Below are 140971 nucleotides of genomic sequence, written 5' to 3' on the forward strand. Positions count from 1 at the left end.
CGACGGACATAATTCCATCTCAAAATCTGTCGGTATATACCGACGACCTATATCCATCGGCGAAACGGTCGGTATATACCGACAGAAATATTCTGTCGGTATATATCGACCGTTTCGCCGACGGGGTATACAGTTTGTTTGGAAATATGCAACGGCGTGGTGACGTTAGATGATTTTATCGACGAAATTACCGAGGGATTCAAACTGAGATAGTCGTACAATGACGTGGCACTTTCACCGATGGAATCACCGATGGAGTCACCGATGGAATTATGTCATCGGTGATTCCATCGGTAAAAGCCATTATTTACCCACCCATCTACCGACACTCTCTTCCTCTGTTTCTCCTTCTTCTTCTTTCCCATCCCACCTCTCCCCTCCCAAACTGCAGCCAACCTCCCTCCCATCCCAACTCTCCACTATTCTCAACTCGAGCACTCAAGTTAATTTCTTATATCTTGTACGTGGTCACAATATCCGTTTCTTGTAGATTTTATCATTTTTTTGTAAGTAAATCTATCCTTTTTAGTTTTAATATTTAATTGTGAATTTTATTGTTGTAGTATATGTATTTTGTTAATGTTTGTACTTGTTTAATTGTTATTTTTCAAAGAAACTTGTAGTATGAATGTATAATTTTATAGTTGTTTTAGGCCCCGTTTGTTTGCTGGAAAGTAGTTTTCTTTTGGAAAGTGAATTCCGGGGAAAGTGAATTCCGGGAAAGTGAATTCCGGGAAACTATTTTCCAATATTTGGTAGTGTATGGAAAATAAGTTGGAAAACACTTTCCAGTGTTTGGTTATGTCATGGAAAATGAGCTGGAAAATAACTTATTAATGTTTTATTTTCTCAAGTTTATTAAAATAATGAGGAACAGATCTTACAAATTAAAAAGTTGAATGAGAATGAAATTGAAAAAAAATATAATTTCATAAATTATCTCAGATAAAATAAATAATAATCAAAATAATAGAGATCAAATCTAAAAAATTAAAAAAAATAAAAGGTGAAGAAATTAAAATAATAATAATTAACATTTCATAAATTATTTCAAATAAAATAAGTAACAATCAAAAGAATGAGGACCAAATTTGATAGATAAAAAATTTCAATAAAAAATGATAAGGAAAAAGCAAATAATAATTATAAAAATAAGGACCAAAATTAATATAAAAATTAAATTTTAAGAGATGAAATTGAAAAATAAATATTCAAAATAAATTATATATAGCAATCAAAAGTTTGAGGATCAAATTTGATATAATCAGCAAATAATGACATTTCTAAATTTTTCACAACTTCTGGAAAGTGTTTTCCGCCCAAATTTTCCAGGAAAACACTTTCCTTAAAACCAAGCCAAATTTTCCTTTGACTGGAAAGTGTTTTCTGTTGACCAACTTTTCTAATGGCAAACAAACACAGGAAAGTTTGGAAAGTGGTTTCCTGGAAATCACTTTCCGGAAAACAAACACAGCCAAAAGGGAAAACACTTTCCTGAAAACCAAACCAAATTCGAAAAGTGTTTCCGTTAATTGGAAAGTGTTTTTCGTTGACCGAAAAGTGTTTCCGTTGACTGGAAAGTGTTTTCCGTTGACCGGAAAGTGTTTTCCGTTGACTAACTTTCCTAATGACAAACAAACACAGGAAAGTTTTGAAAGTGATTTCCCGAAAAGTGAATTTCAAGAAACAAACATGGCCTTAGTTTGTTTTAGATTTTGTCAAATTATATTTGTTTGTAAATTGTTGAAATTTTGTTTGAATTACACCGAATTAAATGTGTCATTGTGATGAAATAAATAATTAATAGCTTGTTTAACGAGTCTTGTTTAATTGTTATCAATTCTATTTCGAAGTTGTGATTTCTGTAAATTTATATATGTATAAATTTGTATGTATGAACGTTGATAGTTAATAATTGATAATGAATATTTAACATAAGTGTTGTTTTAGTTTGTTGGATAATGTCGGGGAAAACCAATATTTTTGTTATGTTTTATAGAGGTTCAATAGAAGTCATGGATGATCGTTCATGGATGTATCGAGACTCACCCCAAGGATTGCGGAGGATGGATTATTGTAACGGTGTCCAGGGTTTTATTAATTTCGCAACATCTATTTCGAGGAATTTTACTGATGATGGTATTAGGTGTCCATGCAGGAAGTGTAAAAATTTAAAGTTTCTGCATCAAGATGTTGTAACGATGCATCTTCTAACCAAAGGGTTCATGGAAGATTACCTGTGTTGGTATGCTCACGAAGAACTATTTGTTCCTGATGAGAGCATGGAAGAACAGGTGGTTGGGTCAACTTCTAGTGCTAGCAACATGCATGAAGTTGGAAATGAGAACAGTAATCCTTACAGGAATATGGTTATAGATGCAATGAGAATGAGTGAAGGTAATGTCAGGGAATGTCCAATCGTAGAAGAAGAACCTAATGCAGATGCAGCAAGGTTTTTTGATATGTTGAGAGATTCTGACGAACCATTATGGAATGGCTGCACGAACCACAATAAATTATCAGCCGTAGCACATGTGTTCACCATCAAGTCAGATCACGGGTTGAGTGAGGTCGGTTATGACAAGATTATTGAATGGGCGAGAAGCATTTTACCTGAAGGGAACAGGCTGAAAGAGAACTTCTATGCTGCCAAGTCCATGATGAAACCCCTCGGTTTAGGATACCAGAAAATTGATATATGCCCTAACTTCTGCATGTTATACTACCTTGAAAATGCTGAGATGATCGAGTGCATGACATGCGGGCATTCCCGTTACAAACCCAGAACTGGTAGAGGGAAGACTCTCGTGGCATATAAAAAACTTAGATATAAAAAACTGGATTTTCCGACGGATCGAAAAGTCTGGCGGGATTTTCGAACTTTTTTTGTGCGCGTTTCAATTAATTACCGACGGTATTACCGACGAAAATTAATGCCACTGACAACAATTAATTTCTGTCGGTAATACCGTCGGAAAAATTGCCATATAAAACACCCCCTTCCCCCCATTTGATTCATTTTTTCTCTCGGCTCAGTTTCTCTTCTTCTCCATTTCTCTTCTCCTCTCCGGTTGCATTTGGCTTTTTGAAGAGATTTACCCCTATTTGGCGGTAGTTTTAAAATGTATGTATTCTTCTTTTTTTATCTTTGTATTTTTTTTATTTTAATTATGATTTTTTTTTGTGTTCTTTGTTTTGTGTATTGTTTGTAGATAAAATCTTAAATTCAACACACTATTAAGGTAAGCATTTTTTATTCCCAAATTTATTTTAATTGTTATTGTTGAATTTATGTTAAAAATGTTAATTTATATATATAGAATTACATTTAATTAGTTTATCTTAATTTAAGATATTATTGTTTGTATTGCTATAATTGTTATTGTTGAATTTATGTTTTAAATGTTAATTTATATATATAGAATTACATTTAATTAGTTTATCTTAATTTAGGATATTATTGTTTGTTTGTTATAATTGTTATTGTTGAATTTATGTTAAAAATATTAATTTATATATATAGAATTACATTTAATTAGTTTATCTTAATTTAGGATATTATTGTTTGTATTGCTATAATTGTTATTGTTGAATTTATGTTTTAAATGTTAATTTATATATAGAATTAAATTTAATTAGTTTATCTTAATTTTAGGATATTATTGTTTACATGTTATTGTTATTGCTTGTTACATTAGGGTCGATCGTGTTAGGAATGATATTGATTTAGTTATCTTTTTCTTTTTACCATGTAATTATTTATAAATTAAGAGTCTTGTCTCCTAAAACTTGAAATATAATATTAATCCGTAAATTTGAATGTATGACTTTAATCTAATGTTTGTAACTCTAAGTACCAATTTAACAATGAATGTTCATAGTTGAAATTGATTCTTTTACTTGAATATCATTATATGATGTTATTGAATAAAATGTTGTGTTGATGATGATGAGTTGGGTTGAGATCCAGGATGATTGGATCGGGATGTGAAATAAAATTAGAAGTGTAATATGATTTTGTCGATAACTTGGGACCCTCTAGTATAGGGGAGACTCTGTCGAATTTTTTTTTAAATAATCGAAGTTAATTATGTAATTATTCGTATAAATTTGTGTAGATGCGTAGAATGAAATCTACAGCACGTCGTCAGAAGACGGTTGCAGCTAGTTCTTCTAGCAGCGAGGAGGATGTATCCTTAGGTGCTGATCACGGTGAGGAATCTACGCCAACTTGTGATGCTGCCTCTTCTAGCGCGGTTTCACACAGCGCTAGAAGCGGTGTGCCTTCACAGCGGGGTCAATTCACCCGCAAGTACCAGGCGCAATGGAAGGATGACCTCTCAATGTAAGTTTGTTTAGGTTTTAGTTTTTTTTATATATATACTTATAACATAATTTATGAACTAATTAATATTACTACTTTTATTTAATTTCAGGTTCACAAACATTGAGGCTGCAAGGACTATAACATTGACATTTAAATCATCGATGGAGATTCCATTATTTCAATGGAGCCAGGTTTCCAGACATCCTGAGTGAAAACCTAATATTGATGCATGGTTTAAGCGATTTCAGGTTGATGTTAATTTTTAATTTCCAGCTTATTTTTAATAAATGATTTTTATAATTTTATATCTTGTACTATTTTTATTTTATATGAATTATTTATATACACAGAACAAATTTGAGTGGGATAGGGCGGACAACAATGTTGTGAGGAGGGTATGAGAGAATCACGCGGCAACTAGGTAACATCGAAAATAATATTTATTTTTTATATATATAATTTTATGTTTTAAATTCTAATTTGTTACTATGAAAGTAGGTTGCGTGATTTTTGGTATTACACCAAAAAAAAATCAAAAAGACATGCGAGGGATAACGGTCTTGAAGAATGGAATGAGGTGGCAGTTTGGTAGGAATTCAAACCGCCATTCATCTCGGGGGAAATATGGACGGCATATATTGAGCACGTGACCTCAGAGCGGTTCTCACGGCGCTCACAGTCTGGTGCCGACAACCGGAACCAGAAAATTCATGGTTCGGTGACCACGCACACTGGCGGATCCGTCCCATTCAGCGCAGATGCAAAGCGGATGGTAAGATTAATTTTAATGAAATATATCGTTAATTAATTTGTCGTTCCTTATAATATATTTAACTTTCAACCTATTTTTTCCTTATAGGCTGCGTCTCTTGGACGTGAACCGAGTCCAATGGAGCTGTTTGTAGAGACGCATGTGTGGAGTCAAGACCGCCAAAAGGGGGTGCAACAGTTCGTGGACAACCATGCTCAGCACTTTGTGGTATGTTCGTTCATTCATTTTATTTTGTAAGTTATTATTTTCTTGAATTGCATCTTGAATTGCATTTGATGATTTTTTTACCGACGGAATTTTCAGGAGACCTATAATAGCCGGTTGAGGGAGAGATATGGGGACAATCCGTCGACCCATCCAGATTTTGATCCAGATTTGTGGATGGAGGCGGGATCGTCTGGTGGACCCGATAAAAATCGGGTCTACGGGCTCTCCAACACTACGGCTGAAAACTTGTGTTTGGCTCGTAGTATCTCAACTGTTGGAAGCTCTCCATCAGTATCGAACACCCAGTCTGAGGAGTTCATTGCGTTGAAACAACAATATCAACAACTCTCGACGAATTATGATGAGCTCCGTCAAATAGTCATGAAGATGAGATCAAAGATGGGTGATGATACTTGTGCAGCTTCTTTTTGGCCGTATGGTCCCGGGAACAACCAGCCTCCTCCTCCTTCAGCTCCGCCGCTATTCTAGTTTAATTTTATTTTTTAAACACATTAAATTTGTAATGAATATTATTTAACATTACTTTTATATTTTTAATGTTTAATCCATTTTTATTTGTTTATTAAGGTTTTTTACTATTAATAAATTATTTTTTATATATATTTTAAATACATACCAACGGATATACCAATTATCCGTCGATATTTCACAGAGAGTTGCCAAACAATTACCAGCCATGCCATAATTACCGACGGATAGATTCCGTCGGTGATTACATATGGATTTACCAACGGCTACTATCCGTCGGTATTTCACATAGGGTTGACAAACAATTACCAGCCATGCCATAATTACCGACGGATATTCCGTTGGTAATTACCATTGAAATTGTAGACAGATTTATTCCGTCGGTAATGTTCACGCGGGAAACTTTTTTTTTGGCGCACGCGTATCCGTCTGTAAGACTGTCGGTGGGTGTTTTTTTTATTTGCGACAGACTTAGCGATGGAAATGAGAGTTACCGACGACTGGTATACCGACGGATGTGGTCCGTCTGTGAGGCCGTCAGTAATTATTTCACCGACGGATTTCATTCCTGTCACCGACGGAATTAGTCCATCGGTAAAACTATTTAATAGTGTAGTGACTTGCTAGGTAATAATCAATCAATACTGTTTTCCAGTGATTTGGACCGTTCAATGAAGGGCCGTGACTGTCCAATAATATATATATATATATATATATATATATATATATATATATATATATAAAATTAATAATATATCAGCTACTTGGTAAATGGTAGACAAGCAGTAAGAAGGCACAAGCATCTTGCTGGTATTAGATAATGTATAGCACACAACACGACAACCTTCATTGCATGTCCCCAACAATTACTTAAGTAATTAATAACAACTAGTCTACCCTTTTGTAGGGAAGAAAAGGGTGTGTGAATCTACCTGGAAATTGAGGTGGGTTTTGTCTGAAACTCATAGAAAAGACACATCTAGCTCACGATAAATAAAATACTAGGAAATAAATACGAGTAAGAGGCACCCAGAGCAAGAGACGACCCTAAGGGAGCCATTGTCTGTGTGATAAATGCGACAGAGAGAGAGAGAGAGAGAGAGATGTGTGTGTGAGGAGAGGATTCGAACACGACTGACAGAAAAGGTCTCCAGATGGGCAAATCTTATCTCATCCCTCTGCTCATTGGAAAGGGAGGAGAGAGGATCTCTGGATTTCTTACCGCACTCTCTCCCAAACTAGGAATGCACGTGACAAAAACACTATTCTCTTCTCTTACACATTTCACATTTGAGACCCAACAAGAGAATTCACCTTATAAATATTTAGGACCACACCCCACTTGCTCTCCCTCCATGAAAGTTACCAAACCCTCCATCTGTGACATATTGTACTTTTTATCTCATGCCATGCATTCACCATTGGAGAGGAATGGTTATAGTTGTAGCCTTCCCGCCCACCTACGTAGTCATGTAACAAGCTCTACGTACAGGATCCAAGGATTGAGACTAGTAGATACCAGAACCATGGCTAGATGTTCTTGTTCTTGAAGTTACTGGAAGGGTAACTATCCCGTGTGCCCACTCAATGAAGATTTGCAGAGGCAAAGGTGCTAAACAGGCCGTTGGATGAGAGTACACAGACTATATATACGCACACGTCAAGATTGGCCCCACCTTGATTTGTTTTGCCAATATAGTAACGTGGGTTGTTTATAATGACACAGAAATTATTCACGATGTAGCCAGCCAGAGTCTCTTTGTTTTGTTTCTCTTCAAGATCATGTATACATCTTCTTCTGCCTAATTTTGTAATTCTTTAATTGATTGATTATATTATTTACCATACAAGAAACAAGACCCTCGATTCCAAGACATTTAAAAAAAAATCCAACAAAAGCAATAAAAAGAAAGAGAAGTGAAGAGTTGTAAGCCAAGAGACATGTCTAGCTAGCTAGAGCAGTAGTGTATCAAATTACACTGAAAATAATGATTGATTTTTTTTTCCTCATCACGCAAAACCTTAAAGTAGGAGTACTATCGTACTTATATGAGTGCCTATTCCCCTCTCCCTCTCCCTCTCCCTCTCCTACCTCTCTTTCTTTCTCTCTCATTGTCATATCTCTGCTAGCTACATCAAATAGTTCCCACATCAATCCCATAATCATCACGCCTCACCTTTCCTCAGTACAGTACTCCCTCTCTCTCTCTCTCTCTACATACCAAAGCACTAAAATCCTCACTCTCAATTCTCGAATGTCTATAAACCATTTCTCCACAGACCTTCAGCAAACACTCAGCTGGTGGGCACAACAACGACAATCCATCATGGAACCAAACCCAAACACTTCTTCTTCTAAACCAAACAAACCCCCGAATTCTTCTTGGCCTCCCCATCTCCACCATCACGATCACCATCACTCCTGGCTTAACCATTTCAGTCCTCAAGAACCCTCCTCCATGTTCCCTCCTCAAAACCCAAATCTCAGTTTCAATCTCAACGAAGAAGATGATGAAGAAGAATACCATGAGCAGCAACAAGAAGAAGCACAACGAGAACACGAACAAGAAGGGCTAGTACAAGATAAAGAACCCATGTTTGAGAAACCCTTAACACCAAGTGATGTAGGAAAGCTAAACCGTCTAGTAATACCAAAACAACATGCGGAGAAGTACTTTCCACTTAGTGGTGACTCAGTGGATAAAGGGTTGTTACTGAGTTTCGAAGACGAGTCAGGCAAATATTGGAGGTTTAGGTACTCATATTGGAACAGTAGTCAAAGCTATGTATTGACTAAAGGGTGGAGTAGGTATGTGAAAGAGAAACAACTCGATGCAGGTGATGCCGTTTTGTTTGAACGACACCGAACGGATGGTGACAGATTGTTCATAGGGTGGAGGAGGAGAGGTGAGATGAGTAGCAGTAGTAGTGCTAATAATAGTGGGGTGATGGTGCAGGGTAGTGGTGGTGGGGCGTGGAGAAGAGGATTATATTCTTCTCCATCATCTTCTGGGCCTTATCATCTTTCTGGTAGTAATATGCAACATGGCCATGGGGCTAATGTGAGTGCTACAACTGTGCCATTCCAATCTGACTTTCTTCATGCAGGTATATTTTATCTATATGCTTCGCATTTTAACTTTGTTTCTTCCTTTATCATTCTATGAAGACAAGCATGATACTGAAATGGGTGATTTTCTAGGAAGTTCTCATCTTGCAATTCATTTACTTATTTTCTATTATTACACCAAGTAAGGGCATTAAAGTGTGTGACAAACACCTTCCAATCAGCTTGGAGAAATGTGGATGGATTCGGGGGTCATTTTAAGAGCTTGTCTTCTGTATTTTAGTGCTGATTTAATATTTGTTAGTACTGAGAGAGAAACAAGAGGAAAGGGTTATCCTGTTTTTGCCAGACAAGAAAGGAAGTAAATTTATTCTACCCTCCTGCAACCCACTCTTGATATTTGCGTGTCACTGTCTTCTCTTAACTTAGCTACGTACGCAAGAGGTATGTATTTTACTCCTAATGGCATTGCTTCTGGGAAACAAGCATTTCAATAAAAGCAGCCAAAAACGAAAGGATCGATGAGGATAATTTGTCCACGTAGTCATTGGTACCAAGAAATAATCACCCAATCTTTGTCTTTTGTTCTTCTTTTTCCTGTGTGTGTGAAAAAGGAATGTTACTGTTTCTTGCTGAACCAGAGACTGGTGGCAGTAGTGGAGGGCTGTTGTAATACATTTATGGTTTTGTATCATTATTGCTGCAGTGTCTGCTGCACAGAACCAAACAGCACAGCCAGGTAACTCGAGGAGACTGAGGCTATTTGGGGTTAACTTGGAGTGCCAGCTCGACGAGGCCGAGCCACCAACACCTGACGGTTCATCTCTGTCGAGCCTACAGGGCCCTGTTCACCAGCAATTCTACTCCCAACCTGCTTATTCTTCAAACAGTACTCATAGTCAAATGGTAAGCCCACATGACCTTATAATTTAGTTAAAATAAAAGTTTAAGATGTGACCGAACTTATTTTCCTACTAATTAATTTTGATTCTTGAAATGAGACAGATTATTTGTATAATAAAAAAAGGGATGCGTGATAAGTGATGCCAAGTAGGTCGACCCTGGCTTATGTCCAAATGGCATTATTAGTCTATTTCTATATCATGAGAATTTGTTTACGTGTGACCATTAGAACCACAACATAACATTGAAAACTAAGTAAACTGTTTTTTTTTTTTTTTTTAAGAATCTTCTAAAATTATGTTTATTAATGCAGTTTAATTTATTTTTTAAAGTATTTTTTAAAAAAATATTTAATTAATATTTTTTAAGTGTTTTTTCATGATTTTAATCATGAAAAAAAAACATTTTAATATATTTTTATTTTAAAAACACTATACAAACACACAAAATAAGAGATGACGGGTGTATTTGGTTTAGAGATGTGGTTATGTGGTTGTTTTTTTTATCTTAAGGTACAATCTTTTTAAAGTACAAACCATACCTTTAAAAGTTAAAAATACATATTTTTGTATGAGCCCCACTAAAAAAACCAAAGTCACCTTCAAATCAAATACTCTCGAAAGTTGTGTTTAAAAATGAAGCTGCCTTTTGTTTTTACATACTTTTTAATAAAATATCAAATTAATTTTTTTAGATATTAATTGATTTATTTTAAAAATATTTCACCCTGCACTACTAGCCAAACACAAGTAAAGTCGTGATTGTTTTGTTAAGTTTAATCACTCAAATATCATTTATTTTAGACATTAATTCAGCTAAGAATTTGGACAATCTCATGAGCGGCGATTGCCCACAACATTTGAATCCATAAATGTCACGAATGGGGCCCTGAACATACAAGAAGTAAATTATGTTTGTGCCTTTTCTAGCTTAGAGTTGAATCATTGCACGAAAACCATGCCGACCAAGACGAACAACTAATTAAATCAAACAGAGAATGATAATGTACACTGTAGGGCGTCTCAATTATGATCCGAGCAAGGCTCAAATAATTGAATGTCAACGAGGGGGGGGGGGGTGTTCCAAAAGATAAGAGAAATCACTTTATTTTTGCATTATTATTAGTATATAAATTGTAATCAATAATTGATTTTACAATTTTGCAAGAAAATAAGTGTGTGACTGTAACAGGGCAGCACTTTCTCCCGAGATGTCAAGCAGATGAGAAATCGCCGAGGATAAGATCTGTGGATGTGACATCCCTGGATTTGACTTAATTCATAAACCCCACCCCCACTTGGAGGTCGGACATGGGAGGTCAAAAAAAAATATATATATATATATGTAGTGTTATTTTGTTTTTATTTATTAAGAAGAAAATATCCCTCAATATCAGGTGCAGATTTGTTAGCCATGTAGTGGGGGGAGAGCGAAGGAAGCAGATCGGAGGATAATAGAATTTCTGGTGGAGAGGGAAAGAAATACTCCTACCACCATAGAAGGGGGAGGGATGGGAGGTAGGGCCCTAAAGGGAAGGAAGGGCCAATGCTAACATCAGAAATGCAAAATGGGAGAAAACATTATGTGGGGGGTGGTTTTCAAATTAAGACATCAGGGGAATGAATGAATCTATTTGGACACTGTTGAGATTCTGCCTGAAGATTTTTCAAAGCTGCTCATAATCATAATAATGGTGGTGGGTGGTGGTGGGTGGATTTTGAATAGATGGGTGACAGCCCAGTAGTCCTAGCCCACTCTTTTCTTTTCTTTTTTCTCATCTTCACATCAGTCTATCTCTAAGCTGTTTTGATGCTCTACTGTGGCTTAGATAATGAGATACAGAGAGAGAGAGAGAGAGAGAGAGAGAGAGAGAGAGAGAGAGCATGTTCCCTCTTCCGTCTCCTTTTCTTTTAAAATTAACATCTGAAAATTGTAATTCATTGCAAGTCAGGGGAAATGCTAGTAAAGTTCTCCGGCCGTCACTGTGTAGCCAACATTTGAACAAACTACGAGCAACAAATCCTGAAATGCATGTCTGTCAAGGTATCATTCTTGAAGGTAGCAAGCAAGAATATGCTCAATTGCAGAATAAATAATAGTAGTGGAAGAGGACGAGGTTAAAAAAGCAGTCAAACCCACAGTTTATAAGCACATGAAAGAGAGACTTACTTCAATGATGAAGCTTTTATAAGAATCCTCTGTCCAACAATTTGATGATATACAAACACAGGCAACTATCCCTCTCTTGATCTCCCACTTCAACAGTGCCTTTGGGACACTTTCGATTCAAATCTCAGAATCAACTTGCATGGCGAATCAATCAAATCTCTATATATCTTGTTTTAGATAGGGTTTGGATTGCAAATGAGAGAATTCTATTTTCTTGTGACAGTTCACAAGAAGGAAGGGCAATGCCCTTGGCCTTGTTAGTTGATCATAAGCTCTACACTTTTCAAGAGTTCCTACAACACTTGACGTCATTTTGTATCTACTGTCAATGCTCTACGTAAAATTTAACCTCCAACCTGACAAGGACTATTCAATTACTCAACACTGCAATCCTCGTCTCAATTGATTAAGAGAGTGATTACTTTTAAGATGTTTTTATCACCACCGAAACAACCACCAAGGGAAACGAAGATTTGCCTATGCAGTTGCACACAGGTACCAGAAAACCTCAGCCACAAGAAAGCTGCTGGGGAAAATGAAGATCTTGATTTCTATCAGGATTGTGGTGATATTATCCAAGCAAAGATAAGGCAAGTGATTGGCTTCACGTAACCAAATCATGCAATTAAGTTAACAGAAGATCATGCGTTATGGTGGTTGACTTTTCATCTCACCTTCAAACTTTCTCATTTTGCCAAACGCATCCATTCTCCACAACTTAAATGCTACCTTTTTTCCCCCGTGGAAAAGACACCTCGTGCGAGGACACCCTGATGGCAAATGATTCAAGGTCTATTTCCTAGGCCAATTCAAATATCCTGATGAATAACTAAACCAATTACAACGTAGTAAAATTCAGGACATGAACAGTAGTAAGACTCAAACATGTATTATATTACTGTCTGCGGCTAATCTAAGAAGATGTGACCGAAGATTTTTATCAATTCAGGTAACAAAACAAAGTGTAGACTCATAGACAATGGATCTCTCTGTACGTGCAGAGGATGACCACATGCTTATGTGATGGGATGCTCAACACAACTTGTAAGTGAACAACGAAAGGCCCGTATAATTGGCCAGTAAATTGAGCAAGAAAATATATGCAGAGATACGCGCGTTACCTGAGTGATTGAACAATAACGGTGTAATGTGATTATCATGGCCCATTAAGATTCAAACAAGAGAGATACCATTGACCTCCTCTAGCTATGGTGTCCAGTGTTTAGTGCTCTGGGAGTGCGATGGCCCCCGAATTAGTGTTGTTATCATTGGTATCCAGGCAGTGGCCTATCAAGGGAATGAAGGGACTGGTCCTCTATGATGGATTTGTCATGTATATGAAAAATTTAATCATGCGTGACTCAGTACAGTTCAAATGTAGAAACACGTGAGTATTTCTTCGTTCCACTTAGCTTTTTCCTTATCAAGCTTTTGCTTTCAGAGTTCTTGGATCAACCTCAAGCTCACCTCCCTCGACATTTGCCAAAGAGAACAGAACACCTTAAGCAACTGCAATAACCTGACGGTGTCATTGATTTAGTATTGACACCATCAAAGTCATCCTGAAAAGCACAGAATGCAGAGAGAATCTTAAATTTGGTAAGAGCTATATATTTTAACACAATAACTCTAAAAGGTTGGCAAACCAATCTTATCAGCTTATCACCAGTAGAACACTCAGACAATAGATATCTTGCTGCAAGACAAGAAATACATCAATTTATTTTAGCCATGGATCCATGAAAGATATGCAGAAAGATGCCAGTTACTGGTGATGGACTAATTATCATCTCGAGAAGACTTAAAGCAGAGGCCATGTGCGTGAAAAGACTTCAAAGAAAAACCCAAATCAGGCTTAATCCTCCCTATCTCATTTTCTCCCTATCTATTGCACCTAATGCATTAACACTTGTGCCATTTGAGCCAAATATTCAGCCATCATCTGATTGTCCAAAAGCTAAAAATGATACCGTGCCATATCTGGCCCAGTCTGATACGATTTGACTTGAAAGTCCACCAAAAGCGACAAAGATCACTATCGTATGACGAGGAATGATCCTAACTACACCAGATAATTAAAAGCATATTGACAAGAGGCACCACAAAAGTTTAATCATTCTATGGTGGTGCTTACCAATCAAATGCATGCTCTCAAATAATAACCCACATAAGACAACCAAGTGTGTTTTCTTTTGCATTCAAGATACAAAACTAGCTTCTTGATTGCTTCTGCACTCCTAAGATCTTCAGTCTGTTAGGAGAGAAAGCAGCAGAAAGAAGGGCAAAAAAAGAGCATTGAAAAGTGAGGAAAAATAAAAGGGCAGACGGTACAAGTGTATTATTAATGTCATTCCCTTTTAATAGAGCTGAGAGAAGATCCATGCTCAGTTTACATTAAGTTTCCAGAATCTTGTTTCTTGAATCCCCCTTTATAGAGAAATTACATTTTTAGGTCAAAATGTGGAGAGTTAAACTTCAAAAGAGCAAGCTTTGAATAAACTTAAATTGTCAGCTGACCCAACATCCACTCTCCGATAAATTTCTTGCAACACATGTCCTCGATTCCATTTCAAATGAGTAGAACTGAAAAAACCAGTCCAGGTCGGTTGCTGAACCATACCACGTAGAGCCGGCAACAACAGAAGCTGAAATAATGACAGCAGCAATAACAATAGAAAGTCTGTTAGAAAAGAAAAACTGCTTCCCATATATAATCCCTTGTATAGATGTGCAGACACCAGGATGGAATATGCCTGTTGTTCCAGTACAGAGAAAATAAAAGATAAGAATCACGACCTTCCACACCACATGCCACATGTATTTACAAACTTGTCTTTCTGGTTATCCATAAAATTAATCAGATGCCAGAAATGATTCAAAAAGTTAAATGGGTTAATCATCAACAAAGATAAAACCATTCAATTTGAAAAGCCAAATCCAAAAGATAAAAAACTTCAGCAGTCAGCATTGTCTATGGGATATCAGTCTTCATATGGTACAAGCACAAAAGATCCAGCATATTCATAGTTTTATTGTACAATAGATAGAACATGCTCGAAACATTTCTTACATTCTTTCACTAGGATGGTAACTTTTCAAAAGTGAAGTTGTAGCAAAGCTCTATGGGTTGTGTTCATGATTGATGTTCAGGGGAAAAACTTGTATCACACTAGAATACTGGCTCAAGTAGATTTCTTGGGAGCATTGCCCTCTGATTGAGTTTTAGATTCTTCTTTCTTCTCCATGACCTGCTGGACACCCTCCTGATACCCTTGTATAAAACTTTTAAGAGCATCTCTATAAGCAGAAGCTCTTGTCATGTACACACGTTGTAAAGCTGGCCTCAATGTCTCCATACCTCCCCTTGCAGCAACCGCTGTTAATTTCATTTGCATTAAAAAAAAATAGATTATTAAACAATGTCAGGATTTAAAGCAACAAATCAGAGATTAAGAAATAATTAAGAAGAAAAAAAAGAACGAAAACAGATAGAGCAATAAAAACAGATGGAGCGATAAAAGGGATTTCATGTCATGTAGTTCAAGAAAACAATCTACCTACAACGCAATGACTATAAGGAACAAAAATGTTAAGAACTCAACACTAAACAAGAAGGATTTGGTCTTTTAATCACTATCTTAAGGAAGGCCGAGTAGCTGTCACAACTGGTTTGGGCAATGCTAAAAACTCCAGAGATCAACATCACAGAAAAAGCCCAAGTAAGATTTTTATGGAAGAGGATCCAAATAGCGAAGGTCCCAGACCAATAAACCACCAAACACCAAAGGAGCACAAGCACTATAGCTTCCTTCTATCTGAAAAGTGGCTTGTTTCATCCATATCTTAGAACCACCCCTACTTAACTACACAGCAAATCAACAATATCCCATCAGATTCGAGGAGTCCACAACTCACAAATTCAACTCCCCAAGAAGACAGTCACATAATTCTAAAGACAGAAAGACATATTGGCAAGTAGACATTTCCCATAGAATATGAATGCCACTTTCCAAATCAACAAAAAAAAAAGACCCCTCAATTTCCCAAAACCAATACTTCGAACACAATATATGCATAAATCAGCAGTATACCATACAATGTGACTGCAACCACACCCATTCCATTTGAATAACAAATTAAATACTAATCCATAAATTCCCCAATTTGAGAGAGATAGGGAGTAGAACTGACCAAGATCTTCAACAACAGAGGGCTCTTTCTCTTGAGCAGAAGAAGTGGTCTTAGCTTCACCATTGGCTTCATTATCTTTTGCATAATCATTAGGCCTAAGATCAGGACCAATATCTCTCACCCAGCTAGCACAATAAAGCCTTGTTGCCTTCTTCAATATCTATTATTATTTTTATATTTATTATGTATTTATCGAAATAGAATAGAACTCAAGAAAATTAAAGGGAAATAAAAAAACTTACAAAAAGATTGTCGCGCCAAGTTAATTTGGGACGATTTTGGATATGAGGAGGATCAGGTAGAGAAGAAGGGAAAGCTATTTCTCTTAAATCGTAGCGGATGTAATCGTACACTTTTCTACACACTACTCTCACCCTCATTTTTCCTCCTCTCCTTTCTCTAAACCCCACCTCCCTCTCACTTTCTCAAGGGCAGGCTCCCTCCCTCTGCTCACTCCAGTACGATGTTGTTTCGGAGGAGGATGCCTGCGGTTTTAAAATTCCTTTATTATTTTTTTAAATTTATTTTTAATATTAATAATAATTAAAAAATAAAAAAATTAATGTTTTTAAACAACATGCGACTCCAAAGGCTCTTGTAATCTCATTTTATATTTTAATAAATTCACTACTTATATCATAATTTTATAACTCGATCGATCAAGAACAGGTTTTCAAATAAAATAAGATAAATTAAAAATTTAGATGATTTAATAAGTTGATTTCACATAATCTAGTTAAAAATTAGTTACAATTTGTTGATTATTTTAACCAAATTAATATTATTTTAATTTATAAAAAATTTAAAATTAATTCAATGACCTGGACAAAATTTGTGATTCAAGTCTTGAACCGGATGGATCACCAAACCACATTTAAAAACTCTAACTAATATTGAATTGGGTCAGATTGGATGAATCTAACCGCTTAATGCTGGTTTCTATTAATTTCCATAAACATGAGAAGAATTGTGCGAGTAAATTTATATGAGTTGAGTAGGACTGGACTTTTTTTTTAAAGTTTATGTTTTGTATTATAGTGTATAATGTTTTTTATTTAAGAGTATATTAAAATATTTTTTATATTTTTTAATTTTTAATAACAATAAATTAAAATTATTGAAAATAACTAAAAAAATATTAATTAAAATAAATATATTTTTAAAATACTTTCAAACAAATAAAAACACAGTACTAAATAGTCCATCTAAAACACGCAAGACCAACCATCTAGGTGGTGACCCAGTGGTAAGAACTTGGGACCAAGAAGTTTGATTTCCCTTGTGGTTTCAGGTTCGAGCCCTGTGGTTGCTCATATGATGGCCACTGGAGGCTTACATGGTCGTTAACTTCAGGACCCGTGGGATTAGTCGAGGTACGCGCAAGCTAGTCCGGACACCAACGTTAAACTAAAAAACAAAAAAACACGCAAGACCTACGTGTAAGGAAGCATGGAATTTAAGAAAGACCACAAACATGGTAACATTATTCTTTTTATATTTATTTTAAGATTATGATGATGGATAATCTCGTCGTTGTATATTCCTAAACAAGAATCTATCTACCTAAACAATCCCACCCTACAAGCTGCGAAAACCACTCACAGGTCTTTCCGAATATAGATAGCATAAAGCCAAAAAAAATGGATGGTTCCAGAACTGAAACAAAATAGAGGATGGGCTTCTTCTTTCCCTTTCCCTAAGGCTCCTGATATTGAAGGGAAAGCTTTTGTACTTTCCCAATACCAATCTTCTGGGTACAGAGAACACCTACAACTGCTATGCCTGCAATGCACCTGCTATGAAAACGATAGACCTGCTCTACTGACCTGTGGCTCTACCATTTTTAGAGAAGAAAGAAGTCACAACAATCAACTCGATCTCATCACAATATGAACCCTAATTCTCCTACTTGCATTATCATCTATTCAACAACCGCGCTCGCGCAACCACATATATCCCTTCTTTCTCTTCCAAGACACCTTCAAAGTAACAACAAGAATTTATAAATAAAAAAGACTTGTTGTTCCTTCTCTCTTCTCTGTATGGATCATCATCACCAGCCCACAAACCAAAAACACCACCTTCTTTATTTTCCCCTCGTAATCAAGAGAGAACTTGTCTATGCAATCTCTTTTCTCATTGTCGTGGCGTCTTCATTCTTCGTCTTTGATCTTCTTGGCTCTTTCGATCCGCGATCTGTCTTTCGTTTTAGTTTCATAAAGAACGATAAAGACTCGTCACACTCAGCCTGTGATTATTCTCGTGGAAGATGGGTTCGGGATGAAAGTTACAAGAATCTATCTTACACTGAGAACTGCCCCTTTCTTGATCCAGGCTTTCGGTGCGTTCTAAACGGAAGAAAAGACGTAGACTATCGGAATTGGCGATGGCAGCCAGAAGGGTGTGATTTGCCAAGGTATGGAAGCTTATATCATGAAAGTTTAACAAGCCTTGTCATGCATGCATGGATGCTTCTTTCAATATTGGATTTTCTTTATTAAGTTTATTGGGAACCTTAATTAATACAAGTGAAGTAACTTTTGAGTTTGGCATCCAAATTTCATGAGTTTTGATGAACTTTATCGTTAGACCAGTACTTTAGACGGGTTCCTGTTATGGGAAAAGCAGGAGCTTTAAAGCCTTTAATTTCATTACAGGTGAAGGGCATGAGATCGATAAACTCTCTAACCGCCATTACAGTTGGACCTAAAACTGTTAATTAGGATCATTTTCCACATATTTCAACCCCATCGATTGCACGGCACGTAAGAGTTATTGAGAGCCACTGTAGGCATAACACAGGGAATGGTGAATATTGGCCATCATTTTCCCACTTGATGCGTGACGGCACTCACCAGCTATATATTTGGTTCAATAAGCTCATGCATGCAGACAATTTGTAGCCTCTGTATTGAGATTTTCCTCAACTTACTCCTCCTGTTTCTACTCAGATTTAATGCAAGTGAAATCCTAAACAGAGGCAGAAATGGAAGGGTTGTATTTGCTGGGGACTCTGTTGGCAGAAACCAGTGGGAGTCTTTCCTGTGCATGCTTGCTCAAGGGGTTTCCAACAAGTCTTCAATATATGAAGAGAACGGGAACCCAATAACTAAACACAAAGGATTTCTCTCCATGCGCTTCAGCGAATACAATCTCACCGTTGAATACTATAGGGCACCTTTTCTGGTATTCATCGGCCGCCCACCTCGGAATTCACCGGCTGGCATCAAAATGACGATTAAGGTCGACCAGCTGCACTGGTTTTCCAGGAACTGGGAAGGGGCTGACGTTCTGATGTTCAACACAGGGCATTGGTGGAATGAAGATAAAACCGTCAAGATGTATGAGATTTTCTCCCTTATTTTGCAGTTCCTATTTATTGCTGACCACAAAGTCACGCTGACAATTTGGTATGTGCAGGGGTAACTACTTTGAGGACGGAGGTAAGGTTAACATGTCGTTGAATGTGATGGAAGCATTTCAAAAATCTCTCCAGACATGGAAGTCATGGGGTGAAAATTTAAGCCCTGAAGGGACACGTGTTTTCTTTCGTGGCTACTCCCCAGTACATTACAGGTAATTAATATTCTTGGCGCACATCCAGCTAGGATTCGTGCGTACGTGGATTATCTCAATCCAGATTATGCATTGGGGTGTAATATGTCAGTATATACTTTTTTTTAATATGAAAAATTGCAGGAATGCTACGTGGGATGAGGGGGGCCGATGTGATGTTGATATACAACCAGAGGCAAACTACATAATGCTGGAACCTGAGCCAGTGTATAACCAAATAATTTCTACTGTAATCAAAGAGATGGATTATGGAGACAGGAAGGTTCGGTTCTTAAACATTACGCATCTGTCACAGTTCAGGTACGACGGTCACCCTTCTCGTCATCGAGAGCCCGGCACTCCGGTTGATGCTCCGCAGGACTGCAGTCATTGGTGCTTACCTGGAATACCAGATACATGGAATGAAATCCTATATGCTAATTTATTGTCAATGGGATTCAGAAACAGGTGATATTATATAGTGTAATTTACCAGTTACCTAATCTTGAAGGGTTTTTGGTCACTGTCGGACTGTACATAATCTGGGCTGCTTCTGATCAGGATAGTACCTCTCCATTTTCTTTGGTATCCAGTTCACTCGTTTCCATTTCCTTCACTTTCTCAAGTTGCCTCAAGAGATCCAACCTTTCTGGTCCATATGTGGATGGTATCTGCCAAAGAACATATTATAAAAGCACCTGGTATTTGGACATTTGACATCTAAATAAGAATATAAAAAAAGGAATTTATTGGCTCAGAAACAACGCACCAAAGCTGGCACATATCTCTGGATAGCAGCCAACATTGCTGCATGCCCCACAGCAGTAACCTAAGATGCACAAATTATCCTTTCTACATCAGGTCACGGTGGAAAAAGCAGTGCCAACAGATGTAAAATGGGGAATCACAGATTTGGATTGAGATTTTTGTGGAAATGCAGTTCAGTTTTCCATGTGTTACAAGAAACCCAATTCTGAGGACCATATATAATTAACACACAAAATTCTGCACTCAAAAAAATTCGAAGTATCTTTTATATGGTGGAGGTGCAGCTTCAATCAGTTGCGATAAAATAAGTGCAGACTCAACCCAAATCCGAAAGACAAATCAGATTATGAACTTGAAACGAACCTGGCCAATTTGTAGTTAGTTTAATAGTGCACTTGAAGCTAACCAAGCTCTTTATGCTTGGAATTTTTAGGCATCCATCCCCCCTTTTTTTGAACTTGCACAAGAACTAACAATTTTTGACACAGTACTATGACTAAACATACCAGATAGAAGCTTGGTCAGGGTCTAGACTTTCTGAATATATTAAGGTTGACAACTGGATTTCTTAGACAGTATGACCATGAACAGGGTGATCCGCAAGCTGTGCCACAGAAATAACGCAGCTGCAATGAAGGATAATTACAAGTTCTATATATCTGGATACAAACCTCCCACATAGCCACATGGATGAGTATTTCTAAATGACTGGATTGTTCTAAGGCACCATTTAGTTTACCAGAAACAATTTCACCACAAATAGAAGGAGAAGTGACAAACCAAGCTTGCCAGATGAATCAATGAGAAGTCATGATACTTAAGAGTTGTGTGATTTGAGGATTAATGAGAGGATGAAAATGAAACAACTAAAATGATACACTGTTTATGAGGGTAATTTTATGATGGCACTTACAGGAAGAAGCATAAGAACACCAATAGGTATCACTGATGCCAAGTCCATCATAGTTCTCCGGAGAGTTTTTCTTTCTTTCTCTGTTAACTCATCTCCAATCAAGAGCCTTTTAAGCAACCCCATTGAAGCAGCAACATCAATAGCTAGAAGCTGAGTTCCTTGCAACACATCCTGCGCATATTTAACCATATATATTATCAATGAGGTGCAAACAGTCCAGGAACTGAGTTCTAAAATTAAAAACCTAAATGCCATACATACATCATGTAGTAGTCACAGAATAGAAAGATTTAAATGGGAGTGAGTTTCAAATCCTAATGATCTTTTTTTCTTCTAAACAATTCAAAGAAATGAGCATTATTTTGCATTTGTTTCAGCATGCCTAGCATTCCTGCACAAACACCGATACAGGTACAAGAAGATGTTCAGTGTTCCAGCAGAAACAATGTGTTCAGTTTAGGTAATACATTCGGCCTACGAATGACTTTACTCATCTAGCTTTCAATGAACCAATTATATGTCCACTGTCATCAACCCAACCAAATCATTTTGATCACGAAACACAAAGGTGCAAGAAAAGAAAAATTCAATTAATACCAACATAGCACAGCACATTAGGAAATCATGTCCACTCATTGATGTGATGGCACATACTTGAGCTTGAAAGATATACACTATACCAATTACGAAAGAATGGAAAGTGCTAGTCGTACCGTGCTTGTTTTCTTTAGCTTAACAATTGATTTTTCGATGATATTTTCATTCCTTGGAACCTGGATTAATTGAGAGCTTGCAGCCTCATCATGGTAATTAGCACCATCATCTGTAACCTTGATATCCTAAAAATAAAACAAAGTTTTAGCAGTTACATAGAATCTCATAAGAATAATGTCAAGAATACATAGTTGGCAGTAGTCATTATAAATAAACCTTGTTGATATTATATAAAATAACAAAAAGCAATCATTTCCAAGTAATCCTAGAATGTAAGTTACATTATATTTTAAGAAAAAAAGGTCTCAAGGAGTCGTTGCTTGGAGCAATAATAATAATTATGGACTTGCAACCATAGAGGTACAAATTAAGCCAAGCAAGCAGCTACTTCAAAAAAGTCCTTACCCACTTCACTAGGACCATAACCAGTTTACAATGTTACAAAATTTGTTTCCCACATTCCATATCAGGTATATTCATGTTTTTAGAACTGTACAAGCATGTGCATTGAATTTATTACATGGAGGAAAAAAACCATTGTAACATTCAAATGTTACAAAGGAGATGTTAAAAAGCATGAGACACACCTCTTCATTTTCATATTGATCAGTACTTTTTTGAACCCGTTTTTCAAGTTCCATCAGTTCATTCCTTAGAAGTTCAAAGCGACGAATTTCATTTGACTCCAACTCTCCAATACCCATACTTGTAGTAGTTTGCCCAATATCTGCATCTCCCTGCATTTACCAAACCAACTTTACATAACTTCCATGTTAATAAAAATTAATCAACTCCTGAAGGAAAACAATGTACTTCAGAGCACAACATAGCATGAAAATAGGTGAGAACCAAAAGCCACAGCTTATAAAATTCACTTAAATAGGTAAGAAATGTTATTAATAACCTTAATTTAGAAAGTATTGACAGTCATCGCTATTCAAGAATGTTAAACATTAAGGAGTCCTAATAACTGGGTTTGGCACTGTTACTCCTCTCTCCTTTAGTATACTTCCACTCAACAACATCAAGATCGAGAATTCCAGCATGTACAACATGGAATACCGAACTATACTATATGATGTTCTCATGAAAGAGTTGCAATTGAAGTTTTGCAAGTTGTATAAATTCATAATTTCTTTCTTTCTGACAAGAGGTAGATATGAAGAAGTGCATCAAAATTTATCCACAAAAGGAAATAAATAAAGTTAGGTCTACAAAAAGTTTCCCATATTTATTGGTCTGTTTTTAGTAGCTAGTTCATTGCTAATAGGGAGCTGCTAGTAGAAGGGATATACTCTTGAACCACCTCCATTTAACTAGTAAAAAGATGGCCTTTAACTATAGGCACTACAAGCAACAAGTGGTTCAAAAAACAGGATAATTAACCATCTAATTCTAACCAATAGACAATGTTGCCATTCAATTCCACAGATCATTCATCATGTACGATTAATTGTTTGCTAATAATCAAAACAGTCTAAATGTAAGAATTAGTCAAGTCAGTTTATTTAATATCCAAGACAAATTCCAACTATTATTGTTAGCATGAACCAGACTTTCTGCCTTTAAGTTGGCATTTCAAAAGGGGAAATATAATGCTTCCAGAACCAAACTGTGGCACTAAATTCAATAGGACAGCACAGTAACATACCTAACAAATAACATCCTATAGGACAAAAATATCTGCCAGTGCCTTAATTTTTCTCTCTGAATGCAGCACTTCAACAAGAATAACTCAAGGTCAAAGGACATCATAGAAATAAGAAGAAAAAAACAGCTCAAGGTCATCTGCTTATCAAATGGCTAATGAGGAGTGCTTTTATTTTTACTTTCCGAAAATAAAGCTATGTAATTCATTTTAGTTTTTCTTCTAAGGATCTAGTTTTAAGCTAGTTGCAATCAAGAAGCTTTCATTGAGAAAAAATTCTTCAACTTGCTTGATACATTTGAGAGTGGAACTTCCAAAGTACTCACAAACATATACAATTAAAAAAAGACGCCATCCACAAACAGTTACTATTGTAGACATATCGTGAAGGGAGGGCATACAGATGCATCAACAACTGCCACATCAGATCCAGGCTTCTTGGTTGGAGAGTACACAAGGAAGTTCCACAGTCCTTGAAATTTACTGATAACTCAAAAAGAAAAGAAAGGAATCACTATTGAGCAGGAAATAAATCAGACAATAGCATGAAACAAGAAACTCAAACATGTTGGGAAGAGCTTAAACCTACAGAAAAAGTTTAATACCTTTTACTTCTATCGAGCCTTACATCAGCATTCTTCCTCCCGTTCCCTTTCAAGTATTGTTGCTGCTCACTAATACAAGATTGTAGACTACTTTCATCTTCTCCCTGATGATCCAATCAGCAATTAAGTATTAGTAAGATATACAAATTTTAATAAAGATGAGAACTATCTGTTAAACACGAAGGTATAAAGCTGCCTTTTAAGAGAACACATGATGAAGAAATTGTGGTGCACCTTTTTGGAATAAAGAATGCAGCGTAATCATTTGCAAGTACAGGCCAGCAGTGAATCAAATGGAATGCAGTCAGTGGTCATTAATAAGCTGTAGGGTGTATTACAATGAAACTAATAGCATACCTGCTGAAGCGAAGCTGCTTTTGTTCTGAAAGATGCCTCCAGAAATTCAGCCTCTTTCTTCAGTTTCCTTATTTTCTCAAGATCAGAACACGCAGCCTTTATATGCTCTTTCCCAGAATTAGAGCTTGATGCAGGCAGCTCCTGATGTAGTTTTTCAAGTCTCACAAGAGCTCCTTCAACACTCTCCAATGCCTGACACCAAATGAAAAGCACAATCATTCTATTGGCATATAGGACGGAACAACAACATGGACAACTGGTCTAAATGGAAGCTCGTGTGTAGAGGTTAAATATAAATTACAGGAGCAAGCTGCAACCCAACAAGAAAACAAAGAAACCAAGTACTTCTTTCACTTTAAGCATTATGCCATGAATGAGGCTGTTTTCACATCCTCAAAAATGTTATGTCATTGATTAGACCAAATTACCCTTGTCAAATTTATCCTCCTTTCAGCCACAGCCTCCCTCTCTTCTCAGACCCACACCACAGGAAAACAGATCCTTGTGTCATTTATGTTCACATGGAAAGTTGAGTCTTCCAAGTTCCAAAATGAACTGTGAAGAATAGGCCACAAACAAATGAACTAAAGGAAGGAGAAAAACCTTGTTGAATGAATCTGTCTCTTTATAAGTCATCAAATTAATTTCAGGTCTTGTTATCTCAACAGAATAATTGATATTGCTTTCTGTCATTTTCCTGCATCACAATTTTTAAGTGTAAATTGTAATCCACAACTATGAATCATTTCAAAAAACATTTCAAGCGAACATAACTAGACAATGGTAGAAATCATCTCCTTACAAACAAAATGAATTGAAATGAAACAAGTCTTTGACAGAACATACAGCTCAAGTCAAAATCTCAATAAAAGCTTGGATATTGACTGAAATGCCAGATAATTCCAATGGCGGATCAGTTTTGGTTTCTATAGAATTCCAATGGCGGATCAGTTTTGGTTTCTATAGATTTCTATCCATTCCTAGCACTTTTAAAGGTTTTTAATCATGTTGAAGCCCATTTCATTTTTTTATCACAGAATACACATCTCATTCATAACTTCAGGACTAGTTTTCTGTCTTTATGAGCATGCTTCATGTGCACATCAGAGAAAAACTCCAAGTTTTGCTTCCATTAGCTTACCAAGACATTCCTAGTTCTTCTCTGCACTCCATTAATTTGGCGTGCCTAAACAATGAAAGTGGAAGATGTTGTTAAATCAAAGAATTACTCTTCGTTTTGTAATAACTAGGGCAGATAAGTTCAATTACCCCCTGGAAAGAAACCTTGCTGCCTTAACATTGGATGGATTCTGTAGCCATTTACTGTATTTAATAAAGCTCTGCATCCAGTGAGAGCAGACATCTAATACTTGAGGGATAGCTTCAGCATTTGGAGGACCCTTTTGTTTATTTTTGTGTCCAAGAGACAGTTTTGTGGTGCCAACGTTGCCTGGATAAAAAGGAAGCCAATCCAGCTCCTCACAAACTACCTATGGAGTTGAAAATCATGTTATTGACTATGAGACAGAATGTTTAATAATAATGTTAGTAAATATGCACGCTGACTCACCTCTACATACAACTGATAGGAGCTTATTGATGAAAGCTGAGGATAGTACAAAACACTTCCCCCAATAAGGTACCTGCAAGAAAATTCATAAAATGATAGACATCCAAGCAAAAGAAATCTAAATCAAATTTTATTAATTATTGTTAAAGAAAAGAAAAGAGAAGAGCTACCCTATGAAGCCTTCAATAGGATCATCTAGAACATCAAATCCATGGTCTGATAAAAAGGATCGTGTACTTCTTCCTAAGGCAATAAAGAATCCAAATATAGCCAAATCCTTCTCCAAAACCTGCATTCAACAACGACTCTACATGATTAAAGGAATATCTATTCATTTATTGTTAATTTAATAGATAAATGTACATCTATAGACCGTTCATATGCAAGCATGCCTAAGTGCTGTAGCCAATGCCTGTTCAGACTAGCAAACTGCCTCTTTTGAGTGGAAGGGGAAATCACAAACATGTTCAAGGCCAAGCAACAAAAGTGGAATTGATGGGGTTTCTATGAGGAGACAAAACCATTAGTGTAGCCCAATAATCATCATAAAAAAAGGGTTAACATTCGATATTCAGACCTCAACAATTCATAAACTAGGTTTATTTTTTATGCTATAATTGTTTTTCTATAAACTTTTGCAAGTGAAAGCACGTCTTCACAAAATTGGAGCATTTTCTTTTCATCAGTAAATTGCTTCTAGGTACCCTTGTTTCTTGAAAAAGTAGCAAAATTATGCAATCTACAGAATTAAACCCACAGTGAAAGAAGGTTGATTGCAGTGTACTGTATCTGTTACATACTATGCATTTATCTTCAGTACTGTGACAGACCCCCTTATTTCACTGTTATCCTCCTTCCCCCTTTGCTTCCATATTCCTAAACCAAAACAACACCACATGCCAATAACTATTTTGGTTATCCATCCAATCCTTCTCCCAGAATACAGTATATGTTCAGAATGGGGAGCATGAGACTGATGATTGGCACTTTAAACTTTAGCATGGTCTAAATTAACAGGTAATGAAAAGCCTCAACTATACTCTAAACTTGCACATAAGCCATTGGCACTAACCTCAATACTTTCTGAAGTAGTTAGTCTTGACCATATTTTCTCCCTATCTATAGCTTGTTGGAGCTGTTTCTGTACAAGATTAACCCAGAAAATCACCTCTTCTGATCCACGATCATTTTTTACTCGGCATGCCGCAAATCGAGGCCCAAAATGGAAAAGAAATTCTCTGCGTAGACCAATATGCTTTATAGAATGATAAGCTTGGCGTACAGGAATAAAATCAACCAGCATGTCCATCAATCTACCAGTTATATCTGAGATCACGGAGAAGAATTGTGGGCAAGAAACTTTTGTGGTGCCAAGTTTTGTGATTGCAGCATTACATGTCAGTGCCAGTAAAAGAAGTGAAATATCACTTCCATTGCCTGAAATCGAGGACAAGCCTTTGCCAAACCTGAAAGTAAATCAAATTAACCTTATTCTCACAAGGATATCAAAACTGCAATAATTACTGGAAACCTCAAAAAGCAGTAAGAGAGAGATGATGACTTACACAGCAGTGGCAGAAGTAAAGCGTGGGTCCTCTTCAAGATAATTAAGAAAAGATGCCACCACCATCGGAACTTGCTTAGACCAAAACCATTCATAAGCTTCAGGTTGTTTAGTAGATAGTTTATCCCTGATCAAGCTCTCTAGGGGAGCAGATTGCTGTAAAAAACTGCATCATAAAAAGTTAAAACAGATGTAAAAGCATAGGTATGTGGAAACCGATGCAGAAGGTCAGCACAGAAAATACACAATTAATGTTGGTTTCAAATAACACAGAAATGGCAATTGTGGAATCAAAGGTCTCCGATGCAATATGTAAAGGACAGAAGGAACTATAGCCTACTGGACAAACTTCGAAATCCAAAAGTTTGATTGGATGGTTAGCGATAGTATCTATTAGGAAACAATGGGCAAGCTTTCACCAATCTGTTTAATGTACAATCTTATCAAAGTATGTTGTAAAAGTCGGCCATATATGACCAATTATTCTGCTCCAAGTAATTTTGAAAATTCAATAACAAAAATGATCATTGATTCAATTAGGAAAGAGGTCTTGGATCCTTATTTCATGAACGAAAGATGTGCAATGTGTTAGTTGCTGTATATATCTATCCTTATTTCATGAACGAAAGATGTGCAATGTGTTAGTTGCTGTATATATCTATCGCACATATCAAACAATGGGAGTAAAATTTTAAATAAATTAGACCAAAATTAGGCAAGATTCTGGAAGCTTTAACAGGAGTCAGCCAAACAAGAAATGGTGATCTGAAATAGATATTATTTATCACCTCCTTTGAACAAAAATATTCACATCTCTGTCTTTACCATCACCTTGGGAAGAAATCTCATGTGCTGCTTGTAGTAAGGAATAAACAGAAGCCTGAGAAATACATGAAACATCAGAAATGCTAAATAATGTTCTAGACTAAAATAGCGAAGAGCTCAAAGGTCAAAAGATTGCTTGTAAGACTTCCAGCTGATATGTACACCGATACACATGCCTAAATCTTCAGAACACCATTCAGAAAAACAATGCAATAAATGTGTCTGCTAAAAAGTATACTGAAGAAGAAAAAGGCAACAATAACTGCAAATAGGAAGCATTTTGAAAGAAATTATGAAAATTTAGAGAACTTGGAGCCAAAAGTTTCTATGAGGATGAAATAAGTATGATATTGTTTGTTGTAGGGAAACTAAATATACATGTTGAGAAAAGTGAAAATTTAAAAAAAAAAACAAATTTGGATGTCTTAAAGGATGATAGTCAGTTGACCAGATGATTCACATCACATCACTTATCAAGTATATGCAGAGAAGTTAGTACAGATGTTTATTTGAGGAAATTACCAAGAACAGAAACATAGATGATATAAGAAAAGTTACAACAAAATGTTTGTGCAAAAGATCACAATAAACCCACACGAACACCACCCCAACCAACCGTGGACCATTAAATTATTTAGGAAATGAATCATCCCAGGGCCTCAAAACGGACTCCAAAGAACTTAACAAGAGCTCCGTTCACCAAAATGAACAATCTAATGAAGATCACATATCACTTACATTTAAATTATCTAGTGTTGTCGAAATGACAATTGGCAAGGGCACTATAATAATTGCGTTGATTTGTGTTAAAACTGAACAGTGATGAGTACCTCAGCCTTCACATGAATTTTTTATTTGTTTGAATAGCCTTTACAAGAAGTTATAATAGAAATCAGATGGTGGTGGACGTAGTTGTAACAAAGGTTGTAGAGGTCGAGGCCTCAGCAGCAGCAATGAACTATAGGTGTACTTATTGCAGTGCTGCCCCAGACAAAAAAATTTATAATTTTGATGATAGATGCAGAGGACTCTTGCAGCAGAACCGCAAGAGTGTCAATAAAAGAGAATGTCAGCATCAACATTAAGAGTTTGGGGAGGTGGCATGACATCATGTTTGACGAACTAACAATGATCCAGTGAAAGTCGCAATAATACTGTCCTCAATGATAAAGTATCACAATTTTTCTTTTTGTTAAACTGATATAGCCAAAAACCAACAAAAGATTATGCAACCCAACTGGAATGCTCTCAAGAACAGAGCCTAGTAACATCATGGGATTAGCAGTGGTCAATGACCTAGTATTTATGTTCAATAAGATTGATTGGCCAAGTCAATATAATATAATAAAACCAGACATGCATATCTTACAGCAGAGAAAGAAAGTAAAAGGGTGTATGGATGATGCATGTTATCCAATAACTTTCCTAGGGCTGAGAATAAACCTGATAGCACAGCGTTTTCAGCCATGCATTCCTATCTACACCAAGCCAGGCCATTGAAAGCCAGGAAAACTTCGATAGCAAACCCTGTTCTTTAATTGCCACCTCAAAAACCCTTGCTGCATCATGTAAAGATTGAACAAGTTTATCACTTGAATCATCACCTTGTAGTGACTGATTGAGTTTAAGTCTCATTTCCTCCACGTCACTACTGGTACTAGCAGAAGGAGTACCATTGACAGTTACACCATCATCAGCAGATGATAGGGGAAAAAGGTGGCCCATCCTTCTTGTCTTACGATATGCCAGATTAAATTTCTTATATCGAACCAATTGGTAATTAAGACTCTGGTTACCATTCCCTCGCAATGCAAGCTTCACAAGGCATCTTTTCCTTGAGTTACCCCAATTGATCAGTAGATAATCCAAATGAGCTACTCTTTTGCAGGAGATACTGGGAACAATAGAATTTTGTGGAAGCCATGGATTTGAAGAGCTGCAGTAGAAACACTCAACAGTTAGCTCTAACCACATTAATGTTGTACTGAAAGCACGCCAGACATTAATATTTCTAACATCATCATTTATTTCCGACAAGTTCCCCAATTCCTTGTTCTCCTTTTATAGATATAGCCGAAAACCATGATATCCAAGAATTTATCTTTTTTCATGAACAAACCAATTTACACGCCCAACAGCAAACACAATAAAAAATTCAACGCAAGATGAACCATTATAGCTGCACAAAACCTTAATCGAACCGATCAAGCAGTATACTACACATTTACAATCTTTCAAAAAGAAAAGAAAAGGAAAGTGAATTCACAACTGGAATTGAAAGTCTAGTTTTGGATATTGATTTTCTTTTATTTTCTCTCAGTTTCTCGGCATCCAAACAAGCAGAGATTCCAAAAACCCAAGCCACTCTACAATTACACAGTCAAAATTGATGGTACAAAAAAAGAAAACTTGCAATGAACCAGAAAAAAATATAGAATTCAGAATTGAGCACCTTGAATTTAAGAAGCTATGATGCTGCAATTTAACTTCCATGTAAGAGTAAAAGTGAGAAACTCAGCGGGAAAATTTGTGCGGTTGGCTCCCAGGAAAATTGAGTTGAAGTAGAGAGACGCTGAGGAGGAGAAAGAACGGTCTGTTGAGCTATAGGGTGCATTGGAAAAGAAAAGAAGGTTTTGGTGACGTGGCAGTGAATTTTTTATCGGTGACGTGGAGAAACCTACGTTCACAGGAACGATGGCTCTGTTTTCCTGCAATCTAGAAGAATGTGGCCATCGTCGGTATGGTTAAGGTGGTTATCAGTCGTGTCCAAGTGATTGGATCGCTAGATTTTATATAATTAATCATTACGCAAGTCTTCACTGTTATTATCTCTCACACATTAATATAGATAAATTATATAAAATTTTATGTTTTTTTAATTTAATTTTCAGATTTTGTTTTTGGCTATTTAATTTTAGTTAAAGATAAATTAATTTTAATTTTTTATAAAAAAATTTATTTTTAGATATTATTAATAATTTTTTATTTATTTTTTATTTTTAACCATTTATTTTTTATTTATTTATTCACACATATAATTTGATTATATATTTACGTATTATTTTAAAATATTGATTTTAAAAAAAATTAAAAATTAAAAAAATATTATTTTAACATATTTATAAACAAAAAAATATTTTAAAAAATAATTACAATTATAAACACTAACACTCCTAACCTAAATGAAAAAAAAATAATTATTTTAAACGAGCATACTATAAAAAAAAATTAAAAATAAGATTTACAATAGATGAATTTAGATTACTTTATGGGAACAAATTTGATTACTTTAGAAAATATTTATTAGAGAATTTGGTAATCTTTATGCAAAGATTTAATATCTATAATTGAAAGAAAGTATATAAATATTTATTTTAATTTCATTCACCATCTAGATCTAATAAAAGAAAAACTTTGCAAATTTGCGTAAACTTCACCATCAAACTCTAAACTTTTACAGAATGATTTAATCATTCTGTAACTCGGCTACTGCCACAACCACCACCATGCCTTCGAGTAAACTTCACCATCGAACTTTTAACTTTTTCTCCTACAAAACCCTTGGTTTCCTATATTAGAGTCTGTTAATGGCTATAGCTGTTAGAAGAATTGGAGGAGAAAAAAGTTGGTTTTGTCACCTCCACCGTTTTTTCTCTACAAGCACAGAGAACGCTGCCTCATCTATTTCTGATATTGAAGGAGAGTTCAAAAGCCTTTGCTCTGCAGGACGCATAAAAGAAGCCTTTAAGACATACAATGCAGAAATATGGACGGACCAACATCTATTCTCTTATCTCATCCAATCTTTCATACCCCAAAAGTCCCTCTTGATAGCAAAACAGCTCCATTCTTTAGCTATCACTTCTGGGTATTACTTCAAAGACAAGTTTGTGAGAAATCACCTACTGAACATGTACTTCAAAATGGGAGAAATACAAGAAGCTATAGCATTCTTTAATGCAATGCCAATGAGAAACATCATGTCTCATAACATTTTGATAAATGGTCATGTGCAACATGGTGATTTGGACAGTGCGATTAAGGTGTTTGATGAAATGCTTGAAAGAAACGTTGCTACGTGGAATGCAATGGTTTCTGGGTTGATTCAGTTTGAATTTAACGAAAATGGGTTGTTTCTGTTTAGAGAAATGCATGAGTTGGGGTTTTTGCCTGACGAGTTCACTTTAGGTAGTGTACTTAGAGGTTGTGCAGGTTTGAGAGCTTCATATGCAGGAAAGCAGGTTCATGCTTATGTGTTGAAATATGGGTATGAATTCAATTTGGTTGTTGGGAGTTCTTTGGCTCATATGTATATGAAAAGCGGTAGCTTGGGAGAAGGAGAGAAAGTTATCAAAGCTATGCGGATACGCAATGTGGTTGCTTGGAATACACTTATAGCAGGTAATGCTCAAAATGGGCACTTTGAGGGAGTTTTGGATTTGTATAATATGATGAAAATGTCTGGCCTCAGGCCAGATAAGATTACGTTGGTGAGTGTAATTAGTTCTAGTGCTGAACTGGCAACTCTTTTTCAGGGTCAGCAGATTCATGCTGAAGCGATCAAAGCTGGAGCTAATTCTGCTGTTGCAGTGCTTAGTTCATTGATCAGTATGTATTCAAAGTGTGGGTGTTTGGAAGATTCAATGAAAGCTTTGTTGGACTGTGAACATCCGGATTCTGTTTTGTGGAGCTCGATGATTGCTGCTTATGGATTTCATGGGCGAGGAGAGGAAGCTGTTCATTTATTTGAGCAGATGGAGCAAGAGGGTGTGGGGGGAAATGATGTTACTTTCTTAAGCTTGCTTTATGCTTGTAGTCATAACGGATTGAAGGAAAAAGGGATGGGATTTTTCAAGTTGATGGTAGAGAAATATGGATTGAAGCCTAGACTGGAACATTACACTTGTGTGGTTGATCTACTTGGTAGGTCGGGATGTTTGGATGAAGCAGAGGCCATGATAAGATCAATGCCTCTTGAAGCAGATGTTGTGATTTGGAAAACTTTGTTATCTGCGTGTAGAATCCACAGAAATGCAGACATGGCAACAAGGACTGCTGAAGAAATTCTTAGGCTTAATCCTCAGGATTCAGCAACTTATGTCCTCCTGTCAAACATTCATGCTTCTGCTAAGAGGTGGAAGGATGTCTCCAAAGTAAGGACAACAATGAGAGATAGGAACGTTAAGAAGGAACCAGGAGTAAGCTGGTTGGAAGTAAAGAATCGGGTTTTCCAGTTCTCTATGGGTGACAAATCTCACCCAATGTCAGAGGAGATTGATTTATATTTGAAAGAACTAATGGAGGAGATGAAGTTGCGGGGTTATGTGCCAGATACTGCCACTGTTTTTCATGATACGGACAGTGAAGAGAAAGAAAATAGCTTGGTCAACCACAGTGAGAAGTTGGCTATTGCTTTCGGTCTAATGAACATTCCACCTGGTTCGCCAATAAGAGTAATGAAGAACTTGCGTATCTGCAGTGACTGCCATGTTGCCATCAAGCTCATATCCGACATCAATAACAGAGAAATTATTGTTAGAGATACTAGCAGATTTCACCATTTCAAACATGGGAAATGTTCTTGTGGGGATTACTGGTAATAGACAGTGCTAATGCGGTGGTGACATCATCATTGCTTGAATCTGTGAGAACTAAAACTCAATATGCTTAAAGAAACATGTGTTCCATCATAGTGTTGCCCCTTTTGTTTCATGGGTTGATGTTATTCAGAGTTATTCCAGTTCTCATATCACTAGATCCGCGGTTCTCATTTGTTTGACTGGGAAGCCTCAAGTTTTTGTATGGACTTGCAGGTCAGGTAGCGATCTTGTTGCATATGGCCTCATTCATTTCCGAATTTGTTGGATGATATCCTTTTTTACCAAGCTTATTAGCTTCAGTTGAGGACCAACTTGTCCAGGTTGTTCTATGTTTCAACGCCATTCCTTTGGTTTCCATTTTGTGGATGACGACATACTTGTCAAGAAGTGAAGCAGCTTTCTTAACCTGCAGATATAAAGGAGCACTCGAGTTTTCTTTGAACGTTTTTGTTTCCTCATCTACGTAAGTATATACATGGATGTAGTATTTATTTTGCATGCAGAAAACAGAAAAAAACTTGAAAAATGCTGGATAGATCTCATTGTCTCTATAAGAATCTGGATGATGGATTATCTTCTGTACAATAGGTCCACATGGTGCCAAAAATGCTCTTGGAAAACGGTGTAAGAAGATGTTTAGTATGAACAATGTAAGCTTGAAGCTTCTGTTCCTCTTAGTTGGTGTGGACACCTTGTACTTCTCCCTTCTTTCCCAGCAATTGATGTCAATGCGGCAAGCCATGCTGGTAATAACTTTTCATGCCTATAATACTTCAGATCAAATTACATGTTGTGGTGAACGCATTGAGATTGATAGTGAAGACAGCAATAGCAAAGAACAGAGTGCCCCCACGTTTAAAAGCAATTTTAGAACAAATTCTTACAGAAGCAATAATTAGGTTATACATGGATAGCTACTGGATCTCAGTATATCATAGAATCTTGATTTGGCTGACTTCTTTATTTTATTGTATTTTCCAGGACGTGTATTACTGCTTCACTAGTTGGGTTTACCACCTTGTTTCCCTGTGACAGAAATGGTAGACCATGTGTTACTTATGTAAATGGTTGAATAATTTTGCAGTGCTACTTTTTTTTTTTTTTAGAAATCGACTACATATTGGTAATTGCGATGAGTTGAGAAAGCTAAATTTTTATGAAACTGGTTATCCACTTCTATTGCTTCTTTTTTTTAATAAAAAAAAAAAGGAAGCAAAAGTGGAGATAAGGAAACAAAATTAAGGTTCATACTATTGTTCATGGCATTTCTCCTCTTGGTGCACAGATTCCTCAAAATAAGTCACCATCAAACTGTAAAACTTTCAATTTGATTGGTGAAGAAGCCGAAGGCATGATGGACACGGCAGGATGCAGAGCGAGAAACCAAGGATACAGCGGTGTTGGTGCATAATTTGCATCGAAGAAAGGTAAAGGAGTTTATCGCATGTTATTATTTTGCCCCTCTTTCTTCAACCCAGGCTCTTCTTCTATCCCTTGTGTATTCTGTGTATCATCTTCATCAGTTTTTTTTTTCCCCACGTTTCAGTTGCTATGAAAATGTATTAAAATTTAAATTTCGGTCTGAAAATCCCTAGATCCTTCTGTTTGAAGACTAGCTTTTTTGCCTCTGATATCAGGCCATAAAGTTCATCAAATATGGCTGCTGTCAAAAAACAAGCTTATGTCACTGACTGTTTGGGAGGTGAGAATAGTGAGGGAACGAACAGGAAGGGAGAAAGTAGTGAGAATATAAAAAGAGAACATAATTCCCCCCCCCCCCCCCCCCCCCCCCCGTTATTTGGACTTTTGAAAATTAGAGCAAGGAGGAATTATTAAAATTTTCTCCTGTCAGTATTGAAAACAAACCAAAACAATAAGAAAAATTGTAAATCCATTCAATGATGTGGCCGAATTTCCTTCCCTGTTCTCCCCTCTTCTGGAGATGGTTTTGCTGTTGGATGGACCAGGAAGGAAACATTTCCTCCGTTGTTGATTGTGCCTTCCATTTGCTTTTCTCCCAAGGAGAAAATCAGGTTCCATGCACATTTTAGCCCCATCTCAATTTCTCCCCTCCCAAACACTGTGAACATGCGACAGTCAGCACTGAATTTTTCGGATGTCAAATTGTGTAGTGGATTCCATAACAGTAATGATGTTTCTCTTATTCTTTTTTCGAATGTCATTCAGGAGTGCTTTCTGATGTTTTTCAAACAACATGCTAATAAAACTTGCTTTGCAGGGGAGAGGTATGGGCAGCCAGCCAGGGAGAGTTGCAGGGTGAAGAGCCCTACGCGTGTAATTAACTATTTAGCTATACCTGACAATCACGATGATAAATGGGGATTTTCTCAAGTTACTGTTCCCCATTCCTCATTTCCTGATAACCAAAGGCAGCTGGGCATAAAGCGGCTTGGATATAATCTTGGTGTTCTGCGTGACTGCAGATGACATGATGAAATAGCGGATTAGTTCTTCAGGATACACGAGGGAGGGATCTTTATCCAGTAAAATGTTGCTGTCTAATCCTAAAAGCATATGATCATGGCTGTGTGTTGACTGGATGGATTTGGAATCGAGCTGCACCCCACTACCCACTAGAAGTGGAAACTGATAAAAGCGTTATGTCTGATACAAGTGTTGCACGATTCGCGATCAATGCATTTTCATGGCTGCAAATTAGTGGATTTGTATGGCTGCCTGGAAGCGTTTGTAAGTGGTCTGAACTGATGAGTGGTCGCCGCATTCAGTTGCCAGTAGAATCCTAAAGCAATCATCAACCAATGTTATACACTTCTCTTTGGTTCCAAGAGCTGGATAGATCAAAACCTTTTGTCACTCAATTATTATCAAATGATATTTGTCAATTATTATCTGATATCTGATATTTGTCACTCGTGATACCCCCTTCCTCATCTCTTTATCAAATGAGGGACTGGAAAATCAACCTTCAAGGATTTTATTTTTTATTTTTTTAAGAAAATGGAGTTTCTTTTATACTATATGACTTAAACCTACAGTTTCTTCGTTATCACTCCTTTTACAGACATCCATGACGGTGAAAAAGATGCAAGCCTTAAATAGTGATTTTGCCAATGAAAAGCAATAAAAATACAAACCACTGGGAGTGATTTTTCATACACGTGAATTAAAACAAAAAATTCTGCATCCTAAGAGAGTTCATGATTGTTCTTGCTTCTGTTTTTTTTTTAAAAAAAAAAAAAAACAATCCTGGACTGATAGTTTAAAGATCTTGCAAAAACATGTTATCCATTGATTAAAGCATTATATTATCAAATCAATAATAGTTAATTCAAGTAGTTGGATGTTTATTCCTTCTAAATAAAATTTTAAGTTCAATCGATGTCCAATGAATTTTCAAGATTTAGAGAAAAACAAAAAAAACATTATATTATTATGATTTAAAGAGCTATCGATTTATTAACGTTTCTAAAAAAATTTTCCAAATTTTTTTTTTAAAAAAAAAAAAAAAACCCCTTGCTACATTTTATAACCAGCTCTCCCCTAAAATACGCGTCGTCATATTTTTCCTTTGCAATTAATTATTTTCCTGCTAAAAAACGGAGTTTTTTTTTTTTAGGCTTAAAAAAATATAATCAAGAAATTTTAATCAAACCTGACTAGTGTGGAAGTCAGAAACTTAATTTCTCACATTTAGTCCTTGGGTTATTACTAAACAATAATACATAACCAGCAGTGTCCTAAATCACATGCTCAACCTCTGAGGCTGATTCTCTATCCCTACTGTTACAGCACTACATTGAACCAACCAATAGTGACATCCATCTGACCAAGAGCTATACCCCCACATTATTTCAGCTGTACAGAGAACTCATGCTACAACCATTCTGTATCTGCGACATCTGTCAAAAGGGAAAGTCTCCATGTCCCTTCAACACCTCATGGATGGTGGTGCACCTTCAGCAGTGCTTGATGGAACATGTCGATGAATTTATCATCCTGGCATCAGAACAAATCAGCAAATCAGTAATCTTGTTGCAGATGCTCTCCTCTATTTTCTTTTCTTTTTTCTCAAAAGGAGAGTCAATGATTTCAAAATCGCTGAGCATACAAGCAAAGTATCACCTTTTTTATGTTATCTTATCTTATTTATTTACACAAGGCTGTAGTTCTACCCTGTACAGATATTAAAAATACAATCTAGCATTGAATAAGCAAGCAAATGACATGACGGGAGATGCAAGGATAAGAAAAAAAATCAAGTACCTGAGCAAGCATTAGAAGTGCATCACGGACTTCGTCTCTGCCAATAAGAGGTGGAGTAGTAGTAGAGCTAGGAGTAAGAGATGGTGGTGGTGCAGGAGGTGGGAAGGGTTGAAGCATTGGGGTGCCATATGGTCGTTGCAGATTTAGGGGAGGTTGAAGTGAAGGAGCACTAGGCAGTGGCGAGGAGAGAGGGGGCGCCATCAATGCAGATGAGGAAGAAGGGGGCGCGAAAAATGACGAGGGCTTCACAAGATTAGCGACATGACTGCCACTGCTGATTGGATCGGGAGGGCCATGGATGCTTTTTGAGGTGGTTAAAGATGAAAGAGGAAGAGATGGTATTTGTGGAACTGGTGCAGAAGGCATAACCACATTAGGTGTATGGGAGGATAACAGAATGGTGGGAGAAGGCTGATATTGCTGTCTTGAATTTGTTACAGTAGAAGCAGTACTTCCAATATTCATGGCAGTCTGGAAGAATAATATTCAAAAACTTCTTAGGCATGTAAAAAATAAAGGGTAGGGTAGAGAAAATTTTACAAAAGCAGAAAATAAAAGCATAAAAGCAAGCAAGTGGGTTTTACGGCTTAATTACATAAGACTGGAAGCTTCCAAAATATATTTGTTCCAGAAATATCATTTCGGCAAAATCATAAACTTCTGGTTTTTCATGGCTTAGTCAGCTATCTCAATTTTTTGCCCTGGTTTGAGTTAGGGTGACCAAAATTCTTATAACTCCTACATAATTATCTTTCTTTTTCTAGACAAGGCTGTACCCAAAGATCAATATTTATTTAGTAACAGCATCACTTATGCAAGAGGTTGCTGCAGTGCCTAGTATCATTACTATATCCAATCCCGGAGTCCATGGCAGCAATGATGGGACGCAACAATTAACAAGCTTCCTATTTTCTGAGAAAACCAAAACAAGCCCTTAAAATCACATCTAGAAGTATCAGATACAGCATTCATTCCTAACTAGGGGACATGTTTTGAGGAAAACAGATAAAGATATGCATGTTTATATCAAGAAACATGAACATTGGTTCTAAATTAGTTCTAAATAATAATAATAATAATACTATGATTCTGACAGCAACTGAAACTCCATCAACAAAATGGGATGGATCACAAATTAGGCAATAGACAATAATGCAAGTGTATTTTCAGGCATTGGATCGATAGTTTTCAGTAGGAAAACATACAATTTTGAAATAAGCCAACCATGTACAGTATCTAGCTTATAAATGTCATCCTAAATGACACAAATGGCAGAATTTACAAATATATAATTGGAGAACAAGTATAAAATCTGAATAGCAGCTTTCTTGTACTTGAAAATTGACTCTTTAAGTATAAGCAATAGAATAAGGCACTTACACTAAAAAAGTTCTCAAATGAAGAATCTTCAGAACTATCATTGGCAGCAGAGGCAGTCGATGAAGGTTCCAAGGGACCTTCAAACACTGACATATTTGTGACTGCTTCAAGATCCTCAAATTCACTAAGTAATACACAGTTTGTGCAAGCAGTAAGTTAGGTGCAGTACTAAAAAGCTCAATTTTATCAATCAACGAAAGTAAACATCAAGTTGATGATGCAACATCTGCAATTACACAAATGTGCAAGTGCAAATGCAAATGCACCATCAACTTTGAAGTCATGTAACCATGAGGACAAAACAAACTGAAAAGATATCAGGTAAGTGATCATGGAGATACACTGCTGTTTATGTTCATAGAAGAAAATTTTCTATACACAAGCTTGAGGTGTAAAGTTAAAGTAAATGAAAATATCATTTCCTTATTTTACCAACACACAATATTTCTTCATTATTAAAAAAACAAAAACAAAAACAAAACAAACTGAAAAGATATCAAGGAAGTGATCGTGTCTTCTTTTCTTTTTTCTTTTCTTTTATTGTTCATAATCAACTATGTTAAGATTGCAATTTCCAATTCCAATCAATTCAGGGTTGATTCTTACTTGAGCTGAATTAAAGGCATTATTATTCCCATAGAAATGAACGTTCTAACAGCAGTCAGCAGGTCATGCATGTAATTCAAATGAATCAATCATACAAGATATCCAATGACTAATTCTAGATAACTCAATTACAAGAGAACAAAATACCTTTTGCCTGAAGCTACTTTTGGCTTTGCAGGAACCTTAGAGTAAGCATTAAGTATCCTGTAAAAAATAATCAAACTCTAATTATTAGATCCAACAAGCTACTAATAATGCAAACACCCAATCATGCACTCACAACCCAAGCTCTAAAGCTTGTCAAGGAATTCATAATATTTAAATCTTAAGTTAAACATAAAAAAAAATCTACCTAAATAGTTTTTTCGAGTAAAATTAAATATTATATACCTAGTAAAGAGGTTGGCAACATCCTCACATTCTCGAGGATTGTAAAACCAAATACCATTAACTTCTTGAGATGCATTCCGATACAACAAATAAGGTGCTTGAACTTCATACTCGAAATCCCCTAACAAATTCTCCACCAAATTTTCTGTTCACATAAATGAAAACCAAAAAGATTCAAAAACCCACTCCGCTAACTCATCAACAACCGCCAAAATGCTCATCAAAATAAACAATCTGAAACCTGTGTTTCGCCGGTTCATTACAATAAACTGAAACCGCGGTTGAGTATTCCTAAATAATAATAATAATAAAAAGAATTAATATAGTAATCACAAAACTTGTAACAAAAAGGAATTATTAAAAAAAGAATACCGTACCTCTTGACTACAAAGAGAGATCCTTCAACATCCTTGCGGCTCTGAAATCAGAAATAATTAAATGAAAAGAGAAAACAAAAAATCAAGCATTTGAAACTAGTAAGAAGTTTAAGCAAGTACATACCCACTGATTGGTTTCGATATTGAAAGCGTAGAAAGTGACATGCGCTGCTGTGATTAGAATCTCTTCGATGAAAGTATCCATTCGCTGGAGCACAGTGAGATTGAGCATCTTGGTGCTCTGCTGATCCAGATGTGGCATCAATTTCCCTGTCTGTGACATTTCCTTCAAAACCCTAATTGAAACGATCAGATTTTCCTTTCGATTTTCCCGGGAAAAGTTGCTCTAGTTTTCTAACAGTGAGAGAGAGGAGGAGATGCGTGTGTAGCCGGGCTGTGACTTTTGACAGTGAAGAAAAGGGAGAGGAAGATACACTCTACTGTCTAGTTTGTTTTTGCTGCTAATCTCTTGTCTTGAGGGACGCTGTATATATATTTTTTGCAGGGTTGAATTACAAAACTAGCCTTAAGGGATGGGGCTGTTTGCTTCATCCCTGGCTGGGTTGCTAGGAAATATGTGGGGTAGTAGGGTGAATTTATGAGATGTGAGTATCTATAATCGTATAGATTTTAATAAAATCTAATGTTTTTAATCCTTTTCAATGTGAAAATTTTAATTTTAAATAAAATTTAATTTTTATAAATACTAGAAATTCTCAAAATACTTATATTATATTTTTTTAAATATGTTTAAAGAAATAAAATGAAAATAACAAAGGTAATACAGGAAATAAAATAAATTAAATTTTATTTCTTCTAAACATATAAATTTAATTTATTTATTAATTGAATTCAAATTAAACTTGTATTCAAGAATTGATTCCACGCACTTTTTTTTATAAAAAAAAAACCCTACTTGTAAATTAAGGCATAATGAAAGAAGGTTTCTATTTTAATTTTGAAAAAAAAATTTACTTTTATTAAAATAATATAGTAGTAATTATTTTTTAAAATATTTTTTGCTCGAAAATATATTAAAATAATATTTTTTAAGTTTTAAAAATTTATTTTTAATATTAATATATTAAAACGATCTGGAAATATCAAAAAAATAATTTAAAGTAAAAAAAATTATAAAAATCATTTTTTAAAAAAAATAATTTTAAAACATAAAAACAAATGGATTATTAGATATCTCAAAAACATGGCTCCATGCTTGTGTGATTTGCTGCAAATCATGGCTCAAAGATCATGATTGGGATTTCTACCGGTGGTGGTGAAATCCTTCAATGAGTGAGTATGGATTTAGCTTAATGAATATGCTAGTTCAATAAAACTCTAGTTGTTGGATATTGCTTGGGAAACAAGATGACATGCTTCCTTAATTCGTAATTGAGTTTGATCTCCATTGAAATCTTGTGTTTTTGTTCCATGTTTTTCGGTGCTTTTGACATTACGTAACATTTAAATGAAATTGTCAAATGATGATGTTGTCTCGTGACACAGAACAGAATGATATTTTTCATTTCAGATTGTCCCAATACAATAAAAAGTTCATACAATTTCATCAAATATCCAGAAAATAAAAATAAAGAGAAAAAAAAACGTTCATCAGTCAATCATCATCGTGATCATAACAAGCCAGAAGCAAAATCAAGAAAACGGGATCAGTAGCTGTTGATCTGTCAACGCTTTCGGAGAGCTAAAGCAGAAATCACAATTAAAAACAAGAGCACACCAGCTGCAATGAAGGATGCCACCACAGCCCCGCTGGCTTTCTGGCAAAAATCACCAAATTGTTGGCAGATACCAAGCCAATTTGCGCTTGAGTTGCCATTTTGAGCTAAGTCGACTATGGCGACAGCAGCCGCTGCGGCAGCCGTGTTTAGAGTTAGGGCGACCTGTAAGCACAGAGAAATATAGTTTTTCATGTCAACATCTGAAAGGAAACAAAAAACGATAACATTTTATTTAACAGGTGTAAGAAATTACAGTGTCCAAAATAATGAGGAGGAGCCTTGGTCCAGTAGCGTGTGGACGAATAATGGCGACAATGGAGAACGGAAGGGAAAGGACTAGATAGCCAGAAACTATTGCCATTGCAATCACAAAGAACCTGCAGTAATTAACAGTTGGTTTCAATGATTTAGCTCAATGCTTCCATACAGCGTAACAACAAATTCATGGCAAAAAAACCGTGATGTGGTATCTAACAATGGTAAGCAGATGTTAATCTTGGCACGAGATAAGGATAAACAAAAGATTGACGTACTGAAAGGTGGGAAGATCATCATAGCTTGCTTGGAATTGGAAGAACTGAGTGAAGAAGGGAAGGGTCTGGTCAGTAGTTCCCATGGTGGCAGCGGCAGCTAGAGCAGTCACCACAGCACCTAACCTCAGAACGAGGTCGAAGATAGCAAGCCCCTTCTTGTATCCTCCCTTCACATGGGTGGAAGCTGCTATTAGAGGTGCTGTTCCTTTAGCAGCAGCGCTTGTATCAGCAGGAATATCAACTCTAGCTGACATTTTAGCTTGAAGGACAGAGAGAGGAGAGATTTCAAGCCTGTGATGAGAATGGCTAAACTGGATATAGACTCAAAAGCTTGTGATGGAATAGGCTGTGTGGTGTAGGGCCTTATATATGGAGAACTAGAGGAGTTGGTTTGTACCATGGAAAATTATCTTAAACAGTAATTTATTTGCAGGAATAAGGAGTTGTTGCTAACCATTTCCATTTTATTCAAAGCTTGCTTTTTTATCACTTTTGATTTAAAATCAACAGGAAGCAGAGGAACGTAAATTGGTTGGTCTCCAGCTCAAGGCAGCAAGTTGACCAAATAATTTCAACTGCTCAATTAGTACCTAGTGAAGACTTTCCCCATATAATTTTCATATTAAACACGTTCTGTACCTTTTGACCACGTTAAGTATTACGTATCTTATATTAAGTATATATTAAATATTAAGTATTAAGTATTAAGTATTAAGTATAAAGTATAAGTATAAAGCTAAAAAGTGTGGTGGAAAACATTGATTCCAACCTTTTTAGTAATACAATTTTTATTTTATTTTATTTTTGCATTTTAACTTCTTTTTTTTGTTATTGATTTTTTTTTAATTTAGTTCTTATATGGTGTGTTTATGGGTATTTAAAGTTGATAATTTATTTTAATTTGTTTTTTATATGGTAATTACGGTATCAAAAAAATATCTCAGTATTAAATTGGTATTAAAAAAATATTTCAGCATCATGATATGGTTTGTTTTTTTAAAAAGTGTAGTTAAATAAAAAATAATATTTTTTAAAAAAACTAAGTTATTAAACTTTGTAGAGTCAATGACCCAGTTTACGAGTATGGTGAAGTAATTCTAGTTGCCGCAGTTCCTAGGTTTAGAGGAATTTTTTTTTCTAATAATAATTATTATTAACAAAAAAATTTAAAGGATACAGGAGAAAACTATTATTCAATCATACTTATTATATTGTGAATTATAATAGTATTTCATAGTTTATGGATTTGATAAAGTGTTTTTTTTTTATTGAACTTGATTTTATTATCATTTTATATATATATATATATATATATATATATATATATATATATATATATAGTTAAAAAGATTGTTTCAGAAAAAAAATTATATTATTAAATTTTATAAAATTCATAAATCTATTCACATGACTGGTCTAGTTCTCTATAAAAAAAACTTGGGCTCGCTTGCCTAATTTAATTTTTTTTTTTTTTTTGACAATCATTCGCTAAAGGTTTTTAAATAGTGTAGATGAAGCATAATCCATTGAAACAATTCTGGTCAACACTAGTGACTAGAAATTGAGATTCAGGTTTTGAACTTTCAAAATTTATTTTTTTATATGTTTTCATCTAAATATATCAAGGAAAAAAACATTGTAGGGATTTTAATAACTCTATTTTCAATCCTAAAATACTTTCTAGTTAGTCTAAAAATTCAAAATCAAATTGAATAAAATTTTTTAAAAAAAATCTAATCTATTTTTTTCTAAAAAGGTTAATAACTCTATTTTCAATTCTAAAACACTTTGTAGTTCATCTAAAAACCCAAAATCAAACTTAATAAAAAAAATATTTTGAATTTTGATCAACTTTTTTCTTGCATGTTTAAAGGTTAATAACCTTATTTCCAATCCTAAAATATCTTCTAGTCGGTCTAAAACCCCAAAATTAAAATGAATAAAAAAATATTTTGAATTCTAATCTATTATTTTCTTACATGTTTAAAGATTAAAACTTAAAACCCTTATTTCCAATTCTAAAATATCTTCTAGTCAGTTTAAAAATTCAAAATCAAATTGAATAAAAAAAAATTTAATTTTGATCTATTTTTTTCTTATATTTTTAAAGATTAATAACCTTATTTCAAATCCTAAAACACTTTGTAGTTACTTTAAAAATTCAAAATCAAACTGAATAAAAAAATATTTTGAATTGTGATGTATTTTTTTCTTGCATGTTTAAAGGTTAATAACCCTATTTCTAATTTTAAAGCACTTTCTAGTACATTTAAAAACTTAAAATTAAACTAAATAAAAAAAATATTTTGAATTTTTATCTATCTTTTTCTTGCATGTTTGAAGGTCAATACCACCTGCATCAAACTTTCATTCCAAAGACAAAACTATTTATATCAAAATTGGTTTTTTTCTGGCTGGAAAGTGATCCAAGCAAGACTTTCTCTCTCTTTTTTTTTCCTTGTAAATTTGTTACTTCTTTCTCAACTCACATGGATTGAATCATCAGAAAATTAAAATTTTGAAGCCAAACCACAAATACGTAAAGCTATAGGGATCAATTATAAACATTTTTAAAAAAATTAGAGAATAAAATGTAATTATCAGCATAAAAAAACATTATTCCTTAGACAGTACGCTGAGAGAAATACTATAGTATGGAATTGAGAAACGCGATGTTGTCATAATTTATTAGTATAATCCTCACCTAATTAATTTTTTATATATAAAAGATTCATAAATTTATCTGAAAGGCCATTTTAATCTTTCATGATACTCGAGACAAACGTTGTGTTGGTGTTTTAAGATTATAATTATGAGGGTGAAATGTTACTTGGATTATGATTTTCTCACCTCTGTCACGTCATAGATGTTCAATATCTCACTAAGGCCATGTTTGTTTCCCGGAATTCACTTTCCAGGAAATCACTTTCCAAACTTTCCTGTGTTTGTTTGCCATTAGGAAAGTTGGTCAACGGAAAACACTTTCCGGTCAACGGAAACACTTTACGGTCAACGAAAAACACTTTCCAGTCAACAAAAACACTTTTCGAATTTGGTTTGGTTTTCAGGAAAGTGTTTTCCCTTTTGGCTGTGTTTGTTTTCCGGAAAGTGATTTCCAGGAAACCACTTTCCAAACTTTCCTGTGTTTGTTTGCCATTAGAAAAGTTGGTCAACGGAAAACACTTTCCAGTCAAAGGAAAATTTGGCTTGGTTTTCAGGAAAGTGTTTTCTTGGAAAATTTTGGCGGAAAACACTTTCCAGAAGTTGTGAAAAATTTAGAAATGTCATTATTTGCTGATTATATCAAATTTGATCTTCAAACTTTTGATTGCTATATATAATTTGTTTTGAATATTTATTTTTCAATTCCATCTTTTAAAATTTAATTTTTATATTAATTTTGGTCCTTATTTTTATAATTGCTATTTGCTTTTTCCTTATCGTTTTTTATTGAAATTTTTTATCTATCAAATTTGGTCCTCAATCTTTTGATTGTTACTTATTTTATTTGAAATAATTTATGAAATGTTAATTATTATTATTTTAATTTCTTCACCTTTTATTTTTTTTTAATTTTTTAGATTTGATCTCTATTATTTTGATTATTATTTATTTTATTTGAGATAATTTATGAAATTATATTTTTTTTCAATTTCATTCTCATTCAACTTTTTAATTTGTAAGATTTGTTCCTCATTATTTTAATAAACTTGAAAAAAATAAAACATTAATAAGTTATTTTCCAGCTCATTTTCCATGACATAACCAAACACTAGAAAGTGTTTTCCAACTTACTTTCCATTACACTACCAAACATCGGAAAATACTTTCCCGGAATTCACTTTCCCGGAATTCACTTTCCCCGGAATTCACTTTCCAAAAAAAACTACTTTCCAGCAAACAAACGGGACCTAAGTTGTTTTAATAAGACAATTGGAGTTGAGCTCAGAGCTGGACAGGAGTTACTCATCTCGCTATGCTGAGCATGGTTGTATATTTAGCATTTCTGTTTATGCAGATTGACAGGTAGATGATGATCCAAGTTCTTGGTTAGATATTGAAGTCATTTTATTTATTTGCTTTCTTTGATCTTGTGCCTTCAAGTGTTATGTAATTTGTATAATTTTTATAATACGCAATGATGTTTGAGCTGTTGAGCAGAAAGTATCCATTGAAAAATAATATATTGATCAAACCATGCTGCAGCCATGGAGATAACACCAATCTGGTGGAGATAGGAGCCGTACAGTCTGATTTAAGCCAAGATTCAACCAAGTGACACTACCCAAATGATTAATCTCATGATTACACAATAACAACGTTGACAATGATAATAAATTAACAACATGAACACCAAACAAGCTCTGCTCTTTCTTCTCTTAATGCCTTCGCAGAGCGAAAGCTGACAGCACAAGCAAAAACACGAAGATGACAACGGTGATGAACGATGCCACCACAGCTCCACTATTTTTCTGGCAGAAATCACCAAACTGTTGGCAGATAGCAAGCCAATTTGTGCTCGAGTTGCCATTGTGGGCCAAGTAGACTATGGCAGCGGCTGCAGCACCAGCAGCAGTGTTTAGAGTCAGTGCCACCTGCGAGAAAAGGGTAGAGATTTTTTTTTGTTAAAATGAGTTGAGGATTTGAGATTTCACTGTGAGATGTTGATTTCACAGCATTAAGAGAGCTTACAGTGTCCAAAATAATCAGCAGGAGCCTTGGTCCAGCAGCATGCGGGCGGACAATAGCTACAATGGAGAATGGAAGTGAAAGGACAAGGTAGCCAGCAACTATTGCCATTGCAATGACGAAAAACCTGCAACCATAGATGCCTTAGAATTCCTTTAGAGATCTCCATACCTTCTAAATGTGTTACCATGTTGATTTCATGCTACGTTTTGTAACTAGCATCATGCCAAAAGGAGACGGTGTTATGTGTAAGAATTCTAAGCGAATTACACTAAAATTATACTATCCCCTAGCTACTATTTAAAGTAAGAGGTGAAAGCACATACTGAAAAGTGGGAAGATCATCATAGCTAGCTTGGAACTGGAAGAATTGAGTGAAGAATGGAAGAGTTTCATCACTAGTCCCCATGGAAGCGGCAGCTGCTAGAGCAGTCGCTATAGCAGCCAGCCTTAGAATGAAGTCGAATATGGCGATTCCCTTCTTGTATCCTCCCTTTTCCTTCATAGGAGCAGCTATGAGAGGTGCTGTTCCTTTAGAAACAGAGCTTGACTCTGGCATATCAATTTCTGTTGACCCCCTCATCATTTTTATTTAATCTCTTTAGAGAGTCACTGGGCAAGGTTGTGATATGATAAATTAGTGGGTGAGAGACTCGAAGCTGTTGTGATGGAAATGGCTGGATGAATGAACCTTATATAGAGAACTACACAAGAGTTAACCAGAAAAGGTCTATACCTAAAACTAAGAGGAGTTGTTGCTAACTATATTCCACTTGATCAGGCTCTATAAGAAAGCAAGTAGAAAGGTGATGCATGAGCATGGACATCAAGATTAGGTAGTTCTTCTTCGAAAAATGAAAGTCAACCGAACAAATAACACTGACAGCTGATCAATTAACACTTCTTGATCAAAAATCTTGATTAAAAATGATGGGATCTCCAAGTCATTTGTGTTTGTCAAAGATCTTGATAATCAGCGGTAGCCATAGTGATACTAGAGTCTTTTTTAATTTGACACTTGTTGTGATATCCTGAGCTATGCCCTGGTTTATTTACATTGAAAAGATGAGAAGAAGTGGGGATCTATAAAATACCATAGCATAAATTTTAATTAAACACTTAATCTGCCATGACTAATATGTAATTTCTTTAAATCACCCAACCAAACCACACATGCAGCAACCTTTTCATTTGAAGGTACAGATCTTTGCCACCCGCTTCAGATCATTATTCGTTTTTGCTATACCAGGTTTTGCAAAAAGTAGGGTAAGATTAACGTTGTGGTGGTAGGTCAAATTATGAGCCATTTTTGCTGTAAATTAGGTCATCGTTTTGCCACTAATGCCGTGAGCCATGCAGGCCAATACCCGTGCATGGTTTGGTGACGTGAATCTGAAACTCTGCATATACAGAATAATGAAAATTTGTCTAATTGCTTAGAGTTTTCCCCTCTCCTTGTTAAACTGATATAATAAAATATCTGTTGTGCTCCATAATTTCACTGCATAAACGCGATACTAAATTCACCTTCTGCTCTATTAAGTGATAGATATTGTTTGAAGTTTAGCAATGAACTATAATGGGATAGTAAAATCAGGTTCGCTATCAACCATCCAGAGTGGTACGATTGATTTTATAGCAGTGAAAAACTTTATACTCTTCTGTCTTCTTCTTTAATTACAATGTGGTACAATTGATTTGTGACTGTTTTTGTATTCCATGCAGCACTTCTGTACTGCGATCACATAGCGACTTGTAAGGCTCTTCTGAAAACTAAAACCTATCAGACAAAGAAGGTAGAGTAAAATCAACCGAAAGAATTAGTTTTACTTTTACAATGAGTGCAATTTGGCAATTCTCTGTGAATGCAGCCTGTTGTATCTAAACAAGCAGTTCAAACATTGAGCAAGTGTGGACTATGCAGGCAATTTTATGCACTGTGTGAACTTCATTATGCTCATGCCTGACACTAGAAAACCCATCAAGCATGTGTGATCCATCCACGCTTGGAAACTGCCTCAATCACCCGACTTGCAGCCTCTGCAGAGTCATTCAGTGGAGGGTAGCTCCAGGTCTCGGATATCTGTAAAACGATAAATCAGTAAAATTAATGTCAACTTTGTTCAACACTGATGTGGTGTGATTTACAATTGTTTGTGCAGCAGCCCTGATGGCTCACTCCACTAACAAAAATGATACATGATTTTGCATTCATTACTAATGGTGTGTATATGCAATTTAGTTTTGTGAACAGAAAATGTAAGGAAGCATGGATAACAAGTTAGCAAAATTCAAAGAAAAAACACAATTTTCTTTGAGTGATATGTTTGCTTTTTTCACCAAGTAAAACAGCAGCAGAGAACATGGTCATTATGAGACAGCTGGTTACATACATCTTCTTTGCCAGTGAATGGTCTAACCACTCCCCTTTCATGTAAACTCTTCTGGAATTCAGCAAACTTCCATGTACACCGTTCAGCTCCTACAACATAGACGGGTTTCCTGCAGCACAAACCAAATTTATACGAGCACATGAACTTCATATAAAACAGCACTATAAGCAATGCCTAGAGATTCATCCACATGCATTACCCAGTGCTGCAAGCCTCACTCAACATGCTTACTGAATCAGCCGTGATAACAAAAGCATCAGCCCAAGCTAGATGCCCCATATGTGGATTTGGACCTAAGCATATATCATTGGATGAGTAATTTTTGCCTACTATAAAAACTGCACCGAGTGGGAGAAGACTGAAGATATCCTCTCAGGTTACAGCCATGTCTTACCTCTACCATCCCAAATGTAAACCTTAGCGTTTGCACTAAATTCTTTCAATAGAATCTTGGACACCTGCCAATACAGGCCAAGACGTAGCAACTTAGTTAGCACTAATCAAAAGAATCAGCAAAAGAAATTGCTTAAAGAATTTAAACCTTCTCAGGGGTTCTTCTAGAAAAAGATATTCTAAGGCTCCCACAACTCCAAAGAACATTTCGCAGCATTTCTGTCAATTGCTTTGCAAGATCTTCACCATACTGACAGTTTCCTGTTAGTTAAACAAGAAACTGAGATAAAAAAACTTTTATATAATCAGGTAAAAACTTGAATCAACCAATACATGGTGAAGAAAATATAGTTCACTCAAACAAATAAGTGACTCATTCAGGTATTATATATCAGCAGATGAAATTCTAGATATCAAAGTTGCCATGATATCAAAAATTTAGTTTTAAGTGCCACATGATGTCACAGTTATTTAGTGGCAACAGAATAGACATTCCTACCAAATTCCATGACTTAATGTATGAGAAAAAAATTTGAGCAACAATGCACAAACACAAAATTCTGCAGCAGACTAGTATTCCCAACAAATCTAAATTCTGCAGCAGACTAGTATTCCCAACAAATCTTCATGTGCTCGCAAAACTCTCTTTCTACACAACCAAACCCCCCTTTCTATGCAGTTTATCACCCATCTATCCAAACAAGCTCCACTCAAATTCTAACTACTGTGAGTTACATCAGATGTAATGATATGAATTGGGTTGCTCACCCAGGTTTGCATGTGTAATAGTTAACCAGAGTAGAGCTGAACAAAGAATCATCATCCCTAGCTCCACTTATTCCAATTATTTCAATGTTCTTGATATACTGAAGAAACACCTAAATCAGTTGTTTATGGCAAGTATAAGTACTAAAACACCAGGATTTGCATAGAAAGTGGAAAAAAAAAATAATCTCATAGCGAAAATCTTTCTTTTATCATGTACAGAAGGATGTTTTGGGTCAGAACAGCAACAAGAAAACTGCAGTTTTGACGTCTGATCACTGTTGCAGTTGAATGGTATCTTCCTCCCTTTTTATATGTCTTTATTGGTTCCACAGGAACAACAACAACAACATCATCTAACAAGAGGTGGTCAGGAATGCCACAACAACACAACATCTAACAAGAGGTGGTCAGGAATGCCAAATCAAGAATATTCTCAAAATAATGCACCTACAGATAACTTTTCTAAGGTGATAATTAGTCTTCCACATATAAAGAAATCAACCAATCTCTTGATCGATGTCATGTCATGTCATTCCTGGATATATTAACATACACTAAACAGAATTTATCTGAAGAGATTGACAAAAAATGAGGAATTCCAAAAAGAATGTTCCAAAAATGAGAGCATGCAAATAATAAACACATATGCACAGCATTTTACTAGTAGGCCCTCCAATGTTGACAACAAGCATGGGCTTCAGAAGCAGTGCCAATTCATCATGCCAGAGAGAAGCAGCAATCCTAAGTGCAGCTGAATCAGCCTGGTGAAGAGCTCCAACAGTGAGAACCTGAGAGATCCAAAATTCCAAATCCATAAGTTTCGTATAGCATTTTAACAACTAACTACAAAAGTAACTTAACAGTCCAAAGCTATCCAATTTTATTTTCATTTGCTGAACCCATCTAAGCAAGCATTTCAGTAACCAGAACAAATACCACATTGCTGTCTGGAGGTTCACGTGGAGTTATCCAACTGCGAAGAAACCAGGGGATTTGCTCCTGAGCTTCAGGAGTCAACGGATAATAATCATGACAAGGGGTAATCACCAAATCGAACCTATTCAGATTCAACCTTGGATGTTGTATCTGTTGCATTTCAGTGAAAATTTAAATGAAACGTCACATCAAATAAATAGAAAAGAGAACCCTTTGTCTAATTTAACAAATAGAAGAAACAAAAGGAAAAGGGATACATGAAATCAATTCCTCTAACACCAAACTGTATGACTCTATTTCAAGACAAATATCATCGCATGCAAAATATAATACAAATAATAAGACCCATGATGGATAAATTAAGCTACAACCTGAACCACAAAAACATTATCTGGAGCTAACTGTCTTATAGAGCTTGCAACAGAAATGGTGTCCCTTCCAGACGCAACCACCAATAATGGACCATCCCTGAGTTAAAAGAAAACAATAAGCAATCATTAAATGATGAACTACCATTTCTAGAACCTATAATCACTAAAAACACCAACATAGCTTACAAATTAATTACATAAATTCATATTATGAGCAAACAAAATCCATTCCCTTCATGGGTTTCCTTACAAAGATCAAATATACTGATTTCAAGTGCATTACTACTTAACAATCTAAAATAAATGAAGGATTCCAAGAAAATTATATACATACATACCTATCAAATGTATCACGAGCCATTTTGGCAATCTGATTTGCATCAGCTTCCAATACATTTAACAACCCTACATTCTTCCCACCATTTTCAACCAAAACAGGCATCACCTTTTTCCCTAGAAAACACCTCGAATCATCATAGATTCTTCTTATAACATTGTCCACTTTCTTGTGCACAGAAACTGGCAGCCAATGCAACCACTCATTAACTGTCCCTCTTGGCCTCATAACTCGCTGCACAAATTATAGGTGTTAATTATTTACCATGAGGAGTCGTACGAGAAGGGATCAAAGGAGTGAGGGGATTGGAGTTTTACGTATAGAGAATAGCGAGAGGAAAGGCCAAGAGCGCGAAGAAGGCCGATGCATTGGTTCTCGGCGCCTGCGAATCCATTTCCAATTACAACTGCGCGTTTTATGACGCCGTGGAACCCAGTTTCAAACATTGCAGGCTTACCTGAATAACCCACTTAAGCTTGGCGGGTTTTATGGTAGCCTGACTATTCCTCTCCTCATCGACAAATTACACCACCACCTTCGAGCTTCTTCCGCTGCCCATATCGAAAACGGCAACAATCACAATTTCAATTTGTTGGAAATTTTAGTTTAGTCCCTCAAGGTCAGAGAAACGTTGATATAGATCCTTTGTTATATTCAGATATTAAAATAAAATATAATTATTTAATTTATTTACTTGTTAAATAATGAATATTATATAGATGTAAAGAAACATAATATGTAAATACCCATTATTATTATTCGAAGATTTAACTTTGTTGTTGTGTCTGAAGAATTAATATTTTTTATATTACTGTTTAAAATTTATATTCTACATTAGATAAATATATTTTTTTAAATAATGTCTCATTTTTATTATAGATGTTTTCTTAAAATTAATTTTTAGTTTTAAATGATTCGCAAAAAAAATAATTTTTATTTTCAAATTACAAATCAAAATCTATATTTGATGAATAATTTACAATAAAAATAAGTTAAATTAAGAATATGTTGATAAAGAATGCCTCAGATCACTTCTTTTCAATAAAAATATAATATAATTTTCTTAAATCATAATGATTTAGTTAGAATCAATAATAAAGTTAAAAGATGTTAACTTTTGCAAAAAAAATATATATATATATATATTTTATAATAATTTTTTATTTAAATCAAATTACTATTATTTTTTTGATTGATTGATTGATAAATAAAATTATTTTTTATAGGGAATAATTTTTTAAGAAACCATTTAAATAAATTTATAATAAATATACTAGGCAAATCTTAGTAAAGCTATAGAAAACAATTATCCTCGTGAAAAAAGAAAAAAGAAATGGTGAGACCAGCCTTTCTTGGGCCAACAATTCATGCTTTCTCTTAACAAATCTGAGAGCTGGTCCCCTTATGGCTTAGCCCATTAATTAATTTTAGCCCGAATCCGAACAATGATGCCCAGTTTAAAAGCTGGATAACCGAGTGAGAACTGAAAAACTCCATTATCTCAATCTCTCTGAGAATTTTGTGCGGAAAGATGACGGCGGATGCAGAAGGTGGAGCTCCAGAGGTTACTCTGGAGACATCAATGGGTCCTTTCACTGTTGAGGTGCTTCTCTCTCTCTCTCTCTCTCTCTCTCTCTCTCTCTCTCTCTCTCTCTCTACCCTTTTTATTTTCTTATTATTTCGTACCACTTTTTAATTTTATTCTTTTTGGTGATGGACAGTTATACTACAAGCACGCACCAAGAACTTGCAGGAACTTTCTTGAATTATCTCGTCGAGGTTATTATGACAACGTTAAATTTCACCGCATTATTAAGGTACTATAAATATAAAAACTGACTCATGTTTTGTTTTATTGGAATTAAGAGGCCTTTGTGTTTTTTTTGTGTTTTTTTTTTTTTTGATAATTCTTGGTGGGTTTTTGGAGTAGGATTTTATAGTGCAAGGTGGGGATCCAACAGGAACTGGAAGAGGTGGAAAATCCATTTATGGGTTAGTTTGATTGTCTAGGGCTTTGTTTGGTTCTAATGTGCTTGCTTGCTTCTTCTTCTTTTTTTCTTTTTCTTTTTACAATTGCTTAAAAAGAATGGATTATGATGTTGTGAATTATAGTGATAAGTTTGAGGATGAGATAAACCCCGAGTTAAAGCATACTGGAGCTGGGATCTTATCTATGGCAAATGCTGGTCCAAATACTAATGGAAGCCAATTTTTCATCACTTTGTCGCCGACTCCATCTCTAGATGGTAATTTTATTCCTCCGCTTGTTCGAATGGTTTATATATTGTCTTTTTTTAGAAAATTGTTGACACATGTGGACTTTGTTAGATTGGCTTGTGACCTACACAATAATATGATAAATGAATAGTTTTGAGAATAGTGAAACTTGGATCCCAGATCCAGCAGTTATGGACTTGGGATTGTAGTTAATCAACACCCGTCACCCCTTTCTTGTCATGGTCAAATTTCAAGGATGCTAATCGGAGAATGCTAATCTTATTTGGAATTCGAAACATGTTCATATACCAATTTTGGATCACTTTTATATCCTTCATTGATTTTAATCTTGTCACCGCATCTACAATGCAGTAGAGTTTCTAAGCTTGTGTAGGAAAGCAAAGATCCCAGAAACTAAACAATGGCATCATTCTTGTTTTGAAAGTGTTTTGAAGCTCCAATTATTATCACCAAGAAGCCTGATTGATCCAAAGTTCAAGTTAGCAACAATGAGTCCTGTGGTTTGGCTGAAATCAGATTTCAATCGAAGTATTTTGGACATTGAAGTTATCGAATTGTTTACTTTTCCATTGTTCATTTCCTATTTGTCCAGGCCCATATATCCTACTGTTGTTATAATGCTTCGTCTGCTTTATATCATTATCCAGGAAAACACACCATTTTTGGAAGAGTATGCAGGGGAATGGAAATAATCAAGAGACTCGGTAGTGTCCAAACTGACAATAATGATAGGTAAAAACTTTCTTTGTTATTATTTTTTAATATTTTCCTGGTAATTCCATTTTCATTGGTGTAATTGTTACACTCCACTTGCTGTTTGAATCACTCCATGTATGACAACACTCTTTCCTAACACAGGCCTATCCATGATGTGAAGATATTGCGGGCATCTGTCAAAGATTAGTACTGCATGGCAATTATCAAGGCAGATGATCTGTTTCCAGTATCAGAAGCCTGCAGCAACTGGTTCTTTTCAGTACCTTTTGTATCGATAAAAAATATGATGAAACGTAGCGATTGGATTGCTTACATTAGCAGAAGAAAAACAATGATGGAAGAAAGCTGGCAATCAGAATGTGATGAAATGTAGGTCCTGGAGTACCTTTTATTTTCCTTCTGTTTACTCGCCCCTTCTAACACTATCTGCTGCCATTTTTCTGCAAAACTAATGATGTTAAGCTTACAACGATGTACCATTTTATAAGCTTTAGCAAAGTCTGTTATTTTTTAAAGTAATCATAAAGTATGTTTTTTCAGGCACACCATAGTATTGACCGAAATCTAGGCTGTTACTCAACTAACGATGCCTCGTCTACTATATATATATATATAAAGGGCGATCCGCCCCACTAAAACAAGAAGAAAAAAAAAAGCTTACCCGCATGCGGGCTTGTCTTGGGTCCATGTCCATCAATTTAAAAACAAAAAAAAACCTTTTTATTTATTTTTTAATTTTGCTATTCAATAATAATTTTTTTTCTTCATCTGGATTGAATTAACTTAAGTGTTTCTTTTATTTTTTTCCCTGGATTTTTTTTTAAATTAACTTCCACACAATTTAATTTTTAAACTCAAGAATTTCATTTCAAAATTTAACCTCGGGTTTAATAACACCAAAAAGTTTCTTACAGCCTAGATATAGGTTTTTTAGGTGCAGGAAATAACCCAGACAAAAATTATCCAGTGGTAACCGAACAAATTGTTTCTTGGCAAATAAATTTTGATCCAGGGCATCCATAATAATAGATAAGCAATGGAACAGCAAATGATGCAATAGATTCAACTGAAACAAAAATAAGAAAAGAACTCACAAATTCTCGGACAACTAGCTGTCAAAGAACTATCGACTCTTGACAACTATCTGGCTGTAATAGGCAGCAACATTTGGATCAGTAAATCAAAGTATTAATATTTTGCTGTATTTCACCATGTTCACAGTTAAGAGATCACAGACTGACATCCATACACAGCAGCTGGAACGAGACCACAACTCCCTGTATGGTGATCTGCCCAGCCCAAGGGTTAGCTTTGGGAGTGCTTTCAAGTCTAAAGGTTAAAGAGCCAAGCCACCACTAATTTCTATGATTCAAGCTTTAAAAAAATGTGATACAGATACCTACAAATCATCTCTTCCCAATTGACTATATTTCTTTCTGGTCCAAAGAAATGTAAAACTGCCAAACAATTGCCACTTCTTTACCAAAAAAATTGACCCTCTGCAAAGTAACGGGGGATTGCCAACTCAGTCAATACCAGCTTCAAATCCCAGCAGATACAGTTACAGATACTATACATGCTGACGTTTTTATCCATCACGCAGCACTGCACTCCAGGCAGTCTCGACACCTGTTTCACCAGATAATTTATTTTCAGCTCAGCTAGCCTAAGTTTATAGTATGATCGACCTTGGGCAGTAAGACTGCACTAAATCCATTAGCTTTGATGGATTCTGGAGGGCCATCTCTTGAGGATGTAATCCTTGTTGAATCAGTGTTCTTGATAGGTACCTCCTTGGGAACCTCCTGCTGTTGTAGCAATTCTATCCGCCTTAAAGATGGCACATCACCCTTACAGTATCTGTGCCACATGTTCCGGTATGTTGTCTCTAAACCAAGAGTAAAATTTGGTCCATCACAAACAGGAGATTTAGACATAAGGTCCCGGAGACTCATCCTCAAGTTCGAGAGAGCCGCAATGTCTGAAGCCAGCTGCAGTGCCGATTGAACATATTCCTCTTCATTTTTTGCAACCAGATGTCCTAACCCTGCATTACAATCAGTCACAACGTCCACAGTAATTAAAAACAAGCTGAACACCCTCAATCAAAGCTAAAAAAAGGCTAAAAGAAAATTTTCATAAGCATGCACAAAAACGTTTCAGTTCATTTCAAATAAATTATGCTTCAGATTTTAGAAGCTAAAAAAATTTCCAACCCGGTGGCTTCAATCTTAGAAGTAGCTTGGGGCTGCTTTTGTTGCAACCGTGTTGCAACACAGTAAACAATGGCGCGCCTTGCAGCAGAGGGATAACCACCCCTTCCCCTTCTTCGAAGCAGCTTGGGGCTGCTTTTGTTGCAACTGTGTTACAACACAATAACAATGGCGCGCCTTGCAGCAGAGGAATAACCAGCCCTTCCCCTTCTTCTTCTCCTTCTCCTTCTGCACCATGTCTCCACTGTTCTGCAACGTGAACAGTGGAGACTCCACTGTTCACGTTGAAGAACAGTGGAGCGCAGCTCCCTCACCACCGCCCAGGGCCGCCGCCCCTTCCCCTTCCCCTTCTGCACTTCTCCATGTCTCCACTATTCACGTGAACAGTGGAGATCAGCTCCATTATTAATGGGCCGGACCGGGTCCGGCCCAAACCTAAATGCATTGAACCGGGTCCAGCCCAAACCTAAATGCATTGAACCGGATGTGACCCAGTAAAATAAAAAAAAATCTGAAAAATTCTCAATGTTGTGTTTTATTTGAAAAACTAATGTTTAACATGATTCAATGGCACTACATAATTACATTTGAAGGAGATCGTATGATGTCGTAACATTTGCAGAATTTGATCGCAATCCCAATTTTATTCCTAATGATATTTTACCTTATGTTGTTGCACGCTCAGGAAACCATGAAAACTGTAGTCTTTGTTGAATAGATTTCATACATGATGAAATTGAACATAGTTTAATCTGACAATAAAAATACTTTATATAAAGTATTGTTTATTGCATGATGTAATAGCAGTAGTTAAATCGTTAATATTTCAATTAAAAACCATCAATATTAATATTAATATATGTATTTTTTAATTATTTTATAACCTCAATTTGAAAAGCATTTTTTAACCAAACACATTAAACTACTTTTTGTTCATCCTCAATTTTAACCACAGTTTTAACCAAACATATTTTTCAAAACTAACCTCAACTAAAAGTACTTTTTATAAAACAACTTTTTTCAAACCACAATCGCAACCGCTACCACAATACCAAACAGACTCGATCATGACAATTTCAATATCAGAAAACAGCATAGATGAAATTTGTTGGTGAACAGTGAACTTAAAAAACAACACAGATGCAGTGGGAAATGCATACTGTGACACCATTAGAATCACCACAGTGCAAAGTGACATTGGATTCTCATTCCAACAGAGTTTATCCCAGAAGATTTCGTATAAATCCAAAAGTTATGTTTCATTTTCGATTTAACAGGCACACATGTTGATGACCTCCTTTTTTCCCCTTTAGATATTGGCTCTGTTAAAGGATTTGAGTTTTCATAACCATGGTTTTGAAAAAGCATCAAATCATAGCTATTTCAAAACCATGGTTTCAAGTGTATTGAGTTTACAAAATCATGGTTTTAAAAAGGTTATCCACTGTCACAAAGCAGAGTTTTTACTCAAAACCTACTTTTGTACTTTCGATCACAAGACAAGCAATTTGTAAACAGAAAAATCAAGGGCATCAAATGCAATGAGGCATACAAACCCATAGTAAGTTAAGATAGGCTTGAAATAAAAAGTTGAAATGAAAGGTCCTCACCGACATTGCTGAGAAGACTCGCGCCAACATTGTGAGCATGTACAGCACCAGCCATGGTAACACATGGAACTCCCATGTACAAAGATTCACATGTTGTTGTTGTTCCAGCATATGGAAAAGTATCCAAGCTACATCATATAAATAAAATAAGACAGAACCCTAAAGAAGATTCACATGCCAAACCAGAAGTGTACTAGAAAAGTATGTATATCTAAATAATGCAAATAAATCCCAGAAGACAGGTGATAGAAGAAGAGGTATCAACCTAACATATAAAGAGCAAAGAGCACATTTTGCTTCTCTGAACATCTTCAAGATCAAACAAAAGGTGGTTGCAAGTATATTAAAACCGACAATCATACCTAATGTCCATTAGAGAATAAGCTTGCATGTGATCATGGTTAAGAAGAATTAGAGGCAGAAGATCAACATGCAGTGGTTCCAACCCCAGCTGCTCCAACATTGTAAGGAATCTTTGTCGAACACTATCGCAGCAAAATGGCTTGCATTTCACGACAAGGCGGGAGTTTGGAACTGCACAGAGTATCCTAGCCCAAACTTGCAATACCTTAGGTGTTATCTGTGGGGAAAAAATGTGAAGAAACAACAAAAAGGGCAAAAAAGGACACAAAATATAGAAGCAATCAGATAATTTTTCCAGTATAGATAGTGGTTTACTTGTCTAATCACAGAAGTAACCAATACCTTTGCCAAATTATTAAAGCTACCAAATGTGATGAAGCCATTCGAAAGAGCAGGAGTTGGAGCAACAGGCCCAGCCTCTGGTGAAGGTATATAACAAAGGAAGCATTCTGGTAGTCGAATCAACTCCTCAACATGCCTGTCATTGAACAAGCATACCATGCACAGATAACATAAAATAAATCATTCTACTGGGCTATATTTTAGAAAAATAACTTTAAGAAAGTAATAAGAGGGCCTACTTTTGTTTAGTATCAGGAGGGTCAGCGAATGAATCAGTAATTCTGTAATCAATGGTAGGCAAGCCAGTTGTATTTGGGTAGCCAATCCAAGTCACCTAAAATAAAGACAAACCGAATCTGAGTTGGGCAAAAAGACCAAGTCCCACAGTGAGCTGTGTTTACTAGTACAATTCACATGGAAAAAAAATCTAAGTTGGGCAAAAAGGAACAGAATCTGAGACATTCACAGCACTGGCGGTTTTTTTTATTTTTGGCATGTGCTAGTATTGTCTACATTTAAGCATATTTTTAAATGCTTCTTGAGTTTTTGTCCTTTTCTTTTGGGTCTTGTATATCAGTTTTGTGCTTTTAACATCCATTTATAATTATAATTTTCTAGCTAATTATTCATGGTTTCTAGAATCATCCAACCCTCAATCAGATCCCAATGACATGCTAACGATGAACCAATCAAAAAGTATCTTAGACTTTAACAAATTTGTATGACCAGGATTACTCCAATATCTCTCTTCATGAAACTGTGCACATGCTACCTACAAGCGCAAATCTAACAAGTTCCTCATACTCACATCATCGACCATCAGACCACTGGAAAAGGAATATTCCCATTATTGGAGGTTCAGGAAAATGAGTTACATATGTATGTATTTTTACAATTTTAAACAAAATAGAAGTATATTTGCAGCAGGGAGGTATGAAGTGTACAGAAGGCTGGCCTTTTCAAGCTATGTCAAGTGCTAATACATGTAGAGCCAATATGGACTCCACAATTCAATGTGCTATCCATAGAAGTGGCCGTATATATAAGCAAAAATACAATCAATAGACCAACTGGCTTTCGAATGCAAAATGATTGCTGAAATCAATAAATCCAAAACCTATACAGAAAATATATACCACTCATTATTTACATAAAAGTTTGAGCATATACAACTTCTTAAACACAGATATACTATGAATGGATTATTAGAAACATAGCATTAAGAAATGAACTCCTACACAAAAATAAATAAACTCTTTCCCAAAAAAAAAAAAAAAACAATCTGAGGCATACCTGAACAGGTGCTGGCCGGCATGCCATCATTCCCAACTTATTGTTAGCTGTATGTCCAGTGAGTTCTACCAATATGTCAACTTTATCTTCTCTGACCATGATTGCAACCTTCTTCTCATCAATCCCGTATATATCCCTCCATATCCCACCCCTTTTTAAGACTTTCTCCTTAAACCTATTCGTTTTTGCATCAGGCTGAAATTACAAGAAAAAGAAAATCCAGATTATCAACAAAGTAGCTCATGAATGTCTTGGCAGTATTTGTAAGCATGCTACAGAATGCTCCAATTGAGTGACATAGACTACGTGGAATCATGGTGATGATTAGCATCCAGTGCACAGAGTTGTTGTGTGGATGTTACAGATTGTGGACTTGACCATCAGAGTGGCAAATAATTGCAAATGAAGATAGTACCTAATGGTTGGCAATAATGCTGAGCAATGGTGGTATGAAGGAAGTGCATAAAATGGCAGCAATAACCGCAACATAAGTGACAAGTGATAACCAAGAAACTGAAAGCCCTAGAATCAAAGTTATAACCAGAAGTAGCACTGCACCATGTACAGCATAAGCATGTTCCTAAATGTGCCATCCAAAATAGCCACCCAATAATTGCACATTTCATTCGTGAGCAACAAAGCAAAGAACCAATGAAGAAATAATGGCAGAAGGGGGAGAGAGTTTGACACACTTTCTGGACGTCTCAAATAATCTACCATTGGAAACTCAGGTGATCCATTTCCTTTTAGCCTTTCAAATAAGATTCCTGTCTACAGATTAGCTATCTCTCACCATCAGTTATGTTTAAAACCAGATTCTTTTTATAAAAAAAAAAAAAAAAAACCACGAGCTTTAATTGAGGCAAACAGCATCCAAGTTACACAACTGTGTAGACTAACAAATCAATAAACAAGTAACAGAAACAAACCATGTATGCATACCTTCACAACTGCTGAATAAACAACCACCTTGTAATTTGCATAGACATGATAGACAAGAGGGGCCTCAATAAAATAAGATACAGAATGAGTAAAATAATCCGGAGACACATATCCAATCACAAGAGGTCTATCTGGAACTTTTGGGTTGTCCCATGAAGTGTACTGTGGATACAATCTCATAAAGCGCCTACCCCAGTCCCTGCATGTAGGCAATTGACTTCAGATAAGGCTCACCAAACTTAAAGATTTTTAAGTGCTAAAAGGTAAAAATAAAAATTGGCAGTATTATGAAATGTCAAGAACTTACAACATAACATGAGATTATTGCATTTAATTTATATATAAGCAACAAGAAGCAAAATATAATACCATGAGCCATGTAATTTGATGAAAATGCCAAAACAAAAATCATTTCTAAAGCCCAAAAAGAATAAACTCCAGTCTTGTAATGTAAAAGTAGATGGAAATACAATTGTAGTAGCTTACAGATGAGGATATATCATCCAATGCCAAAATCTACAATGAACAGAAGGTATAAAACTGACGTAACAAAGAACATTCTCAATTGAATGCTGATAAAGCTCTTCCTCAAATGTTTCAACACATGTAATTCTTTATTCGAAAAAAAAATTATTTTAGATCATGATTGTGTTTTGCTTGTAGTCTTCCAAACCTCATATCAGGATTCAGAATATTTTCCAAAAGAACATACAACATTAAATGGCTTCATTAGGAGTTTAAGGCAGTGAGCTCGTCATAAGATTCAAAAAGGATTGGAATGAAAAAAAATTCCCAGTCTATAGGAGCTAAACCTACCTATGAGCCTCAAAAAGCTTATCATCATGTCCCTCATTTATGTAGTTCATTGCAAGCAACCGATTCTGCCATTGAAAGTTCATAAATACAGTTAAGAGACAGCAATGACACATAAAGAGGATCTGACACCCATCATACAGACAATGTGTATGAATACATGAGCTATTTTGATGATTGGGTATCAACTCTGACTGTGTCTAAGAAATTCAAACAGTACAAAATTTCATTGATGAGTGAACATGTGGAGAAAAACCATATCATTAATTTCATATCTTTTTTTTTTTTTTACCAAGGAGAAACACCATTTCATTAACTAAGCCAATTAACATTTCACATCTTTTTGTTTTTCTTAAAAAAAAAAAAAAAGAAAGGAAGGAAGGTAGAAGGTGAAGCAAAACTCCTGCTGTTAGGCATAATTCCACACAACCAATGGAAAGCATTGACAACAATCATAACTCAACACATAAACCCATTCATCTCTCAGAAAGAATGTTCAATTCCTTCCCATTTAATGTTATAGTTAAAGCCTTCCACATCTAAACTAGATTGTCTATTCATGTCATTGGGCCAGTTAAAAAAAAAAAGGGGGGGGGGGGGGGGGGTCCCAGTGCAAACATATGGAGTGACATTGTTGACATTTATGACATCTGACGGCACTCACAAGCATTTAGCATTAACTTGAGGTAACCAAAAGAATGAAAGCACCTGGCCTGCATTGCGAGAATCAGGATCTATCTCCAGGCATTGCTCATAAGCACTAATGGCCATAGATATATTGCCAGCATCTCTATAAAGAACTCCTACACAGAGGATAACAAAATGATATTTAAAAGAAAAAAAAACAGTATTAAGTCCTTTTTTTGGGGGGGAGTTCTGTTTCCATATATTACAGGAATCAAATTTAAAATAGGCAAACCGTCACAGTACAATTAAAATGTAAGATACTTGCATCAGAAGTTGACAAACATCCCAGAAACAAACTCATCAGAGTTTACAGTGTAACCCTTTTTTTTCTCACAAGGGGGCATGTGGACAAAGATGCGTGTTGGGGAGAGAGAGAGAGAGAGAGAGACCTAAGTTATTATATGCTTCAGCATATGTGGGATTTGCCATGATAGCTTTCTCAATCATGCTTGCAGCAGCATCCATTTTACCCTACAAAACAGAAAGGATCTGGTCAGCAACCATGACAGACATATGATCACATAAAAAAATGTGCATCAAGCATGACTCCATCTCAGACCTGGACTGTGTAGACAACACCAAGGTTGTTCAATGATTGTGAGAAGTTTGGTTTGATTGATAAAGCTAACTGCAAAATAAAAACAATGGCAAATATGGTTTCAGCGACAGACACACAGGAGTGAGAACTTAGAATCTGCACAAGTATCAGAATTTGCCTGATAACACTCCACGGCTTTATCAAGGTTGTCTCGGTCTTTGTATATTACACCTAAGTTGTTGCATGCCTCAGCACAATGAGGATTGAAGTTGAAAGCAAGTTCATAGAACACAATTGCCTGCTCAAATAGAATAGATTTACTGAATCACTGAATGATAAAACTACTGTAATGAAAAAATAAATAAAAATAGCTAAAAACTTGTGCGTGCATAATTATACATATAACCTAGCATCAATGAAAAATAAATTCCAAACTCAACTTTGTTTACAAGCTGCTGTAAATTTGCTGAATCTCATTGCGGGAGAGGAACAGACATACAAATGCATGCATAGACAAGAACATGGTAAAATTCCCAAAGATCACTCACCATCTCAAACTTCAGCATTTCGCCATAAGCAACACCGAGATTATACATAGCATCAGCATAGTGCCAGTTATAATACAAAGCCTTTTTGTAATATGCCACACCTTGGCTGATATCTCCCTCCAGTTTAACCTGAATACACAAATGACTAAATCCAAAATCAAACACGCATAAGAAAAATGACATTCTACTGTAAATTTTCATGAAAAGACAGGCTACTTGAGCTTCTCATTGACACAACTGACGGTAAATAAAACAAACTGAATCTAAAGAAAGACTTTGCAAATGGGAGTTCACAGCTATCAAAAGACTAAACACGAAGGATGAAAAACCCACTTTTGTTCCGAAATCTGTCAATGCTATTGCCATATTATTCTTTGCAATCTCAAAGTTTGGTGACACGGCTAGACACCTGTAACAACAATATAATTAAGCAACAAACATCAGCAGAGGCAGAGCAAACCGAAGGCATATACACCTTACATGTAGGACCCAATAGCATGGTTTGATAAGCAGTAGAGATACCTCTCATAACAGGCAATGGCTGATTCTAAGTCACCTCTGTTTTTATAGATGACACCCATGTTGCAATATGCTTCAGCATACATGGGCCTCTCCATTGCAGCCTTCTCATAGCAACTAAGGGCAGTGTCATATTGCATCATTTCAGAGTATACAACACCAAGGTTATAATATGCAGGCTGCACATAAGAAGTCTCACTGTTTATACATGAAGAGTGGAAAACAAACATTGAAGCAAAAAATTTTGGGAGTGGGAATGACTAAAGACATTAAGTTACCGCATAGTGTGGATCTACTTTAAGAGCTTCATAATACTTTTGAATTCCCTCTTGTGTATTACCAGAGAGCTTTAAGCTGGTTCCAAGATCTGTTAAAACAATGGCTAGGCACTCCGAAGCTGGCTTGTATGAAAGATCAGCTTTCAGAGCCTTGTGGTACGACTACACCAAAAAAAATCAATAAACTCTTCCAAGTCAACTTTTAACATAAATAGTTGCAAAGCCAAACAAACCCGAGTGTGATCAACTCATATATAAACACACATGACTTGCAAAGACATAGTTTCAATACTTGTAGAATGGTATTCACAACAATATTATGGTAAAACATGGTCAATACATCCTTATGCATTGCAGCTCTCAGGCTGGCTTTGATAGACCATAATTTCATAGCTACCCAGAACATTTTGTAACAAGAAAATACAGAAGCTCAAAAGGAGAACTAAAAGTAAGTGTCGCACAACAGAATAGATAAAAACAATAAATTATCTATTTTCTTCAATTGAACAGTATTTACTTTTAGCTTTACATTCAACACATGCAGGATGAGGCATCCGTCTGAGTCCATAAACATGCATGGATAGCTGGGCTATGAGCACAGACTATAAACTCTCCCAGTTCCAATTTATCATGCAAAGAATGTAGAAACTAGTGATTAGTATCAGCTATCACCAATCCACATTTTCATTGCATCTAATATGCAGATGGTGATGAGTTACAAAATAATTCAAGAGTAAAACACCTAAACAAAGGAGAAATAGTAACTTGTAAACTGCAATTCGAATACTTTACAATTTGCATAGTACAGAGTTATATCCAACCTGTAAAAAAAATTATAGTACAAGCTTACTGGGTGTACTAACTTCTGATTACCATGGACATCTTATTTACTGATATTTTTTTCTCATGAAGAAGATGAATTAATTGGCATGAGCATACCTCAGCAGCCTCTAACAGACGACCCTCATCTTTGTACAATATACCGCAATGTGTCAGGGCACATGCATTCTGTGGGTCCAGCTTGATAGCTTCAGCAAAACTATCAAAAGCAAGCCTTCCCATGTTCTGCATCTGCAAGCATATTCCTTTTCCAATATAAGCCTCAACAATTCCACTATCTTTCTCCAGGACACTCTCGTAAAGAGCAAGAGCATCTGCAAATTTATTTCTGGACCGAAGAATATTGGCATAAGAGAGTGCATCCTTCCCTTCAAACCCCTTCTGCACTGGAGATGAAACAACAGGAGAGCCACTAGTGCCAGTTGAAGGCTGTGATCCTTTCAAGAAACCATTATCTTCAATCAATTCCTTCTCTCTCACACTACCAGCATCATTCTCTGTCCACGCCATCCAGATATATCGAGAATCTCTCTTTCCTATAACAGTATCAACAAATGCAAATCAACTTTTCATTCACAACTACCGCACAATCAAATACTACAAATGCAAGGCTTAATTAATGTTCGACATAAAATTTTGAACTTTACAAGAAATATAACAGGAACGTAACAATAACACTAATATTGATAAAATGCATAAAGTTTCAAGCTTTTTCAGATATGAACTGAACAGCTCTCTACTTCACATCACTGAAACAACCACTTCACCTTGCCTAAGACTAACAAGTATAACAAAACCCAATTTTTCAATTTTAAAGAGAGAAAGAGTTGTTCTTCCATCAATATAATTGCATTGAAACACACAATTGGAAACCCTAACTATGTCAAAACTGATTCAAGAAATAACTTGATTAAGCAAAGCTACAATCTTGAACCCCAGCTGATCATCAATAAAACCCTAATAAACCACAAAAAAGGAAAATCAGAAATGAATAATTAAGTCCCAGTAAAACCCAGATAGAAGTAAAAAATAAAAAACATTAACTGGGGATCTTTACCCAACTTGATACACAGAAAGAAACAAGAAAGTCGTGAAGACAAGATAAAAAGAGTAAAAATAAGGTATTTTGATACTCACATTCAAGAAAAAAAGAACCCACTACAGCAAAGTCATGCAAGAGACTTTTATTAGGAGTGGCGTATGATAAGCAGAGAGCGGGGTGCAGGTTAAGGCTGGTCTCTAAGTAAGTAAGAGTCCAAAGACAGAATTTTTAGAGAGTTTTAGTTTTAGTTTATTTTTTAGTGGGTTATTATTAAAAGCTGGGAAAAAAAGAGGAAACAGAGACACGGCACCCTCTCTTAATTCTGGTCTCCGACAAAGAGAGTTCGATGTGTCCCAAAACCAGAGAGAAAGAGGAGGAGCCACCTGCTTGGTGTCGTGTGTCCGTTAGTTAATTTCAAACAGTACTTCTTACTACTGCTGCTGTTGCTGTTGTGTTGCATTATGTTTTAGGGCTTTTCTTTTCTATGCCCTCTTTTCCCTTCAATAATTGCATTTTGTATCATCCCTGTTGCAGACTGCAGCCCCAGTGCCCACGGGCCACGGCTCACACTTGTTTTTTGACGGGGCAGCTAAATGGGTGGGTTTTTGGGGCGATTGTCGGTATGGATTAGTTTTTTTTTTCCTTGGAAAATTATGATAAATATTCTATGATTGTACTTTTACTTTTATATTTAAAAAATTACATTTTAAATACTACTATTAACTGATAGCATATAAAACACATAATTCATTCAACAAAAAAGTTATAAAATGTTTTTGTGATTATAATTGATTTAAAAACTAAAATATTATAATAAAAAAACAAAAACAAAAAGGAAAAAACACTAGAATCACGACTGTCTTTTTCTCCCATCACCTCAACTAACCTCCTCTTCCAAACCACCATGTTGAACAACATTAAAAAAAATTCTTAGCAAATCAATAAAAAATCACACCTTATATCAACATTATTAAAAACTAAAAGGTTATGATAAAAGAGTGAGGGAGAGAAATGTATAGCATTTTAGTTAAGAGCTTTCTATAACTATTGAAAATGGATATGCTTTGAAAGTTAAGTTGATACGCATTTTATTTTATATTATCAAAAATTTGTTAATGAAAAATACTTTTCAATAAAAGAGAAAATTAGATTGGTTTCTAAGAAAGTGTTTTTTTTTATTTTTGGAGAAATATATTTTATAGAGTTGCAAAAAACTCAAAAATATCATGTTATTTGTAGATTATATCAAATTTAGTCATCAATCTTTTGATTGCTATATATTTTATTTTAATTTTTTTTTATTTTATCCTTTAGAATTTAATTAAATTTGATTTTTATATTAACTTCGGTCCTAATTATTTTGACTATTATTTATTTTTATCTTATTATCTTCTATAATTTCATATAAATTATTAATTTTCTATGATTTTTTTTATTTGTTGATGGGTTTTGATTTGAAAACTAAGCCAAATCCAACTTATGTTGGCGGGTGGAAGATGTTGTATCTTGATTAATTTGGCAGAGGGGTTTGTCTTTGTATTTTGAATAGGAATTTTGGTTGAAAAGAGAGAAGAGAATTAAGGATTTTAGTTGAAAAGAGAGAAGGCAAATTTTAGCTATCAATATATATATTTTTTAATCAAAATTTAAATATAGGCTTTGACTCGGTTTGTAAATTGTAATTTTTCAAATATTAAAGGGAAAATGTCATCGTGAATAAAACAAACTTTACAATGTTTATCATAATTCTCTCTTTTTTTTCTTTGTGCTGAACATTCAAATATTTTCTATCAACTTTTATATATATGGATATTGAATTTCATTAAACTTATATCATATGTAAATAACATATATCCACCTCTAAACTAAGTGCATGTACTAAGAAATTTGTTTACACAGAACGTCACCTTACATTGCCTTTTGTGTAGCAAACCTCTTCCAAATAAAGTGTAAAAAGTTGTAAACAAAAAAGAGATTTGGGACTACCAAATCAATAGGTTCATACTTGTATAATTATTATATTTTACAAGAAGGGAGGAATAAAGGAAAATGAAACAAATTCTCCTTTTTTATTTAGGCTTATTTGATATTGAAATGTTATGTTGTGTTTTAATTGCGGTATTTTCCATATTACTCGTTCGTGTCTCTTTACAGACATTGAGTGAGGGTTTGATTTTTATAATTTTGATGTCTCAGTATATGTTATCGTTATGTTAAACTAAATCACAGGCTTGAATCTAGCTTTTCTAGAAATGGTCGATTTGACTGTAGGTTTATAGATCTTTATATCTACATGTTTCACATCAATAAGCTACCAATATAATATTATATATTTTAAGATAGATTTAAGTCCCTTAATTTATATGTGATTCAGGATAAATAAGAAAATAAAAAAAAGATTAACCCTTGTCTTAGAATTCATTATAAATAATAGTCTATTTTTAGAAATTAATTATTTTTTAATTTATTCATATTTATCTTCTTTTTTTAATTTAAAGTGGGGGTTGAATTTACTTTTTACTATTGATTATTTTTTAAGGATATTTTTCTAACTTAATTTTGACAAACCGTATTTTTAAATTTTTTTAAATATTTCTAAAAAAATTTAAAAATCATAACAAAATAAGTGATGAAGACAGAAAAACAGGGAGGAAAATGAAGAAAAACAAGAGGAAAAAGGGACCAAATTTAAAAGGACATCAAGAGAAAGGATCAAGAACACAAAAAAAAAAGGGAAAAAGAAAACCTAAAAAAGAAAAATAAGAACATAAATTAGAGACCAAATCAAATCAAAAGAATTGAGATGATAAATAAAATAGAAGGTTAATTAGGGGAACTGATATGACATTGGAATGTAAAGGAGTGGCTTAAAAAAGAAATGACAAGTGGAAGTCGTGTTATTGATGAAGCCAATTATTTAGTTATTGTCAGATATGTTATTATATTGTGTTTTTTTATAGTTATGAGGTTTTTTTTTGTAATATTGTTTTGGTCAATTATCAGGTTGATTTTAATATTTTCTTACATATTATGAATTTTCATATTTATTTTGGATAAAAAAATTTTAAAATCATTAATTTACAGATGAACATTAAAAACAAATTATTTATAATTTCAAATAAGATATTTACATATTAAAAAAAAGACATCGTTACAATTTTTTTATAATCAACATCAATTATCTTTATAATTAACAAATAAAAACAACTTTTAAAATTACACATGTTATTGTTATCCAAAAACAATGTTACTAATTACCGTTAGGGATTATAGGTTTGAGATTTTGGATTTTAAAATTTTATATTTAAAGTTAAGGTTAGTTGGGTTAGAGATCAGGGGTTTAGATTTCAGGGATTGAAGATTGGGATTACGAGTTTGGTTCGAGGTTAATTTAAGATCAAAGTAGTTTAGAGTTTGGTTTAGGGTAAATTTAGGGTTAGGAAAAGGGCTCTGGTTAATAACAAAACCGTTAATATTCCCTTCATCGTGCATGGTCTGAGAGTTCAAGTTCTAAGAAAAGAACAAAAGAGGGAATTCGGTGAGGGAAGGGGTTTGAAGGAGCGGAAGCCAAGTTCTCGGATTGTTGCCGAATTCGCATGAGAGCTCGGCGTCAGCTGGGGCTTTCTCCAGCACCCAGAGGAGTTTGGCCTGTGCTTGCTCTGCTAGTTTTCTCAGCTCTGACATGGTCATCCCAACTGTACTAGGTAAGGCCATGTAACTATGAATAGAAGAAGGATGAAGTCATGATTATCAAAGAAGAAAGGGTGGATGGCGGCCAGTTGGAGTTTCTAAAGTTTTTTTTTAGTTTTTTTTTTTGTTTAACGTGGGTGTTCGGGCCAGTTTGTGCGTACCTCGACTAATCCCACGGACCCTGAAGTTAACGACCATGTAAGCCTCCAGTGGCCATCATATGAGCAATCACATGGCTCGAACCTGAGACCATCAAGAAAACAAATTTCTTGATCCCAAGCTCTTATTACTACGCCACTATCTAGATGATTAAGAGTTTTTAAAGTTCCAGTGTCCAATACCCTTGCTGCTGCAATTTTCTCGTTGTTTTCGTATATGTCCATTAGCCTTCGGGATATTTTTTTTTCCCAAGGATAATGAGTAGCTAAGGTACAACTTTGACGGGGTCAAATGTGTTTTTTTTTTTTGTTTGCTGCTGAGTTAAAGAAAGTCACTTGAAGCTATAGTTTTCTTCATCAAATCCATCTTCACCCACCTACGCGTCTATAGAGTCTTCATTTACTATTGACAGGCACATTCCGTGAGCTGTCGACCTCTTGAATTTGTACCTTTTTTTTATTAATTATATCCATGTTAAATTTATTAAGAATTAAAATTTATTTTTAATAAGATTATCTTAATTTTATGAATTGAATTTAAAATTTGACTAGTTCACTTGATATTTTTTTTTTAATTCATCATTTAACATTGAATTTATTAAAAATTATGTTTCATGATTTGTTTTGATTTGTTTTCTCTGAAATTATTTATGTTTCATCACTCCAGTTACGAGTTTGACTTATTAATCTAAGTTGACTCGGGTTATTTTTATGTTTTTTTATCAATTTTTTTAATTTTATCTTTCAACACTTTATTGATTAGGAATGAAAAACAAGTTATTTTACATATAAAATAAATAAAAAATAAATCTTTATAAATAAAAAATAAATTATTTTAGTTTTTATCAAATTAAAATTTAAAATATAATTATGTGCGTAGCAAAACGTAAAAGAATAAAAGAAATGAAAAGAAAGTAGATAGTCAAAACGTGCAGCCTGACTCCGAAGTAAAGTGATCATCCCATATCTGCTTTTCCCTCGCGAGTACTTGACCGTTAGCTTTACCTTCCCTTCCCATCTGAAATTCTAAATTGGAATCTTATTTGAGTAAATAACAATTTAGTCCCTCTATTCTTAGACATATAATTACTCAGTCCCTCTATTCTTGACTGCTTATAATTCCTGGTTCCTTATACCTTCGTTAGTTTTTAGAAAATGACCAAACTATCCCTTGTTTCTTTCCATTAACGTATAGTCAGAACTCAGAAGAGTATTTTGAAAAAATAAAATAAAAAATAAATTGGTGACAAATAAACAACTTATTAACGGAAGGACTAAGTTATAAATGGATTAGGCCTTTTAAATTAAAAGGACCAACTAGTTTTTTTTGCCAAAAACACAGATACTGAATAATACATTGCATTTTATGCTATTTATTGTCTCAACACTCAACAGCTGCCCATTTCCTAGCATCTGTCCAAAAAACACAAACCTCCTTGCTCCTCCCTTTGCAGGGGCCAGTCGGCGGTGGTCCTGAGTCTCTTTGGTCAGCTCTTGGGTCTCTTTCGTTACTGTAAGTTTCTCTCTATCTCTTGCTACCAGCTGGGAGTCTTGTGATATCACGATGCATGTATGTTTATATTTGAAAATTGTTTTGAGCTCTATTTAATAAATAAAAGGGAGATAATAGCAAACAAGTTCTATATTTATATTATTTTTCATTTGAGTGTTTATGGGAGTTGAACACATAATGTAGTTGCCTTTACTAGCTTCTTTAACGTGTTATTTGATTTCGTCCAGAAGAGCTTTGCAAGGTTACGAATTATGCATATGTTATTTCAGAAATGAAATCTTTATTGAGAAACACCCTCTGTTTCGTGTAGATTCACTTTGTTATAATTTGTTTTCTTTTTTTTAAAAAAAAAAAAAACTTCACTTTCCATCTTAAAATTAAAACTGGTGTTTCCTTCTAAAGATTTTAAAGGAAGTTTGTGGTTTCTTTTGTTATATAAGAGTTTTGATCAAGTTCCAAAAAACCAAGTAATCTAATAATATGGCTCCCGGATTGGGTAATCAGCTAAACAAATGGTCCAACCAATCCCATCTATTCTTCATAGTTAAGATGATTGATAACTTGTACTTGGTAGATCTCTTGATCTACATGGTGGATGTGGGCTTGTACTTGATTGCAAAAGATCACATTTGGTGGATATGGGCTTGTACTTGATACTTGGTAGATCAAGGTAGTTGATGGCTTGTACTTGATTGCAAAAGGTCTCATTTGATGGATGTGGGCTTGTACTTGATGCTTGGTAGATCAAGGTGGTTGATAGCTTGTACTTGATTGCAAAAAGTCTCATTTAATGGATGTGAGGACTCTCGAATGCTTAAGTAAGCATCTTTTTATAGAGAAAGTACAATAATATTCTAGAAAAAGATGCTCTTAAATATGTATACAATAGAAAATAAAGATTATGAACTTTTTATTTTGAAGGATTCATGGTATATTTATAACCCATAAGTCTTGTTATTTTGTGTTGAGAAAGGGTTGTAGTGTAATTCCACTTTTATAATATTTTAAGTTGTATCGTGAGCTGGATTAGTAGGCCATGAGAGACTTTAATATACCTAATGGTATAAGTGGAGTATAGACTTGTTTAATTAAACATATTTGTTGAGAAATAATTCCTCTAAGATTTTATGTAAAAATCTATAAAATTAATGGTTTTAGGTTCAAGTATTATATTTGAATCCATCGGTGTAGCAAATCTAGCAATGCACGGGGTGTGATAACAAAAACCCTGGGGCTCGACACCCTCGAATAACACGTGAAAGACCCACTGTGTTGGCTTGGCAGTGCGCCAGACCAAGCTAGTGGGCTTGGCAGCACCTGTCAGACCCAAGAGCTGGGTCTGACAAACGCTACAACTAGATGGTGCTTGAGTCTGGCACGCGCTAGACCCAGGTGGTATATGAGTATGGTAGGTGCCAGACTCAGTGACATTTAGGTTTGGCCAGCTTCAGACTCGACAACTTTTGGGTCTACCTAGTACCAAACCCAACACACCTTCATGGGAGCATGTTTGGTGATGACGTATGTAAGCCCAACGCGCTCGAGAATGCAGGAAAATTATACTCATATGTTTTTCTTGATCCGATAATTTTTAAAAAAGATATATAAAAACATACTGATAAAATCTTGGTTCATCAATATCCCCCCAGTGTTTGTGATAAAATACATGAAGACTTTAATTAATTTCTTAGTTTAGGTAGACTAGTGAGTTTTGCTCATATAAAAAATGGGGTATAAGTAGGAAAAAATATAGAAAAATGTCCGTATAGACTGAAAGAAATTCTTTCAGATAAAAAATATCAAAAATCTGTACTTAATGTTTTTTAAGAGATTAAGGGTACTATGCCCATAATTTATAAAATCTTGGTTCATCAAGCTCGTAAATTACAAAAATATATTAAAAAAATATATGTTCAAAATGAAGCTCTTAGATAAATTGGGATAATGATTTTTTTTCTTTTATTTTTATTAGAGAAACCTACTTTTTCTTGTTTTAAGTGTCCTATATTAAGAGGTTGTCATGGGTAGAAAATTAAACTTTGCTATGTATTGAAGTAGATGAATGAATTACTGCATTTTTTTCTCTTTGTTTCATTCATGTGAAGGTATATTAAAAAGGTATGATTTTACATATTCATATAAAAAAGGTATGGTTTTACATAAAAATAATATTATTTTAAAAAATATATTTCAAATCCCATTGATAATTTAAAAATAAATTACACACGTATACATACATACACTTATACAAATATATGTGTATTATAATTAATTAAATTATATTTTATGCATTTGAAAAGATGTAAAAATAAAATAAAAAATAAATTACACGAATTCATCTTATTAATACAAATCTAAAATATTAAATAAAATCATAAAATTAAAAAAAAATCATAAACCTACTGTATCTTTTATCATCATCATACCCACGCTTACAAACTATATAACAATTAATAACGACATCAACAAAATAATCAACCACAATATCTACACAAAATAATGATAAGAATATTATAATGAGATAAATAAAAAATAGAAAAGCACTACTGAAGAAAATAATGGGATGAATTAGAGAATTATAGGAAAAATATTTTTAGTAATGAAAGAGAAATATCCGAGGAAACTTTAAGTTTTGTGAAAAAATACTATTCCATATAATCCTTACTTTCAAAGAATTTTCTTTTTAGTTTAATCAAATCTTGGTAAAAAATTTGAATAATCACTGGAATATTCTTTTGATAATTATTTTTCATAACGAAACAAATGCTAGGGAAATATTTGGAGGAACATTTAATTTTGGATTAAATCTAATTTATAGATATTTCTTAATTATTTTTTAAGTGAAGTTATTTCTTTTTATTTTTTATTATATCTAATGAAAATTTGAAATTAAAAATAATAATTTATATAAGCAATTCCATCTAAAAACATAAATTAAAATAAGAATACCTTTTCCATTGATGTTTTATTAGTAAGTGTCTTGTAGTATTAAAAAGGCATGCTTTCTGTTCATTTTAAGCATTTCTATTGGGTTTTAACTTTTACACTGCTCTTCATTTTTTTAATCTGAACTAATGAAGTCTTGAAAAAACTTAACATAAAAATTGGATTTTTGTTGAATCGATGATCTCTTCTCATTGGAAGATGGAAAAGAGATCAGTCGTGCTTTTTTTAGATAGAATGATAACACTGAAATAAGAGATGAGCTTAATACAGAGATCATGAAGGTTAGGGATGAAGTAAGGTTTAAGGCTGTGATACCACACCCTAATAGATCCACAAAAGGTTATAGAGAGAATTTTTTACATAGCATTACTCTTTTGTAAGGAATGAAAAGGAATGAGCTAGATTTTGTTTAGTTTTTTCTATAGACAATGTCATTGATGAAGTTTTGAAAGAGTTTCACAAAGAAATCAGATTTCCTACAAACAAGTCTCTTATTAGTGTGACTAACCACGTCTACGAGCTTTCCTACAAAACAAATCTCTTGTTGGAACATGAAGCCCTTTGATGCTTAAGTCACAAAGAAATCAGGTTTTTTTTATCTCTTTTATTAAGTTGATTTTTTTTTTCAATTTCATCATTTAATATTTGATTGATTTGGAATTAGGCTTCATATTTTTTTTTTTGTTTTCTATGAGATTATCACATTCTCTTTTAGATCACATGTTTGGTGGGTTAACCCAGGTTGACTTGGGTCTTTTTTTAATATTTTTTAATTGATTATTTTTTCAATTTCATCTTTTAACATTAGATTGATTGAGAATTGAGCTTCATAATTTATTTTGATTTTCTTTCTATGGAGTTATCCTAGTCACATGATCCAGGTTACAACTTTGACAGATTAACTCGAGTTGTTTGTTTTTTGGTCTTTTTTTAATTGATTTTCCTTTTCAATTCCATCCTTCAATATTGGTTTAATTGGGAATTGAGTTTCACATTTGCTGTTGATTAGTTTTCTATGAGTTTATCCCGATCTCATGATCTGGGTTGCGGATTTGATAGGTTAACCCGGGTCGATCTAATATGTTTTCATCTCAATACTTATTTTAAAAAGATGTTGTCTTGAATTGTTTTAGTGGAACTATGTTTTTAACGGTTGTTAGAGTTGTCTTTGAACCCGTCAAGTTGATCGGGTCAACCTCCACACGGTTTAAATTTTTTTCGACTAGAAAACACATTAGTAACACCTAGACATTTTTTTATGCTAAAAAAAATCTATTTGACCCACAACATAATATTTTGCTTAATTTTTTCAATTTCATCTTTCAATTCATTTTTCTTGTTTAATTTTTTTCAATTTTATCTTTTAATATTTTGAGGATTATTAATTGAGCAACGTAATTTGTTTAGGCTTGATATTTTTATTATGTTGCCTCGGTATTTGTTTGGTTCTTAATTTTATAAGTGTTTATTTGATATAAAAATTTATTGAAATTTTTTTTGTTTAGCCCAATTAAGTCCATGACCCGAGTCACATGTGTGATTAGTTAACTTTGGTTGGTTAAAAATTGAATTTCATAATTTTTTTGATTGCATGAATAGTTCTTGGTTTATTTAATTAAACGCTTACATGAACCTTTTGATTTCGATTGAGATTTTTTATGTTAAAAAACACATAGAAAATATTGTCTTATTGAGAAAAAAAATATCTAACCCGTGACAAAACACTAGTGAAATAGCTAGTTAACTATATACTACGATAGCTAGGCTTTTAATTGTGCATCCCCTATTCACCATCTTGTATTTTCCTATTCACTTCATTGTTCACAATCATTTGTTTTTCAATATATGTCCCTCAAAATTCTTTTGTTGTCTATTTCATCAACTTAACTTCTTCTTTTTTTCAATTCAGTCTTTTTAAGTCCTATTTGTTTTCATTGTTTCATGTATTAAAATATTTTTCAATTTGTTTTTATCTTACTTGCCTTCCATGTTGTTAAATATTTTAGCATTAAATTGATACCTAATTTTACAGATCGAGTTTTAACATATTTTAAACAAACAAGTGAAAAAAGATAAAGGATTGAAATTGATATTAAAAAGGAAATAGGGCCCTTTGTCAAAAAAAATACGAAAAACTGTAATTTAGCTATCATGTTTAATTTTTTTTTTATTATTCATCCCTCTTATTTTAGTTTTTTTTTAGGATCTAAACTTTATTTATTTTACATTTCAGTTCATAAATCTTGATAAATTATAAAGAAAGTTGTTAAAAGTTTTGAGGAGAGAGGAAACTCCTTGGTGGTTGGATTTCAAACACCAATAGCTTCAATTTTAATGTCTATAGATTCATCTTTAAGATATGAACTCAACAGAGGTTGTTTATACCTTTAATAATGTTGAAAAAAATAGATTGAGAGATCCTTAAACTATTTTAAAATTCATTTAATTTTCATTTTCTAGAGAGATTATATACTTTTATAAAAGAGTTTGTTAAAATTTTTAGGGTGATTTCAAGTGAAACAAGTTGCAAAATAGATTTAGAAGATTTCAAAATTCAGATTCTGATTTTCCGATTTATTTATTCTAATATCATGCAGAGACATACGACCGGAGGGCATTCTTATGTGCACCTGTCAATAATCGATGAAAGCAACCATGGAAAGCTCTTCACAGAAAGGACCAGTCATCTGCACTTACGTAGCTCAATGGCCTATATATTCACTAGCCTGGTCTGCCCGACGTGACAAAAAAACACGTCTTGCCATAGGAAGTTTCCTTGAAGACTATAGCAACAAGGTGGAAATTGTTCAATTCAACAGCGACACTTTTGATTTCACCACCGATAACCGCCTAATATTCGATCACCCTTATTCACCCACAAACCTGATGTTCTTCCCCTCCGAGGATGTTGCAAATCCTGATATCATCATCACCTCCGGGGACTACATGCGTATATGGCAAATTTACGATGACCGAATTGAGTTGAAGTCTCTCCTAAATGGCAATAAGTGTAGTGAATTCAACTCTGCCATAACATCTTTTGATTGGGCTGATTTTGATGTTCATCGTGTGGTCAGTTCGAGTGTTGACTCCACCATTGTTGTTTGGGATATAGAGAAGGAAACTATATATGCTCAATTAGTTGCACATGATAAAGAAGTGAATGATATTTCATGGGGTTGGTTCAATATTTTCGCATCAGTATCAGGTGATGGTTCAGTTAGGGTTTGCGATTTAAGAAAAAAAGAGAGATCAACAATAATTTATGAAAATCCAATGCAGGATTGTTCTTTGTTAAGGCTAGAGTGGAACAAAAGTGACCCGAGATTTATAGCCACAGTCGGCATGAACAGTAACAAGGTTGTAATTTTGGACATTCGCTTTCCTTCAACTCCTTTAATGGAGCTTAGCAAGCATAGGGCAAGTGTGAATTCTATATCCTGGGCTCCATGTACAGGACGAAAGATATGCTCGGTAGGTGATGATTCAAGGGCTTTGATATGGGATGTGGCTAGTAAGGCTGGAAACGGACCAGAAAACATTATAGGCCAGGCGGAACCTGAAATGTGGTATGGATCAGTGGGTGGGATCAATAATATGCGTTGGTCTCCGGTGGAGATGGATTGGATTGCTATTGCTTTTCTGACCAAGTTACAACTCTTGAAGGTTTAGAGTTTAAACCTCCTTTGGCTTTGTAGCTTAATATGGAATCGATGGAATGTTATTCATTTCAAGAAATAAGCAACTTGAAAGAATAACAACGAGTGTGAGTGCCTTGTTGTTGTTGTTTTTTTTTTTTTACATATATATATATATATATATATATATTAAAAAAATGTTATCAAAAGTGTTTGATATTTTCTTATTTCTCATTGCTTAACGAATGCTCAATGACAATTTATATAGCTTCATATCCTTGCATAACTACAATTCTAATAAAAATTATAATTTATAAAAATAACCAGAATTTAAAAATTATAGTATAAGATAGTTTAAAAATTATGAATATAGCCATATGTGCAGGTAAGGATGACCATGAGTGTTTACATATTGCATTTCTTGATATCCATACCATATTCATTATCCACAGGTCAGATTTATTGATATTCATATTTTTCTCATTACTTATTTAAAAAGAAATTTAGATATTCATAAACTATCCAGCAAGATTCGACTATCCATATGTGTATCCATTATCTGAATATATATATATATATATATATATATATATATATATATATTAAATAATAAATATTATACATACATACATACATACATACATACATATATGTGTGTGTGTGTGTTTTATGTCAATATTGAGATATGTATATATTATATTGTATTAAAAAATATAAATGTTCTATAAATACATCTATATAATATAAATATATATTTTGTGTTAGTTTCGAGTTGAGTTTAACAATATTCATAGCTTACTCATTATTTATCATGTAATATAACTATATATAAAAAACTCACCCATTTGGGTTGGGCCGATATCCATCAAGTTCAAATTAAATTGGCATCCCTATGATGAGATTTACTAGGGGGTCATAGTCTGATATTGATTGCTCAATATAGCGGTAGGTGAAAAAGAAAACACATGATTAGAGATGACAATGTCATCTGAACTTGATAGATACATGTCCAAACTGATTCAAATATATTTGATATTTTATGGATATTTATTTTTTGAGTTAGTTTCGAGTAAAACTTGAAAGGAAAAAGTTGGGTTTTGGACGGGTAATGGATATTACTTTACCTGACTTATACCTAACTCAAAATTTATTTGTATACTATATATATATATATATATATATATATATTAATGGAAATTATATCCATACCATTAACTATACCAAAAACCATATTTAACTCTAATTGATTAAAGTCTTCTTAATAGAGACACACACTTAGAACCCATAACATATTTTGACGACCATGATGAGAGAGATAATTGGAATTTAATAAAATGATATCAAGAAGATTAGCAAAACCTTAATTAATATGGGATGATGAGGAAAAGGTGAACCCTCCAATCAAAGAAAAAAAAGCCTCATAAGAGAAGGAGGCTACTGAAACATGTGCCTTATTTATAATAAAAAAAAAAGATAGGCTCAATTTGAGACTAAGTTCAAAGAAGCCCGTACTTTAATTGAGGTAAAGTTTCAGGTCATAACTAAATAGATAAAAAGTAATACAAAATGAACATGAAACTTATTAAAAATCATTATTAAGACTTAGTGTTGGCCAATAGTCAAACCACTCATACAATATTAGAGCCTAAAATTAAAGAGTGATAGAATATAGTAAAAGAGATTAAGCATGAACTAGCTATGTTGCAGGCTTTCGATAGGGAAATAAACATGGGGTTGAAAAGAACCTCGATGGACATGCAATTCTTATTTAAAAGCTATGATTAAAAAAAAGGTTGATTTAGTTATAACAGAATTTAGACATATAATAGGAAAGGCAGTGTACAAAATCCCAAAATAAGTGGTTGTGAAAGTAGGAAACCAGATTGGATAATAAGCTATGAAGGGTTATAGGGCAACCCAATAAAGAAAAACCACCTAAAAAGTTATACATTGATACTTACTGAGATGTTGAAAGGTATAATACAATGCCCCTAATGTAGGAATCCTCTATATGATCCAAATCCTGCAATGAACAAACCCCTAGTATAGGAAACCAATGAAATCACAAAGTGGTTAGGCAAGCTCTAGTTAGAAGAGTGAAAAGATAAAATGGATAAATTAGGTGGAAAATGAAAATGGATCGGTAGAGTTGGGAGGAAACCAAATCACTTCATCATTAGATTCAAAATATATTTTGGGTATAATGGAGAAAGTCTATGGTTTTAGGGTATAATAAGTACATGGACCAACTTACAATAGACCATATTTAGAATACATAGATAGGAGTTTCCATATCATGCATTTTTTAAATTCCTATACTTTACTTTGTTTAATGGACAAGGGCATTTCACTACCATTGACCACATTGTAAGGTTCATTTCCTAGACTAAATAGGTTGCAAACTGTGATTATTTAAAGCTTAGGTTGTTCCTTAATTCTTATTCTTTGACTAAGGGCATTTTCTTGGTATATTAACTTGTCACCTAATTCAATACATACTTAGAAAGAAATGCAAGTAATTTTCAAAGCTCGCTTTTCAAAAACTAAACTCTAGTTTAAGCTAATAGATTTAATGAAATTTAAATAATACTTTAGGGAGTTTATTAAAGAATATTTAAACAGGTTAATATAAGCTAGATCTAAATATAAGGAAAAGATTCCAAAGACTAATGTTGTATCTATTGCCCAATAGAGTTGGAAATTAGACTTGGAAATAATTTTAAGGATATAGAATTTAAGATAGTGTATGAGTTAAGTTCATACAAAACTAGTTAAGGGAGGAAATAAAAATAAGTTTCTATTTTTGGCACTTATTATCAGGAGCCAATGCCTTAAGAGGTAGACATTGTCATAACTTAATTTTGGGTTTCTCTAAAATTATCCTTTTCTTTTAAATAAAAATAAGAAAAAGAAAAAGATTGAAAAATAAAAAGATGTAAGAAGAAAAATGACTTCGTTGGTAAGAACATGTTGGAGAATGATCTACATGCATAAATGAGAGATGGAGGGACCAAATTGGATCTTTCACCTTTTCTAGAAACTCGATTGCACCATTGAATGACCTAAATGTGAAAACCAGTAAAAATTCAAGTTTAACTTGAAAATCTGGATGACTTTGCATAAAACTTAAGTCTAAGGACTTAACTAGATTTTTAAGAGGCTGATTTGATTGAATTATATTTCTAACTAAAGGTTTAATCAAGTTTATAAATTAATTTAGGACAAAATTAAAAGAATTAATTAAGTGCAAGGACTTAATTAGACTTTAAATTGGTCAAATTAATTTTATTAAGGACTTAATTGGTAAACAATTAAGTTTGGAAGCTTAATTAATAAGATTGAAATTTTGAAAGATGAAATTTAATTTTTACAAGTTTAATTGGATGAAATCAAGGTGAAATTTCAAGAAAATAAAAGTTCAGGGATCAATTAAGGGCCAAATTAAAGAATCTCAAAACTAAGAATCAAAGTGCAAAATGTGTGTAAGCTTGGGAACCGAAATCAATCAAATCAGAGGTCAATTTGAAAGAAATTAAAAGTTTGATGGTTGATAAGGATCAAATTGAACAAATTAAAAACCAAGGACTAATTTAAAAAAGGAGCTCAAATCAAAGGAATCAAATCAAAGTTTCCAAGGATGTGATTACAAAAATTAAAAAGTTTTAGAATCAATTGAGGGTGCATATGATAGAATTGAAATAATAGGGACCCAATTGAAGTTTGTAAAATCTCAATTAGAAAACCCTAATTCCTTTGGTTTAATCTAAATGACATGTCACTCATCTTTAAAGAAAAGAAGAAGTGATACATCGTTTAGTCCTTGTTTGTCCTCTTTTTCAGCCGAAAAGGATGATCGAGTTGCCACCTTCAAACGAATAAACATGATCTTTTTTACCATCTTAGAGGCTCAAACCACCACTAATGGACTGGGAAACACATCCTTTATAAGGATGACCTATCCTCCTCATATGTTTATACTGGCTTTGACTCAATGAACTCAATAACATCTTATCCCTAATCAACTTCCTTTGTATTTTATAGTTTTAAGCTGACCGAGAGCTCACTTTCTAATCAATGAATGTGGAATTTCGAACCTCCAAATCAGATGATATTTGATCCCCATGGTAGATATATATATATATATATATACTCTACAAAGATCAGCTACTTATATCCCATGTTTACATATATTTTGTCACGATGATCTCTCCAAAGTAGCTCACTTGGTCAGCCATGATTGAAGAAGAAAACCACCATGATTGTTTAAACTTCATGGTTATCTTCTCTTGACAAGTTTAAGCTCACAAAAAAGATAAAAAGAACCAGAATACACCTTTTTAGGGAGGTTAGGGGAGAGAATGAGCAAGAATCTTCTTTAACAAACTATTGGCAAAACCACCATGGTTTTGCCATTTATGGTTTTGTTTATTATAAAAGGTTGTTCTTAAGCACACTAAAAGGGGATCTGAAAAAATTACAGAAAAAAAATCATTAAGAGAAAAAAAGAAGAAGGAAAATACAAAATAAAATAAAATCAATAGAATACTTAGAATAGAAAAGAAAGAAAGGTAACAAATATTGTGTTTTAAAATGAAAGGAGAGGAATCTAGATCAATCTGAGATAGAAAGGAAACTAAAAATCAAGAGGAAAAAAGCAAAGAATCAGAGAATGAATCAACTTTCTCATTGCTAGGTAAACCTTCAAACTTTGATGAGGAGGTGAAGCTCAATGAGCACACCCCCTCTTTTTTTTTTTTTTGTCTTTTTAAATTATTGTTTACAAAGTTTGTTGTGCATCATCTGAAGTCATTTATTACTTTGAAGGCCATGATTATTGTTTAAAAATGTTTAAAAATGCTTTGAATATAACTTTGTATATGCTCAAGTTTTGTTTATTGCCTTGTTTTGATGTGTTAGAATATGATTATGGAATGACAAATGTTAGTATAGAATGTTATTTTTGCATGCTTTGATGTTAGGTTAATCTTGTTTGAAGTTATGACAATATGCTTTAGGTTTTGATATTGTTGTGGTTTAGTTTGTTTTACGTTAGTCTGCTGGGTTTGTTGAAGTTATAGACATGTTGTTTAAGTTTTAAGACAATATTTATGATCTATGTATAGGGAGAATCTTTTTTTTGCTTGCTGTCATTATGGTTCTTGCTTGCTGTTTTTGCCTTTAATCTTCTATTTCTTATTGTTTTGATGATTCCATCAATTCGTGGTAAGCATGCTTAAGCTTAGGTAGCTAGGTTTAGGTTGATTTTCTGAGTTTTATTGTATTTTTCTGGGTTTAGATTTTTTGTTGGGTTTCTAGGTTTGCTGACTTTTTTAGGTTGACATTCATCCATTGAACTTTGCCTTATGTCAATGTTTTCTATGTCATTTCAATTGATTGATGGTTCTTATATGTGCATGCATATGTGTTGATATTTACTCTAAGTTTTTTTATGGCTTAAAAACACCTATTTAATGGTTTTTTTTTATCTTTTTTATTTTTTTTTATTTTTTTGCATAAAATCAAATAATTGTGACATTTGCTTGATTATCGTGATGATTCGACCTCATATTCTTTTTTGAATAGTGGGTTTACATGTCTATGTGCCTTTATTTCAATTTGATCTATGGATTTCTTCGCAAGTTTTTGGTGTTCTTGAGCAAATTCAAACACCCCCCCACCCTTTGATCTTTGTTTTCTTATATATATATATATATATATATATATATATATATATATATATATATATATATATTGTTTTAGGTCGTGTTTTTGGGTTTGAGTCTTTGGGTTAGGAAGTCTAGCCTATGTGGCTGGCCTAAACCCTTTTTTTTTTTCAATAAGACAATGTTTGACATGATCGATTTTTACCAAAGAAAATAAGTAATACTTTGTTCTAAAGGCATGTTTGCCAAACTCGGCCTTAAGGCATTTTCTAAGCCTCTAACTTTTAGTTAAGAACGTGTTTGGTAAACATGCCCTATTGGTTTTCCAATAGTGTTTATATTCTTATCTTTTGTGCTTTTTTCCAAAACAACCCTCAAATAATTTTTAAAATTTTTGAAAACATTCAGGGACCATTTTAAAATTATTTATGACGCCTCGTATATTTTTCCATCCATTTCCCTTAATATCATAGTTGTAGACTTATACTATAAGACATTAATCCAATATTAAAAATACTCGCTTTTTTCCTCTGAAATTTCAAAAAATTCCAAAAAATCTAAAACCCTTTTTTCATTTAAAAAATACAAAAATATGTTTTATTTTTGTGTGCAAACAACCAAATTCTAAACAATTTCATGCATATTTAATAAAAAACAAAAATTGCATTTTTATCATGTTTTATTTAAAAATACAAAATTGATATCATGACTAGTTTATGATTATCCATTAGAATTTGTAAAAAAATTCAAAAATACCAAAAAATTTAATTTGTTTAATTAATATTCGAGGTATGAATTTTACAACGCAATGCATACTCTCAGTATTAAATTAAATGAATTAATAGCAATAAATGTTAGGAATTAGTTATAGACTTTATTGTTTGAGGGTATAAAATTATATTATAAAGTATATACTCAAGTATTAAAGATATAAAGTATGAAATAAATACAATGTTAAAACTTAAGTCCTGGAACGGTTAGGATCTAACCTGATTAGGTAGAGATTTCCTCACGAAAGAAGATCTACCTGGAACCTTATATAAGACCAACAAATAGAAACACAACTTAGAATAACAATCAATCAACAATGCAACTTACCATAGGTAAGGTGATGCGTTTTTTCTTTGCACAACTAGTCCCCTTACCCAGATCTCTCAGACCATTAGGTTTTTTAGTAATTATAATACTAGGTGACGACTCCTGAACTCTTTTATATCATAATTTTATGATTAAATCCAAAAAACCCTTCAATTATAGGAGGCATACCTGTCGTTTGACGTTGTGCACGCCGCGACATATATGGTTGAGTTTATCCCTAGATAACCCTTAATGTGTAATACCTTAGTAGAGAAAAATGTTAAAAATTTCAAGTGAAGCAAACCCTAGTGACATTTTTAATTAAATCCGCGAACCTAAGATCTACCTAATTCAGGCTTGAGATTGATAATTGAGTTTGAAACAATGGACGACCTACCTCAAGGTATCAAGACTATAACAACCACCCCCACACAACGTCCTCACTTGGAGACAAGCATATGAAGTATAAAATAACAACAAAGATTGATCAATTTTTTGAAGAGTGTAGTTTAATAAAAAAAACCAAACAATAAAAATCCATATTCTCTATGCTTTAATATGCAGCAATTATTGTGCATTCTAATATGAAAATTAAGTTTTACAAAAGAGTATTTATACTCTTGCAAATAAACCCCAAAGATAATTTAATTAATGGGCTCAATTGACCCAATTTAAAACTAAGCTCAAAATAACCCAAAAACTAACCAAATAACTCGAAAATAATAAAATAAATATTATGAATCTTTTATCTTATGGTGTCAAAACTAATAACTAAAAATAATACAAAAGAAATAATTGTTTAGATGTAAAATCATTACATGCCGCCACTTCTCTTTGAGAAATAAACTAGGAATTTTTCTTGTTCTAATACTCCTAGTTTGTTGCCCCCTTAGTATCCATGGTAGAGTAGAATTCTCCTTCCAATTAAGTTTCCTTGATATATTAGACTTTATTTCACCAAATATTTCATGATTTTCTTGTTGGATTAGGAAACACAAAAAACTTGACAAAACAAGCACAATGATGCTGAAATCGCTCCCTAGGTCGTGGCCCATGGTCCTTAAGTCCATCTTGAATATGAATCAAATTTATTAAGGCTTGTTCTTTTGGAGTTGTTGCTTTTTTTAGTCCATCCTGACCCATGTGTCTTACAAAAATTCATTAAAGGCTCTTGAACTTTTTTACTCTAGCCCTTATGATTAGGCATACTAGAACTATTAATGAATCTTTTGGTGTGAGCTGAATTGCATAATTAAGTCATTAAAATATAACAAAAAAGGTACTAGTTTTTTTAATTTAAACAAGATTGATCAAATCTTTGATTTTCTACCTATAAATAAGAGGGTTAGGTTTAATACGAAGCATAAATCCCTTATTAAAAAAGAATAAAAAGGAAAAACTTGTAATAAGTGGCATGGCATAATAGGATATTCAATCAGGAATTGTGTCATATTTAGAAATGTAATTCAAGATCTGATAGAGGCCAAAAGCCTTAAGTTTTTAGAGAATAAATATACTACAAGGATAGATAAATATTCTTTCCTAAATATCAATATAATAGATGTACATTCAATAATAATATGATAATGAAATTTGGTTCCATAAGAAATTTAAAGTTGAACATATATTGATATCTACACCAAAAAGAAAGACTTGATGAAGCAATTCTTGTAGCTTTTTATAGATAAAAAAAAAGGCATGACACATATGAGATAGATGGAGTACCTAGACAATATTATAATATGATTACCCTCTTACCTAAGAAGCTAGTTATAGAGGAAGGCTATCTAAACATGTGATGTCATAAATGACTCATTCTTAATGCCTACGTTAGTTTAAGTGTTTAAATCTAAATCTAATAGTGGAATATTTTTATATTAAAGTTGGAGAATAAATAGGATGAAAGAACTAAACACGGTCTAGTTTTACCTCTCAAGAATCCAACACCAAAGATTATGACGGTGGTGTTTGAAAAATTCCAATAAAAGAGAGGCAAAACATTTGAAAACCTTATATATAAAGGTAAGCATGAATAGGGTTGCATTTAATAGGGTATTGGTAGACAATGATGCATCAATGGTAAAATACTCATCATGTATAAAATAAAGCCTTGATATCCACCATGCGAATTAATACAGCCTTCCAAAACTCAAGATATTCACCCTCTAATGCACTCCTAAAAGTGCAAACCTTGTACCAATTAGGACCATATTTCGTCTCGGAAAAAAGGGATCCAAGCCGAAGCTGACAAGTGATCAAAACAAATCCCACTATTATAGTTTTCAAACCTGTTTTGATGAAAAGAAGTAAAATAACGACTATAATAATGCTCTCCATCCATTTTTGAAGGTCTTGGTCTCATCGAAACTAGGATTTTTTGTCACAAAATTCGGGAAGTTGTAGCCCACAAGGTTACTAGCTAGAGAGGGCCTTAGGTATTGTGGCGCAGGTCTTAAAAAATGGCCAAGCACATCGTCCATGGCTAGGCCTATAGACCCCTTAGAGACTTGAGTACAATAGAGGGAGATAATATCAAAGTGATCAGCAGTGGTACAATACAAGGTATGAACTTCAGGTTAGTGAGCAGGCTAGGCACGAGATGGATGCTCTGAATAACTAGCAAAGAACATCTTGGCTCGAGGATCGAAGACCAATTGGTCAAGCGTATTGTGAGCGTCTCCTGCTCACTCCTTTTGCTTAGGAACACAAACACGTAGGGGCCTGTTATTGTAAGCACACATGCTGTGCTTACTTTTTAACAGGTCAGGCGCGTGGGGCTGGCCTTGTAGGTCCACACATGTGGTTTGTTTTTTTAATGGGTCGGTGATGCTGGCCTACTCAAGTCAAGTAGCATGTTTTTTTTTAGGAGTTAGTCTTTTCTTTTCTTTGATTTTAATTATAATTCATTAAATTTTTATTTTGGATGTTATTTTTTAAATACTATTCACTTTTAATTTGTTTTCAAATAACATTGTAGCATTTGTTTTATAACGTTAACAAGTGTTTTTTTTTAATATTTATTTGATGATTTTCTTACATATATCTATTTTTATTATTATATAATTAAATAAAAAATAAATTCTAAAGAAAAAAAATAGTCATACTTGTCATGGATTGGACTAAATATTATCTTAGGTGCTTGTATATATATTCTTAGGTGCTTTGATACAATTTAATTACAAGTGCAACAAAGTGGAGCTTGGTCTCTTATTAATTTGTCTTGGCTGGCTCACTTTTTCTTTGGTGATGTTTGGATTGGAGACATAAAATAAATTGTCAGATATCATTGTATTCTATAATAATCCTCATTAGTGAGGTTTTGTTGTTCTTGAAGCAAGGGGAAGGTGGAGATGAATAAACTATCTTGATCTTGCAGCAATTGGGTTGGAATATATCCTAGAATATCTAAAGAATAGTGTGATCCGCACTGTGTGATTCCCATCAAATTAAACCCTCCAAACTGACCTATGAAACCCTAGTTGATTTGCTGACAGAATAAAGGCTGTATTTTTTGAAAATTCTTACCTTAACTCTAGGGCTGTGGAGGGAGCGCTGTCACTATCCTATGTTGGTTTAGATCGATGGATTACAAGTTAGAACTCCATGCTTATGGCATAGGGAATCATATTTTGAAGATATTCTTTCAATTAGAGGTTTTGAAGAATCACTTTTTAGAGCATGAGGTTCATGTTTTTGTATATGGGTTTCATCCTCTTAATCAGGAGGAATCTCTGATTAATGAGTAAATGTCATGCATGAAAATATTCATTGCATGTGGTTGGGGAATTTGCAATGAAGGAAGAAACAGAGGAGAGAAAAGGGGATGGAGAAGTGACATTTTCAAAATTCTTGCTTGACCTACCAAATAAAATGAACTCTTATCTTTGATGGATCGAAAACCTTCCTGATTTCCTGGCACTTCTATCATGCGCACCTAGCTTTGCATACAATGGAGGGCCGCTCCGTTAAATGTCTTAATTAGCTAGTCATTCCTTGCTCTTGTTATGGCTTCCTCCTCTCACAGCAGTTTGTTCATTTCAAGATCTTGTATTGCAGCTGGATAGATGCTGCTAAATTCCTGACAGGGGCAGCGGCTGTAGCCATTCCTATTATCCTCAGGCATGCACGTATGATTGAAACAGCCGTTATGTGTGGATTGAGTTCGTATCATTTGTTAATTTGTCTGCACAGTCATGTGTTTTCACCGTGAAAGCCTAGAAGATGAGTGGTGATTGAAGCCTGATTTGTTAATGTTCTTTATATTCGAACAAGCACATTTCTTTATTTTTTCTTTTTTATCTCATGTAAATGGAAACATATATATATGGAGGTGGAAGAAATGGTCTCTATGTAATTGATCCCAAAATCAAGGTTGTTTATTTGTTAAATGAACGTACGCATAAACTGGCTATATAATAATAATAATAATAATTTCATCCTGACATATATTTAAAAAAGACGCCCCCATATTTATACCACGTATCATGTCGAGAGTTTACCGTATTTGGTCACTTCAGCTCCATCATCAGCTGTTTCATGAGAATTCTAAAAAACATTATGCTTAAATCATACAAAAACTTTCTGATGAAGCTCGTCGATTATGGGGGGCCCATGTAGGAGACAGTTCTGATCAAATAGTTCATAGTGATGAAATTAGCACCTGTTTGCAAGCGTCCCAAAGATGAAATACTTTTCGAGTCCCTTGGTTTTTAGTGATTTCTCGGAGTATTAAGCATGTTGATGTGCTTCGTTAACAATATGCATGGACCTAAACTGCGAGTATATGCTGTAACGAATTTATCATATAGTGAAATAGCTAAATCCTCGTAGCACATGGCAAACAAGGCTACAGCATTTACCGAAGTCCCAATTCACTAGTACTGGTAAATTTCTACGCATTCAGGAGAATTCATCTACATGATCTTCTTCCTTTATTTTACCCTTTCGTTCACACTGATCGATAGGTTAAATGTTCAGAAAATGCACAAGCATATAATCTTCCCTTTTTCTCATATATATCTAGGTATTTGGCATGGTATGCGTAGCCGAAAAGGCTACATTTCAGTCATTGCAAATACCTCGATATTGAACAAACAAAAAAAAAAGAACCACCACAACAAGAAGAAATTCTGCCCTAGCTCCAAAGTTTGTTCCATATGAAGTTGAAACCCTGGAGTGTTATTGGTTTTCCATAATATATATATATATATATATATATATATATATATATATAATACACGAGCACTTCCTTTTCTTCAGCTACCCAGATATGATTTTTTTCATTGTTGATCTGAATGTCCCTGCTTACTCCAGTACTGATCTAATTGCTCCCACTCCCAGATAGGTTCATTATCAATAGCCATGTCGCTGATTTCTCCAGTTTGGAAGGGCTGGCCGTGGTGTCCTGAGGTTGAACTATCGTGTGAGCATGTTATCTCCCCCGCTGAAGGGCTTTGATGAAATGCTGTGGCCCCATCATCTGGGGCTGTTTGAGCTCTCATCTGAACCATATTCTCCACTCCTAATGGCCGTCTATCAAATGCTCGCACGAAGTTGGACTTCTTATACACACGACACAAGCTGAATTCTTCTCTTAGCTGCAAAATATAACCAGGAGATTGCGTGAAGTAGGTAGAGTTTTGCATAGTCAAAACATTATGACCTTGAATCCATTAAAAAAAGTAGAAGAAGCATTATGACCATAATATATGCAGTATCCTACCTGGTAAGAAAGAAATGGGTCTTAAATTTATGGCAGAACATAGAACATAACATTATATGCTAACTTTTTCCCCTCATAAGATCTTTTACTTTTCCGTGCTAATAGAAAATTGGGAATTTTAGAATCAAAGAAATATTCTCATTTTGATTTAAGATCATGTACATTAACATCATATTCTGTTTGAAAACCACTCAATAGGGTTAGATTAAATTTCAAGAATGGTTTTATATTATACTTCATCAATTGGACTGAGACTATATAACTACTAAAATCAAAAGCTAAATTATTAGGTGAAATCTTCATAATGATTTACTATAACATTGACCGATAACATACTAAAATTAAGATTAATTAGTCATAAAAAGACGTAAAGCCATCGTAATATGTATACAGTATAGTGGCATATAGTTTGCACCTTTGGATATGCACCACTTGAAGAGGATGCTTCTTCTTCTTTTATAGCTTTATATTCATTCATTTTCCAGTCAGTTTTTTGTCCATTTGGAGCCCTTCCATTATAGAACACCATGGTTCTTTTCTCGCCAATACAACGATTACTTTTGGAAGAGTATACAGAACCTGGAGAGCCAGTAGCTTTCCAATACCCAGTAGCCGTGAGTCGCTTTGGCCTCCCTCCATGGGCTTCGCTTTTTTGCCTTGGAATGAAGAAAAAACATTCTTCAGGGTCTCCATGGCACAAATCACCTGAAAATTCTGAATAATCAAAGTACTTGGATGAGAAAGAGAGCTTGATATACTTTCAGATTTCTTTTTATGAAATTAATTCCATGCTTATATGCAGGAGGTTACGATGGTAATTTTTTACTTTCTTTTATACTAAGCTAAGTACAATATATGTTCTCTCCATCTTCAATATACTTCATTATTTACAATAACTAAACACAGAGAGAGGTGGAAATGGATTAGGAACAATGAAAATTACTAATAAGGTGAGAAATTAAGAACATTAAAAGATCTTTACGTGGAAGCTCCCATGGATTGAACCCATATATATCAAGGACCGGTATAAGACGGTCCATTACCCGTAGCAGGTCCTCTCTCCTTGCTTCAAGCTTGTTACGCAGATAAAATGAGACCAGTTCTTCTTCTGTTGGGTAAAAACGAAACCCTGGCATATCCATCAGACAACTAACAATAACTTTCTTCCTTTGTTTTTTATGAAATAAAAGTTAGGTAGGGGCCGGAATCACTTCTAACGTTCATAACACTAAATATATAGAGAGAGGAGCGAAATGCACCCATGGCTGCTTGGAATCTTCCATGCAATTGTTCCAAGGAAAACTTTCTTTGTTGCCCCGCACGAAGGAGCGACCCGGACCCATAATTTTTTCAAGAGATTGGAAATTCATAGACTTTCAACTATAATATGTTTTACCAATTATTTAGTTGTGCTAATGATATTTCTAAATACAAATAAAAAAATAAGAGTCATGTGATAAATTCAAATTTAGTGGGGTTAAAAACCCTTGAATACATAAAAACCCTTAGGTGTATAACAATTTTCTGAGGACCTACCATATTTTCATCAATATTAATGTTGTGTAAGAGATATTGTATAAAAGTTTTTTAAAGACCTATCTTATTTTCATCACATAAATATATATGTCTGTGATATTTTTCCTCATTAATGCTATCAAGATAAAATATCATAACTCCACCTCTTAAAAAAAACACAAGACTCATGGGCTATAAATACCCCATGAATTTTTTAAGCTCCAAATTCATAATCTCTATTCTTTACTATATGTTTATTTGTAAAGTCTCTCTAAAATATTAGTTTTCTAAGTATAGGCTCACCCTCCTTGGGTTCCCCTCCATACCTTGGTAATTTTCTAAGTATGGGCGTCGATAGGGATTCGATCCTCCCAGCCTCTTAGAATATTTTCTAAGTATAGACTCACCATCTTTGGGTTCTCCTTCATCCCTTAGAAAAATTTCTAAGTATGAACATCGACATGGATTCGTCCCCTCCGCCTTTTGAAAATTTTCTAAGTAATAGCATCAATAGGGATTCATTCCCTCCATCCTTTTATAATATTTTCTAAGTATAGGCTTATCCTCTTTGGGTTCCCCTCCGCACCTTTAGAAAATTTTCTAAGTATGGACGTTGGCAGGGATTTGATACCCTCAACCTCTTAAAGATATTTCTAAGTATAAGCTCACTGTCCTCGGGTTCCCCTCAGCCTTTTAGAAATTGTTCTAAGTATAGGCTCACCCTTCTTTAATTCCCTTAACCATTTAGAAACTTTTTCTAAGTATGGACTCCTTCATGGGTTTCCCCTAGCCTATTAGAAGAAGTTTCTCAGTATGAGTTCCTTCATGGTTCTTCTTTACAAGTTTAGAAATTCTTTTTCAACTATGGTGTATACCCTTACACACGAGTTATCTGATATATTACTCGGGGTTTCCACCCCTCTTATCATACAAAACAATTCAACAAATTCGTTGTACTAGGTACTTTTACAAAGTCTTTGCATATAAATATCACAAAGACTTAAGGAGTTACTAATAAACCCAAATTTAACAGGTTTAAAAAACCTTTGAAAGCCTAAAAACTCATGGTCTCAAGCAACGTGCCCAGGTTCAGCCCCAATAGGGTCAACCTTGTTAAAGATCCCAGCCTCAATGGGTTTAGCCTGGGAATGAGCCCAACTCCCATAGGCTCAGCCTTGAGGAAGAGCCTAGCCTGCATAAGCTTAGCCTTAAAGGAAAAGTCCAGCCTCTATGGGTTCCTCTTTCAGGAAGAGCCTAGTGCTATGGACTCAGTCTAGAGAAAAAGCCCAATGTCATGAGCTCAGTCTAGGAGAAAAGCTCAACCTTTATGAGCTCACCTGCATTTTGGATCCTACCCTCCCTACACCCTTAGGTGTATAAAAGTCTTCTAAAAGCTTACCTTGCTAGAGCCAATAAATTAACCGTTTTCCAACATATAAGTCTTGTTCTCAAGTTACTTGGATTTTTCAGGATATCTTCACCATGGTAATACATATATAGTTATTCATGGATCTTATTTTCATATAGCATGTTAGTAGAGTCTTTAAAATAATCAACTAGAGATTGTGGTGTTCAAATTACTTAACGATCTAAAAGAATAAATTAAGAGTGTTAAAAAATTAACAGACTTCGACATAAGAAAAAATAATAAATTTGAAATTGAATAAATACACTCAAGTGAATTTTTATAGATTTAAAATTTATATCGGGCCTATCATTGTATTATGTGAGTTTTATTAACACATGATAACTTGGTCAATAAGATTTTTGTACCATATTAAAAAGAAATAAAAAACCATTCTATCTAAAATATTAAACTAGTTTTCATACCAATAAATAAAACGCTTACATAAATAAAAAGATGAGATCTCAGGTTCATATTTATCCGTTTATTGTAAAAATAATTAATATTCTAAATGTAAATATTGCAGGAATACATACCTTTTAATTAATTAAGTGTTTAGATGATTATCTAAGTAAGAATTTGGACAATAAAAATAGTCTTCTAATCTATAATAATATTTTAGATCTTATACGTGGATGGATCACACAATATTTTATATAATATTTTTATGGTTAGATTTGTTAAAAAGATTGTTTGAAATCATGGTTCATGGACACGCTTTGATGTAAAATTAAAAGTGAGTTTTACTCACCTTTATGGTTAAAAGTTTCTTGGAAATAATTCTCCAACAAAAAGTTCTTTAACACATAACATTATCATGATTAAAAATATTATAAATGAATGAAAAATTAATCTCAAAGAACCCATGGTTTATTTGTTTTTGTGAGAATTAAAACCTTCTATCCCATATAGAAAAATATATGAGATTGTCTTGTTGTTTATATTGTAAAAAGTTGAAGAGTCATAAATAAGTCTAAGCAAAATAGTTTATGTCTAACTCATAGGCGTGTGCTTGACTTGGCTCGGGCTTAGGCACAAGTATGGGCTTCATGCCTTAGGCTCTGGGTCCTTAAACTGAAGTCCCGAGGACTCAGTTTGGTTTTTTTTCAATGAATTTTAAACTTGAATTTGAATTTATTATAAAATTATTCTTTAGCCTGTGAAGAATTTTTTTTCAGCCAATTTTTATATATCCATCCTATGAATGAAAAGAGTTTGAACGATCTTCTTCCTCTTCTTATTTAACCTAAATAATATTTTATATGTAAAACATCATAGTATAAAGCTAAAATTTTATCAAGTTAATTTTTGTTTTATAGAGGATAATTCAAGCAAAATGACATGAATTAAATATGGTAAATACCATTATTAATTATGCACCAGTTTTGGATTCAAAATCCACTTAAAAAAAGGATGAAGATAGAGTGATTTACATAGATTTTTAGATTTTTTTTTCACTTCAATTTTCATATTATCTTCCACTATTTTAATCTCTACTCTTTTTTGATGTTTTCTCCCACTTTAGAGCTTGATTTCTATTACTCTAGAGAGATATTGAGATGTATTTCCTTTTGTTTATGAACCTTGTTTGGAAATGCATCAAAATAAAAAGGAATTGTTTGAATCTTGTGAGGTTAATTACATACATCTTGATTGCATCAAGTGAAGAGTAATAAAACCTTAAGGACAAATAACTGATCATTGATAACGACAAACTATTATCAAATTCTAGTTATAGGATCTTCAACAAGTAAGTATATTATACTAGTTTTACTTTAATTATAATATTTGCTTTGTCTATGATAATATACATGCTAGGATCCTTTATGTTTAAAGTGTAGTTATACATATTCAATTATTTGCTCAATATGCATGTTAGGTTTTGTTTTAATCTCTTTTACTAGATTAAATTGATTACATAAAATTTCATGTTTATCTAAACTAAATTATAGACCAATGTTAGTTATTTGTTTAGTTTATTGAACTTTGCAAACTAGTAGTAATTTTTTTTTAATTTAGTTTAATATGTTCATGCAATCTTTTTAAATAGGTTTATATGCATGTTGATTTGATACCATATTGAATTAAATCTATTAAAACATGATGAGTATAAATTTGCATAGTTACAAACTTGTATTTGTTTAATTGTTTAGTTTAATTTTATGGTTAATTTGTATTTTATTTTTTTTATTGTCATACTTGTATTCAACAAGCCAAAATCTTTATTTATATATTTTTTATTGCTTAAATAGATATTATCATATGTTTTATTCAAAACTTTGCTGCTTCAGCAAGCACTACTTCAATATAGAGGATTCCACCATCTTCTCTAGAGCATGGTGAGAAATCTAAAAAGTTTAAAGTTTTGAACTTCAATAGATGGTGGCCAAAGATGCTATTCTATTTTATCACCTCAACTTGACAAAGTTCTTGACTAAGACAAAAATCAAAGTTGTTAGATGGTGATTTAGATCCCACCACTATGGCAACTGTGGGAATCATAACGATTTTGTGTGCAATAATTGGACAACAAGCTCTATGTTATGTATAGTATAAACAATAATGGAAACCTATAATGAAAAGTTTTGGATAAAAAATACAAGTCTGAAAATGCTATTATGAAAAAGTTCAAAGTCTAAAAATTTATAGATTTCAAGATTATCGACTTAATGATCGCTATAAGCCAAGTTCAAGAGTTTCATATAATCTTATTAAAACCTTTTAAGTAGCTAAAATTATTGAAAAATAATTTTCATTTCGAAATACTTCAAGAACTACCTTAAGTATAAGCAGAAGGAAATGAGAGTTGAAGACCTCATTTTAAAATTAAGGATGAAACATGATAGTAAGTTGTTTGAAAAAAGAGTTAACTCTTCTAGTATGGACCCCAAGACAAATATTATTGAACAAGTAGTGAAGTCTCATAATAAAAATTAAAAGAAAAGCTTTCGATAAAAGGAAAATGAATTGTTAAGAAGTTCAATAGTAAATGCTTTATTTATAACAAGACTAAACATTTGACCAAAGATTTTAGAAATAGAGCTCAACAAGGGAACCTTAAAAAAGTAAGGAATACTCAAGCCAATATCATTGAAGTTGATCACCTCACTAATAAAATTTTGATAATGAATTTATTTGTTGTTGTTTTTGTAAGTGAAACTAATTAACAATCATGAGGAGTGATGAGTTGATATTAGTGTGACAAGACGTGTATGCGTCAAGAAAATGTAAACTATAAGTGAGAAAAAGTATTAATTACTTTTATGTGAGGTTTGTGTAGAATCAAAATTCACAAAACCTTCTTTTCAAATAATTTTTTTAAAAAAGAAGTAAACCTATAGATTTAATTCATTTGGATATTGGTGATTTAAAACTTGTGCAAACAATAAGTGAGAAAAAGTATTAATTACTTTTATAAATGATTGCAGAAGGTATTGTTATACCTATTTACTTAGAAGCAAAGATGAGATTCTTGAAATGTTTAAACATTATAAAAATAAATTTGAAAATCCACTTACTAAGAAAATAAAGGTAAGAAGAAGTGATGGAGGTGGAGAATACTAAACATTTTTTTGGAGAATTATGTTCCCAAAATGGTAGTATCCCTTAAACCACTACTCTTTATTCACCTCAATAAAATAATATTTTAGAACGTAAAAACCAAACACTATAAAATAATGAATTTCATATTGATAAGTTTATGAGCACTTCAGAACTTGTGGAGGGAGGCAATTCTGACTGCCAATTATATACTTAGCAAAGTAATCCATAAAAAGTTAAAAAAGATACCATATGAATAATGAAAAGTTAAAACAACTTACGAATATCTCATATTATGGGGTTGTCTTGTGAAAGTGACAATACTTGAACCCAAAAAGGTCAATATATGACCAAATATCGTGGATTGTATTTTCATCAGATATGCTTACAATAATAATGCATATCAAGTTTTTTTATACATATATCAAGGATTGAGGATATTTATCTTAATACTATAATAGAATAAACGAATGCTACATTATTTAAACATGTGTTTCCATTTAAGAATGAACAAGAAAATCATTCACTTAAAAGAACAATTGAAGTTAGCTTATATAGTCATCATCAATGAAATATGATGAAGTTGAACCTCAAAAAAGTAAAAGGGAAAAAATAACCAAAATATTAGGTCCTGATTTTCTAACATACTTACTAGAAAATGAACCTCAGACTAACTCTAAGATAATGTCATATCTCGAAGTTTCTTATTAGAAATAAGTAGTCATTAAATTTAATTAAATTCATTATGAATAATCGTACATGAGAACTAGTAGATCTTCCATATGAAAGTAAACCATTAGAAAAATAAGTTGATCTTTAAAAGAAAAATAAAAGCTAATAAAACTATTGATAAATACAAAGCAATACTTGTTATTAGAGATTTTAAACAACAAGATAATATGGATTATTTTGACACATATTTACCCGTGTCGAGAATAATTATCATTTGAATGTTATTAGCTATTGTAGCTATTAATAGGCTTGAAATGCATTGAATGAGTATATAAACAACTTTTTTAAATAGTGATCTTGATGAAGAGGTTTACATAAAACAACCCAAGAGCTTTGTTATTAATGGACAAGAAAAAGAATGTTTGTAAACTTGTCAAATCATTATATGGTTTGAAAGAAAAAAACTAAACAATGGCATAAAAAATTAACATGGATATATTTCCAAATAAATTTAAAATCAACAAAGTTGAAAAATATATTTATATGAAAAACACAGATATAGGTTATATTATTGTATATCCCTATATTGATGAAATGCTAATTTTAGGCAATAATGATCATATGATCAAGTATATTAAGAAAATGTTAACCAATAAGTTTTACATGAAATACTTGGGTGTTATAGATATCATTCAAGAAATAAAAATTATTAGGATATTTGATAGATAAGTATTATCTTAATCTCGTTATGTTGAGAAGATTCTCAAAAATTTCCTAAATGTGACAATAACACTGTTAAAAAACTAATGGACATAAGTATACATCTTTCCAAAAATAAATATAAGGGAATAAACAATTAGAATATTCTTGAATAATTAGAAGCTTGGAATATGTTATGAATTGCATAAGTCCAAATATTACATACTCAGTTAGCAAATTGAATAGATTTACTAGTGTTCCGAGTATGAATTATTAAAAGGAAATAAATAAGGCACTCAAATATATGAGGCACACCTTAGATTATGATTTACACTATACCAGTTACTCGACAATACTAAAAGGGTATTGTGATGACAATTGAATATATGATGTTAAGGACTTGAAATCCACTAGTGAATATGTCTTCTCCTTTAGTGAAGTAGTTATGACATGGAAAAGGTATAGCCAAACATGTATTGCAAGATTCATGATGGAATTAGAGTTTATTACTCTTGATAAAGTTAGAGATGAAGCCAAGTGGCTTTATAATTTCTTAATGATATTTCATATTGGTTAGAACTAGCAATAATGATTTATGTTCATTGTGATAGTCGAATCAGTAATTAAAATGACACAAAGTAATATATATAGTGATATGTCTAGGCATATACTTCTTAGATATAATACCATTAAACACTTTCTCTTGAATGATATTATTTTCATTTATTATGCAAAGTCAAAGAAAAATATTATGAGTCCTCTGACTAAAGGCCTATCGAGAGAACTTGTATATAATTCATTGAGGAGAATGGGCTTGAAGCCCTTAAAGATGAAAAGGTGTAATGATGGTAATCATACCTAGTTGAATGGAGATCTTAAGATCTAGGTTTAAATGGAGAACTAAGTCATATAATATTCTCAATTGCACTCATAAATTATTATTTCCGACTTCTTTTTTTTATGAAAAAAGATGTTAGTTGTAGTTTGATAAATGGTGAGTTGTATTATTAATGATTTTCATGTCTATATATACAAAGTGGAGTATATCATAATATTTTGAATGAAAGATCACCCACATAAGTGAGAAATGTGGTTGTTTATTTAAAAATTTATATATATATAAAGGATTGAATTCTTGAATGCAATTATAAAATTAGGAGTTGTTCCGGGCCAAAATAAACATAATTGTGAGAATTAAAGACAATCTCTAGGTAGAGAACTATACAAGTACTATTATTTTGATTTACATAAAATAATAAATAGTTAAAGACATCATGTTCACTATTTAGCTGAGTAAAGTCAATAGTATTTCACTAAGAAAGGTTCAAAGCCAAAAATTATTTATCTTGATGTAATGATCCATTAAATCATTCTCTCTATAAATCTTCAAATCTTTAACACTTGTCAGACAATTTCAATTAATGTAGGATATTGTTAGAAATTTTGTTTTAAACTATGGTTATTGGACGCATTTCATATCAAATTAAAAATGAGTTCCACTCATTTTTAAAGTTAAAAGTTTGTTGGAAACTATTCTTCAATGAAAGCTCTTTAACATAGAACATTAACATAATTAAAATAAATTATGGATGAATAAACAATTAATGTTAAAGAACCCATGATTGGTGTTTTTTTTTTTTTTGTAAAATTCAAAACCCTTTATCCCACATAGAAAAAAATACAATATTATCTCGTAATTTATATAATGGGGTTTTAAAGAGTTATAAATGACCCTAAACAAAGTAGTTTGGGTTTAACTCCTACATGAATGCTTGACTCGACTCAAACATGAGCTTAGGCCTTGGGCTCGAAGTCCCTAGGACTTGTTCTTTGCTAGGCTCAGGTTTGGATTTGTGTTTTGCTAATATATTTTTTACTTGGATTTGAACTTATTATAAAATAGTTTTTTGGTCCGTAAAGAGTTATTTTTGGCAACCCAATTATAAATATTCATCCCACAAAAAAAAAAGAGTATGGACATTCTACTTATTTAACCTGAACAATTTTTTATACATAAAATGTCAGAATTTAAAGCTAAAAAACTGTTAGGTTAATTTTTCTCTTAAGATGGATAACTAAAGAAAAATAGAGAGAATTAATTGTTGTAATTCTAGTAATTACAAGAATTATTTCTGCATCAGTTTAGTTTTCAAAATTTATTATAAAAAGGAGCCGGAGAAATAGTGTTTTCTATAGATTTTAGGACTTTTCTTCACCTCAATTTTTAGATTATCTTCTTTTGTTTTAAGCTTTGTTTCTTTCTAAGTTTTTATTCCATTCTAGAGCTTAGGTTTTGCTATTATAGAGAGATATTGAGTTACATTTTTTTTTATGTTTGTGGTTCTTGTTTAGAAGTGTATCTAAATAAGGAGTTGTTGGAATTCTAAGAGATTGAATGCATACACCCTATTTGTACTCAAGTGAGGAGCAATAAATTTTAAAGATAAAAGATTGATCATCGACAATAATAAACTACTATTCAATTCTAGTTATAGGATCTTTAACAAGTATCTTACACTTATATTGATTTTTTTTAATGTAATCATATATATGATCAGTATGCATGTTAGGTTTTGCTTTGATCTTTCTTACTATATTAAGAGCCTGTTTGGCTCTGCGGTTGAACCTGCGTTTGACCAAATTTCAAATTTATTTTTTTTACTAAAATTGAGTGCGGTTTGTACTTTTTGAATCGTTTTGATGTGCTGATGTCAAAAATGATTTTTAAAAAATAAAAAAATATCATTGGCATGTATTTCGGCACGAAAAGTTATTTGAAAAGCAACCACTACCACACTGCCAAACACGCTCTAAATTGATTACACAAAATTGCATGCTTATTTAAACTAAACTATAGACTAATAATAACAAGATTATAACTTAATTTTTATACTTCCATCCATCATAGATGTGTCTAGTCTACTATTAAAGGTCCAAGGAGCTCTAACACTTAATTGTCATTTGTCTTTGTGTGTATAGATACATATATACATACATATGTACAATATCAATTTAAAATCCTGACAAAGCATATATACCACTTAAAAGATATTTCTTACATTTATTTTAAACAAATAAGCACACATAAAAAAAATGTAATAGCAAAAAAAAACATGATTGCTTGAAATTATTCAAAATACCGTAGACACGGGTTCATTTATCTTGTTTACTAGAATAATATAATGATATCTTTATTAGTCATTAAAGGATTAACCAGAAGTATATACATCTTTTTTTAAGGTTAGTAAAATTACTCAATTATTCTTCAACTAATTTATTTTTAAGTTGACGGGTAAAAGTATTTATGCCTTTTTATTTTTTTTATATGCAGTAAAATAACAACTTTACCTTTAAAATAAAAAAAAACTACTCAATTTTTTTTTTATTTCATGAAAAGCAATTTAATCTTTTGTATATATTAAATATTTTTCAATAAAAAAAAGTGTATGTACACTAGTGCGCATGAGTAATCCTATCCAAGTATGCAAATACTTCTCACAAAAATTCGGTACAAAAAAAAAAATGCTTTATCTCATATACAAACACAATTCCTACCACGATCATGACATGTTGCCATGTTTAAAGGTGTATAGAAAGTATCAATCCAGAGGTCGAGGTTGAAAACGTATCAAATCGGAGACTATCTACGATGACAGTTGACGGGTTAGCTGGACTCAATGCAAAAATCTTTATGATTCAAGCCAATCCATTAACACAAAATCTACGCGGACACATGATGATAGAGTTTGTTGTCCTCGTGTAGGACAAAAGGTGTGCTTTCCATACTGAAAATTACTAAAAAAAAGTTAAAGGAAAGTGATGCAGCCCGGAAAATACTTCAGGCATTTGTAAAACGACTATTACGGATAGAAGATCATTTTTAAGATAAAATTAGTTATCTTGTTACAAATCTGTCCATAATTTAAGACAGAAAATCACAATTATAAATATTAAAAATAATAATAAGAATGGGAGAGCTTGTATGTTTGGTATTGGGGTAGCTATTGTGGTTGTGGTTTGAAAAAAATTGTTTTATAAAAAGTACTTTTAGTTGAGATTGGTTTGAAAAAATAGGTGTTTGGTTAAAACTGTGGTTGAAATTGAGGTTGAACAAAAAGTAGTTTAATATGTTTGGTTAAAAATGCTTTTGAAATTGAGATTATAAAATAATTTTAAAAAATATATATTAATATTGATGGTTTTTAATTTAAATATTGTAGATTTAACTATTGCTATTACATCATGAAATAAATAATACTTTATATAAAATATTTTTTATTATTTCATTAAACCATCTACAATTCCATTACGTACAAAATCCATCCGACAAGAACTACAGTTTCCATAATTTTTTGAGCGTGCAATAAAATTAGATAAAATATTATCAGAAATAAAATTGATTTGATATTACAGTGCGAGTGAATTTAATTCACTCTACACTAGTTTTTTGGGGGGGAAAATATTGTTTACATGACAGTGCGAGTGAATTTAATTTACTCTAAACTAGTTTTTTTTTTTAAATGTACAAAAAATAAACACACTGTGAAAAAAAAATTGTTCACGCGAACAGTGCAAGTGAATTGCACTGTTCACTGAAACACTGTTTGAAGAAAAGTAGCCAGGAGCTGCTTCGCCAAAATCGTGTTGCAAACGTGAATTATCATGGGCCCCACCAAAAATAAATTGTGTTTTTTACGTAACCAAACATTTGTTTTGTTGTGGTTGCTTCAAACGTAGAAGCAACCACGCAAACAAACAGCCTAGATTGATATAACAAATAAAAGGATCCCGACCTGAGATAACCTGTTTTATTTTAAAATTTAGCAAAAATTTCTATAGAAAGTGAATAAAAAAAAAGAAGCCCAATCTCCAATTAAACCAAACGTTGAAAGATGACTCTGAAAAAATATGAGTTTAAAAAAAGTTTAAAAGAAAAGAACCCGAATAAATCTCCTAATTAAACTCGGGTTAATCTCTCAAACTCACAACTTGTTAAGTTCTAGACCCAATCTCAATCAAGAAACTCAATTTCATGTTAAATGATAAAATTAAAAAAAAGATATATCAATTTAAAAATTTACCAAAGCAAGAAAAATAGCAATCAAAGAATGAAGACCAGTTTTGACAGATAAAAAATTAAACGAAGATGAAATTGAAAATAAATTTCAATTCTATAAATTACTAAAATAATAAAATATCAATTGAAAACATGGACCAAATATAAAGGAAAAAATATCGAAGAGCTGCAGTGAAATTTTAAGAGGTCGGACGTGAAAATCAAGCAACAGAGAAAAATGAAGAAAACAAACAAGAAATGCCAAAACGACGCCTTACCAGAGGGAATTATGCCAAACGCGCTGCTTGGGGAGGTAGGCCCTGTTGTGATGATTCAGAATACCCCAAGAAATGCCTTTTTTTGCCACCATAAGTTGTCGCTAACATCACTTGAACACGGCGAGGCGACTTACTTGCTAGCATATGCAACACGTGGGCCATCTACTTTTTTTATTATATTTATTAAAATACCAGATTACCCCTCGTATCACATTATTATCACAAAAAAACACGATGATAGTATGAATAAGCATATGGAGGCAAGCGAAAGAAATTTTAATTTTAAGGGCAATACAATCATTTAATTGTGTTACGTAAAGTCAAATTAAAAAAAAAACCCTAAATTCAGGTTAAATAACTTTTTGCTTTTAAGAACAATTAAGTAATTACATTGTGTAAAAAAATATGAAAAGAATGAGTTGTCCCGATCAATTCTATAATAACTAATGGATCCTATGAAAAAATTCTATAATTACCTTTATTAGAGAGTTTAGATTTTTTAGAATGACAAAATAATAATTTTATTTTTATTTCTATAGTACCTGTTCTAAATCTGGCAATCTAAATTTTATCCATAAAAAGCACAGCATATTTGAAGATGGGAGAAATTAAATCAATGGCTAATAATACTTGAAAATAAAAGAAAAAAGTATCAAGATGTTTATTTGCGTCGTAAATTTTGTTTTGCATTAACAATATTGATGCACTTGTATGTCTTCAAATGGATCTATAAAGATGAATAGATTAACCTGGGATTCCTTATATATATATATATATAACAAATCCAGGCCGTAACTGGGGTGGCTAGCACACGTGAAAAACCTAGCGTGATGTTTGTGTATTAAATGGCATGTTTTGCGATGAAAATAATGATGCAATTTTGCGTTTTAAATGGGTCTTAAAAAGACACGCACAAGCCCTTCTGATGCATATCTTTTTTAACCGAGGCTATGCCATGTTTAAAGCAGTCATTGACTATAGGGTAACATTATTGAGGTGAGTGTGTTGCAGTTGGCAGAGAGATTTTCTTAAAGAGAGCATACATTTCAAGGAAACTGTCACATAAATGTAAGGTGGCCGCTCGGACACTCTTTCCGTGCTAGCTCCCCTTCATTATTGCCATTTGCAACCTCATTTTCTTCGCTGTTTCCCTTGTGGGTTCTGTTATGCTTTCTTTTTTCTTTTTTTGCCCACCCCGAGATCTGCAAATACAAACCTCTAATGTCAATATAATATTATTTTTTTTAGTGGGATCAAGGGAATGCTTGGTATTATATTTGTTGTATTATGCTGCAGATGGTGTATTATTATGCTGCAGATGGTGTATTATTATAACATGTGGGATCAAGGGAATGCTTGTTATATTTCTTTTTTGCCCACCCCGAGATAAGAGTATGATTTGAAAAATAATGTTTAATGTTTAAAAATGTATTCTTAATCAAGAAAATAATGAGCTCCAACCTTGTTTTTGGTTAAAAGGAGAGGTTACACTGCTTTTCTTTAAAAAATAAAGCCCTTTTACGTGGTTTCAAAGCATAAAAGATGTTAAAAAAAGAGAGTTAAAACTATTTATGTTTTAAAAGCATTAATATTAGAAATAAGTGGAAAAATAAATAATCAGGAAGGGCAACTTATTACTGACCTCAATTTGTTGTTATAAAAAAATAAATAAATTGTTTTTATTTACGTAATCAATTATAGAAAAGAAATTTGACAGAAATTATGGTAACTTAAAGACATGGAAGAAAAACCTAATTTTCTGTTGTCTTTTTTAATTTTATGTCTCTTCAAACTCAACTAAACCTATGTACTAAGCAAAGAAACGAAGAATTTGTGGCGTTAACATCGGAGCATGGAATAAAATTCGACATCAAAAAGTGAAACAAAATATATACACCATGTAGTGCCGAGAGTCTGGAAGATTTATGTGCTTTGTTATTTATTGTTACTGAATATAATATAAAATTATTTTTAAGGTTTCGAAGTAACTTCAATTCTTAAATCAAGAAAAAAAGTATTTTTGTACATTTTTTTAATTTATAAATAATCTATTTGCCAATATAATACAAAAGTATTATCTGAATTTCATATAATAGATGATTAAACGTTTAAATTGAATAATAATAATAATAATCTAGCTAAAAGCTAGTATACAATTTTTATTACAGCTGATGAAACAATCCTCTCATAATCGAGAAAATGGTATGGACAATTAAATCCATAAAAACCTTCTTCATTATTTGGTTGTTATAAAACTAAAAATAAAACCTTTATCTCTGATCTCTCCAATTAATTAGATCTAGAACACATATACTAAACTCATATATTTAATTCTTACATCTAGAAATATATTCTTACATTTCCTGCGGATACAATTAAAGTAAAACTCTATAACACATGAAGAAGTAGTTTAATAATTGAATTGGTATCCATAAGAAGAAGAAGAAAATATGGTGAGACAGTTATTCTCAATCCTATATTTAACTTTATTTTATATTTGTTTAGTTAATGTGAGATCCATTCTCCAACAAAAGCGAAAGAGAAAAAAAAAAAAAAGAAGCATTTTTCTTGCTCTCAAGCCTTAGTAATCTTAGTTTTCTTGAAGATACAATTATAGCACAACAATTTAAAAAACAAAATACACACACACTCTCTAAAAATGAGCTAGGCTTTTGTTTGAGGACATAATTAGAGTTTAAATTATTATTCTTTCTGGATGAAGATTAGCAGGTTTCAGGCCTTTCTCATGGAATCACCATTTACATACGCTGCAGATTAATCCTGTCCGGCGCCGTAGTACCAATCTAAGTCCACATCCCACATAGCATTATCGATAGGCATTGGCATGCTACTACTCTCACCAGTTCCAGAGGGATTGCCTTGGTCTGCGGACCATGAACTGTCAGGTGAGCTTGTGTTCTCCACTGTTGGATGGTTTTGATCAGATGCTACTAGCTCATTGCCACCAGAGGCTGGTTGAGTTCTTGGCTCGATTACCTCAAGGCCCACCGGCCGTCTGTCGAATGCTCGCATGGATTTTGAGTTTTTGTAGACCCGGCACAAACTGTATTCATGCCTTAACTGCAACCACACAGAAAAATGGTATAAGGTCTGTTTGTCTGTTTATCTATCTATCTATCTATCCATATCAGAAATATTGACAATTTTTCATCAAGAAAATAAAAGGTAGAACTATTGACAATACATGCATGTTCATCACTTAACTTGTGAATATTTCTATCGTTAAGATACTATAGTCTTAATTAGCGTTCTAAGACTCAATTTGGAGCAAAACGAGGCATCAACAAAAGTATCATCACTTTTCTTGTAGAAATTTTACCTAAAGAGAAAATAAAAACCATGTTTCAGACCATGATTATCAGCAAAACAAATTCCCAAGGTTTTCACATAAAATAAAGTTAATTATTGTGTGACTTCAGCAGCTATATACCTAGATCCTATTAGATTGTTGTGATTGATCCTTTGGATGTTTAATCAAGACCGTCGTTATTAGATTGCTTAATCTATGGTTTTCTTTGGCTGTAAATCATGATCGATCAGTTATCCAATTGTCTCGCACAAAAACTTAAGAAGAAGTAGATTTTTTGCTCCCCCTTGAGTCAACTAGTTACTCCATTAATTAATTACTAACATTTCAAGCAAAAATGAAGAGTACCATGTTCGTTTTCCTATATTTAAAGTAGATAACTCACCTTTGGATTTGCGCTAGTTGATGAGGATGCTTTCCCTTGATCTATAGCTTTGTACTCGTTCATTTTCCACTCAGTTTTTCTTCCATTTGGAGCCCTTCCGCTATAGAAAACCATTGTTCTTTTCAAACCAATGCTGCGATTGTTGGAAAAGACAGACCCTGGAGAGCCAGTTGCTTTCCAGTATCCAGTATTTGTTAGTCTCTTAGGCCTCCCTCCACGAGCTTCGCTCTCTTGTCTTGGAATGAAGAAAAACCACTGCTCAGGATCTTTAATATGGTGCAAGCCTCCTGAAAATTCTGTTCAAAACAAAGATATCTAGTGACTAGCACGAAGCCAAAAATAAATAAATAAAATTTCATGGGATTCCATGATTAAGAATCTCTTGTATTAATCTTGGTAACACCTGCCCTCGAATTTACTTGCAGAATACGTTAATCCATCCCTTAAATTACAAACGTGTTTTTTTTTTCTTTGTTAATATTTAATTATTGGGAAAAATTTAGAGCATCATCTTTCATACATAGGAATCAAAATATACGTCTTTGTTGGCCTAGAATTGCATGGAAGAGTACAAAAAATATCACAATGAATATGTATATTTCATGGGGAAAAATTTTCCTCTGCGTCAAAAACAAATATAGAATAGAAATTGTGTTGATGAAAAACACTTTCAGATTGACAACCAGAGGAAAGCTTAACAAGAAATGCCATGTTTGATAGCTTTCATATATGTGCAACCAATCTATGGCCAGTTATGGTGTTATCAATGCTATATGGTATGTGTAAGTAGTAAAAATTGCCATTATAGAAAAAAATTAGAAATTAGATTAAACCATTTCCCACAGATCACTTCCCTTCATACCCAGTTCAGCAAAAACTATATCAAGAACAGAAAGATGGGGTGAAAAAGAAAAAAAAAAGAAAAAATAAACGAGACCCAGACTGAAAGGAGAGATCTTTTACGTGGAAGATCCCATGGATCGTGCTCGTATATATCACGGACCGGTATAATCTGGTTAATGACCTGGTTAAGGTCTTCACTCCCGCCATCTAGCTTGTGGTGAAGATAAAACGAGATCAGCTCTTCTTCGGTAGGGAAGAAACGATAACCTGGTGGAAAAACCATTTTAATCTCCCTCTTTCTAAGACAAAGAAAGACCACAAATAAAGGGTAATCAAAATATAGCAATGAATATGTTGTAATATAATTTTGATTATATTATGCTACGTCAATTTCACGTCTATATAATAAGTTCTTGGAGATCAAGAAAGTTAGGCAAGAGAGCAGAAGAGGGATGTGAGCCGAGTGAAATTGGTAAGAGAGAGGCACCAGGGGAATACCGAGAAATTTCCATTGCTCATATACATCCGTACAGGACCCACGATAGAATCAGTCAATATTATTTTTCTTCTCGTTGTGAATCCTGACTTATTTCTTTGCTACCCGTCTTCCTTTGGAAATTTTTATTTCTACGAGTTCACATAACATGCTTTTTAATTTGTTCCTCGTCTCAGCGGCGGAGCAAGAAAAAAAAATTAAAAATATTGAATTAAAAAAATTAAAATTTTAGTTATTTTATATAAAAGATAGGGTGGAAAAAATTTCCTTGCATCCACCACTGCCTCATCCAATCACTGTATTTTATCGTTTAGTTTTGCTTTTCTTTTTTCTTCTCTTTTTTCACACAAAACAACAGATTACTGCTTATTTCACGGCTCAATAATTAACCACAAAGGATTGCTCGTGTGTTTAGAGAAATATTCATTTCGTGTGATGAGGTCTCAAGTTCTAATTTCTTTTTGTAAGAATCTAATTTGTCTGATATTTACAAATCTCTTTACGTCCAGTGTTTTTGTGTTGCCGCATAGTAGTCTATTGATCTTGTAAGAAAAAATGCATGCAAGCTGATGCAAGTACTAAAATGGCCTTGGCGCAATGTAAGTACCATCATGCACATTCCATCAATACGCCGCGTGACTGGTGCAGCATCCACATTGACTTTTATGAAGAACAAAATTTTGGTTTCGTTTTAAAGAATTTATTGTGGACTTAATCATGATTAGTGGCATGTCATTAACAAATATTGATGGGAAAATCTATGTTTGCTTATATTAATAATATTTTACCCACTTATCTACAAAAAGATATTAACGGCCTGTTTGGTTTCATGTATAATTCTTAAGATTACAACTATTCATTAATTACATTATAAGCATTATATATATAAATTAAAAACAATGCAAATAGTTTGATAAAATGTAGTAGATATTCGAACAAGAACCGGTTTTAAATGAAAGTAAAATTTTAGAAAAAATACGAGGACTAAAATAAGATTATGTTAAGGCCTCTATACTTTACAACCAAATAAAAAATATATAAATAATTTTATAACCTTTTTCGTTACATTACATATTTGATTAAATTATATTATACCGAGTTGAGGTGATAACTTTAGAAAAAGAGCAAATATTTTGACTATATCAGGTTAACTAATTCACTAGCGAATGACTGCAAGGCAAGTATACAATGATGTCAGGCTCATCTTGGTTTCGAAGAAGCTACCTGTAGTTTTGTTAACGCGCTTTTTTTTTTTGGTTAATAGTCGAAATTTGTTAACGCGCTTATGCTCCTTCTCTGAAGCTTTGCCCCCGGCCCTGTTCTTTTCAATTAATTAGTGTTTTTTTCTTGATCAGTTTTTGGTTGGCCAGATATCTCTGTCAGGGCTGCATATAAATATTTCGTCCCCAGTTAGAGACATGTGTGTATAATTTCCTACCAACCAACGAGGAAATTGAGCAAATATCATCGCCCGACCAGGAAATTGAGCAATTCCCCAGTTTTTGGTTTATCTTTTGCAGACAGGGAATGTTATCAGAAAGAAAGCATACACACACATGGTGAGATGGAGTCCACAGGATCGGGCCGGGAATGCAGGGTGATTATTTGATAGATGCGATGTTGCAAACTGTTTGCAGTCATGAAAACCCTAGCTACATGCATGTATATTAAAATTTGAAGCTAATAAGTTGAGTTCTTTATCATGTTTTTAATTAAGAATATAGATAGCATCGCTCAACAAATACCTAGGGGGCCTCTCTCTCTCCCTCTCCCTCCTGTCCTCCCTCCCATTTTTCAAATCCTTGGACTGCCATTGGTGCTAAAAGGAAAGAGAATCGATATGTATTGTTTAAAATGCTAAATGTTTTTTATACAAATTATCTCGACTTTCGTATCTATAGTTTTCATGTGTCTTGTAAAAATTATAATGTATTTATATTCTTTTGGAAAGTAATAAAATTATAATTTTCAGATAAAAAAAGAATATATTAGTCTAATGGCAAGATTTTGTCTACAGATTAAATTAATTACTCAATAACTTATTTGAATAACTATCCATATCCATGCATGGTGGAAATTATAATGATAGAAATGAACTCAATGATCATTATCAGAAAATTAATAAATAATAACGAAAACACCAACGAAAAATATTTCATCAGTACTTTCCGACATAAATAACGATATATAATTTTCGTCGATAATTACCGATGATGATTGTGATAGAATCTATTGTATCGATAATTGCATATGAAAATTATAGTAAAATTTATCACATTGATAATTTCTAATGAGAATTTTGACAAAATAGAGAAAATAATAAAAATCTCAACAACAATTTTGTCAAAAAGTTAACCTTTGGAATTGCCAAAGGACATTCCACCCCCCCACCCCCAATTGACAAAATAGAGAAAATAATAAATCTCAACAACAATTTTGTCAAAAATTTGACCTTTTAGCATTGGAATTGCCTAAGGACATTCCACCCCCCAACCCAGACTGGCTACCAGTATCAATCTAAATCTATATAGTGTCAGCATCTCTATGGTTTACTTTCTTGTAAAGTTTCACTATACCAAGTAAGCAAAGTTATCTATTTTTTGTAATCTATTTATGTCTTAGGTTAATTTATTAAAATTGTTTGTACTATTTATAGTTTGCTTATATTTAAGTATTTCATAGCTTTTTCATAGAGAATTTTGTTGTATTAATATATTATTTGTATGTTAGGGTTTGTAGTTTGCTTATATTTAAGTGTTTCATAGCTTTTTTATAGAGAATTTTGTTGTATTAATGTATTATTTGTATGTTAGGGTTTGTTTGTTTGGGATTTGAGAAAATTTATTTCATTTTTCATTTTATGAAATGAAGTTTGATTTCGTAACTTAGGTGTGTTATAATTGAAAAAAAAGATAGGTTATTTAATGGGTACCAATTATATTTTTTAAAAATTTTATTGTCAAATTAGAAATTTGAGCAAATTTATTTTTGTGGAATTGATAATAATTAAAAGGTATGAATTTAGGTTGAATAATTTGAATTGAACAAATGATGGATAATTAGTTGGGTACTGATTATGTGTTGTTAATTTTATTATTTTGTTCATATATTGACGCAAAAATGAATTTGTGTGGAAATGATAATTAATTATTGGATTGTGAATTATTTTTATTATTTGAACTTTAAATTTCTAGTTACATTATTAATAAATATTGTCATCAATTTTCTATACAGGTTTCATAAGTAATGGATGATCATTCTTGAAAGTATCGGGATTCTTCTAAAAAGTTGTATAAGCAAGATTATCTTAAAGGGGTTGAGGGTTTTATTAATTTTATACTTTCTAATCCAAAGAATATTAGTGGAAGTGTAATTAGATGTCCATGTGCAAAATATAAGAATAAAAATTTTAACCATAAAGATTTTATGACGACGCATCTATTTAAAAAAGGGTTCCTCAAGAAATACTTATGTTGGTTTGCACATGAATAACACTATGTTCCTTACAAAACCATGTTAGAAAAGATGGTTGGCTCAACTTCTAGTTCTAGAAACATATATGGGTTTGTGAATGATAATAATAATTCTTATAGGAGTATGGTGATGGATGCAATGAGAATGAATCGAGATTATCCAGGTGAAGGGTCATGTAACATCCCTTTAGATGAAGAACCAAATATAAATGCAGCTAAGTTTTTTGATTTTTTGAAAGACCTCGATGAATAATTATGGGATGGGTGTATAACTCATAGTAAATTATCAGCAATACACAAGTGTTTACCATCAAATTACATTATAGGTTAAGTGACACCAGTTATAATAAGATCCTAAAATATGTGAAAACTGTGTTACATAAAGGGAATAAGATAAAAGATAATTTCAATACTGTAAAATCCATGATAAAACCTCTTGGACCAAGTTAGAAAAAATTGATATATATCTAAACTTTTATCACTAATGGAATCCAGTTATCAGAAGATTTCGCGTCAAAAATTTTATTTTGTCGGCAATTTCATCAATGATTTTCAATATTAACGGAATCATTGATGGAATATTCCATTGTAAATTTCGTAGGCATTTAAGAAAAAAAAAAACTAAAACAAGTCTACTCTTCTTACAGTGCACCAATGTTCTTAATTAAGACTAAGAACAACCCCAACGCCAAAGAAAACTAAAACAAGTCTACTCTTCTTAATTACAGTGCACCAATGTTCTTAATTAAGACTAAGAACAACCCCAACGCCAATTATTTGACCAACAAACCCACATGCCAATCTGGAATTTTAAAGGCTATATTGAAACTTCTAAGCAAAAACTACCCAGTACTATTCAACATGTAATTCTCAAACAAAAACATGTTGATAAAGAGGGTAATCAAACACAACTTAGACAAAGAAAAAAGAAATTGCCTACAATTTAGACTAAGAAAATATAGTGATAAAGACGGTAATCAAACACTCCATAAACGATGAGAGCAGCTAAATATATCTTTCTGTGATAACGTTATTAAGAAAGGTATTTTATAACATAGATCAACTTTCCAAACTAAAATTAATACACTCCTTCTCCTTCTCTCGTGGGCACCATGTTTGCACCTCCAAGCATTGCCTTTGCCTCCCTAATTATCATGGGCCATACACCAAAGCACATAAACACTTGGAACAAAACTGAAAATGTTATGCCACATCTCAGCCATTATGCCATGGCTGTAGTTATAATATTCTGCGAGACAGAGTCCAAAATAGTTGAATCGTTTCCAAATTACACCCCGAGCCAAACACAAGCTTGAAAGTAAAGAAAACTTTTAAGTTTATTGCTTTATGGTTAAGATAATGTAATTTAGGTATGCAGCTTAAAATAAAGTGAACAAAACCATCCAAAACAGCATTGTAAGTTTTTTAATCAGTATCAGAAAATTATCAAATATAAATAGAAATAGCGATGATTAAAAGTACGTATATCAATAAATTACAATGAAATTTATTAACAAAATAGTTCTTAGCTATATTCTTTGGTGTACACCGACGGATATTTTTTGTTAGTATATACCAAAGGAATTCTAGTGAGAAAAGAGAAAATTAAAAATTAAAAAAAATAAAAAGTTACAATGACATGTCATTTTTACTGACGGTATTACCGACACAATAAACAAGTCAGTGATATCCATCCGTAAATTCATTGGTAATATTTAAGTTATGAACTGGCGAGCGAACTCTCCTCTCCCCCTCCTCTATTTCTTTTTCTTCCTTATTTTTCCCTATGAAAAAAAGCAAACCCTCTATATTCTATCACAAATTCAGCTTCCCCAACACTCACAGTATGTTAGTATTCTTGTTCTAGTTCAATTCTTTTTTAGAATTCACCACATCAAGTAAGTAAAATTATCTATTTTTTGTTTGAACTTAATTTTAAAATGTTAATTTTTATTGTATATTTTTGTAGAATGTACATGTTAGGATTTATTTGAGATTTTAAAAAATTATATTTGTTTGTAATTTAGTGAAATTAATTTGAATTTTGTGACTTAGGTGTTTTATAATGAAATAAATAATGGCTTATATAATGAGTATGTTTTATATTTTGTTAATTTTATTGTTGAGTTGAGAATTTCAATAAATATGGAAGGATTTGAATTTATATAGATAATTGATAATGATGTAAGAATACTATTAAAATAGATTAAATAAGTTTGAATTAAATCAATGTTATTTAGTTTATTTAGTTTATATAATTAATTAATATATGTTGTTATCAATATTCAATAAAGATTTAATATAAATAATGAATTATTATTTTTGGATATATCGAGTTTCGATTGCACAAAATAAATTATTATAATTTATTTGATGGTTTTATTAATTATACAAATGAAGTAGCATTCTTATAATTTAGTCATGTGTTTTTGAAAATAAATTAGCTAATATATATTTCAAATAACTAAAGGATGGATGCCTCCAACGGTGATGCCATAGCTAAACTTTGCTCTACTTGACAATCAATGAATTATATCTCTTTAAGTACCATGAAATCGCCCTCGTAATATAATTATATCTCTTTAAGTACCATGACCAATTAATGGTTTTTTGGTTAGAATATTAAGGAAAAGACAAAAATCTAGATACATGTGTGCATGACATGTAGTTTAATTTCTTAGTGACTTAACCCATAGACGTCAATGTATTTGAAAAGGATTAAACAATTACAGTATTTGATAATAAAATAGAGTGTGAGAAAGCAACAATTCCAGCTTCTGTCACTGAATATGTTACCTCATTAGCAATATCAGTGTCTTGGTTGTGTAGTACTCACAAAATATTTAAGATCATACGTCATGTAATCATCAGTTGTCTCATAACCATTAATCCATCCATGATAATCACTTTAATTAAAAAAAAACAATTCAAAGAAATCAGTGTTTTATTATGGATTATATTATTTGAATTTACTCCTTTTTTTAATGAAGCTTTTTCAATGCTGAACTCTTTCATTATGAAACATTGAACAAGTAGTGATGAGTTGTTTATTATATTACACTCTAAACTAAAAGGTATCAGTGCTCCTTCACTGCGTACCTAGACATAGTTCATAGTGGATTGAAGCAGTGTAATGACAAAGTTGTTCTTGCCACATAAACTTGCAAAACATGCAGTGGGGGCCGGGGTATGGGGTTATCTTTTTGATTTGGCATTAAAATAATAGTTGGGAAAAAAATGATCAGTTTGGATTTTGTTGGGCCATGGTCAAGTTGTGGGCCCCAGGCACTGGGGCATAGCATGGCTACCAGACACCTGGCGCTGGGACTGTCATGCCCTAGGCGGTAGGACCAAATTCGCACACCTAGCTATGTATACCCGCTCACCTGGGTTTGTAGATCCACACAAATGGGTAGCAGACCCGCGCGCCTAGGTCTGCAGAACCACATGTTGATTGCAAACCAGCGAGCCTGGGTTTGCCTAGGTCTGCTGACCTTGGCCTAGGGTCTACACACACCCCAGGGTTGCAGACCCGCGCAAATGGGTAGCAGGCCCTCGCGCCTAGGTCTGCAGAACCGCCCGTTGATTGCAAACCAGCATGTCTGGGTCTGCTAACCCGGGCCTAGGGTCTACACACACACACCCTAGGAGCTACAAACCCAGGCTCCTGGATTTGCCTAGGTCTGCTAACCTGCGTCTAGGGTCTGCTAGCCCGCGCTTAGGGTCCGCAAACCACCGCAGAGAAGAATAACAAATTTGAAAACATTTGAATAATCATTAATAAATTTGAAAAAAAAATTATCGAAGAAAAACCATAAATTATATTTGAAGAGATTAAAAACTATAAAAATATTATTATTTGTATTAAAAATATTATTATTTATATTATAAATATTATTATTTTTATTATAGTTAATATTATTAATATAATAATTAATAAATTTTAAAAATATATTATTAATATTGAAAAACAACCATAGATTTGATTTGAAGGGTAAAATTAAAAATTATTGTTCATATTATTATTATTATCATTAATAAATTTAAAATAAAATATTATTACTATCGAAGAAAAACCATAAATTTTATTTGAAGAGATTAAAAAATATAAAAACTTGAAACCAAACAAGTTTAATATTTATTATTAAATTCATTCATATTATTAATTGGAAATAAATATTATTACTATAAAAAAATATAAATTTGATTTGAAGGATAAAATTAATTATTGTTGTTGTTGTTGTTGTTACTACTACTATTGACTTAAGTTTGACATCTCCTTCCAAACCCAAGAAACCTGGGGTTGAAATGGGACGCCTAACCTAAGTTGCTTAGGTGTAGCAGGGCCGTAGACCCAAGTCCCTTGGGTCTTGCAGCCCCATCTAGCCCAAAGATCTTAGGTCTGGCGTCAGGACCCAAAGATCTTAGGCCCGGCGTCAGGACCCAAGTCTAACGGGTCCGATGATGCAACCGGATCCAAGGCTCTTGGGTTTAGAATTTAAATGGGGCTCAAAACTCTTGTGTCTGGTGTTGCAGTCAGATCCACTTAAACTTGGGTAAGTTTAATGTTATTATTAATATTAAAAATATTATTATTTGTATTATAAATATTGTTATTTTTATTATAATTAATATTATTAATATAATAATTAATAAATTTGTAAGAAATATCATTAATATTGAAAAACAACCATAGATTTGATTTGAAGGATAAAATTAAAATTTATTATTATTATTATTATTATTAAATTTGAAAAAAATATTATTACTATCAAAGAAAAACAATAAATTTTATTTGAAGGGATTAAAAATTATAAAAACTTGGGACAAATAAATTTAATATTATTGTAAATATTATTAAATTCATTAATATTATTAAATTTGAAATAAATTTTATTACTATCGAAAAAACATAGATTTAATTTGAAAAGTAAAATTAATTATTATTATTATTATTATTATTATTAACTTGTCCTGGGATCCCCTTCCAGATCCAAGAAACTTGGCGCTGGAAAGGGACACCTGACCCAAGTTGCTTAGGATTGGTAGGAGCGCAAACCCAAGTCATTTGGATCTTGCAGTTCCGCCTGACCCAAGACACATTGGTCAAGCATACAGACCCAAGGCAAATGGGTCCACGTCATGACCTAAGATTAATGGATCCGACATCCTGACTCAAGTCTAATGGGTCCGACGTTGCAGGTAGATCCAAGGCTCTTGGATCTAGCATTTAAGATGGGCCCAAAGGTCTTGGACCTGGTGTTGCAGCTAGACCCACTTAAACTTAAGTAAGTTTAATATTATTATTTTTATTATAAATAATATTATTAATAAAATAATTAATAAATTTGACAACAATATTATTAATATTGAAAAACAACCATAGATTTCATTTGAAGAGTAAAATTTAAAATTATTATTATTATTATTATTATCATCATCATCATCATCATCATCATCATTAATAAATTCGAAAAAAAATATTATTACTATAAAAAAAAACCATAAATTGTTTTTTTGAAGAGATTAAAAAATATATGAACTTGAGCCAGACAAGTTATATATTATTATAAATATTATTGTCATTGTAGCCAGACCCAAGGCTCTTGGGCCTGAAGTTGCAGTTTGACCTAACGCTCTTGGGTCTGGCTACAATGCCAAGCCCAAGAGCGTTGGGTCTGGCTGCAACTCTGAGCCCAACAGCCTTGGGTCCGGCTGCAACATCGGGCCCTAGGCTCTTGAGTCTCCCTTTGGAGACAGACCCAATGTTCTTGGGTTTTAGATTTTTTTGATATTTTATATATATAAAAAAAAAGGTTGGCTTGCGGCGTAGCGCAGACGACTTAACTAGTTAGAACTAAACTAGATTCTTGACTCACGCTACGTCGCAGGTCAAATCAAATTTTCTTAGAATATACAAAAGAAACATCCAAGTATTGCTATATTGTTCTAGTAAAAACCGTGTTAAGGTTGACCTGATATGATATGATCGACTTAATGGGCTTAAAGGCAACCCAAACAACCAGTAAAAATGTAGTTTGATTCACAAAAATTCAAAACAATATTTGTTTTAAAAAAAAAAACAATATTGAAACAGCAATGTATTGGATAGAACCATGCCTACCTGGGTTAACCTGTCAAATCTGAGACCTAGATCATGAGACCATGATAACCTCATATAAAGCAAATTAAAATAAATTATGAACCTTAATTTTCAATCAACCCAATGTTGAAGAATAGAATTGAGAAAATTAATTAAAAATAACAAAACAAATTGACTCGAGTTAACCTGTCAAACCCATAACTCGGGTTATAAGATCGAGTTAACCTTACAGATAGTAAACAAAATAAATGACTTGAGCAACCCAGATTAATCTACCAAACTCATGACCAATATCATGAGACAGTGATAACTCCATAAAAAGTAAATCAAAACAAATTATGACACCGAATTTTCAATAAACATGTTAAAGGTTGAAAATGAAAAGAAAAAAAATATCAATCTAAAAACATAACACAATAAAACGACCTTAGTCTACCCGGGTTAACCCGTAAAATATGTAACCTAAGTCATAATATCAGGATAACTTCATAGAAAGCAAGCCAAAATAAATTATGAAATTTAATTCATAATCAACTCAATGCTGAAGTATAAAATTGAAAAAACATCAATTAGAAAAAGATAAAAAAAACACAAGTTAATTGGGTTAATCAACCAAACCCGCGACTTGATTTATGAGACAGAAATAACCTCATAAAAATAAATCCAAAATAAATTATAAAGTCTAATTCTCAATTAATCTAATGTTGAATGATAAAAATTGAAAAAAAAATTGTTCATTAAAGAAAACAAAAAAAATCAAGTCAACCCGTCAAACTAAACATATATATAAAGCATACTAAACATTAAAGTATAAAGTTAAATATATATATATAGATTCAGAAAGAAAAATTTAAATTAATAATGTTCTGTTAGGTGATACATGACCTCTTTTAGTTTATACCGTAAATTAATATAATATGATAATAAAGCATAACCAAAGAAGACCTTCAACCGGAGGAGAAGCAAACCACGGTTCTAAATGTGAGATAGGAGATGACCTTGAACCATCATCGATACCCATGTGATTTAAAACAAGTCTCCCATGTATATTTTATTTTAATTTATCATAATTTGTGTAACCTCCGCTTTCTATTTTTAACTTGTCTTTGATCAAGATTGATTTAGCTTCCACCACTTATAGGTAAGATTCTAGTCTTGGTTGATGTAGTAGTCTTGGTGTAGGGCCTAATTATTATTTATTTTTTTCCAGGAAATGATGATCACCTGAAATAAAAAATATATATAAAAAAAACTGTTTAATTTGGGATATCTAAATGACTAATGAAATTTGAATAATTTACCGCATCAATTCGGATTAAATGTCTTTTTTGTTTTTATTTTAGGAAAAGAAAGTATAAAAGGCTATATCAAAATCATCAACAACAGTTTGTTGTTTGTTTTTTCTATGGTCCTTGGAAAATAAATTTAATATCATTATCTAATTATATGTGTTAGAGAATAATATAAATCATATCCTAGGACTTCATCTAATAGCTTAAGCTATTGGGTTGAGATGGTTCTTTGACATGGTATCAGAGTCTTAATAACCTAGTAGTTACGAGTTCAAATCTCATCATTCCTATTTATTTGATAAAAATTAAGCACAATGTAATGTGGGTATGTGCAAGTTTCAAGCCTAAAGAGCTTTCACTTGAGGGGTTGTGTTAGAGAATAATATAAATCATATCATGGAACCTCATCTAACAATTTAAGCTATTGAGTTGAGATGGTTCTTTGATAACGTGTAATAATTTTTTTTTAAATACAATTCTTTTTTAAAATTCTATCTGTTTTCTTTCATGAAAATATTTATTTTTATAATTATTTAATTAAATAAAAAATGAATTTAGTGAGGGGAGGTTATTTAACAAAGTCAGGGCTATGACATGGATCATAATTTATGTGGGCTAAACCGGTTTGAACCAAGTTAATTCAAAACGTCATCAGATCAATATTTTATATATATAAAAAAAAAACATTATATCAAAATAATTTTTAAATTATTTGTTTAGAAAAAATCAAATCGGGTTTTGCCAAATGAACCGAGTCATAGGTGCACCTATAAGGTCAATTGAGTTTAAAGACTAGATCAACTTTCACACGATATAATTTGATATCCAATCTGGTTCAAAGACTAGGTCAAATTCCATCAAATTTAGGACTAAATTGTGTTAAATATCTTTATAAAAAATCTCCTTGTGACAACTTGCATGCAATTGACTAACTACTAAATGCTCTAATTACATATTATTTCAAAGGTCATCTCTTATTAGTATTAAATTAGAAATTTATATTCTTAATTGTTTAATTATTAAAAAAATTATTTTAATTTAAAAATTTAAGTACAATAAATAATTATAAATTAAAATTTCAAAAATAAAATAAGAGAACTTAATTAATGAACAACATTTTATGCTTTATTATAATTGTAATATTTTAGTTTAAACTTACTCTCCTACATATATCGCATGTGAATTAACGAATAGGTTCAAGGACTTCAAAATTCTATACTCCATTTGATCACACTTGCCATTCAGTCAAGGGACGCATGAATCGACTTCTTGTTTGGTTTTATATTTGAGGTTCGAAGAAAGTGGGGGCTTCCGAATTGACCTGAGAGTCTCCTCGGCTCATGATGGTCCCAAACTTTACCTCTACAAACAGCAGAATCTCACTCGAAATATCTCTGTTATCATCGATCGTGGAAAGAGGTGGGAAGAATCAAGTCAAGCGTAAGTCAACTAAAACTCTCGAAGGAAGATGCATGGCAACCCGTGTTCCTACCGAGTATGGACGAGGCTGAAAATCAGACACGATTCGGGACAGTAAAATAACTTATGATAAAAATAAGTTTAAATGGTTTTAAGCTAGAAATATAACTGATGATAAAAATGACCCAAAACAATTTTCTAAAGAAAAAATATAGTATAATTTATAATTTAAAGATTTAAGAGTTTTGATTCAATTTTATAACAAATTTCTTGTTTTAATTAAAATTATTTATTTTATGACCTTCGAGTACTTTTCTATGAATTCAAAAAGGTTAAAAAAAACACTTTTGATTAATTTACAAAAAAGATCTTTGCCTTGAAAATCGTCACAAAACACATACAAATTTAATACTGCTGGCTGGTACTTGAAATTGAAGAATAACCCATGCATGTCGGCATATAAGATCTTTGCTCTGGCCGTGATGTGCAAGAATTATTTTGTTTTTCAATTAATATGAAATTGTTATTTTATCCTGTTTGAGAGGTTATTATAATATCGATTCAAATTCGAATATAAATAAATTATATTTCACAAAACATCGAATGATGTAACTTCAATAATGAGTTTATTTTTATTTTCACTTCAATTTTATATATTTTTAAATTTATTTTTTAATATTTTAGATAGTGTATTTGAATTAAAACTTTATTGTTAACTTTAAAAATTTATGTATATAAATTAATAATTTATTTTAAAAAATTCATATATTTATATAATAACAAGGAAAAATTTCTGGTTTTGCCCATGACGGGTACTTGAACTTGAAGAATAACCCATGCATGTCGCCATGTAAGATCTTTGCTCTGGCCGTGGTGTTGAGGATTTTCCTATTATTAATATTGTGGTCAATAAAAAATAAATCGATATAATTAACCACAAAAACCTTGACAGCGTATTTGAAGGTCAACATGGGTCTTAGTCAATGGTCATGCATTATATGATTTTATTCTTTAATCTAACGAGGACCATCCTCCTCAAATATTTAATTCTGCCGAGCAAACCAAAATTGAAGTACACGATACAAAATTAACACCATTAAAGCAGCTTGGTGGACACTTCAAATAATAAGTGTATACACGCGGATCCATTGTTCCAACGGTCTTTTAGTGTATATTTTAGTATACATTAGACATTCAAACACCTTGTTGATTCATAAACTCAAATCATTATTGAATAAATCGCTATAAAATTATGAAATTTTAAAACCAAATACTTAATATTTTGTATAATATTTTAACTGTTTTGACAGTATTAATTTGGTTCGATGTGTGTTTCTTATTTTGAAATGATGTGGTTATTTATGTCGAATTCTGAGGTTATTTTTTATATTGAGTGCATAATTTATGATTAAATTTATTTTGATTTATTTAGATTAGCATGAAATTTGAATGAAGTAGGTGAAATTAATAAAATCTGTGTGGATGTTTGAGTTGATAAACAATAATTTGTTTTGAATTGATATAGTGGTTAAAATAGCCTTGATAAAAAGATTTTATTAGTGTCTTGCCAAACATGGTCTTCATATAGTTTTTAATAAATTTTTAATTTTTGAAAGATCATTTTCCAATTAATTTGAATTCTCCACTTTTTTTCTACCCTCATATATTTAATATTTGGAATTGTCACCTACATGCGATGTATTTTTTTGGTACTAAACAATCTGGCTCCCTTTCCACAAAAACAACAACAAAAAACGTTTCTTTCAAAAATACAATTTTTATTTTAAATTGCATATGATCAAGTCTCTAAAAAATAAATTATATTTTCATATCTTAGCATATTAAAAAATCACAAAAATAGTCTTTTATTTTTATATGTTTTTTTTATTTAATAACCAATTTATTAAAGTCATGAGAACTTGACCTACATTTTAAAAATACCAAAAAATTTATTTTGTTTGTTTCAATATCAAGGATTATGAACTTATACATAAGATGTATTCCTGATATTAAAAGAAAAAAATACAAAAATATGTTTTAACTCTAGAATAACTAAGTTTTAACTTGATAAGATAATGACTTCCTTACCAAGAAAGACTTTTCTTAAACCTTACATAGACCAATAACTAGAAAACACGACAACACCTTAGTTTATACCAGACAAAGAAACAATATAGTTTACCTTAGGTAATGTGTGCTAGCTATGGGTGTACATCCTTTCTATATACAACTAGTTTCCTTATCCAGACTCTAAGACCAGTTATGGTTTCTAGTGACCAAAATACTAGGTGGCAACTCCATCCTTTTTTTACTAATAAGAAACAAAAATTCCTTGTTCTTTTCCCATCACCAGAGAGACCTCGACTCAATAGGATAATCACAGTGATGTTGCACACGTGTGACATGTAGTTTGATAAAAATAGGTTTAAGTTTTCATCTGATCCTTAAATTGGGGTAAAAATATTTTAAATCATTTTAAAAGCCTAATCATACACGAAACTATCTAAGCAACCAATTTTGTTTTCAAGCCTAAACTAGACCCAAAAACTACTTCAGGATTTTCTTTATTTTTCTTGTTGTTTTTTATTTTTTATTTAGATTATGACTTTTAATTTATTTAGAATTTTACTAATTATCATTTTTTTTAATGTTTAAACAACCTTTAGGCTATTTGTAGGAGATAATTAATGAAAATTCTGAGGTTTTTCCCGTAAGTTTCTCTAGAGTTAATGATTAAACTTTAGGATTAGAAAACCCTAATTTATTTATTTATAACTTAGAATTATAAAACTTACAGGTTGTTTGGAATCAATTCTCTACTGTAATTGAATTCAGTTATAGTATTTGGTTTGAATTCAATTGATAAATAAGTTGAATTCACATGTTTAAAAGAGATAAATTTCAATTCATTTTGTTTCATATATTACCCTCATTAAGGGTGATCATTTTCGGTTTGGTTCAGTTTTTACTTATAAAAACAACCAAATCAAAATTTTGAAAAAAAAACAAAAACTAAACTGAACCCAATTCCAACCAACCGGTTTCGGTTCGGTTCTGTTTTCTATGTCAAAAACAAAAAAAAAACCTATATTTTTTTTTAACATCCAAAAGCCACAAAATCAAACTCATCTTCATCACCAACAGCCTCCACAACATTGTTGAATCCATACCAGCCTTTTCTCAAGCAAATGGCCTCCTACAGAACCATAAAAACACATCGCTCTCTCACAGTAATTAATCACTCCTCACTGTCACAAACCCAGAAACTTACATCACCGATGTCATAACCCAAATTTTGACCATTTTTATTTTAATTATTATTATTATTTTATTTATTGAAAAGGATAAAAAATGATGATAAAAAAATAATAATGATGAAAAAAACAAGTAAAATGAAATAAATGAAGATTGAATTAAAATTTAGGTTAAGGGCAACATGATTGGAAGTTTTAGAGTTTAATTAAACTTTGGAATTAATCTAATTAAGCTTGGAATTAATTTAATTAATCAAGTCAAGGGTTTAATTGAAGAATGGATAAGTTTTGAGACTTAATTAAGCTTGGAATTAATTTAATTAATCCAATTAAGGTTTTAATTGGAGAATTGATAAGTTTTGAGACTTAATTAAGCTTGGAATTAATTTAATTAATCCAATCAGGAGCTTAATTAAAGAAATAGGTTAATTGGGGGCACGATTGCAACAGATTAAAGTCCAAGGATTAGTTTGTAAAAAACGCCGAAATACAGGGGTCCAATTACAATTTATCCAGGGGCTTGATTACACGATTTCAGAACTTCAGTGACTGGATTGCAAATGGCCATTCCCATCACACAAACGGCGCCGTTTCTAGAAATCAGCCGTCGCCTTCTTCGTCTCCTTCCACAGGAACGGTTTCTGCAGTAATGGCTTTGAAGCTGTTTCAATTGTAGAGGTGCTTGGCATTCTCTGGCTATAAAGCCAGAGAAGATGAGAGAGCGCGAGGGGAGGAAAAAGGGAAAAACTGTGAGCGACCGAAAAGGGGAAAAAATACCCAGAGGCTAAAAATCCCAGACGGAAAAAACCCAGTAGACAGGGGGAAAGCTAAGCCCAGACACTAAAAACCAGGGAGAGACCGGATAAAAAAAATGCTGAGAAACCAAAAGAGAGAGAGTGAACCCTTACCTTACCAATACTGGCCTTAAAACGACAAAAACAGAAACAAACCGAGAGGGAGTAGAGAGAGTTTAAAAAAACAGAGCACTTGAATAATTTTTCAGACAAGAGCAGACGAAACAGAGACCCAGGAAAGAAATACAACGTGAGATACAAGCATAAGGAGTAAGAGGCAATTCGAAAACAGAAGCGTCATCTTCGGCAACCTCGCGCAAATTCTCCGCCAAAGAATCAGGTAAGTCTGCTCTGTTTTCCCTTGCGTTTTTGCTAATTCATTTTCGCCGCTTGTTTTAAATTAATTAACAAAGGCCAGGCACGCGCGATTTGGATCACGTGTGCCTCATGTGGCCCAGCCGGGTCATTGGCTTGGGCCAGTGACCAGGCTGGGCTGGCTGGGTCTAGCCCAGCCCATGTGGGCTGAGCTGGGCCCAGCCAAAAAATAAAAAAAATAAAAAAATAAAAAAACAGAAAAGTAAAAAAGGTAGAAAAAATAAAAAAAAGTGTATGCATGAATAAAAATAATGTAAATTTATTGGTTTATTCACTAACGCCAGAGTCAGGAATAAAAATACCTGTTTAAATTTATATTATTTTTATTCGGTGTATTTTATTTTATTTAGCTAGAAAAATAAAAAAATATGTGCATGCTTAAAAATCAATTTATTTTTATTTATTTATTCACTGGTGCTAGAGTAGGGAATAAAAAATATTGATCTAATTTTTCGTAGTTACGAATTTTTACCAACACCAGAGTTGGAATTATTCGAGCTCGAATATTCACTGGCGCCAGAGTCAGGAATATTATAAACAAATCATCATAGCATAAGCGAATAAATGTTTAGCAATTTAAGACAAAACCAACAATGCAGTCTGCCTCAGGCAGAACGTTTAAGGGGTGATAATATCTTCCTTTTTACGTAACCAATCCCGAGCCATAGAATCTCTGTTGACCAGTTAGGGTTCCTAGTGACCATAATACTAGGTGGCGACTCCTCAAACAAGACCTTTTCCCCTAAAAGAACAAGATGCTAGAAATCTGTTCTTTCCATGTAAATATTTTTTAGGGCCGCCGCGATGTCGGGTGCGACAACCGAAAACTATACTCTCAAACACAAACCATCACCACCAAAATAAACATTGTCCAGTGCATACTGCCACTTTGTTAACCCATTTTCCTTTCATAAAAAAAAACTCAACAACTGCCAACAACCCAAACCACAGGAGTAAGCCCAGCCCCCACCCTTACTGCCTCCACTAGTCACCCACAAATTGAAGAAATCTTATTGCTGCTGAGGCTTACGGGTGTTGTTGGAATGATAGATCTAGAGATGCAAATTGAAGAATGGAGATTGGAAAGTTAGGTGTGGCGTGTAGGAGCTCGGGTGGGGGTGGTTGAAGAACGAAGAATTAATTAGGTGTGGACTTGTGAGTTATGAGTGTTGTAAAGAATTAATTGGGTGTGGACTTGTGAGTTGTGAGTGTTGTGGGAGGTTGTGAGGATTAAGGAGGTGTGGTGAGGATTAAGGAGGTTCAAGTACCGGACAAGTACCGAACAGAACCGAAAGTTTTTATAAATATTATAATCGGTTTAATTAATTTTTTTTCATGGTTCAGTTTTTTCGGTTAATTTTTTTTTGTTTTCTCGGTTAAATCGGTTTTTTGATTTTTTTGCTCACCCATAACCCTCATTACCTTCATCTTATTTCTTCTATGGTCATTAAAAAAAAAGGGGCTAGATGGATATTTTAAAAGATTTAGTTTTGATATTAAATTTTTCATCTTTCGAATTGTAAATAAGATGAGTTAACTTCTGATTTATTTTTGTAGCGTTTTAAAAAATTAAATTCCATTTAAAATTTAATTCTTAACATTAAAAATAATTTCAAACATGAGATTCCATTAAAATCTCTAAACTGAATTCGTCATAGAGTTTCAAACATGTTATAAGAATTAAACTACCTTATCCATACTATATGTTCTTTAAGAAACTACATATGATTTTCTCACCAATAACAGGTATGCGAACTAAGACATAGAACTAGCTGCTCTCTCACTACTGTATACATACATACACATAAATGGAAGTACCCTTGATGGTCTCGATGGACGGCCTCGTATATAGCTATCAAGGAACAATATATTATAAGATTTAAGTTCAATAATTCTGAAAATGTAATTATATAATCCTAAAATTACTTAGATATATAGTATGATTTTTTTGGAATTAAAAATAAAATCTCTTTTAAAATCTTAAAACAAAATGGATCTAGTTAGCCAATCTCTTCTTATATTTTTAATAATTTTCAATTCAAGCCTAAATTAGAGTGTAAAGAGTAAAGTCCTTGTGAATACTAGATATATAGATTTTTTTTTTCTTTATTGCGCAACATTGCTTTGTATGGTGAGCCTCGTGGCTAGTGGGCTTAACATGTTAGTATACACGCAATCACTACAATGAAAATGATATGTTGAAGTGGAGTCCAAAAGGAGATTGGACCACGAAACCACCAATTGCACATAGCACACCACCAAAAATGTTCTTACCCTAGGCATCAACAAAGATTTTATTTGTTTTTATATTTTAAAAATATTTTTTTCAAAAAAATTATCTTTTTATTTTTAATTAATAATTTTTAGTGTTATCATATTATTTTAATATATTGATATTAAAAAAATAAAAAATATATAATTTATTTATAAAAAAAATATTTTAAAAACATAATCGTTATCACAATACCAAATATACTGCCAGCATTTTAAAATTCTTTAGAACAAAACTAAGGAAATGATATTTAAAAAAAAAAAAATTGAATTGAAAGAAGAAAACAGTGTTATGCGCACGTAGGAAGAACTATGAAAAAATGAAGAAGGATGAGACATTTCTTACTTGCTTGCAAGCAAGCATAGCCGACAATTATTAAATACTGTTTGCGTCAATCAAATTTAAATAAAATAGTAAAATATAATATGTTAAAAGGATAATTACATAAGAATTTTATTTTTCTTTTCTATTTTTATAAATTACACTTTATATTATAAATTAAATAAAAAAATACAATACTGAGGATGTCAATTATTATAAATCATGTAAAATAAATAATAAAAAAATATAATTTATAAAAATATAGAGAAAAAATAAAATTCAAATTAAACTACGGGAAAGCTTTTGTAATTATCCCTTTACCAAATCAAATTCAATTATATAGAATATCCTCTCTTTTTTATTTTCATGCTCCATTTATTGTTCGACTTTCTTTTGGTACAACTTATAATCACCCATCCAAAAAAAAAAACAAATTAGTTAATAATAAATAAATATGCTAATTCCTAATTAATCGCGCATATCTTGAAAATAATAACAGCAATAATTGTTAGCCTCTCGTTGGGCTTCTAGGCCTATAAAGCCCGCAAGACACTTAGACAAAGGAGCGGTTATAAATAGCAACGTATATCGCGTCTATTCTTCCATAGCAGGCAGCTTTAGGGTTTCTCCAGTTTAGTTAGGGTTTTTACTCCATCTTTTCGAAATATCTCTCTTTCTATCAAGCGCCGCCCTTAAGATCGCCTTCCTTATAAAATGGAAGCGTTTTGAGTCATAGCTGCGCAATATTAAACTTTTTTTAGGAGTTTCTCCATAGGGTTTTCCTATCGAGTTTCTCTGTCTTCCGTCCTGAGTTATCTTCCGGAGGCATTTTCTTTGTCTTTGGATCTGTTTGCTTGTCCTGTTTTTTGAACTGCTAGGTACGTGATAGTATTAAAATCTATTCTTATCTATGCTTGTTCCAATCAATGGGAGCTGCGGGTCCACTGATGCCCATATGAATGAATGGCTCATAATTAGATGGGAAACAATAAAACCCTCTTTATCTTTTGCTCAATTGCTATTTTTTGATGTGGGTTACTTTTTATTTGGCTAAAATTTTCAAGAAAATGGCAAGTATGATGATTCAATTAGATGTGTGAATGGAAATTAATCCATATTGAACTCAACATTTTGAGGCATTTTTAATTGTCTGACTTGCGTGTTTTCTATATTACCTGTTTTTTAATCTTAGTGTTGCAAGTTATTATTTTGGCTGTTTTAATTTGTGGTCGATGATGATAAATCCAAAGGCTTGTTTCTCAAAACATTCGCAGTGGCCGTCTAAGTGCTTTCGCCTTCGCCAGGCTTGAGAGCTTATGCTGCTTTTATCCTTCCTTGGATGTCTGAGATCTCGCTTCCACATTCTATATTAGTTCCACTCTGTTGCATCGTCGTTAATGATGCTGCTATGTGTTATCAACATGGATTTGACCCCAGTATTCTGATGTTTTTTTTCTAGTGTAATTGATTATGTCTGTGTTTCTTGTTGATGATGATAAATCCAAAGGCTTGTTTCTCAAAACATTCGCAGTGGCCGTCTAAGTGCTTTCGCCTTCGCCAGGCTTGAGAGCTTATGCTGCTTTTATCCTTCCTTGGATGTCTGAAACTTCACTTTCTTATTGCATTTCTCTATACTTTGTGTTTAAGGCAGTCGTGTTAATCTGTGATTTGTTTTGATAATACCTTTATTAATAAAGGTAACCTGATAAACTATTGCTCTTCGCCTGGTTTCTGTTGGTGATGATAAATCCAAAGGCTTGTTTCTCAAAACATTCGCAGTGGCCGTCTAAGAGCTTTCGCCTTTGCCGGGCTTGAGAGCTTGTGCTGCTTTATCCTTCCTTGGATGTCTGAAACTCCGATCCTTAATGAATATTTTGGTCTGTCTGAATTTTAAACATGTCATTGTATAATCAATGATGTCTCCATTCATTGTCGCCATTCATAAATGTTCTGATCTTTTCTGAATCGAGCAGTGCTCTGATACAATCATGATTTGCATGCTGAAGTCTGATATTGTTTGCTGATTGTTTTTTCGGAAATGTAGTGTATCATATCTGTGGTCGGTTTTGATAAATGCAAGGAATTGTCTTGTATCATATCTGTGGCTGTGAAGAGCTTTTGCCTCCTCAATCCCCTGATGTTTGAAGCTTTCTACCAATGCCACTTTTTTCTCTTCATTATCTTCGTTGAGCCGTTCCCTATCATCTAAGAGGTTTAATTTGTAATGAGATGCCAACGTCGCTGTGTTATCCGTAGTCGTTAGCATGAGGCCAAATAAGAGAAGACAATAAGTTCGAGGGTTTTTGATATTCCTGGAAGAGGCAGTGTTGTAAAAGTAAAAAGAAGCAATTTGAGGCAATAAGAGAAGACAAAATGCATAATTCTCATATTGATATTAAAAGCATAAACCGAGTTCATTACAAAAAAAATCCATTTTCCCAATATTATGAACAAATTTTACTGTTAGGGTAAAATAAAGTGAGAAAATTACTTTGATTTCAAGACAGGTGGGACTTTCTCATCAACCCAATTCGCTGTATCAAGAGTTAGAGCAAAACGGATTGTCTGATTTCCCCGAGTTTTTTCTTCAATTGAAAGATTATTCACTGTATCAAGAGCTGTTAGAGCAAAATTGATTTTCTTTAGGTAATTTTCGTGGCATAAGCTCGAGCCATTATCGTGCTCGATATCGTCTGAGACGCATCCACAGGCATTCTATCCAACACAAACCTTGGAATTACATTGAGAGCAGAACACACCTTAGTGATATAACATGTCTCTACATTTGATGTCCAGAATAATAGCGGTTGTGAACTGATTTAAAAAAATTCTTGCATGTGTCTTTTTTGACTGATAAGCGACGTCGTATTCCTTCACGAGTTTCAAAAACTTTACATCATCACCTACTGGCTTCTTCATCTCTAGTTGGTTTCTATCATCTTTCTTTTTCATTCTTCCCATGGAGCATAACAACTCCCACTTCGGGTTAAGCCGCCTATGTCTCTCATCGAAGCGAAAGATGCTTGCATAATTGCACCCTTTGTCGTATTGATACCCATAATTATTAGCTATTGCCCAATAATTGCTTGAAGACAGGTTTCTTTAAAATCAACCTTGTTTGTCCATTCTCGGCCAGGTTGGAATTATAATAACAATTATGATTTACAGTGTATTTTATTTTGAAATTTATTAAAATAACATGTTTTTATATTTTAAAAATAATATTTAATATCAGCATATTAAAATAATCTAAAAATATAAAATAATAATTCAAAATTAAAAAAATACAATTTACATCGTGTTTTCAAATATTATTCTATACTTTTTCAGCGCTACCATGTTAATCTCCTGTAGTTCTTCTTTTCCAAATCTGAGCATTCCCAGTTTCAATAGAGAGATTACCTCTATTAAGGAGTGCTACAGTATTTATTATTCATTTTGCTAGAATAGCTAGCCAAGTAGAGAGCAACAGTGCTCTATTTCTTTTCAATCCCACCGGGATGCTAATTAAGAAATTGTTCATGAATAATGAGTGAAAATTATTATTTTTTTTAATTTTTTGATGGATTTATTATACTGTTTTATTGCATTTATAAGTTGTTTTCTTCAATCACATATAAAGTATTAAGAAATTATTTTAATATATTCTTTTAAAATGTGTTTTTAAGATCATAACATGTTTTTTTTTTAAAAAAAATGTATGCAATAAAAAAGTATGTTTTGTTAAAACAATAAAGATATTCATTAACATAAAAAAAAAATTACATTTAAAATCCTTTAATTTGGTTTGAATTGCGATCATATCTTCTAGTTTAAAAAATTACACGTACATTCTAGATTAATTAAAAAAAAATTAAATTTGAAAAACTTACTTATAAATATATTATATAAAAATAAAAACCAAAACAAAAGCTTAAGATTAACCTGATTTTTTAATCTAAACTCTCCCTTTTCTTGAAAGGATGCAAAACATGGGATTTGCTTCTTTAATCTTCCCTCCTTTCTTGATAGGTTGCTGCTGCTTGGTTTTGGGGTGGATTTTGGGCTTTTTCTTTGGGTGTGAACCCGGATAGATCGGGGCGGAAGGTACTGCTCGGTTAAAGGCTGTGGAGTCTGGTGGCTGCCATGAGTTCAGGCGTTCAGCTTCAGCAAAGCAAGTTTCCATGATTATACCTGGAGCTGTTTTTTTAAATATTTTTTATTTTAAAAAAATTATTTTTGATATATCAAAAAAATTTAAAAATATCAAAAATATATTAATTTAAAATAAAAAAAATTAAAATTTTTTAAAAAGTCAATTGTAAGTCACCTTCGACATCTTACTGATTTGTATTTAGCCATTTAACTTGTCTGTGTTGTTTTATTTTAAAAGCAGTGGTGTAAAATTCATCACAATATGAACGATTATTTTTATTTTTATTTTTATTTTTCAATTTTCTTTTTACCACATGACAGAGTGCAATTCTAGCTGCAGATTAGATGGTCTCTTTTTTTATCCATACTCTCAGTCCTTTCTTGCATGCATTTTCTTGCTTTTCTGGGGAGGTGACAACTAGCTTTGATGTTCAAGGCAAGAAGATTGCTAAGGTTTTTCTTATTCAATAGACAATTTATATAACGCAAGGGCTTTTTATAGATTATAACAACAATCCTATAAATAATTAAATATTTTTGTTGATTCTTTTTTTAAAAGAATATTATATGTGAGCACACTATATAATTCATATAATTCAGGATGTAAAATAAAGAATAATTACAATTTGAATCAAACTTGATGGTTTTTCTTTAAAAAGTAGAATTTAGATTAAGGAAATGCATTCTCTCTTTAATAATTTTATTCTTTTTTACTGCAAACATTTAATTATAATTGTTTAATTAAGTCAATAATGAATTCCAAAAAATAGCAAAGTTTTATTAAATATAGATAAGATAATCATTTAATTCACGGATAGAGTGGATTAACTTAATTTAGAGCTTGTTTAAAAGTGTGGTTGCAATTGCTTTTCAAAATGTTTTTTATACCGAAATGCATCAAAATAATTTTTATTTTATTTTTAAAAAATTATTTTTAAGATCAGTGTATCAAAACGATCCAAAACATATAAAAAAATTGAATTTTTAAAAAATTAATTTTTAAAAAAAAAATTAAAAATTTTTAAAACACATATTGCCGCGTTTCCAAACTAACGAGCGTGTTTGACAATGTGGTTGCGGGTGCTTTTCAAATAACTTTTCGTGCCAAAATGCATGTCAATGATGTTTTTTTATTTTTTAAAAATCATTTTTGACATCAGCACATCAAAACGATCCAAAACGTACAAACCATATTAAATTTTAACAAAAAACAAAATTTCAAATTTTTTGGGAACGCGGGTTGAACCGCGTTCCCAAACACTTCCACATGTGAATCTAACCCATGTGAACAGTGAAGCGGATATCTACAACCACAGGTTTTTAGTTTGCATTTTGCAAGTATAATTTGCTTGCAAGAAAGTGAGTTGAACCACGCTATCATACAGAGCCAGGACACATTTGTCAGGATCGACTTGTCCATCCATCATATCCTTATTAAAATTGACATGGTGGTAGATCTTCACAAAATAAAATCGTCATTCATCAGAATGATACTAGCAGCAGCAGGGGGCAGTGAGTCAAGATGGTGATGTTACCTTCCAAAATGAAAACTTATTTGGAAACAGCACTACTTACCAAGGAAACAAGATCACTTTCCATTGTAACAAAAAAAATCAATCAATCAAACCTTTTCTCGGAAAAAATAACTATAAAAAAACTGTCAAGAATTGTTACAAGTTAGAACCCTAAAAAATCAAGAATATCATAACAAAATAGTTGGTTTTCATTCACTTGTAGAAGGACATTACATCCTTTAATATATTAAAACTACAAAACTCTAATAATAGTGAAACTAAAAAAACCTAATAATATACTAAATAGAAAAATTATATCCTTTAAATAAAAAGAAGAAAAATTCTAAACTAAATAAAAACTAAAAATAACCAAGAAAAATATTTACTTTCTAAGAAAAAAGAAAGCTCTCTAACATAATGTTCTTAGAGCAAAACCTTTCTCAATTAGAAACCATCCTCCTCTACCATGAACATGTCTTTTTCTATAAACTCAAAACATGGTGATTCAGCAGCACATAGCAAACAAAAAACCTGGGAATCATTGGTCAATGATACCAACTAAAGCCGATGAAAGCAAAGGATGATGTAACTTGTTACAAGTCAAAACAACAAGGGATGAAAGCAAATGATATTAGAATTTATTACAGGTCAAAACTCTCAAAAGACCAAGAATAATAGAAAAACTCATCAAATACTTCATTTTTATTATTCAAGTCTCGTTTGTCAAAAAGCTATTGCTGTGGTATCCACTGTTGTAAAACTAGAAAACTTTAATAATACAAAATAGAAAAACTAAAAAGCCTAATAAACTGAATAGGAAAATGTAAATTATTCCTTAAGCCCTCTCTACCCCTTCAAGCACCAAAAGACAACTGCTTCAATTTCTCTAGGCAGCAACACCTCTTCATCTCCATCAAATTCAAAATCATCACCGCCCTCAAAAGTTACTATTCCTATGCTTAACCATTGCAAAGCAATTGCTTCATCCTTAAAACTGTGTTGCAGTGTGTGATAAATGATAATTCCTGCTGGGACGTAAGTGTTTCAACAGCTAGCAGCAATGGTCAATCTCATATGTATTTCAAATCATTTCTCACGACGAGCTTGAGACCTACACAGTTTATTTGAGTTGATTTCACCTATTTGCATTTCCTAAATTAAAAATTACAAATTTCAGCATGTTTGTTCTAATCTCCGAAGCCATGCTCAGACCCTACATTCCACAACATACCAATCTAGAAAACAAAAACATCACGGAAGAAGAAATGTTTTCATCAGTCTGACCGAGAAAGAATGTTCCCTCGCATTGCAGTAAGAACATTAAAGAAAAACAAGGAAAATCCTACCAGTACCATTTTGACAACAGGAATATACAAGAAAACAGGAATGGGGGAGCAATGAGAAACCAAGCTAGTATAAGAAAGTCCTACCAGTCACTCTCATCTCATCTCATCAATTTATAGTCAAAAGGCAAACTTATTTTGAAAAAAAAAAAAAAAAAACATTCATAAGTTAAACAAGATCAATTTCCATGGTGGAAACAAAAGAAAATTAATCATCCTAGCTTAAAGAAGAGCCCATAGATTCAACAAGAAGCTGCTTTGCACAAAACAAATAAAATCCCAGTTTTGCAACAAGCATGGCAAAGCATAAATAAAGATAACTAAAATGAAGATGACACAATAAGGATAGGCTAATGCTTGGGGAAAAAACTACATTCAATTCTAATTACCATCTTCCAAAATCTTTTACCACAAATTGTAACAACTGCAATTCCCACCAAAATAAATCAAAACTACATCACCAATAACAATAGCAGTAGAATGAATAATCAAAATCAATCAAGAAACCCAGTTTGACGCCAAACAGCATTCCTAACCTGTCTCAGATCCCTTCCTTTCAACGTCCTCCCAACCCCTTCGAGAACCGAAAATGTTGTCTTCGGCGACCGCCTCGACCCTCGTGCCACAATCTCATGAGGCGGCAACATCTCTTCGTCTCCATCAAACTCACCATCATCATCCTCCTTAAACCTGCTATTCCTCTGTTTCGCCATTGCAATCGACAACACCGGCACATTCATCGGGGCCGACTGGTTCAATTTCCTTATCGGTACCGACTGCGACGCGTATTCCGCCACGTGAGGTGATCTTGGAATTAATGGGATTGCTCTAGACGACGACGAAGAAGATGATGATGATGATGATGGAAGTGATGGCTTGCGGTAGAGAACCGTGTTGTGGTTGGTTTCTGGTAACGCCGCGAGAATGCCCGAGTTCTTAGGGAAAGCTGTGAGGTGGTTAGATTTACTTTGGAGGTTGTTGGCGGAGGTGGTTGTTGGAGAGGAGGAGGAGGAATTGCTTAGGCTTTGATCGGTGTAATCGTTGGTCCAGAGAATATCATCCTCGTTGAGCTCATCTCCGTTACCGTTACTGTCACCGTTTCCGTCGGCCAAGGAGGAGGAGGAGGAAGTGGAGGAGGGGATGCCGAGGAAACGGTAACGGGAGGCGGGGTCCATCCGATTTTTTTCAATTGATGGAGAATTAATAATGCGTAGAGCTGGTAGATACAAGATTTTATATGTGTATTTATAGATTTTAGGAAAAAAAAAAAGAAAAAAAACAAATATATATATATAGTAAAAAGGGGAGCAGGGATTAGTGGGGACTGATGTGGCGGAGAGGAGTGGCGCAGGAGTAGAAGTGGGAGAGGAAAAGTGGAGAGAGACGGAGAGAGAAAGGGGGGCTTGTGGGGGCCGAAAGGTGTGTGGGTCCGATGGGGTCGGTGTCATGGATGTCGTGGCTGATGTTATTTTTTGGGTTCCTGCCGAAGTCTACATACGGTTCGAGAATTCCTATCTGCAAATTAAAAAAAAATTTAAAAAAAAAAAACTAAAAGAGGTTGAAAAAACACTGCACGTGTATACACAAGTCACTGAGGAAAGCAATGATGTTTTTTCAACCCTGGTCTTTTGTACAAAAACCTTGCCTAAGTTTTAATGGTATAATTATTTTTTGCACATGATAATTTTGGTATTCTAAATTTTGTTTTTTTTTTCTTATCATTAGGTTAGTTTTGCATTTTTACATACTTGGTGCACAGAAAAAAAAAATATTTGCTTGCCCTTGGAAGGAAAAAAAACAAATAGATGGAGGGTCATTTCATAATATCCAATTATGTTGCATATTAACACGACTTTTGCACCCTTGATGCAAAATGATTTAACTCTAGAATTAAAGGGTGTTTTTAGTCATTATGTTCATGGGTATTTTTTTTGTAATCAATGAGTAAGGATGGAGTTATTTAAGTATTTTTTTTTTAAAAGGAAAAATTTGGCCCGTGCTGTGACTTTTCAACGTGTTTTACTGATTAGAATGGAAAAAAAAGGTTGTTCCAAGACATAATCAGCATCGCCTCGGTGTCCCTTCCCTGGATATGTGACGCGTGCACCGACAGATCTTCGGTTTGTCACTAGCAGCCAATTATTTTTTTCTTCTTTCTTTCATCTCTCTTTCTCGGCTTTTGTGCCCTCCAACCTGATTTTCCAAGCCAGACCCTAAACTTCTATTTCTTTTTTTATTTAGTCCATTTGCTTTTGGTTCTATTTTAAAAAAAAAATCATCGAATTAGTTTTTTGTTTTGTCAAATTTAGTTTTTGATCTTTTAATTGTTATTTTTTCTAGGCTGAGATAAATTTTAGAATTGCATTTATTTTTAGATTCCACACTCCTTAATTTTTTTTCCTAATAGCTTTAATCCTCATTCTTTCTATTGTTATTTTCTTTGCTTCGCAAAATTTTTAAAATTAGAATTTTCTTACCCGATTTAGTTCTTCAACATTTAATTGGTTTGGATTTGACCTTCGTTATGCCCACGTCTAAGATTTCACAGAGTGTAGACTTTGAAAATTAACCTGGCTTCACGAGATTTTCCTAGGATTGTTTGGGTTTTTTTATCATTTTTAAAAGCTAATATTTTTTTATTTCATCCTTCAATATTTATTTAATTAGAGATTGAGCTTTTTTTTTTGCATGCTTCCTCTAGCCTCGATTTTATTATTATTATTTATTTAATTAGGTTACCTAAGATATTCTTATTTGTTATTCTTTGTTATATTTTTTTAAAATAAATTTTATTCTTTAATTAAATAAAATTGATTTATTTAATATAGACAAACACTCAATTCTTTTTTTTTTTTGGTGAGTAGTGTCCACAATAGAGTGGCGGTGATTTTCCAACGATTTTTTTTTCTTATGCTTGTAGGTGTAATATCAATGACTCATTTGTTTTGACTTATTGATGCCATATGTTTTTTACGGTTTATATGCTATCGTTGCATATAGTTTAAATCAAATTATTAGATTACCATGTTTTATTCGATCAAGTTGACTTAATGACTCCAATATCAAGTTTTTCTTGTTTTTATAACTTTTTCTTTGCTAGAAAACATGTTAACAACATCTGAATATATTTTTTACGTTCAATAAAAATTTGATCTTACCCGTTGAATATTAGGTCTTATTGGATCTAGTCTGGGACTATTACTTTTGGTATTAAAAAAAATATCAGGAGTTTGCAAACGTGTTTTAAAAAAGAAAAAAAATTGAGATTTGGGTCATAAACCTAGCTGAGTTAAATAAATTTGTCTTATCCCATGACATCAGATGCATTGAATAAAGAAATAAAAAAAAGTAATAATGGTAAAAAAAATTCAATTAAAAAGAAAAAAACAACAAAAATACATTCCAATCTAACCAAGGGTGTCACAAAGAAAATAAAAATCAGAAGTGAAGAAATGACCCAAGCAAATCTGAGTGCTCTTGTCGGCATGCAACCCATGCATAAGGCCATGATAAGTTTTATAGAAATCTGAAAAAAGGATAGAATACAAAGCGTCGAAGGATAAAAAAGACTAATATCACTTGAGTCAACATTTCAAACTCATCACCTCGATTATAAGCCTAGTGCAACCCTACTAACGATAACCATGACTCTCAATTTGCAACCAACCC

The 140971-nt window shown here is 33.1% G+C and overlaps 15 protein-coding genes, 1 long non-coding RNA gene and 4 other non-coding genes across 42 annotated transcripts; 10 read left to right on the forward strand and 10 right to left on the reverse strand.

Annotated features, from left to right (window-relative positions):
• Positions 1-7680: 7680 nt before the first annotated feature.
• Positions 7681-11771, forward strand: LOC18106190 (B3 domain-containing protein At2g36080). The gene is made up of 3 exons (XM_024587219.2): positions 7681-8903; positions 9569-9768; positions 10957-11771. The coding sequence occupies exons 1-3, from the start codon at positions 7784-7786 to the stop codon at positions 11005-11007; spliced, it is 1371 nt and encodes a 456-aa protein (XP_024442987.1). The 5' UTR covers positions 7681-7783; the 3' UTR covers positions 11008-11771.
• Positions 11772-14879: 3108 nt separating this feature from the next.
• On the reverse strand, positions 14880-16620 carry LOC7465249 (uncharacterized). The gene is made up of 3 exons (XM_002323370.4): positions 16368-16620; positions 16126-16285; positions 14880-15310 (listed from the first exon to the last, which is right to left on the reverse strand). Exons 1-3 carry the CDS (start codon positions 16503-16505, stop codon positions 15117-15119), a joined length of 492 nt encoding a protein of 163 aa, XP_002323406.1. The 5' UTR covers positions 16506-16620; the 3' UTR covers positions 14880-15116.
• A 1140-nt stretch (positions 16621-17760) lies between these two features.
• On the forward strand, positions 17761-20203 carry LOC7469969 (protein trichome birefringence-like 8). Its single transcript, XM_024587204.2, has 4 exons — positions 17761-18541; positions 19077-19466; positions 19546-19701; positions 19825-20203. Exons 1-4 carry the CDS (start codon positions 18168-18170, stop codon positions 20150-20152), a joined length of 1248 nt encoding a protein of 415 aa, XP_024442972.2. The 5' UTR covers positions 17761-18167; the 3' UTR covers positions 20153-20203.
• Positions 19840-31406, reverse strand: LOC7465250 (uncharacterized). Of its 4 annotated transcripts, none has more exons than XM_024587188.2 (19): positions 31097-31399; positions 30088-30580; positions 28608-28699; positions 27821-27985; positions 27328-27721; positions 26426-26544; positions 26256-26328; positions 25955-26175; positions 25827-25871; positions 25289-25382; positions 24686-24877; positions 24329-24432; positions 24125-24206; positions 22663-22812; positions 22075-22200; positions 21362-21532; positions 20450-20509; positions 20180-20351; positions 19840-20081 (listed from the first exon to the last, which is right to left on the reverse strand). In XM_024587188.2, exons 1-18 carry the CDS (start codon positions 31135-31137, stop codon positions 20238-20240), a joined length of 2736 nt encoding a protein of 911 aa, XP_024442956.2. In that variant the 5' UTR covers positions 31138-31399; the 3' UTR covers positions 19840-20081; positions 20180-20237. The 4 variants fall into 4 exon arrangements, with proteins under 4 accessions (XP_024442956.2, XP_024442957.2, XP_024442959.1 ...); XM_024587189.2 differs by having other exon boundaries at positions 20173-20351; XM_024587191.2 differs by lacking the exons at positions 19840-20081; positions 20180-20351; positions 20450-20509; positions 21362-21532; positions 24125-24206 and having other exon boundaries at positions 22080-22200; positions 31097-31405.
• A 616-nt stretch (positions 31407-32022) lies between these two features.
• LOC7469970 (pentatricopeptide repeat-containing protein At2g41080) lies at positions 32023-37135 on the forward strand. Of its 14 annotated transcripts, none has more exons than XM_024587195.2 (5): positions 32023-34707; positions 34833-34990; positions 35226-35284; positions 35530-35671; positions 36484-37135. In XM_024587195.2, exon 1 carries the CDS (start codon positions 32232-32234, stop codon positions 34242-34244), a length of 2013 nt encoding a protein of 670 aa, XP_024442963.2. In that variant the 5' UTR covers positions 32023-32231; the 3' UTR covers positions 34245-34707; positions 34833-34990; positions 35226-35284; positions 35530-35671; positions 36484-37135. The 14 variants fall into 14 exon arrangements, with proteins under 14 accessions (XP_024442963.2, XP_024442970.2, XP_052303764.1 ...); XM_024587202.2 differs by having other exon boundaries at positions 34833-34894; XM_052447804.1 differs by having other exon boundaries at positions 32023-34564; positions 34657-34707; positions 34833-34894; positions 35226-35671.
• Positions 37136-37866: 731 nt separating this feature from the next.
• On the reverse strand, positions 37867-41705 carry LOC7465252 (mRNA-decapping enzyme-like protein). 2 transcript variants are annotated; one of them, XM_002323372.4, is made up of 8 exons: positions 41367-41705; positions 41243-41283; positions 41107-41156; positions 40866-41010; positions 40623-40679; positions 39870-39993; positions 38490-38960; positions 37867-38222 (listed from the first exon to the last, which is right to left on the reverse strand). In XM_002323372.4, the coding sequence occupies exons 1-8, from the start codon at positions 41523-41525 to the stop codon at positions 38163-38165; spliced, it is 1107 nt and encodes a 368-aa protein (XP_002323408.1). In that variant the 5' UTR covers positions 41526-41705; the 3' UTR covers positions 37867-38162. The 2 variants fall into 2 exon arrangements, with proteins under 2 accessions (XP_002323408.1, XP_052304151.1); XM_052448191.1 differs by lacking the exon at positions 37867-38222 and having other exon boundaries at positions 38409-38960.
• Positions 41706-42740: 1035 nt separating this feature from the next.
• LOC7469971 (casparian strip membrane protein 3) lies at positions 42741-43982 on the reverse strand. Its single transcript, XM_002323373.3, has 3 exons — positions 43515-43982; positions 43235-43358; positions 42741-43143 (listed from the first exon to the last, which is right to left on the reverse strand). Exons 1-3 carry the CDS (start codon positions 43766-43768, stop codon positions 42928-42930), a joined length of 594 nt encoding a protein of 197 aa, XP_002323409.3. The 5' UTR covers positions 43769-43982; the 3' UTR covers positions 42741-42927.
• Positions 43983-47679: 3697 nt separating this feature from the next.
• On the reverse strand, positions 47680-48891 carry LOC7469972 (casparian strip membrane protein 2). The gene is made up of 3 exons (XM_002323374.3): positions 48530-48891; positions 48207-48330; positions 47680-48109 (listed from the first exon to the last, which is right to left on the reverse strand). The coding sequence occupies exons 1-3, from the start codon at positions 48787-48789 to the stop codon at positions 47894-47896; spliced, it is 600 nt and encodes a 199-aa protein (XP_002323410.1). The 5' UTR covers positions 48790-48891; the 3' UTR covers positions 47680-47893.
• A 943-nt stretch (positions 48892-49834) lies between these two features.
• On the reverse strand, positions 49835-54038 carry LOC7469973 (mitochondrial fission protein ELM1). Of its 3 annotated transcripts, XM_024587318.2 has the most exons (11): positions 53859-54033; positions 53719-53783; positions 53403-53635; positions 53065-53161; positions 52694-52843; positions 52419-52545; positions 51138-51250; positions 50991-51054; positions 50796-50889; positions 50597-50705; positions 49835-50286 (listed from the first exon to the last, which is right to left on the reverse strand). In XM_024587318.2, the coding sequence occupies exons 3-11, from the start codon at positions 53627-53629 to the stop codon at positions 50185-50187; spliced, it is 1083 nt and encodes a 360-aa protein (XP_024443086.2). In that variant the 5' UTR covers positions 53630-53635; positions 53719-53783; positions 53859-54033; the 3' UTR covers positions 49835-50184. The 3 variants fall into 3 exon arrangements, with proteins under 3 accessions (XP_024443086.2, XP_024443085.2, XP_002323411.4); XM_024587317.2 differs by having other exon boundaries at positions 50544-50705; positions 53719-54038; XM_002323375.4 differs by having other exon boundaries at positions 53719-54033.
• An 807-nt stretch (positions 54039-54845) lies between these two features.
• On the forward strand, positions 54846-56899 carry LOC7470252 (peptidyl-prolyl cis-trans isomerase CYP18-2). Its single transcript, XM_002322776.3, has 6 exons — positions 54846-55004; positions 55123-55218; positions 55332-55393; positions 55514-55647; positions 56287-56371; positions 56498-56899. The coding sequence occupies exons 1-6, from the start codon at positions 54933-54935 to the stop codon at positions 56541-56543; spliced, it is 495 nt and encodes a 164-aa protein (XP_002322812.1). The 5' UTR covers positions 54846-54932; the 3' UTR covers positions 56544-56899.
• A 623-nt stretch (positions 56900-57522) lies between these two features.
• LOC7465253 (probable UDP-N-acetylglucosamine--peptide N-acetylglucosaminyltransferase SPINDLY) lies at positions 57523-68900 on the reverse strand. Of its 3 annotated transcripts, XM_024587709.2 has the most exons (19): positions 68480-68870; positions 68222-68299; positions 67442-67878; positions 66503-66664; positions 66228-66403; positions 66039-66114; positions 65706-65834; positions 65336-65455; positions 65179-65247; positions 65009-65090; positions 64641-64735; positions 63936-64000; positions 63120-63318; positions 62178-62372; positions 61124-61218; positions 60885-61020; positions 60542-60759; positions 60180-60307; positions 57523-58403 (listed from the first exon to the last, which is right to left on the reverse strand). In XM_024587709.2, exons 3-19 carry the CDS (start codon positions 67850-67852, stop codon positions 58018-58020), a joined length of 2742 nt encoding a protein of 913 aa, XP_024443477.2. In that variant the 5' UTR covers positions 67853-67878; positions 68222-68299; positions 68480-68870; the 3' UTR covers positions 57523-58017. The 3 variants fall into 3 exon arrangements, with proteins under 3 accessions (XP_024443477.2, XP_052303833.1, XP_024443476.2); XM_052447873.1 differs by lacking the exon at positions 68222-68299 and having other exon boundaries at positions 68768-68900; XM_024587708.2 differs by lacking the exon at positions 68222-68299.
• Positions 68901-73584: 4684 nt separating this feature from the next.
• Positions 73585-80477, forward strand: LOC7465254 (WD repeat-containing protein LWD1). 2 transcript variants are annotated; one of them, XM_002322778.4, is made up of 2 exons: positions 73585-73745; positions 79289-80477. In XM_002322778.4, exon 2 carries the CDS (start codon positions 79335-79337, stop codon positions 80361-80363), a length of 1029 nt encoding a protein of 342 aa, XP_002322814.2. In that variant the 5' UTR covers positions 73585-73745; positions 79289-79334; the 3' UTR covers positions 80364-80477. The 2 variants fall into 2 exon arrangements, with proteins under 2 accessions (XP_002322814.2, XP_052303739.1); XM_052447779.1 differs by lacking the exon at positions 73585-73745 and adding an exon at positions 76615-77279.
• An 11806-nt stretch (positions 80478-92283) lies between these two features.
• Positions 92284-93979, reverse strand: LOC7465255 (NAC domain-containing protein 90). The gene is made up of 3 exons (XM_024587140.2): positions 93774-93979; positions 93207-93505; positions 92284-92666 (listed from the first exon to the last, which is right to left on the reverse strand). Exons 1-3 carry the CDS (start codon positions 93931-93933, stop codon positions 92349-92351), a joined length of 777 nt encoding a protein of 258 aa, XP_024442908.1. The 5' UTR covers positions 93934-93979; the 3' UTR covers positions 92284-92348.
• Positions 93980-108503: 14524 nt separating this feature from the next.
• LOC7470254 (NAC domain-containing protein 90) lies at positions 108504-110908 on the reverse strand. Its single transcript, XM_002323378.3, has 3 exons — positions 110633-110908; positions 109670-109965; positions 108504-109037 (listed from the first exon to the last, which is right to left on the reverse strand). Exons 1-3 carry the CDS (start codon positions 110793-110795, stop codon positions 108732-108734), a joined length of 765 nt encoding a protein of 254 aa, XP_002323414.1. The 5' UTR covers positions 110796-110908; the 3' UTR covers positions 108504-108731.
• A 19956-nt stretch (positions 110909-130864) lies between these two features.
• LOC112324442 (uncharacterized) lies at positions 130865-132698 on the forward strand. The gene is made up of 2 exons (XR_002978283.2): positions 130865-131189; positions 132356-132698. It is a non-coding gene; the product is annotated as an uncharacterized LOC112324442 (long non-coding RNA).
• Positions 131377-131475, forward strand: LOC112324573 (small nucleolar RNA Z266). Its single transcript, XR_002978537.2, has one exon. It is a non-coding gene; the product is annotated as a small nucleolar RNA Z266 (small nucleolar RNA).
• On the forward strand, positions 131539-131662 carry LOC112324575 (small nucleolar RNA SNORD14). The gene has a single exon (XR_002978539.1). It is a non-coding gene; the product is annotated as a small nucleolar RNA SNORD14 (small nucleolar RNA).
• LOC112324576 (small nucleolar RNA SNORD14) lies at positions 131796-131919 on the forward strand. The gene has a single exon (XR_002978540.1). It is a non-coding gene; the product is annotated as a small nucleolar RNA SNORD14 (small nucleolar RNA).
• LOC7477162 (small nucleolar RNA SNORD14) lies at positions 132044-132166 on the forward strand. Its single transcript, XR_002978535.1, has one exon. It is a non-coding gene; the product is annotated as a small nucleolar RNA SNORD14 (small nucleolar RNA).
• A 4950-nt stretch (positions 132699-137648) lies between the features above and the next one.
• LOC7465256 (protein DSE2) lies at positions 137649-138625 on the reverse strand. The gene has a single exon (XM_002323379.4). The coding sequence runs from the start codon at positions 138475-138477 to the stop codon at positions 137797-137799; it is 681 nt and encodes a 226-aa protein (XP_002323415.1). The 5' UTR covers positions 138478-138625; the 3' UTR covers positions 137649-137796.
• Between the last annotated feature and the right edge of the window lie 2346 nt (positions 138626-140971).

The sequence above is a fragment of the Populus trichocarpa genome, chromosome 16 (genome assembly GCF_000002775.5).
Source record: "Populus trichocarpa isolate Nisqually-1 chromosome 16, P.trichocarpa_v4.1, whole genome shotgun sequence".
Taxonomy (NCBI): domain Eukaryota; kingdom Viridiplantae; phylum Streptophyta; class Magnoliopsida; order Malpighiales; family Salicaceae; genus Populus; species Populus trichocarpa.

Bases quoted from the DNA above. Each gene is read 5' to 3' on its own strand.
- LOC7469970 (XM_024587192.2), top strand. From the start codon at position 32,232: ATGGCTATAGCTGTTAGAAGAATTGGAGGAGAAAAAAGTTGGTTTTGT.
- LOC7470252 (XM_002322776.3), top strand. From the start codon at position 54,933: ATGACGGCGGATGCAGAAGGTGGAGCTCCAGAGGTTACTCTGGAGACA. The intron at 55,219-55,331 runs GTACTATAAATA...TTTTTGGAGTAG, and splicing joins AATTTCACCGCATTATTAAG to GATTTTATAGTGCAAGGTGG. The intron at 55,394-55,513 runs GTTAGTTTGATT...TGTGAATTATAG, and splicing joins GGTGGAAAATCCATTTATGG to TGATAAGTTTGAGGATGAGA.
- LOC7469969 (XM_024587204.2), top strand. From the start codon at position 18,168: ATGGATCATCATCACCAGCCCACAAACCAAAAACACCACCTTCTTTAT. The intron at 19,467-19,545 runs GTATGAGATTTT...TGGTATGTGCAG, and splicing joins GAAGATAAAACCGTCAAGAT to GGGTAACTACTTTGAGGACG. The intron at 19,702-19,824 runs GTAATTAATATT...GAAAAATTGCAG, and splicing joins TACTCCCCAGTACATTACAG to GAATGCTACGTGGGATGAGG.
- LOC7465254 (XM_002322778.4), top strand. From the start codon at position 79,335: ATGAAAGCAACCATGGAAAGCTCTTCACAGAAAGGACCAGTCATCTGC.
- LOC7465252 (XM_052448191.1), bottom strand. From the start codon at position 41,525: ATGTCACAGACAGGGAAATTGATGCCACATCTGGATCAGCAGAGCACC. The intron at 41,011-41,106 runs GTTTCAGATTGT...TTATGTGAACAG, and splicing joins AATGAACCGGCGAAACACAG to AAAATTTGGTGGAGAATTTG. The intron at 40,680-40,865 runs GTATATAATATT...TATTTTTTACAG, and splicing joins GTTGCCAACCTCTTTACTAG to GATACTTAATGCTTACTCTA.
- LOC7465256 (XM_002323379.4), bottom strand. From the start codon at position 138,477: ATGGACCCCGCCTCCCGTTACCGTTTCCTCGGCATCCCCTCCTCCACT.
- LOC18106190 (XM_024587219.2), top strand. From the start codon at position 7,784: ATGATTGATTTTTTTTTCCTCATCACGCAAAACCTTAAAGTAGGAGTA. The intron at 8,904-9,568 runs GTATATTTTATC...TTATTGCTGCAG, and splicing joins ATCTGACTTTCTTCATGCAG to TGTCTGCTGCACAGAACCAA. The intron at 9,769-10,956 runs GTAAGCCCACAT...TGACTGTAACAG, and splicing joins ACAGTACTCATAGTCAAATG to GGCAGCACTTTCTCCCGAGA.
- LOC7465250 (XM_024587188.2), bottom strand. From the start codon at position 31,137: ATGGAAGTTAAATTGCAGCATCATAGCTTCTTAAATTCAAG. The intron at 25,383-25,826 runs GTAAGCTAATGG...ATTGTGATGCAG, and splicing joins GAAGAACTAGGAATGTCTTG to GAAAATGACAGAAAGCAATA. The intron at 24,433-24,685 runs GTATGCTATTAG...TTGGATCATCAG, and splicing joins AAGCAGCTTCGCTTCAGCAG to GGAGAAGATGAAAGTAGTCT.
- LOC7469972 (XM_002323374.3), bottom strand. From the start codon at position 48,789: ATGATGAGGGGGTCAACAGAAATTGATATGCCAGAGTCAAGCTCTGTT. The intron at 48,331-48,529 runs GTATGTGCTTTC...CTATGGTTGCAG, and splicing joins GATGATCTTCCCACTTTTCA to GTTTTTCGTCATTGCAATGG. The intron at 48,110-48,206 runs GTAAGCTCTCTT...CTTTTCTCGCAG, and splicing joins TGCTGATTATTTTGGACACT to GTGGCACTGACTCTAAACAC.
- LOC7465255 (XM_024587140.2), bottom strand. From the start codon at position 93,933: ATGGATATGCCAGGGTTTCGTTTTTACCCAACAGAAGAAGAACTGGTC. The intron at 93,506-93,773 runs GTAAAGATCTTT...TTGATTATTCAG, and splicing joins CAATCCATGGGAGCTTCCAC to AATTTTCAGGTGATTTGTGC. The intron at 92,667-93,206 runs GTGCAAACTATA...TATATTTTGCAG, and splicing joins CAAGTGGTGCATATCCAAAG to CTAAGAGAAGAATTCAGCTT.
- LOC7469973 (XM_002323375.4), bottom strand. From the start codon at position 53,847: ATGTTTGAAACTGGGTTCCACGGCGTCATAAAACGCGCAGTTGTAATT. The intron at 53,636-53,718 runs GTAAAACTCCAA...TAATTTGTGCAG, and splicing joins CCTCTCGCTATTCTCTATAC to CGAGTTATGAGGCCAAGAGG. The intron at 50,706-50,795 runs GTAATGCATGTG...TTTGTGCTGCAG, and splicing joins AGTGAGGCTTGCAGCACTGG to GAAACCCGTCTATGTTGTAG.
- LOC7465249 (XM_002323370.4), bottom strand. From the start codon at position 16,505: ATGAGGGTGAGAGTAGTGTGTAGAAAAGTGTACGATTACATCCGCTAC. The intron at 16,286-16,367 runs GTAAGTTTTTTT...AAATAATAATAG, and splicing joins CTTGGCGCGACAATCTTTTT to ATATTGAAGAAGGCAACAAG. The intron at 15,311-16,125 runs GTCAGTTCTACT...TGAAATTAACAG, and splicing joins CTCTGTTGTTGAAGATCTTG to CGGTTGCTGCAAGGGGAGGT.
- LOC7470254 (XM_002323378.3), bottom strand. From the start codon at position 110,795: ATGGTTTTTCCACCAGGTTATCGTTTCTTCCCTACCGAAGAAGAGCTG. The intron at 109,966-110,632 runs GTAAAAGATCTC...TGTTTTGAACAG, and splicing joins CGATCCATGGGATCTTCCAC to AATTTTCAGGAGGCTTGCAC. The intron at 109,038-109,669 runs GTGAGTTATCTA...GTGTGGTTGCAG, and splicing joins CAACTAGCGCAAATCCAAAG to TTAAGGCATGAATACAGTTT.
- LOC7469971 (XM_002323373.3), bottom strand. From the start codon at position 43,768: ATGTCAGCTAGAGTTGATATTCCTGCTGATACAAGCGCTGCTGCTAAA. The intron at 43,359-43,514 runs GTACGTCAATCT...TAATTACTGCAG, and splicing joins GATGATCTTCCCACCTTTCA to GTTCTTTGTGATTGCAATGG. The intron at 43,144-43,234 runs GTAATTTCTTAC...CTGTGCTTACAG, and splicing joins TCCTCATTATTTTGGACACT to GTCGCCCTAACTCTAAACAC.
- LOC7465253 (XM_052447873.1), bottom strand. From the start codon at position 67,852: ATGGCGTGGACAGAGAATGATGCTGGTAGTGTGAGAGAGAAGGAATTG. The intron at 66,115-66,227 runs GTATCTCTACTG...TTGTTGTTACAG, and splicing joins GCCATTGCCTGTTATGAGAG to GTGTCTAGCCGTGTCACCAA. The intron at 65,248-65,335 runs GCAAATTCTGAT...TTTATTTTGCAG, and splicing joins AAGCCGTGGAGTGTTATCAG to TTAGCTTTATCAATCAAACC.